Below are 130,476 nucleotides of genomic sequence, written 5' to 3'. Positions count from 1 at the left end.
TCTCTCAGCCTGAGAGCTCCTGATAACTGTCCTGGGGAGGTTCCCAACCACACTGTCTTGGCAGCTGGTGGAGGCAGGTGGTGATTCCTATCTACTACCATCCCCAAGTCTTCAAAATCCGTCCCATTGAAAAGTGATCTTGTGAGCTCCAGCATCATGTGGGTCAGGGTCTCCCGCTTGGGGTTCAACAGCTTGCAGTCTTGTTCATTGAAATAGGCTGTCATGGCTGCTCAGCTCTGTGACACAGCTCTCGGACCAGCAAAAATATTAGGTCTGACACCAAAAGCACAATCCATAGAGGAAAAAGGATGGATACATTGGACTTCATTAAAATTAAGAATGTTTTCTCCTTGAAAAACAGTGTTAAGAGAATAAAAAGACAAGCCACAAACTTGGAAAAAAAGTAACTGTAAATTACATACCTGATAAAGTGCTTGTACCCAAAATATGCACAGGAATCTCAAAACTCAATAATAAGAAAACAATCCAATTTAAGAAATCATTTTAACATGCATTTTACAAAAGAAGATATACAGATAGCAAGTAAGCCCACAAAAAGATATTGAATATTATTGACCATTGGGAAAATGCAAATTAAAACAAAATGAGATACACTACACACCTATTAGAATGTCTAATATTAAGAAGACTAACCCATACTAACTGATGAGGATTTGGAGCAACTGGAATTCTCACATCCTGCTGGTAGATAAATGCACAACCACTTTGGAACACAGTTTGGCAGTTTTTAAAAAAGTTAAACATACATCTGCCTTATGCCCCAGCCAGACAATTTTTAGACATTTCTCAAGGGAAATGAAAGCATATGTTCATTCAAAGATACACATGCATATTCATTGCAGCTTTATTTGTAATAGCCAAAAACTGGAAACAGCCCAAATGTCCAGCAACAAAAGAATGGATAAACAAATTGTGTTATGTTTACTACCTAGCAGTTGAAAGAAATAAACCACTGACACACACAAGCCGGATTAAAAAAGAAGAGGGAATGAATTATTGATACATGTAATAAAGATTACTCTCAAAATAATTATGCTAAGTCAAAGAAGTCAGACCCTGCTCCCTGAGAGTATGTACTTCATGATTCAATTTATATACAATTCTATAAAATGCAAATTAATATATGATAATAAAAAGTGATTGCCTAGAAATGGTGAGAGGCCAGAGGGGCCAGAATCAGCTAGGATTACAAAGATGCACAAGGAAACTTTTGAGGGTGGTGGATATCTTGAGGGTGGTGATAGTTTTACAGTTGTATGCCTATGTTAGAAGTTATCAAATTGTATACTTTAAGTATGTATGTACACTTTGTTGTATATTAATTATGCCTTAATAAAGTTATTATAAAAAGTAGTTCCAGGCAATAGTAGGCACTCAATAAACATTTGTAAACCGGTCGTTGACTTTCTTGGACTGTGACTTGTTAGCAGTTAGGGATTGATTATTCCGTACATGTTTATGTAATACCTGGCAAAATACCATGCTGGAGTAAGTGCTCAATAAATGCTATTTGAAGAATGTTATCAGCCAAGCATGGTGGCTCATGCCTGTAATCCCAGCACTTTGGGAGGCTGAGGTGGGTGGATCCCCTGAGGTCAGGAGTTTGAGACCAGCCTGGACAACATGGTGAAATCCTGTCTCTACTAAAAATATAAAAAATTAGCTAGGCATGGTGGTGCACGCTGTAATCCCAGCTACTTGGGAGGCTGAGGCAGGAGAATCACTTGAACCCAGGAGGCGGAGGTCGCAGTGAGCTGAGGTAGCACCACTGTACTCCAGCCTGGTAAACAAGAGCAAAACTCCATCTCAAAAAAAAAAAAAAAAAGAAAAAAAAAGAATGTTATCATCTGTTACATATCCATCAAATTCATGTCATTTAAGTGACACTAAAGATAACATATTTTTTTCTGACAAAATGTTTGGCTTCATTAGCAATTTAAAAATACAAATTAAAATAATGAAATACTGTTTTTAATCTTTCAGTTTGCAAATAATTTTAAATGATAGAATAAGCATGTTATTTTATATTTGGAAGAACAAAAGAAGTCATTTCCATTTCTAAAGCATGTTATGGCCAGGCACGGTGACTCACGCCTGTAATCCCAGCACTTTGGGAGGCGGAGGTGGGTGGATCACTTGAGGTCAGGAGTTCGAAACCAGCCTGGCCAACGTGGTGAAACCCCATCTCTACTAAAAATACGAAAAAATTAGCCAGACATGGTGGCATGCACCTGTAATCCCAGCTACTTGGGAGGGTGAGACATGAGAATCACTTGAACCTGAGGGGACAGAGGTTGTAGTGAGCCTTTGATGCCACCACTGTAGTCCAGCCTGGGCAACAGAGCAAGACTCCATCTCAATAAATAAATAGAGCATGTTATCATACCTACTTGACAAGAGATTGGGAAAATAGCTGCTCTCCCTTACTCTACTAATAAGATGTAAACTGGGAGAAATTTTCTGTTGGACAATTTTAATAAATATCAAAAGCTTCAACAACATAAAAACCCTTTGATCCAACTGTCCCACTTCTAGAAATGTATGCTAAGAAAACAAGACTGCACACAAAGATTTTAGTCACAAGATTGTTCATTACGTTGCTGTTGATAATATCAAAAATTAGAATTGACCTACAAAGCCAGCAGTAAGAGACTGGTTAATAAACACTGCTATATTCATTCCATGAAATATTATTCTGACATAAAAAATGGTTTAGTAAATGAACTAACTTAGTTCAAAATAACAGGTTTGTTTAAGCCAGTTGTAGTCTGTAGTCTCAGCTATTCAGGAGGCCAGCCTGGGCAACATAGGGAGACCATGTTTCTAAATAATAATAATAATAATAATAATAATAATAATAATAATAGACTTGTTAAAAGAATGAAAAGACAAGCCACAGGCTGGGAGAAAATATATGCAAAATACAAATCTGATAAAGGACTTGCATGTAAAATATACAACGAACTCTTAAAACTCAACAATAAGCATTACAAACAATTCAATTTCTTAATATAAGCAAAAGATCTATACAAAGATGATAAACAGATGAAAAATATGAACATGGAAAGATGTCCTTAGGGACTGGTATACTGAAACAACAATGAATTACCACTATACACCTATTAAAATGAGTAAAATGCAAAACATTTTACTCATTTTGCATATGACAACACCCAACACTGACAAAACCCAATGCTTTACATTTTAGTCATTTTGCACTGACAACACCCAATGCTGGTGAGGATGTGGAGCAACAGGAACTCTCATTCACGGCTGGTAGAAATGCAAAATGTACAGTCACAAAGCTAAACATGGTCTTGCCATGTGATCCAGCACAATAGTGCTTATGTCCACACAAAAACCTGTACATGAATTTTCAAAACAACTTTATTCATAGTTACCAAAACCAGAAAGGAAGGAAGATGCCCCTTAATAGAAGAGTGGATAAACAAACTGTGGTATACTCACACAATGGAATAGTATTTGATAAAAAGAAATGAGCTAACAAGCCGTGAGAAAACATGAGAGAAACTTACATACATATTCCTAAGTGAGAGAAGCCAGCCTGAAAGACTATGTTTCCTGCTAGATGACATTCTGGAAGAGGTAAAACTATAAGGACAGTAAAAAGACCAGTGGTTACCATGGGGGAGGAGGAGAGGAATTAATGGATGGAGCACAGGGGACTTTTAGGGCAGTAAACCTCTTTTGTATGATACTGTAATGGTGGATATGAAACATACATTTGTTAAATCCCATAGCATAGAACTATACAACCCAAAAAGTGAACCCTAATGTAAATGATAGACCTTAGTTAACACTAATTTATCAATATTGGTTCATCAATTGTAACAAAGGTACTATGCACTAAAGCAATATGTTAATAATAGGGGAAACTGTGTGGGGTGCCGGCTGGGGAGTGTCGGAGGGGGGACTCTCGGTACTGCTGCTCAATTTTTCTATAAACTCAAAACTGCTCCAAGAAATAAAGCTTATTAAAAGGTTTTTTTTTTTTAAATAGGCCTACATTTGTTAATTTGAAAAAGGGCTGAAATAAATACGCACCTGGTTTTAGTATTGGCTAGACTGAATGCTGGTTTTTGTGTTGTTGTTTATCTTTGTTTTCTTACATAGAAAGAAGTGACGGTCTTGTGATTTTTAAGAAAGGAAAATCAGTTGTTTAAAAAAGAAGTGTTGGAAGAAACCACGCAATAGTGTTTCCTCTCTCCCATGGCTGCAGCCCACCCTGGGCCGCGATAACACTCAAGGTAGTCTGTGTCACGTTTGTTGCCCAATGGGGACATAATGCCTACCTCATAGGAAAGAATGAGGCATAAATAAGGTAATTCGTGAAGGGTATTTTGCATGGAGCCCAGTACTACTAAACACAATAAAAGATCACTGATGCTATTTCCTCTTATCTGCATAGCAGGGCTCCCATCCCCAAACCCACTGCTATCCAACATGACAGCCTTGTCACCCTATCTGACTTGGAACCACCAGTACTAATCTCATCATGGCCTTTTACCTGCTGAAGAGACTCACCATGAGAAGCCCAGGAATCTGAGGACATTCTAAATGTTCGAGACTCTGCAAATTCTCTTTTCTGATTCTGTTACTCACTCATTCCAAAATCCTCTGGTATTCAGGATTGATGGTGGGGAAAAAAAAAAAAATCCCTATGTCCACAATCTCTTATCTGACCATTCTTTACACTTTCTGGCTCTTCCTCAGACTTGGCTGTCTCATTTCCTCCTCAGCTCTTGTAAGTGAGGGCTATTACTTCTCAGCTCACTGGTCCTTCTTCTCTTCATAGTATCCTTTTGGCAAAACCACAATCCTGTTTAAATCCAACTGTCTGCCTATGTCATGCCTGCACCATGTAACTGCTTATGGCTAGAAAAAAAGCACAAAACTATGCTGAGTGGTCTTCCTTTCAATTAAATGTGACCACAGATTTCAAGTGAGCTCTTAATGTGGCTCAGCAACCATTTCGTTTCTTGTATTAATTCATTCTCTCACTCTCCTATAGAACTATGTTATGTCTTTGGCCACCTCAAACTTCGAAAATCTTTCTCCAGTCTTCATTCTTAGCTCATCGTCTTTCTTTCTGTTTCACTGAAAAAGAAATGGAAAGGATTAGAATCGAAGCTCCCAATACATTTACTTACCTGCATGGTGTACCTCTAGCTGGTACTAGTTAGTAGTCTGTACTTTTAGCTAAGATCAATTCCTCTGCTTAAGCACTAAATGCTATCACCTCTACCTACAAGGACACTGTTCCAGAAATTTTCTCTTCTAACTCCTTCAGCAGCAATGTTTTCCCCTTGTATTGGATCATTCTTTTCAGTATATCATGCTTTCATTGTTTTTGTCTCATTAAAAAAATCTCAAAACCTACCCTCTTCCTCCAGTTACTGTCCAATTTCTCTCCCTTTGAAAAAAGATATAGCATGGCTGGGTGCGGTGGCTCACATCTGTAATCCCAGGACTTTGGGAGGCCGAGGCTAGAGGATCACTTGAGGTCAGGAGTTGGAGACCAGCCTGACCAACATGGCAAAACCTCATCTCTACTAAAAATACAAAAATGAGCCAGGTGTGGTGGTGTTCACCTGTAATCCTAGCTACCTGGGAGGCTGAGGCAGGAGAACTGCTTGAACCCGGGAAGCAGAGGTTGCAGTGAGCTGAGATCATGCTGCTGCACTCCAGCCTGGGCGATACAGCAAGACTCCATCTAAAGAAAAAAAAAAGATACAGTTACTTTATTGAGATATAGTTCACATACCATATAATTTGCCAATTTAAAGTGTACATTTTGATGATTTTTAATGCCTTCACAGAGTTATACAACCATCATCACAATCAACTTTAGAACATTTTCATCATCATGCAAAAAAAATGCCATACCACTCCCCATTTCCTCCAAACCACCCCGGACTTAAGCAACAACTAATACATTTGCTCTCCCTATAGATTTGCCAATCCTGAACATTTGATATGAATGGAATCATACAATATGTTGGTTATTGTGACTGGCTTCTTTTATTTAGCATAATGTTTTCAAGGATCATTCATATTGTAGCATAAATTAGCAATTCATCCTTTTGTATTGCCAATGAATACTCCATTGTATGGATAAACACATTTTATCTGTTCATCAGTTGATGGTCATTTGGGTTGTTTCTTCTTTTTGGCTATTATGAATAATATTGCTATGAATATTCATGTAGGAGAAAAATTTCTGAGACAGGGTCTCTCTCTGTTGCCCATGCTGGAGTTCAGTGGCATGATCATAGCTCACTGCAACCAATAAACTTCTAGGCTCAAGCTATCCTCCCACCTCATTCTCCTGAGTAGCCAAGACTACAGGAACATGTCACCACACCTGGCTAATTTTTAAATTTTTTTTGTAGAAACGCGTATCATTAAGTTGTCCAGGCTGGTCTCAAACTCCTGACCTCAAGAGATTCTCCCACCCCATCCTCCCTGAGTTGCTGGAATTACAAGTGTGAGCCACCATGCCTGGCTGTCTTTCATTTTCTTGATAATATCACTTGAAGCATAACAAGTTTAAAATTTTGATGAAGTTCAAGTCACCTAATTATTTAATTTGTCATTTGTGCTTTTGCTGTCAAATCTTGGAAGTCTATGACTAACCCAAAGTCACAAAGACTTACTCCTATATTTTCTTTGAAGACTTTTAGAATTTTAGCTCTTACATTTAGGTTTATAATTCATTTTGGGTTAATATTTGTGTATGGTATGAGGGAGATATCCAACTTTCTGTTTTGTGCATTTGGATATCCAGTTGATCCATCACTGTTCATGAAAAAGACCATTCTTACTCAATTGAATTGACACCCTTGTCAAATATCAATTGATTGTAACTGTGAGGATTTACTTCTAGACTCTCATCTGGTCCATCAATGTACATCTATCCCTATGCCAATACTACACTATCTTCATTACTATAGCTTTGTAGTAAGTTTTCAAATTATGAAGAATGAGTTATCCAACTTTGCTCTTTTTCAAGACTTTTGGCTATTCTGGGTGCCTTGCATTTCCATAGAAATTTTAGCGTCAGCTTATTAGTTTGTCCAAAAAAAAAAAAAAAAAAAAAAGCCAGCTAGGATTTTGATGGGATTGCATTAAATCTGTAGATCAGTTTGTAGATGGGGAGTACTGACATCTGCTATGGTTTGAATATGTGTGTTTTCCTAAAATTCATATGCTAGAACCTAAGATCCAGTGTGATTATATCAAGAGGTGGATGGCCGGGTATGGTGGCTCACGCCTGTAATCAAAGCACTTTGGAAGGCCAAAGCAGGTGAATCACCTGAGGTCAAGAGTACCAGACCAGGCTGGCCAACATAGTGAAACCTCGTCTCCACTAGTAATACAAAAAAAATTAGCTAGGCGTGGTGGTGGGCTCCTGTAACCCCAGCTACCTGGGAGGCTGAGGCAGGAGAATAGCTTGAACCCAGGAGGCGTAGGTTGCAGTGAGTTGAGATTGTGCTACTGTACTCCAGCCTGGGCAACAAGAGCGAAACTCTGAAAAAAAAGAAGAAAAAAGAGAAAAAAGGCTGGGTGCGGTGACTCACGCCTGTAATCCTAGCACTTTGGGAGGCCAAGGTGGGAGGATTGCCTGAGCTCAGGAGTTCGAGACCAGCCTGGGCAACATGGTGAAATCCCGTCTCTACTAAAACACAAAAAATTGGCTGGGCACGGTGGCTCACGCCTGTAATCCCAGCACTTTGGGAGGCCAGGGATTAGGCCAGGCCAGATCACAAGGTCAAGAGAACGAGACCATCATGGCCAACATGGTGAAACCCCATCTCTACTAAAAATACAAAAATTAGCTAGGCATTATGGCGTGCACCTGTAGTCCCATCTACTCAGGAGGCTAAGGCAGGAGAATCACTTCAACCCAGGAGGCAGAGGTTGCAGTGAGCCGAGATCACACCACTGCACTCCAGCCTGGTGACAGAGTGAGACTCTATCTCAAAAAATAAATAAATAAAATAAAATAAAATACAAAAAATTAGTCAAGTGTGGCAGCATACACCTGTAGTCCCAGCTGCTCTGGAGGCTAAGGCAGGAGAATTGCTCGAACCTGGGAGGTGGAGGGTGCAGTGAGCCGAGACAGCACCACTGCACTCCAGTCTGGGCAACAGAGCGAGACTCCATCTCTAACAAACAAACAAACAAATGAAAGAACAAACAAACAAACAAAAAGAGGTGGATGTGGAGTCCTGATAAGTAAGCAACAACGAGGAAGGGTCCCCAGGTTGGGGAGAATAATTGCTCTGAGAAATGGCTAACCACAAACAACCCACTGCATCCTGTTCCCAAATATCTTGCTCCACATATAGCCCTAGCAGCATGAGCTTATCTGCGCACCTTATCCACATGTAGTCCCCTCCAGCATGCCCCTTTAAAACTTCCCTCCAGACTCTGCCTCTTGGCAGAGAGCCCCTTCTCTGCTGTGCTGCCCGTTGCACTCTTGCAATGCATCTTCATGCTTTCTCTAATAAATCTGCCTTCTTTTACTCACAACTGTCTTGGTAAATTATTTTATCACCTTGGATTCCAGCCCCAGCCAGTCACAACCCACGATATTTTGGTGGCCCATATAGGGAACTCTCCCCTTTCCCCCTTCAACCCTAACCTCTTGGCAAAGAGGGTCTGGGCCTAGCTGGGGCCACTCCCTGGCAGAGCAGAAGGTCCTGGTGGAAAGACATCTGACCGCTGCTCGGTTGGATGAGAGTTTAGAGTTTTCTTTTCAGTCTTCTAGCTGACGATCTCTAGTATCCCTCCAGCAAGTGATGGCAACTGGCCAGGGCGACTCCCTGGTGTAGCCTGAAGCCCAGGGGGTGAACAGGTTTGGCACCTTGCCTGAAAGGGAGGAAGGCTCTCTCCTATCCTTTCTGGTCAAAAGTTCCCTATCCCTATGCGGGGCATGATTGGTGGTGGTGGCTTGACCAGGATGAATCCACACATGTTTTGGGGAACTCAAACCCCCTCTTTCTCACCCTAAATTCTTCCATGAAGACAGCCACCAGCCAGCTCCAGATGTGTTAGGCCAGCTGATCCCAAACAGCACTGGGATGGTGAGTTTTCTTTCAGTCTTTTCCCTTGGCACCTGGATCGAGCACTCAGTGTAGTTTGTACCTGCATTGACCTGGGGTTGCTCACCCAGTGTTCATCTAACATAAAGCCCTAATGCCAGGAGATCCTTTCCAGTAGGTGGGCCTCCCCTTTGGAAAGTGCATCTCAGAGTCCTTCAGCAAACGTGAGGGGAGCCCTTTTCCCTCAGTGGGATGCCCCCAAGAAAACTGTGGTTCGTGTCCCCAGCAGAGACTCTTTCCTGAACCCACTATGGGACAAAGCCCTTCCATTCCCTCAGACTGGGCTGCATTTTAAAGCATTGGGATAAATTTGACCCTCAGACTCTCAAAAAGAAACATCTAATTTTCTCTTGTAATACAAAATGGCCACTTTATAAATTTCCAGACCAGGAGGCCTGGCCTCTGGGTGGAACCCTTGTCTCCAATACTGTTTTACAGCTTGACCTCTTCTGACATGATTTCTCTAAATGGTCTGAAGTTCTTCATGTCCAAGCTTTTCTGACTGTTTCTCGGATCCCAATCTCTGCCAAACCTGTCAGATGTGCTTGGCCAAATTCTCTGGCCCCACTGACTCTTCTGACATTGTAAACCAGCCTTCCTCTACTCTCTTCCATTCTCTCCAACCCGGTGGACTGATTGAGGCCACACGTTCTTCCCCTGACAAAGCACTTTTATATTCTATTACACTTACTCCATCTGCTCCTTCTCTCTCACCTTCCCCGACATCTCAACCTCGGATGTCATTTTTCAGTGCCTCCTCATTATGAGGAGCCCTTCTCCTTTTCAGCATTTGCATCTCAACTTACTTGTCAAGTTTGTGTCTTCTAGAATTCAGCTGTTTCACCTTCAAATGCTGCAAACCGTATATCGGTCTGTTCCTAAATATGTCTGCTACCTTCTCTGCTGTGCTGCCTGCTGCACTCTTGTAATGTATCTTCATACTTTCTCTAAAATATCTGCCTTCTTTTTTATTTTTTTTGAGGCAGAGTCTTGCTCTGTCGCCCAGGCTGGAGTGCAGTGGCACAATCTCGGCTCACTGCAACCTCTGCCTTCTGGTTTCAAGAGATTCTCCTACCTCTCAGCCTCCCAAGCAGCTGGGATTACAGGCATGCACCACCATGCCCGGCTAATTTTTGTATTTTTAGTAGAGACAGGGTTTCACTATGTTGGCCAGGCTGGTCTTGAACTCCTGACCTCATGATCCGCGCACCTCGGCCTCCCAAAGTGCTGGGATTACAGGCGTAAGCCACCATGCCTGGCCCAAAATCTGCCTTCCTTTACCCACAACTGTCTTGGTAAATTCTTTTATCACCTGCGACACCAGCCCCAGCCAGTCTCAACCTGCAACACTGGAGCCTTTAGGAGGTCATTAAGTCATGAGAGCAGTGGGATTAGTACCCTTATAAAAAGGCTGGAGGGAACTAGCTAGATTCTTTTGCCCTTTCACCTTTGCCATGTGAGGACACGGCAGTCACTCTTTGCTTTCAAGAAGTTTTGGTTAAAAGAGAAGAAGAATCATTTCTGGAAAGGCAATGTTATTGTAGGACTTTCTCCTTAGTTCAGGTAAAAACGGGATCCTTGTCACACGACCATTCCATCATTCTGTCAATCCAGCTGCTTTGGGATGATGGGGAACATAGTAAGACCAGTGAATTCCATGAGCATGAGCCCACTGCCACACTTCTCTAGTTGTAAAGTGAGTACCTTGGTCAGAGGCAATGCTATGTGGAATACCATAACAGTGGATAGGCATTTCGTGAGTCCACAGATGGTAGTCTTGGCAGAAGCATTGTGTGCGGGATAGGCAAACCCACATCCGGAGTGTCTGTTTCAGTGAGGACAAACCTATGCACTTTCCACGACAGAAGAGGTCCAATATAATCAACCTGCCACTAAGTAGCGGGCTGATCACCCCAGGGAATGGTGCCACATAGAGGGCACAAGTCTCCCAGTTCTCAATACTCATCCACATGCTAATTGCTTCCAAATTTATATCTCCAGGCCAAGCCTCTCTTCCAAACTGCACACATATAACGTGCCACCTCCCGGACAGCTCCACATTGCCTAATAGGATTCTTAAACTATGTGCACAAAACAGCTCCTGGTCTTCCCCTCCAAATCTGCTCCTTCCTGTCCTCCTCATCATTCCAGCTGCTCAGACTAAAAACCATGGAGTTGTCATTGACTCTTTCTCACTCTATGTCCAATATATCAGCAAATTCTGGTGGCTCTACCTTCAAAATTTATTCTAAACTGGATTTCTCACAGCATCCACTGCTGTTTCAAGTCACCACTACCATTATTGCCCCCAATCCCTTTTTTTTTTTTTTTTTTTGTCACCCAGCCTGGAGTGCAGTGGCCCGATCTTGGCAACCTCTGCCTCCCAGGTTCAAGTGATTCTTGTGCCTTAGCCTCTGAGTAGCTGGGATTACAGGCACGCACCATCACACCCAGCTAATTTTTGTATTTTTAGTAGAGATGGGGTTTCACCATGTTGGCCAGGCTGGTTTCGAACTCCTGACCTCAAGTGATCCACCCACCTCCGCCTCCCAAAGTGCTGGGATTACAGGCATGAGCCACCGCCTCTGGCCACCATTTTCTCTTGATTAGATTATTCTGAGAGCCAACTAACTGATCTTTCTGTGCAAAACAGCTTCAGTCTACTTTCTTCTACATCTTCAGTCTACATCGTCTACATTTGCAGTCTACTTTCACCCAAACAATCAGAATAATCCAGCTGCCTCTCTGACCTCATCTATTGCCGCCTCCCTTGCTCTAGCCACCCTGGCCTGCTTGTTGATTCTAGAGTATATAAAGCACACCTTTGCCTCAGAACCCTGGCACTTGCTATTCTCTCTGCCTGGAACACCTTTCCCCAAATATCCACATAGTTCACTCCCTCATCAGGACCTCTGTCAAATATATCTTCCCCTCTGGCCTGAAATTCTGCAATTAGAGAATCATCCCCATGTGCTTTACAAAAATTTCTTTTTCAAAATCAAATATACCTGAAAGGGAGAACACACTAAATCTTTATCAGACTTCAATAGTCTAACATTAAGAGTTTACTATATTGGGCCGGGCATGGTGGCTCACATCTGTAATCCCAGCAGTTTGGGAGGCTGAGGTGGGCGGATCACCTGAGGTCAGGAGTTTGAGACCAGCCTGGCCAACATGGTGAAACCCCATCTCTCCTAAAAATACAAAAATTAGCCAGGCATGGTAGTGGGCCTGTAATCCCAGCTACTAGGGAGGCTAGGGCAGGAGAATCGCTTGAACCTGGGAGGTGGAGGTTGCAGTGAGTTGAGATTATGTCACTGCACTCCAGCCTGGGCAACACAGCAAGACTCCGTCTCAAAAAAAAAAAAAAAAAGAGTTTGCTATATTGTTTTTTCATGCAGATAACTAGTTGAGAGTAGGGCGAAAATGGTAACCTGGTAAAGTTTGAACGGTGCTCTCCCCAGCAAGGGCTAAGAGTGAAAAGCAGCAGCAGAAGACCTGGCGACAGTGAACAAAGTGCACAGGGCACGAGGAAGGCGCTTGGGTTATTGGAAATTGCAGAAAAGGAAGGTGGAGAGGATATGAAAGACACTCTGTTCCTTCCAAGACTTTGTACACCATCACATTAGCACAGGGAAAATGAAGGGGACCTTCCATGGGAGGTGTATATGCCCCAGTCCTTTAAGGAAAAAGATACAACTCAGAAATGGACCAAAACATATCAAAAGTACATGGGATTGGCCACACAAGTTGTGAAAGGCAAGTGTCGGCTGTTTTTTATGCTACTATGTAAGAAAACTACATTTTATTTTTATTTTTATTTTTATTTTTTTGAGACAGAGTGTCACTCTGTCACCCAGGCTGGAGTGCAGTGGCATGATCTTGGCTCACTGCAACCTCTGCCTCCCAGGTTCAAGCGATTCTTGTGCCTCAGTCTCTGAAGGATTATAGCTGGGATATGGGTACACCACCACACTGGGCTAATTTTTGTAGAAAAATACATTTTAAATTAAGATTTAAAAACCAAAACAAAGAAAAACTACTGGTATTTGTGTAGTGAAGAATTACCACTATGCAAAGAAAGGTCTGACCTTTGTCTCCGCTTCTGGAAATTTCCCTTGAATCCCTTGAAATTTCCTGAGTTACAGGAGTGAAATCAGCCTGACCTCCAGGGAGGGAAGGTGGTGGGAAATTGTGTTCAACCAATTCCAGCCACCCTCAATTATACCCATGTAATAACTGAGTTATTATCTGCTGAAGCCTCAATAGAGAGTCTGGACATCAAAACTAGAATGAGCTTTTTGGGTTGCCACACATTCCTGAGGACACTCTTAGCTCTGGATTCTGCCATATGTGTCTCTTTCTTCGGCTTGTTCTAATTTGTATCCTGTCATTATAATAAAACTAAAATTGTCAGCCCCAAGTTCTGTGAGTCATTCTAGAAAATTATTGAACCTGAGGGTGATCATGGGAACCTCCTATTTTGTAGTGAGCTGGTCTGAAGTAAGTAAACTTTGCATACAATGAGTGAAATTGTCCACATTTTATTTAATTAAGCTGCTATATTCTCCTCATACTGTTGGTCTTTCCCAGGGGAAGAGAGAATTTGTTGACCTCAGCGAGACTAAAATTGGTTATCTTAGGAAACTTTTAGTCCAGAGTCTTGAGAGCCTGTCCCAGAATTGGTATCCAGAGATATCCCTCTCCTAACATATGCTAGTTCTTGAGTGCATGGAAAGATAACAAGCCAATAAAATAAATAGAAAATGGCAAACTTATGAGTAGCCAGTTTTGAGAAAAAATATGTAATTGGCTCTTAATTAAACAAAAGATGCCCAATCTCACTCATAATATGAGAAAGACAAGTTAAAATTACAGGGAGATGCCGTTCCTCCCTGTCATATGGGCAGAGGGAAAGCTCTGTATTCTGGATAACACACCATGTTGTGAGATCTGGGGAAACGTCATCTGGCACGCCCATATATTGGTAGTAAAATTCAAAATTGGTAGAACCTCTGTGAAGGGTGACTTGGCAATACATCACAAAATTACAAATACATATTTGTATTTGAATCAGCAAGTTCACTTTTAGGAATTTATTCTATAGATCTATCCATATTTTAGTGAAAAGATGTCTAATGCAAATTGAAAAACATTGTTCCATTATTTTACAACTCTTTTCATAAAGAGTTGGGTCAATTTCCCCACTCCTGGAATCTGGAGAGGCCCTGTGTCTTGCTTTGACCAATAAAGTGTGGCAGAAGTTGATGTTGTTCCAGAGCCTAACCTCAAGAGGCTTGTAGCTTCCACTCTCCTTCTCTTGGAATTCTGCCCTTGGACCAGTTGGTGGTTAGAGGCTGGAAAAGCACCAAGTAAGCTGTGAGCAGAGGCTGGAGAAATGGCGAACCAACAGCTGCTGGAGCTGGAAAGGCAGTGAGAAAATAGTTACTGCAGGCTGAAGAAAGGGCAACTTGTGTTATGCCGTCATTAGAATAACTGGCAAAATGTTTTCTGGGGAAACTTGAAAGATAAAAAAAAGTACCTAATAACGTTTTAAAAACATGATTAAGGAGATCTCCAGGCAGAATGTTGAAAGTGCCACTTGGCTTCTCCTGTGTATGATAACACACAGGAAAAGAGAGATGAGCAAAGGAAGGAACCATTCAGCTTACAAGCAAAGTTTAAAGGATTTACAGAAGCCCAGAGATTTGCTAGTTTGGAAAACATAACTGTCTCTTAACCTCTGTTTTCCCAGCTGGTAAAAAATTAGTCTAAGTTGGCCAGCCATGGCGGCTTACGCCTGTAATGGCAGTGCTTTGGGAGGCTGAGGCAGGAAGGTTGCCTGAGGCCACGAGTTTGAGACAAGACTGGGCAACATAGGGAGACCCCATTTCCAAAAAAAAAAAAAAAATCAGTGGTGGTGTGTGCCTGTAGTCCCAACTACTCGGGAGACTGAGGCAGGAGGATTGCATGAGCCCAGGTGTTTGAGGCTACAGTGAGCCATGATGAGTCACTGCATTCCAACCTGGGCAAGAGAGCAAAACCTCGACTTCCTGAAAGTTAAAACCAAAAATCACATCAAGGGAATGGTTGTAAGAACCCCTGTGAAAATCTCTGAATGATTTAAGGCAATGTCTGAAGGAACCTTGCAGTCACGGCTTCTGAGAATCTTAAAGGCCTTTTCCAAGAGCAGCCTCAAAATAATGCCTGAAACACCTTGCTTCTCTTGATATTTACCCCAGAACTCCATGCAGTTTCCCATTTTGATGGCATTATGTCAATTGTATCACCAGAGGTGAGAAAATAAACCCTAAAATGACTCAGGGCCTACCATATCAGTGAAGTTTTTAGGGGTCCAGTTGTCTGGGGTATGCCAAGACATCCCCGGGTGAGGACAAGTTCTTGTACCTTGCTTTTCTACCACTGAGAGGTATGGTACTGCTGGAATTTTGGATTTTGGAGATAGCAACACACCTCTTTGAATACTGCTCCCACCCATGTATTGGGTAACTCTGAAGGCTACAGATTTTGAGGGAGGCCCAGAGCAAGACTACACTCCGCAGCAGGTTCTAGCTGCAGTTTAAGTGGCCTTTCTGCTGGGGCCATGTGCCTGGCAATTCCATGGTGCTAGAGGTACTTGTTGCAGGCATGTAGGCCACACAGAGTCTCTTGCAAGCTCTGTTAGGAAAGCTGCAGTACTGGCCTCTAGGGTTTTGTGGCAAGGCCATGCCTGCAACAGTTAATGCTCCTAGAAGCAGATCTTAACAAATGATGGATAGAGAGTTGGTAGATAAATATCCCAACTTCCTTGCCCCTCAGGTAGGAAAACTCTGAGGTGCATCCTAAACCATCTCTCCCAGAGTTCCCTGAAGGAATTAAGCCCCAGATATCCACAGTTTACCCTCTATTGGCTTCTTTCCCTTCTCACACCTTTATTTTCCTATGGGTGATCTTCCTCAGAGAAACTCCTTGCACTCAAATGCTTGTCTCAGTGTCCATCTGTGAAAGGATCCAACTCAATTGACCAACAATTAGAGAAAGGCAAAGGATCTTGGTCATCTTTTATCCTGCTCAAAACACAGCTTTTTCCCAGAAAAGTAAGTCCTATGATGCAGTATCCTGGTTTTGGTGGTTCAATGAGATTTCTCCCCTTGCTTCCTTCCTTCTTTCTTTCTTTCCTTCCTTCCTTCCTTCCTTCCTTCCTTCCTTCCTTCCTTCCTTCCTTCCTTCCTTCCTTCCTTCCTTCTTTCCTTCCTTCCTTCGTGGTTCAATGAGATTTCTCCCCTTCCTTCCTTCCTTCCTTTCTCTTTCTTCCTTTCATTTCCTTCCTTCTTTTCTGCCTCCCTTCCTTTCTTCCTTTCCTTCCTTCCTTTCTTCCCTTCCTTTCCACTCCCCCTTCTCTCTTTCTCACCCTCTTTCTTTCTTTTGATGGGGTCTTGCTCTGTCACCAGGCTGAAGTGCAATGGTGCGATCATGGCTCATTGCGGCCTGGAATTTCTGGGCTCAAGTGATCCTCCTGCCTCAGCCTCCTGAGTAGCTGGTACTACAGTCATGCGCTGCCATACCTGGCTGATTTAAAAAAAAAAAAAAAAATTAAAGAGACTGGGTCTTTCCTTCTGTGTTGCTCAGGTTGATCTCAAGCTCCTAGCCTCAAACAATCCTCCCGCTTCAGTCTCCCAAAGTGTTGAGATTATGGGTGCTAGCCACTGTGCTTAGCTATCAATGAGTTTTCTGTTGTATTTGCACATGCATACTAAAGAGGCAAGAAAAAACAAAAAACTGAAGATACCAGCTGTACGTCCTCCAGTTCAATTCTAACTCCAGCAGATACCAGCTGTGCGTCCTCCAATTCAATTCTAACACCTTCCACCTGGAGACAGGCTCAGTCAGATCCCACAGGTTGCGGGCTCAGTCTCACAAGACTGCCCCACTTCAAATGCCAGTCATAAGCACAGGTTGTAACCTGTGCTTCTGACCAAGCAGCTATAAATTGAGGTTTTCAGGGCCCTCACCTTGTGTTTGATTAATTTGCTAGAGTGACTCACAGACCTCAGGGAGACACTTTACTTACACTTACCCATTTATTAAAAGGATGTTACAAAGGACACAGATGAAGAGTTAGCTGGAAGAGATGCACAGGGAAGGGGCGCAGAGCTCCCATGCCCTCTCCAGGGCACCAGCCTTCAGTCACCTCCATGTGTTCAGCTATCTGGAAGCTCCCCAAACTCTGTCCTTTTGGGATTTCATGGAAGCTTCATTATGTAGGCATGAATAATTACATCATTGACCACTGGTGACCAACCCAAACTTCAGATCCTTTCCCTTCCCTAGAGGTTGGAGGGTGGGGCTGAAAGTCCCAGCCCTCTAATCACAGCTGGGCCACCAGTTATCTTATTAGCATATAAAAGACTCCTGTTGCTTTAGAGATTCCAAGCATTTGGGGAGCTATAAGTCAGGAAACAGGAGAAAACCAAATATATATTTCACAGTATCACACACACGTACTCTCTTCATCACAGGTGAAGTTTCGCCCAAAGCAACAGAAGTGAAGCAGGCTTCTCTTCTCACAGAGGTTTGGGTCTGGTAGATACTAATAACTTCTATTCTCTGATGCTTTGTAGCAGGGCAGACATTAAACATTTCATGTGCTTTTTTTTTTTTTTTTTTGAGACAGGGTCTCACTCTATCTCCCAGGCTAGAGTGCAGTGGCACTATCACGGCTCACTGCAGTCTCAATCTCCAGGGCTCAAGCAATCCTCCTACCTCAGCCTCCTGAATAGCTGGGATTACAGGCATGTACTACCATGACCAGCATATTTGTATTTTTTGTAGAGACGGGTTTTCACTATGTTGCTCAGGCTAGTCTTGAACTCCCGACCTCAGCCTCCCAAGTAGCTAGGAATACAGGCACATGCCATCACAGCCAGCATATTTTTGTATTTTTTTGTAGAGACAGCGTATTGCTATGTTGCTTAGGCTGGTCTTGAACTCCTGAGCTCAAGGGCTCCACAGGCCTTAGCCTCCCAAAGTGCAAGGACTAAGGTGCAGCTGCCGCACCCAGCCTTTCACATGTATTATTTAAGCTTCACTTTACAAGTGAGAAGGGCAGCCTTGACTCAGAGAAGTTAAGTGACTTGCAGCAAATCACATAATTGCTAAGTGATGAATCTGAGCTTTGGCCCCAGGACTATCTGACCTTGGGTCTAAACTTATACTACTGTATTTTTCTTAAGTCAGTCAGAGTTCTATCGTTTGACGGAAAGTATATCCTTCTTTTAAGGCAGAATAAGACCCTCTGCCAAACCCTGCTCTTTCTTTCTCCTCCTGCACTAAGAAGACAGGGAGTACAGTAGAGGGTTTGGGATTTGGACAGTGGTTGCAGAAAGATCTGGAACTAAAAATATGGACCGGGGTAGAAATGGTGGTAATTCCACTAAACTTGGAAACACTTAACAAGACCCCATAACATGCAAGATTTGCAAGAAATGGGGTACATTTTCTATACCAGTGCTTTAAGTAAGTAATAACAATTCTTTGTTAAACCAATGATTTAGCGAAGACAGAACCAATTATATATACATATATGTATTCTAATAAAGGTTGTTAAAGTATTAAAAGTTAGAGGTAGGAGAAAACAATAAAAAAATGAAATCTCCCTATGTTTATAAACTAATTTCAAACACCAAAGGTTGGTTTTCAGTTGGATGAGTCTGTTTTTGCCTTGATTAAAAAGAAGTGATTTTTTTTTCAGCCTAGTTTTCCTGGTATGAAAGGCAAGAAGTAATGACATTCCATAACTGTCATAGAGGTGAAAACAGTTTTATTTATTGGTGGTCATTGCCGGCCTATAACCAGGGCACAACCTTCTTGGTAAACATTTACCAAGCATTAGTAGAAGATGATTCACTAACTTTTAAAACTCTTCTTCCCTTATATGCATATTAATACCATGATGTCTTTGGTTTTTAAGTCCATCTATACAGGCACAGGTGCAAATAAATTCAAACATATCATTTGTAGTAGTTTACATAAGGGCTTGCTAGTTCAAATGGTGTTGTTAGTTTTGCATCTTAAATTAGTTCCTGTCAACCCAGCAACTAAAGAAAATTCCTTTGTGGAAAAAGTTTCCAAGCATGACCCAGTAATTGTTTTAATGGATTTTCAATGAAGGGTGAAGTACCATGCTATGTAGCCTGTGGGCATTCCATAAATATATTTTTTGACTGATTCTGTTAACAAACTACATAGAAAAAACCAAACACTTACTATTCAATCCTCTTGTATTGTTTCCCATAGGCTCTGTGTTAGTGTATTTATAAGCATTTAAAGTGTATAAAGCAGCTGTGGCAGTGAAAGTGAATTGCCCAATGCAGAGAAGCACTCTGGGCTGGAGGGTTTTACTTAGTTAAGATTTTCCATGTGCACCTGAGATTTGCCCTCTCCAAAATGAGGAAGAGGCCTAAAGCCAATCAGCTGAAAGAAGTACTAAGCCCTGCAGGCTAAAAAGGTAATGTCCCACCTATGCTAGAGGACCTGATGTTGGTATAGTCAATTTTCTGTCTTCTATGTAAGGTATAGATCTGCTCTGACCTTGACATTGTGGAGAAAGCTACTATACTGTCAGTACCTGCTGTAACATAGACCTGAGATGAGAAAGGCGTGTAGAACAGAAATCTTCACTGCCCTTCTCCCAAAACATTCATTGACCCCTCCTGTAAGAGAGATATATATATAATCTATATGTGTATATATATGCATATATATATAATCTATATATGTGTATATATGCATATATAATCTATATATGTGTGTATATATGCATATATATAATCTAGATATGTGTATATATTTTTGTATATATGTAAATTTTTTGTATATATTTGTATATATGTGTAAATATATATATGTATATATATATTTTTTTCTAGACAGAGTCTCACTCTGTTGCCCAGGCTGGAGTGCAGTGGTGCAGTCTTGGCTCACTGCAATCTCAGCCAAGTTCTAGGTTCCCAGGTTCCCAGGCAGATTCTCGTGTCTCAGCCTCTTGAGCAGCTGGGACTACAGGCACATGCCACCACACCTGGCTAATTTTTATATTTCTAGTAGAGATGGAGTTTCGCCATGTTGGCCATGCTGGTCTTGAACTCTTGATCTCAGGTGATCCGCCCACCTTGGCCTCCCAAAGTGCTGGGATTACAGGCATGAGCCACCTTGCCCGTCCTGCATTCTTGCTGTGTGTGTGTAACCCTTGCTATAGTTATTGTATGATTTAGGTTAAATTTAATTTATACATTGACTATGATCTGAAGGTCAAGATCATTTGGGATAAAGCGAGATCAACCACATGTCCATAGACTGCAAGTTAAATTTAGTAAGAAGGCCCTGAGTAGATTCCAGAATTAGAATAAAGCTTTCATTTTTAGTTTGAGGAAATTTCAATATGGGCGACAGAACAAAGAACTCGGGTGGTAGGAATTCAGTTGGTAGGAATTAAGAGGGTGCCTGCCAGAGGGTCTGGAAGGGAAGGAAGCCACGTGGCTGTAAAGCTGTTTAGGGCTGCCATGTGTTTATGCGGTGGTGGCAGAAACCTCTGGTTAGTTCGATTCCTTGCATTTTTCTTAGGTAACCAATTTTGTTACATCTACATCTTTTCCCTCTTCTCAGAAGGAAAAAAAGTTTCAGCGAGCCCTTCCTCACGGATCAGGAAGCTCAAGGGATTATTCAAGTACAGTGGCAGCAGTTACAAAGATATTTTCAAGCATTGTTCTCCCTACCCCAATTTCTGAGTCATTTAAGTAAAGGAACAGCTCTTTTGCTCTGGCTCATATGTGAAAAAAGTAGAATACAGGCCAAGCTTTAAATCTAGAGATGATTCTCATTAATGAGGTTAGGTCTGCCACCTGGTGGTGAAAAATAAAATGCCACCTGATTTTCTCATCTAATATGTCCATATACCACACTTAAAAATTCCACTTTGCAAACCCAACCTTAACCTCTGACTTGGGTTGTGCTTGCCACCAGCCAAAAGTTCCCGACTAATGACAATGGCACCGACACCTTGGGGAGAATTTTTAAGCAACCATCTGGAACTCAATCCCTTAAATCACATTTGAAGTGTTTTAGAACACTGGTAGAACCACCTACAACACTTCAAATGTGACTTAAGGGAGATTTTAGGAGAATAAGATTCTCCTAAAGAGGAAAGAAAGCACTGATTCATTCATTAGTACACAAACTATTGTGCAAAAAAATCTATGCTCATCAATTTCAAACAAATGTGTAAGACAATGCACCTGCTCCATCAGTGACAAAGAGATGGGAGTGGATAACCAAGTTAGGCTGGGAAAATAAGAGTAATTCTTGCTTCCCCTTGAAAGGCTGAGGAGAGTGCAGAATCATCTGAGGCCATTAGGGGGAGTGCTAAGTCTCCAGAAACACACCCCTCCCCCTCAAATTTTGGAATAGGAATTCTGGAATATGTCCACAATTATTTGTGGATTTGGACCATGGATCCCTCACAGAGGGTGAAGATACCCCAGTACCCTGGAGAGCTTCAGCTTCCAGTAACCTTCTCCAGCACTGAAGACTTCAGCTCCTTCCTTTTTTCGCCTACTCCTATTTTCCTTTCCTTGTAGGCCGGTACTCTCAATGTGTGGCCCCCAGTATCACCACTGTCACCACCTAGGAAACTTTCAGAAATGCAAAATCTGTCTCTATCCCAGACCAAAGGAATTAGAAACTGTAGAGCAGGGTTAATAAGGCCTCCAGGTGATGTTCATGCAAGCTGCGAACCTCTAGTCCAGGGGTGTTCAATCTTTAGGCTTCCCTGCCACATTGGAAGAAGAATTGTCTTGGGCCACACATAAAATACAATAGTTAAAAATGTGTTTTTGCAAAAAACCTCATCACGTTTTACGAACATTTGTGAATTTGTGTTGAGCTGCATTCAAAGGTGTTCTGGTCTGCCTGCCGCCTCTGGGCCGTGGGTTGCACAAGCTTGCTCTAGTCTTCGGGTGATCCTGGGGGCATAGACCAGGGAGACTTGTCGGAGTGGGAGCTAAGGGGAGAGGCAATGGATCCTAGAAGCCAATCTAGTTACCCAGCCCAGAGTGTTAGAGGGAGCAGAGAAGAGCCACAAAGGGAGGTTGCAGAGGTTTTTGCCAACTCGGCACCAGCTTTGTGGACACTGACCCCTCAATCACCCTTGGTCACAAGATCTTCAGATGGGAGACTCAGTCTTCGATTCAAGCGACACTAGAGAAGGATCTCTACAGTACCCAGAGCAAGTAAGATAAACAGGGCTGTGTCCACCCCACCTGGGCGCAGCTCCAACTCTCTTCACTCCCTTCCAGATCCGTGGAAAGCACCCCGACACACGCATATTTGTGGATGGGATACCTGGATTGAGGACGAACTCCATCAACCCCCAAGACACTGCACCCCGCTCCGTCTTCTGCTGGAGAAAACGCTTTCTAAAGGAAAATACTATTTAAATGTGCAGAATTACAGTACACACAATACTTACAGAACGGCAAGTATTAGTCCTTGGTATTTTTTCTGCCACCTTTTCCCATCTCCCCCATCCTGTCTGCTTGTGCTTCCTTACCTTTCTAGCACAAAACAGGCACTTAATAAATAGTGCAGAATGAACAGCTGAAGCTTGCTTCTACTATCTTCCATATTTTTCTTTGGCTGCTGTCAAAAAGCACCAACTCAGAGCCAGGGTGGCCGACTTTGTCCCAGTCTCTACTGAAAAACGACTCTTTTTAGGGAGAAAGTCATGAGCGAATGCGGGCATGTTTCTGCCCCCTATTTCTTCTCCCTGCATGTGGGCACACAATGGGCGGTCGGCAGAGGTGGGGGCGTGAGGAGCACAGGCTCCCTGTGTCCAAAGTCCCGAGTCACCTCGGCCTGGAATCCATCTAACTCAGCTGCAAACCAGAAGACGCGGCCTGGGAGCGGCGCAGAGCCCTCCCCCACCTCCCCGGGCTGGGTGACTGTCAGGCCGCATCTGCTCCAAATTTATGGCTCCTCCTCGGGCCGCCGGCGGCCTCTCCACGGCCTCTTTACCAAGTGCAGCCCCAGCTGAGACCCCTCCCGCGGGGAGGGAGGGAACCCGACGCGCGGCCGGGGCTGGGGGCGGGGAGCAGGTGTGAAGCGGGGTGGCAGCGGCGCGCGGTCACCCTCCACCGCGCCGTGGAGACCCGGCGTCACCCCCACGCGCACACAATACCGCGGGGGCCAAGCCGAGGGCGGCCCATTAGCGGCTGATGGAGGAGGCGGGAGCCGGGCGGGCCGCCTAATCGGCGCACGCGGACACCTGGGTCGGAGCGCTGGCGAGTGGAGGGATGCGCCTGCACGCAGGGGCCCGGGCCGGGCAGCGGCCGAGACCGACTCTAGCCAAATCCCCCACGCCAGCGCCAGTCAGACGAACAGGAGCTGGTCCAGCGAACAATAAGAGGCCCCGGGGCTGGCGAGGAACGGAAGCGTCCTTGGAGCGCGCAGGCTGCTGGAGCCCCTGGCAGCGCCCCCGGCAGCGCCCCCGGCGGCGCCCCCGGCAGCGCCCCAGCGCCCTCCCCGCCCGCCCAGCGGCCGCTGATTGCCTATTGTGCGTCCCCTCTGCGGCAGCCCGCGCGATGCACTCGAGCTGGCCCCTTGGTTTCTAAATGAGCAGCCAGCGCCGCAGACACGTGCCAGGGTTGTTCACTGCGTGGGGCTGGGGGCATGCAATAAGACAAGAGATCGCACGGAAACAGCTCCGTGCCCGTCTGCAGCACTGTCCTTCTCACGTGCCTTCGGATAAGGGGACTTTCACTCTTTCCCCTCCTCTGTCCCAATCGTTCTGTCTCCCCGACATTGACCACCCTCTTCTCTAACCCGAAATCCGCAGGGGAGGCTTCAGTCTTTTATTATTATTATTATTATTATTATTATTATTATTATTATCATTATTATTATTTTCCTGGGTAGTAGAAGCCTTTGCCTTGCCTGGGCTCTGGAATGCTCAGATAAAAAGTGGGTCTGGCCGGATGCAGTGTATATCTTTAACATGGAGGCAAGAGAACTGGACAGAGGACCGGCGCTAGTCTGTGACAGCTCCAGACGTCCTGCTCCAAGCATCCCAGTCCTAAGCACCCCAATCCTCTGATGTCTTCTGTCCCAGGGAACTCTGGCTGGCCGTCGTGGCTTTGTTTAATGCTCTGCAACACTATCGCGTTCCCTGGGGGATGGGAACCTCTGGGAAAGGACCTGAAAAGGGACCAGAAAAAGGTTTGGGAAATCAAAGTCTAGTAATATGGAGTCCCACCACTGATGGTTTGGACTCACGGGCAATTTACAGTTGGATGGAAGCTGAAGTGTCATCAGATTTAGAGGCCACAGTCTGGCAGCCTGTGGACCAAATCCAGGTCACCAACACATTTTGGTCCATAAAGTGTTTTTTACATTTTCTATCATGAATAATAGCATATCGTGGATCATAAACATATATAAATTAGTGAGAATGCTATAATGAACCCCCATAGTCCCACCACCCAATTTCAGCACTTAATCTATTCAAAGGCAATCTTCCTTCATCTATTCTCCCACTCGCCTCCAGAATTTGAGGCAAATCTCAGAAATCCTATCATTTCTTCTGTAAGTACTAAAAAGTAGTCCTAAAAGATAAGAATTCTTTTAAATAGCGTAATAATAATATCACTATCAAACCTAAAATAATAATTCCTTGTCCTCAAATATATCATCAATGTTCAAACTTCCCCAATTGTCTTATTTTTCTTTATTGTTGTTCAAATTGGGATCCAAATGAATCTCCACAGTGCATTCTCTCCTTTAATCTGATAATCCCCCAGTTAATCTCTTTTTTCCTTGAAATTTATTTGTTAAATAAACCAGATCATTTGTTCTGTAGAATTTTCCACAGTCTGAATTTTGTTAAATGTATCCCCATGGTGCTATTTAACATGTTCTTCTACCTCTATATTTCCTGTAAATTGGTTGTTAGATATAGAGGCTTGATCAATTAATGCTTGATTTTTTTCAAGAATACTTCATAGACCATAGTTTAATTCGATCAGAAGTAATGTCTGCTTGTCAGTAACGACCATTGTCTAGATCCATTATTTCATTAGGGATTGCCAAGTTGTGACAGTCTAGTTATATGATTCACTCTTCATTTATGAGCTTGAATACTTCTTTAAAGAGAATCTGTCATCAATGATTTCTTTATGCAGAGGTACATGTCAAATAGGAAAGGCAGAATAAATGCTTGATTCTTCCCCTTATTATTTATCAAAGTAATGAGGTTATTCCTCAGATTCCCCTAATGGTAACCAATGATTTTTTTTAAAGCACTTGTGAACTAATGGATTTAAATATATCTCATGTGTTTCAAACCAAGTATATTTTGATGGGGCATTTTAAAATTAGGAGATGTCATATTAAAACATTGACCTCTGGCTTCTATTGTAGAACATCTGGCAACCTCAAACCCTTTTCCAGCAAGACTAGAGCAGACTTTGGCCGAGGAGCACTGCCTCCTTCAGTAGGCATTCATTCTTGCCTTGGCATGCTTTGATCTTCTTAGACCCTGAACCCTCTGCCCTGCAGGAGTAAGTCTGTAAACCAGATCCCATCCAAGTCACCTTGTAGATGAGAGAGCTGATGAAGTAGCTTACCTACTTGAGACTGGAAGACAAGTCTCCTGGCTGCCTACCAAGATGAGGGTAAAGCAAACAGGGAAAACCAGCTGGTCTCTGCCTCACCTGCAAGTTGAACTGAGGACCTGGGACCACTTCAGGATAACCTTCCTCCCCATTTCCAAACACACCTTGCAGAGGAAACTTGGGAATATTCCAAACTCCACTCCCTCCTTTGCCTCCCACATTCAATCAGCCACCTAACCTGCTCATTAGTCTCCCTTCCTCCATTCCGGTCCCCCTGTAACTCATCCTCCTCACTTGCAATGAGGATTTCCAAAACATATGTCTAACCGTGTCACTCTCTGGCTTTAAAATCCGTCACTAACTGCTCATTGCCTTTAGGTTACATCTAAGTCAATATTAGCACGGCACACAAGGCTTCTCATGTCCTGGGCTCTACCATGGCTAGCTCCTTACCTCATGCTGTCTCCTTGTCACAACCCTGTCCTCCAGCTGGACAGAATACCCACAGGGCTCTGTGCACACAGTTTTGTCTATGTTATGTCCTGTCTGTATTTGCTATTTACTCCTTTAAACATCCACTGCTTCACTGGCTGGCTCCCACTTACAGCTTAAGTACCACTCCAGGCTTTGATCTTAGGAAAAGCCTTTTTGGCAAGCCTTGACTGCATTCCGTATCCTACTCTGCACTTCCATAGCATTGTGTGCTCCCTTTAAGATGAGGACCTTGCCACTGATGGGTTGTTTTGTTCTTTGTTTGGTTTGTTTTTTCATTTGTTTCCCTCCTGGCCGGTGTGGGAGCTTCCTGAGGCCTGACAGGGGCTATGTCTGTATCTCCAGCTCCTAGACCATGTTCCCGACCATGTTTCCAATGCACAAAGTAGGTGCAGGCCAGTAAGGATTTGGTTAGTCAGTGAAGTTAAACAAAAGAGATGAAGGTTTGTGGACTGTTGGAGAGAAAGAAGATCCCTGCAAGGGAAGGGACTTGATGCAAATGACCGCCTGGCAGTAGGCTCGCTGGGCAGATGCCCGGGAGACATTAGGGCTGCCTGGGGCTGAGGTAATATCCTGGGAGGCGAGCAGGATCTGCAGCCCTGGCTGGGTCACGACCCGGGCTCTGCCTGTCTCGGCCATCCGCGGACCTGTGCATGCATGTGTGCGTGTGTGTGTGCGCGTGTGTGTGTACGCGCGCGCGCACACACACACACACACACACACACACACACACACACACAGAGCCTCGCCAACCCCGCCTCCTCCCGCTGGGAGGATAATTAAAGCGCCAAACTGCGGAGCGGGCGGGCAGCGTTCCCGGGGGCGCATTTCATCGGGGCTGATTAATGAGGCCGGGGAGTTAATGAGGAGAAAGCTAAACGCAGGGAGCTGAGCCGCGGAAGGCCTCTCCGAGGCCCTGGAGGGGGCCCTCCGAAGGCATCTCCCGCCTTCTCTTTCTAGTAGCAGCTTAGCGCAAGCCACATGGTGCCCCCGGCTCCTCTTGCCGCCTCAAGCCAGGGGGCGGGGGAAGAGGAGTCGCCCCAAGTCACGCCGGCCGCAGTGAAGTCCGTCTCCTCCGCGTGTGGCTAAGCCGGCTAAACAGCAAAAGAGCCTGCCTTGCCATCTAAAACACAACAAAGGGCCTCAGGAGACCGCCCCTTTCTTTTTCTCCTCAGGGAACTTTGGGCACGGGTCCCAGACCACCTGCAGATTGCATTCCAGACCCGAATTAAGGATCAGCTCTGCCATGCCAACCGAGTAACCTTAGACAAGTTACTTAGTCCCTTGAGCCTCAGCTTCTGCGTAAGATGGGATCACACTCCTTACCCGCCCTAAAAATGACTTAGTGAGTGCCAGACACTACTCTAAGCGCTTGGTGAGTATAATCTTATTGATTCTTCCCAACAACTCTAGGAAGTAGGCTCTGTTATTATCGTCTTTACTTCGGAGATAAGGACATTGAGGCAGGGAGCTGGGACTTAACTTGCCTGAGGTCACACTGCTGCTTACCAGGAACGACCCAGCTAATAAGCAGTTGTGCCGGGAAGTGAACACACACAGGCTGATCCCAGAACCTGCGTCCTGTCCTTAGCATAATGCTGTGGTTCTAGTTCTCAAGGGGGGGTTTGAGCATCACATCATATCCCCAAATCCAGAGAGGGGCTTTGTTTTTGTTTTTGAGACAGTCTCACTCTGTCACCCAGGCTGAAGTGCAGTGTCACAATCTTGGCTCACTGCAACCTCTGTCTCCCGGGTTCAAGTGATTCTCTTGCCTCAGCTTCCCAAGTAGCTGGGACTACAGGTGGCTACCACCTATGCCCAGCTAATTTTTTGTATTTTTAGTAGAGACTGGGTTTTGCAATGTTGGTCAGGGTGGTCTTGAACTCCTGACCTCAAGTGTTCTGCCCGCCTTGGCCTCCCAAAGTGCTGGGGTTACAGGCATGAGCCACCGCGCCCAGCCCAGAGAGGGACTTTGTACACTGTAAAGTACTAAGCAAATGTGAGAAGAAGCAATTATTATTGCTATTAACATTAACCTACCGGGCTCTGTGGCTTATGCCTATAATCCCAGCTACTTGGAAGACTGAGTCAGGATGATCATTTGAGGTTGGGAGCTCAAGACTCTTGTGATTCACATTCATTCCCAGTTTTGAACCCAGAGTACAGACAACGCAGTGAAGGATGGAGCCACTGAACAAAGAGAACAGGCAGGGTGATGGCTTTTCCAGCAGCCCGTGTCCTCGTGTCCTAACTGCAGCAGTAGAGTAGAGCTGACAGTGACCTCTGCCTGACCTGACCCCCACGCCTTCAACGCACACCCCCAATGCACACTTTTCTGTGGTCAAAACACTGACACATCAAATGGTCTCCATCTCCCTACAAGTAGCAGAGGAGTAGTAGCCTGAATTTTAAGAGAGAGCATGGTGCAAAGGGAGGAGGGTGAGTTTGGACTCAGATGACCCATGTTACCATACGAATCTGTCATCTACCAGCTGTGTGAGCCTGGGTGAGTTGCGTATCCACTCTGAGCCTCATCCTGCCAGTTGGGAATGGTAGCTGCTTTCCTTATGTTTCAGGACTGCTGTGAAATGGCAAACAGGAAGTTCTGGATGTGAAAGGACATTGTCACTTTTTGTCCTTGGTTGGAGAGTGCAGGTCACTCCCCTGGGACATGCCAGGAGTTTCTAGCAATGGGCAACAGGGCAAAGAGCCTGAGCTCTCCAGTGGATACCCTTCCCCTCCCCTAGTAATCTGATTTTGGGATCTACAACTCCATATTGATCTCCAGTCAAGAATGATTTCAGACCAGAAGTCAATCAGCTCCAACCAAGTCTTGATGAGTTTGAAATGAGCCAATTTCCTCTGGATAAGTTTATTCTGCTGAATCAGGGAAATTGAGGCTGCCCAGGCCAACTGAAAACAAATCAGTCTACCCCCGTGGAAATCAGACACTTCCACCTTCCCACCAGTCTGACTCTAAATCCCCCAGCCCTCAGTAATACTTTGCACCATCCCCCCTTACACTGTGGGGGCCACCAGTATTGGCAAAAGGGGGAGCATTAATAATTTTCTCCAAAGGAGCTTGTGTCTAGAGAAACCAATATTTAACATCCCCATTTACATCGAAAGCGTGATTCTGATTATGAGATGGTAATGAGAGGATTAGGCAGAGGAGAGGGCCCCCCTGCCTGCCGCCCCCTCCTGTTCTTCCCTCCATCACCCTGCATCGCACAGGGTCTTACTCCTGGAGGAGGACGTGGGGGAGGGATTGGGGCACTCCCACTGGGAGAGCATCAGAGATGCCAGAGCAGGGCAGGGGTCCTTCAAGACCCCAAATGAGAGCCCCTTATTCATGTCTGGAATCAATTAGCCTCAGAGGGGGTGACGGGTGAGATGCGAGACACCTGACTCTGATCCTTCCCATGCCTCTCCCCTAGACTGAGCCCCTCTGCTCCCAGATTCTGCCTGGTATTCCCGACAGGTGTGTTTCTTATGTCATTCTTTGTTTCTGAGGTGGACGGCTGAAGTCAAAAAGTATGTTGGGAGAACTTCTGCTTGGCTCCGGGCTTCTCTGGCTGAAACTCAAATCCCACTCCTCTCCCCTAAATTCCTTGTCTCTCTGGAATGGCATCCTTGTCCTCCTTGCCCCAAACCCTGTTTTTTAACCAGGCAGTAGTTTATCTCTGGCTTTTCCTATGGGGCATCCCGTATGGAGATGGGGGATGAAGAGAACCCAAGGGGGTCACCATCCCGAGGCCCCGTTTGTTGGTGGACAATTGCGCTCAGACGGGATAATTCAGTGTGTGATTGTGGTCACGCCCCCCGCCTTTTGTGCCCCTTTCAGAGCCAATCTCCCAGGCCCAGATGGGTTAATCCATAATGCAGACGAGCAAGTAACTGGCTGTCAGCCCAGGCCCCAGAACCCCCTCCCTATTAGTGCCACTGCCCTAATGAAGCCCAGCTTGGAGAGCCCCCTTCTCAATGAGGTGCCGGCCCCAACCCAGCCCGGCACACATGTGTCTCCGCTGCTCTGCCTGAAGCCTAGCTCCCTTTAGGGACCCCGAGCCCAGCCTCCCCGGGGTGACCCAGCTGCCAGGGCTGTGGAGGCCCGGGGGGAGGCTGTGATGGATGGGAGGGAGATAGTTAATAGAGCCCCAAACACATGGGCCCTGTCTCCAGCCTCCACACACAGACACTTTCACAGTTTCCGCTGACAGCATCCCTGGTCTTTCTGAAACAACCCCATGGAATAGTCCCCGCTCCCATCTCCAATGTAAGTTGTGCTGAAATAGGATTTAAATGGGGATTATGCAGCTGCTTTTCTGGATACTGGCCCAAGTCATTGCTACACAGCCAACACCCAAATTCTGCCAGCCTCAGTCCTCTTGTAGATTTTGAGCAGAAATGGCTCAAGGCAAGTTAAACAATGAGCTTGACCTTCAGCCTTTGGTGTTTCAACCAATATGTGAATCTTATACCAAGAGATGTTCTTTTCCTTATATCTTGCCTTCCACTTCTGCTCTCTCTTCTCATCCTCTCTTTTTTTTGAGACAGAGTTTTGCTCTGTCACCTAGTCTGGAGTGCAGTAGTGTAATCTCTGCTAACTGCAACCTCTGTCTCCTGGGTTCAAGCGATTCTCCTGCCTCAGCCTCCCAAGTAGCTGGGACTACAGGTGCATGCCACTATGCCCAGCTAATTTTTTTTTTTTTTGGTAGAGACGGGGTTTCACCATGTTGCCCAGGCTGGTCTCAAACTCCTGACCTCAAGTGATCCATCTGTCTTAGCTTCCCAAAGTGCTGAGACCACAGGTAAGAGCCACTGTGCCTGGTCTCTCTTCCTATTCATTTCTGAACCAATTATTTAGAGGCAGGACTAGCCCAATAGATGAGGCAGTATCTGTAGAGAAGACCTGCTCTTTGTGGGAGCTGCCTTACCTTGTCCTCGGCACACCCATCAGGTTCTGAGCTCCCTGCCTCTGGAAGGATTCGAGCCAAACCTGGATGACATCTGTTTAAAACATCATAGAACAGAGGTTTGGGGAGGATGTTTGCAAAGAAACTACACTTGTCTGTTTCTCTGCATTTATTTCCTATTCCTACCTCTTTGTTCCCTCTTTCGTCCTAATACAAACAACTGGCCTTGCTGGCTCTGGTGCCAAACCAATGGGGGAAAAGAGGCTCTGGCCTCTGTGGCCTTGGGCTGCTCTACAACGCCCACAGAGGCAGGAGCTTGGGGTGCTAAGGGGAGCCAGCCATAATCTGCCTGCCCACTTTCCTCTACTTCACCCTCTCTAAATGATAACTGTATATTTTTCCATTACCAATTAGGATGACAACATATTCAAAAATGGAGGAAAGATGGAAAAGTTGTATACATTCTCTCACACCTGATTCCACCATTGCTTATACTTTGGTTTATCTTTCATTCCATCTTTTTCATAGGCACATTGGAAATCATTCAGCATAATTGAAATATTTACTGAATATCTTCTATGTGCCAGGCACAGTGCTTATAATTTTTCCACCTGGATTATAACTCTAGAGCCATTTCTATTTCCTTTCCTCTTCTAATGTGAGAGTGATTGCCTTGGAATAGGTAAACTTTCTCATCACAGAATATTTGGAAGTTTTCACATTTAGAGATACAGGACCCTGAGATGATGGAGGTTAGAATCTATACCGGGCTCCAAAGTCACAGTGAGGAATCTTTTTATGATTAAGACCGTAAAGAGGAAAATAAAGCCCTCATCCTGATAAGAGGAGGGCTCAGGGGTTGAAGGCAAGTGACTCTGAGAAAAGTCTAGCCCCATTTCTGATTACAGGAGGGAACAACGCTGGGTGGTGATATACCGTTCAGAGGTTGCTCCTAGGAGATGCTGAATATTTATGAGCTATGCAATCAGGACTTAGGAGGTAAGGCTTAAAAAATAAACAGGCAGCAGGATGGGGGTAGGGGAGAGAGACATGGAAGGGAAGCCATAAAAAACGGAGAGGGACACATAAAAGGAAGGAAGGAGAGGGAGTATTTCTCATGACTTGTCAGAATGGTGACTTTTCTCTATGCCCTTAAAACCTAGATGCATCTCACTGTGTAGATGGGGAGTGAGGTTAGAGTGAGGCTGGACTTTCCCAGGGCAGACACTGCTTCTCTGTGGGAACCCAGGGAGATCTTGGAGTCATCTTTACTGAAAGGAATTAAGATCCAGAAGTCAGTAAAAAGGAGCCCCTTATGGGGCAAGAAACTAAAGATCAATGTGAGGCAGTGGAAGGAGGGACTTTACGGGCAAGGGATCCCTGCAGATAGTGGAGAAAGGTCCAATACTCAATGAATACAAACAAATCTAGGAACGCACACACAGGCACACAGAAACAGAACAATAAAGACTCAGTGATGTCAGGTGGAAAACCTTTCATATACTCATTTAACACAAAAACATGTCTCTCTGAATGGAAATCATTATAGCATGGGAATATTCCTCTTTAATTGAAAAGTGGGACATCCTCTGTAGGATGTAGGGGATTTCAAGATCTTAATTGGTCCCTTCCTTTGTGAATTTGATCCTCACCTACAGAGAGAGAGAGAGAGAGAGAGAGAGAGAGAGAGAGAGAGAGAGAGAAATTGGTGTGGGGGAGGGATGTGGGAGAGAAAGGGAGAGAGAAGAGAGATTAAGACAGAGAGAAATAAAGAAGAGTGCATGTCTAACCTTCTTGAGACTGAAAAGTGTCAGGAATTAAAGAAATGGCAAAAACAGTAATCCCTATCAAAATACTAATGACATGCTTCATAGAAATAAAAAAAATTCTAAAACTTTTATGGAACCACAAAAGATTTTGAATAGCCAAAACAATCCTGAGCAAAAAGAACAGGGCCGGGTGCAGTGGCTCATGTCTGTAATCTCAGTGCTTTGGAAGGTCAAAGCTGGAGGATCACTTGAGGCCAGGAATTTGAATTTGAGCCCAGCCTGAGCAACATAGTGAGACCCGCTCTCTACAAAAAAGAAAAAAAAAAAACCCAGGCATGGTGGCACAAGCCTGTAGTCCCAGCCATTTGAGAGACTGAGGCAGGAGGCTCCCTTGAGCCCAGGAGCTTGAGGCTGCAGTGATCCGTAATTGTGCCACCGCTCTCCAGCCTGGATGACAGGGACACAGATTCTAAAAACAACAACAAAGCTGGAGGCATCACACTACCATATTGGACTTCAAAGTTTACTACAGAGCTATGGTAACTAAAACAGCATGGTACTGGCATAAAAAAAGACACATAGACCAATGAAACAGCATAGAAAACCCCGATATAAATCCATGCGTTTATAACTAACTTACTTTCTACAAAAGGTGCAAAGAACATACAATGGGGAAAGGACAGTTCTTTTAATAAATTGTGCTGGGGAGACTGGATATTTATATGCAGAAGAATGAAACTAGGCCCCTACCTCTCACCGTATGTAAAAATCATACCAAAATTGATTAAAGACCTAAAACTATAAAACTACCAGAAGAAAACTTTGGGGAAATGCTCTAGGATATTGGTCTCAGCAAAGACTTTTTGTGTAAGACATCAAAAGCAAGGTCAACCAAAGCAAAAACAGACAACTAGGATTACATCAAGCTAAAAAGTTTTGCACAGCGAAGGAAACAATCAACAAAGTGAAAAGACAGCCCACAGAATTGGAGAAAATATTTGCAAACTAGCCAGCTGACAAGAGATTACTAACCAGAATATATCAGGAGTTCGAAATCTCAATAGAAAAAGAAAACCAAATAATCTGATTTTCAAATGGGCAAAAGATCTGAACAGACACTTCTCAAAAGAAGACATACAAATGATCAATGGGTATATGAAAAAATGTTCAACATCACTAATCATCAGAGAAACACAAACTGAAACCACAATTCATTATCATCTTACCCCAGTTAAAATGGCCTGTATCAAAAAGACAAGCAATAACATACCGGTGAGGATATGGAGAAAGGGGAACACTCCTATACTGTTGGTGGGAATGCAAATTAGTACAGCTACTATGGAGAACAGCATGGAAGTTCCTCACAAAACGAAAAATAGCACTACCCTGTGTGTGTGTGTGCGTGTGTGTGTGTGTGGAATATATATATATATATATATTCCAAAAGAAAGGAAAACAATACACAAAGAGATGCCTGCACTCCCATGTTTATTGCAGCACTATGCACAATAGCCAAATACGGAATCAACCTAAGTGCCCTTCAGTGGATGAATGAATAAGGGAAATGTGGTACATATACACAATGGGATATTATTCAGCCATAAAAAAGAATAAAACCCTGTCATTTGCAACAACATCTAGGGAACTGGAGGCCATGATATTAAGTGAAATAAGCCAAGTACAGAAAGACAAATCTCACATGTTCTTACTCATTTGTGGGAGCTAAAAAAGTTGATCTCATGAATCTTCATGAGTGGATTGGTGGTTACCAGAGGCTGGGAAGCAGGCAGGAAGTGAATGAAAGGGGAAAAAAAATGATATAAATATATTTATGACCACTGAACTGTACACTTAAAATGGTAAAGATGGTAAATTATGTATATTTTACCTCAGTTAAAAAAAAAAAAAACTTCTGCCACACAAAAAGAGTTTGAAATTAAAGCTGATTTTTTTTTTTTTAAAAAAGAGAGCAAAAGAGCAAGCACATAGAGTACCAGGTTTAATATGGGTAGGTGCAAGGGACTAAGGGATTTGGAAACTAAAAACAGAATGACAGAAAAAGATTCAGAGGTCTTAGTGGATTACACTCAGTAATATATTGGTAGGGGGCATTCTGTTACAAGAGACATACATAAAAGAAGAATGTGTATGGAAGGGGAGTTGGAGAGTCTTCCTCCTGCTATACCTGCTATACAGATGCAGGTCTTTCACAGAGATGTGGTGTACGTTATTGAGTAAGCATGCAAGTGTACAGTCAGCCTGAGTTTAAATCCTGGATGTTCTATGTCACAGCCAAGTAACTTTGGGCAAGTTATTTAACCACTCTGTGCCTAAGTCTCCTTATCTATATAATGCGGATAATCTTTTGTTTTTGTTTTGTTTTGTTTTGTTTTGGAGACAGAGTCTCACTCTGTTTCCCAGGCTGGAGTGCAGTGGCCTGATCTTAGCTCACTGCAACCTCCACCTCCCAGGTTCACGCAATTCTCCTGCCTCAGCCTCCGAAGTAGCTGAGATTACAGCTACTTCTATTTTTAGTAGAGATGAGGTTTCACCATGTCGGCCAGGCTGGTTTCGAACTCCTGACCTCAAGTGATCTGCCTACCTCGGCCTCCCAAAGTGCTGCGATTACAGGGGTGAGTCACCACGACTGGCCAAAATGTGGATAATAATTAGTCCTAGTCTTAGAGTTATTTGGAAAATTAAGTGCGTGTTAAATGAAATGTACAGGAGGCCATTGGTTTGGACTGAGCTCCTGCACTAGACCCAACAGACCAAACCAAAACTCAATTACTCAGGCTGAAGTTCCCCACAACCAGCCAAAAACTAAGGTCTTCATCTGACTTTCCAGGAAATCAGTGGGGAGAGAGAGACAGGTAATAGCCAAATCCCCAACTGACCAATTTTAGCAGATGTAATAAGGAAGTCCCCTCTGCTTTCACCTTTACAAGAAAAGTTATGTTGAAAAGATCAATCTGCTTTTTTATTCTCTGTTTCTGCTTTCCTCAGCCCTTTTCTGTCTATAAAATCAACCTCCTCTGCTTGGCTCATCAGAAGACTCATTCTATTTTACAGAATACATGTACAGCACTTGGAACAGCCCTCACAATAGCAGTTTCACACTCACGTTATATATGAAAATTCATGTCTTTGTTAATGTTAAATGAACACCTACTATAAACCACACATTGTGTTAGGCACCATGGATAAAAGACAAATAAGATACAATCCCTGCACTCTATGGGGAACTTGAAGCTTATGGGGAAAATACACATGTAAGCAAACAATCAAAACATTGCTTATCAAGTTGTACAGAAGGGAAATAAACCAAGTGGTCTGGGAAGACATGCAGTCTGAGAGGGTCAGGAAAGAGTCACGAGTTAGTTAACTGACGCCGGATTGCTGGAATAAAAGGAATTCAGAAAGTGGAGAATGGAGAGGAGAGGGCATTTCAGGAAGAGCGAGGAGAAAGAGTTGAGGCATAGAAGTGCAAAGAGTATCACACAGTCAAGAAAAAAGGGTGGTTTGGTGCTGGAATACAGATACTCAACGGGGGGGGGGGTCAGTTGCGGTGGTTCACACTTGTAATCCCAGCACTTTGGAAGGCGGAGACTGGTCGATTACCTGAGGCCAGGAGTTTGAGACCAGCCTGGCCAACATGGTGGAACCCCGTCTCTACTAAAAATACAAAAATTTGCTGGTCATGGTGACGGCACGCCTGCAGTCCCAGCTACTTGGGAGTTTGGGGCAGGAGAATCGCTTGAACCAGGGACATGGAGGTCGCAGTGAGCTGAGACTGCGCCACTGTATTCCAGCCTGAGTGAAAGAGTGAGACCCTGTCTTAAAAAAAAAATGGCCAAAGGGGTAGAGTTGGGATGGGGAGTAGTGGAGAAGATCTTGGAAAGGCAGTCAGCACCCAGACTATGGTGATAACTTGTGTGCCAACTCTGTGGGTCTATCCTACAGGACGTAGAAAGAAGCCCTTATAATTCTTTTTTTTTTTTAGACGGAGTCTCGCTCAGTCGCCCAGACTGGAGTGCAGTGGCACGATCTCGGCTCACTGCAAGTTCTGCCTCCCAGGTTCACGCCATTCTCCTGCCTCAGCCTCCCGAGTAGCTGGGACTACAGGCACCCACCACCATGCCCGGCTAATTTTTTGTATTTTTAGTAGAGACGGGCTTTCACCATGTTAGCCAGGATGGTCTAGATCTCCTGACCTTGTGATCCGCTCACCTCGGCCTCCCAAAGTGCTGGGATTACAGGCGTGAGCCACCGCGCCCGGCCACCCTTATAATTTTTAAGTAGGTGAGTGACATGATGAGATCTGAACATTAGAGACAAGCATGTAGCTCAGTGTCTGGCACTTAGTAGGTGCTTAACTATGTGGGAGTTAAACAAATATATAGCAACTCCTTGCAGCATCAGTGTAGTGGGTGGACTGCAGGCAGTTAGGAGGCTTTGGTGAGAACCTGGACTAAGACAGTCACAATGGAGATGGGCAGAGGTACAGGGTTGATGAAATCCTTCTCAGCAATTCTGGAGTGGTATGTTCAGTTTGGGGTTCAGGACTTAAGAGGGGTATGGAGAAGCTAAAGACAGTACAAAAAAAGATCCTGTTTACAATTGTAACACAAAAATAATATTTATTATTATTGGAATAAACACAGCAAGAAATGATCTAGATCTAAATTATGAAAATTTAAAAAATATTAAAGACTGTAAGAACAAGGTAGCTGTTTCATCTTTCATAACTGTGCTATTGGACTTAGTGGGATTGGCATCCTCCTTGCTCCTCATTGTTAAATCTGAACCATTCTCCCTTCACTCTCCCTAAAAACTTCCCATCTTTGAGTCTAATGTCGTAAGACACACTATCTGCTGTCTCAGTGCCTCTGACTACCTCCTCCTGGGGTCATTGTACCTCCTTCCCTGCAGAGTTTACCTCTCAGCTCATTTCACTCTCACCAACTCTTCCCCTGCTCTAATTCTTGATTATCTCAAAGCATACTATGATGATTCACCTAATATCATTGCTTCTTAGTTTTGTGACCTCCTCTCCTCCCACAATCCTGTTGTCTACTCTACCTTAGCTATTCATTCCTGCGATAATACCCTAGTAAACTGTCATAACCAGTAACTGAACTTCTGCATGATGTCAGTTTCAAGCTAGTCACTATTTCATATTTTTTTCCAGTTCACTTCTTCTGGTGTTCCAATTCCAACAAATCTTAGGCCACACCAAAACAACCAATTGATCTCAATTTCTTTCTGCTGATTTAATTTTCTTTTCACTGCTGCTCCTTCAATTTATTGACTCATGGCTCCACTTATCTCCTTATTCGGTTTAGATTCCCATGGTCAATTATCAGAATCAGTTTCTTGCTTACATCTTCAACTTCCTTACCTGTCTCTCATGTCTTTGAGCTTGCCTGGCTAACCCACAACCTTGGGCAAATCGAACTCTCCACCTATTCTTCACTTGCACCCAAGCAACCTAATGCACCTGCAGAAAAGTGCAAAACCATGCACATTGGTCTCACTTTTAATTTATGATCACTAACCTGAAGCAGACCTCTAATGCTGCTTAGAAATATATGTTTTAGAGACAGGATCTTGCTCCATCACCCAGAGTGGAGTGCAGTGGTGTGATCACAGCTCACTGCATCCTCGAACTCCTGGACTCGATCCTTTTGGCTTCAGCCTCCCGAGTAGCTAGGACTACAGGCACATGCCACCATGCCTAATGTTTTAATTTTCTGTAGAGATAGGATTTCACTATGTTGCCCAGACTGGTCTCAAACTCCTGGCCTCGAGTGATCCTCCCACCTTGGCCTCCCAAAGTGCTGGCATTATAGGTGTGAGCCACCATGCCCAGCCAATTTTACTATATTTCTATAGCTGTAAACTGTCCTGCTTTCCTTCCTGACTGTCAGATATTTTCCTCTCTGCTCAAACAGTCATCACCTCTTCACCTATTCTTACTCTTAGCTGGTAATTTTGTTTCCTATTTCATGGAGAATAGAGATGCAATCAGGAGAGAACTCCCATTGGCTCCTAGCCCCACATCTTACCACCTCCTTGTGTCTGTGTCCACACACCCTATCCTTTGTCCCATTACTGTGGATGAAATATCTGTGTCCTGGCTCACTGACTCCATTCATTTATGCTCTAGACCCCATCATCTGTCCTACCCAGGCATATTGTTCCAGCAACTCTCCCGTTTCTTCTCTGTATCATAAGTTTTCCCTCTCAATGACCTAATTTTAGTTAGCATATAAACACGAGGTTGTTTTTCTCATTTTAATTCCCAATTACATTTCTTTTTCAACTATCTCTTTGTAAATATCCTTCCCATTTCACCAAAACTCTAACTTCTGTGCCTCCATTTACGGTTAAGTCCACTCCAGTCAGATTTTGCTTTCACCAGTCTACCAAACATGCTTTTAACAAGGTCAACAGGGGCATCATGTTACTAAATTCAATAGTCAATGAGTCTTCATCTTAGCTGTCTCAGTCTACTTGGGCTGCTGTCACAACGCCAAAGACTGGTTGGCCAAAACAACAAATATATATTTTACATGGTTGTGGAGCCTGGGAAGTCAGACTCAAGGTGCCAGCAGATTCAGTGGCGGAAGGCCTGCTTCCTGGTTCATAGACGCTGTATTCTCCATGTGCCCTCATGTGGTAGAAGATGTGAGAGAGCTCTCTGGGGCCTCTTTTACAAGGGAACTAATCCCATATATGAGGGCTCAACCCCCATGACCTAATCACCTCCCAAAGGCCCCATCTCCAAATACCATCACTTTGAGGGTTAGGATTTCAATATCTGAATTTTGAGGGGACACTGACATCCAGTCGGTAACACTAGTTGGTCTTACTCCACTTTATTATTGTTCACTCCCTCCTCCTTCACTTGCTTTCTCCTTCTTCACTGAGTTTCCAGGACACCACACTCTCCCAGATTTTATTTTATTTATCTGGTCCCTTCTTAGTCTTCTTTATTCTTCCTCCTCAACTCCCTAAATTCAAAATGTTTGGGTACCCAAAGGTCCAGTCCTTGGACCTGTCGATTTTTAAAATTTTCTTTGATGATCTTACCTAGTTTTGTGGTTTCATATGTCATTTATATGATGAGGATGCTCCAATTTATATACCTGTAGCCAAGACTACTCCCTGGAACTTCAGACATCTCTAACTTAACATGCCCCCAACTGAGTTCCTAATATTATCCATTGAATCTACAGTGCCTTTAGCTTTCTCCATCTCACTAAAATTTTGTCAGTTCTATTTTCAAAATATATCCAGAATCCAGGTACTTCCCATTTCTACTGGTGCCACCCTGATCTGAAACACCACCATCACTTATGTGTGTATTGCAAAAGTTTGCCAGAGTTTCCCAACTGCTTCCCCTGCTTCATCTTTTCAGATTTCTCTTCAGTCTGTTCTCAGCATAGCAGCCAGAGAAATTCTATTAAAATAAGTGAGGTTATGTCACTCTTCCTCTCAAATCTCTCCATGGAATCCCAGTTCACTCAAAATAAGCTAGAGTTCTTATTATGTCATACAAGGTCCTACGTAATTACCCCAGTCTTGATATCTCTTTCTCTTATTCACCCTACTCCACCTCTGTTTTTCCCTCCAACTAACTTTTTATGCTCCTGTCTCGGGGCCTTTGCATTGGCTGTTCCATCTATCTGGGAGAACTCTTCCTTAAGGTAGCCACATGGCTAATTGTCTCACTTCCTTAAAGGCTTTATTCAAATGTCATTTTTTCAATGAGGCTGCTTCTGGGAATCCCATTTAAATGTAAGTTTCTCATGCCACTACCAAATAATTTTCAAGACTATTTAACTTATTATATGTTTGAGTTGTTTATCTTTTTTATTGTCTGCTAAATTGCAGTACCATTAGAATGTAAGCTCCATGAAGGAGTTTTTGTTTATTTTGATAACTCATGTATTCCCAGTGCCTTAAAAGAGTGCTTGGTACAGAGTAGATGTTCAATAAATAACTTGTCCTTTTTTTTTTTTTTTTTTGAGACAGAGTCTCTCTCTGTTGCCCAACCTTCAGTTCAGTGGCGCGATCTGAACTCACTGCAACCTTTGCCTCCTAGGTTCAAGTGATTCTCCTGCCTCAGCCTCCCGAGCACCTGGGATTACAGGCATGTGCCACCATGCCCAGCTAATTTTTTGTATTTTTAGTAGAGACGGGGTTTCACTATGCTGGCCTGGCTGATCTCGAACTCCTGACCCCGTGATCTGCCCTCCTCAGCCTCCCAAAGTGTTGGGGTTATAGGCATGAACCTCCATGCCCAGCCTATAATTTGTTCTTGAAAAGAATCAATATTGTAAACACGTCAAATTTCTTAATCTATGAATTCAATGTAACTCAATAAAAATATCAAAAATAGGCCAGACATGGTGGTTCATGCCTGTAATTCCAGCACTTTGGGAGGCCAAGGTGGGCGAATCACCTGAGGTTGGGAGTTTGAGACCAGCCCAGCCAACAAGGTGAAACCCTGTCTCTACTAAAAATACAAAAATTAGCTGGCTGTGGTGGCAGGCACCTATAATCCAGCTACTTGGGAGGCTGAAGCAGGAGAATTGCTTGACCCTGCAGGTGGAGTTTGCAGTGAGCTGAGATTGGGCCACTGCACTCCAGCCTGGTGACAGAGTGAGATTCTGTCTCAAAAAAAAAAAAATATATATATATCTATATATATATATACACACACACACATACATACACACACACACATATATATATTTCCTATAGCTTTGTTTATTATTACTTTTTTAAAATTTTACCTTGCAGCTCCAGCTTAAGGATCTAAAGCTTAATAGAAAAATAATTAAGGACATCTGAAAAAAAATGAGAATAGCCAAAGAACATCTAAACATTAAGAGTAATGAAGGGAAATTATCAGGTAGTAAACTATGTTACAGAGCTATAATAATTGAACAGTTAAGTACTGTCATGGGTAATAACATGCAGATCAACTAACAGAACAGAGATTCCTATTCACATTTAGGAATATAAATAGGAATTCAGCATATAAGAGAAGTGGTTCTGCAGATCAGTGAAGGAATCAGGGACAACCGCTTATCTAAGAAACAACCATATTTTTACCTTACTCTTCATACCAAAATAAATTCTAAATGCATCTAAGATCTGTATGCAAAATGTCAAACCTGAGAAATTATTAGAAGAAAGTAAAGATTCTATTTTTGTAATCTTAGCATGAGGAAAGTCTAAGCATGAAACAGACTGAAAAGCTATATTGAAATATATTAATACACTTGACTTTGTTTTTTAAAATCTGGTAAAATATTTTCAAGTCAAAAATTATATGAGAAACTGCGGGGAATTTTCAACATATACACATGAGACAAATAACAAATTTTCCCCAGTGACACAAGAGGGCAAATCATGGAAAAAATGTGTAAGTGCCCATTAAACATATGAAAATGTGCTCAAGTTCACTCAGAATTAACTATATAGATGTTACAGTAATTAAATACATATTTATTTAATTGTAAAAAATAAAAAATAATATTTGGTCATGGCAAACAGATAGAGACTCTCATACACTGCTGTGGGACTGTCAATTGTGGCACCATTTGAAGGGCAATGTGATGATATATATGAAAAATTTAAATGGGGCTGGGATCGGTGGCTCACACCTGTAATCCCAGCACTTTGGGAGGCCAAGGGAAGCGGATCACTTGAGGTCAAGAGTTTGAGACCAGCCTGGCCAACATGGTGAAACCCCATCTCTACTAAAAATACAAAAATTAGCCAGGCACCGTGGCATGCACCTGTAATCCCAGCTGCTCAAAAGTCTGAGGCAAGAGAATCGCCTGAATCTGGGAGGCAGAGGTTGCAGCGAGTCAAGATTGAGCCACTGCAGCCTGGGCAACAGAGTGAGACTCCACCTCAAAAAAACATACACGTATATAAATGCACATACTTCTTGCTATATAACTTTAGGCAGTTACTTAAGTCAAGCTACTTTACTTGCTATCCTTTCTTAGGCATAATTTTCTTATCTGAAAACTGGAGATAATAGTACCTGCCTCACAGGGTTCCTATGAACATTACATGAGATTATGCCTGTAAAGTGCTCAGATTTTTCTCATTCCCGATAGCCTGCACATCCAGAACTGTCTGGCGCACAGTAGGTACCTGGTGAACATCTGCTGAATGAAGAAACTAACAGAACCACTCAATAAACATTAGCTGTTGTTAGCTATTATTTGCCTTTATAATTTCACTTTTTAAAATGTATTCTACAACTCTAGATGTGTATGAAGATACAGGTGTAGGATGTTTATTGGTAGCATTGTTTGTAAAACAAAAAGCCAGAAATAACCTAAGCCTCCATAAATGGGGACTGATTACAAATGTACAATAAGCCCATGGAATGGAATATTAGGCAGCCAGTAAAGTAAAAAAAGGTGGAGATACACGAACTGATGTAAAGAGATGCCCTAAAAATATCAATGGGTTAAAAAAGGCAAGTTGCAGAACAGTACAAATAAACTGAAACAAAGGTTTCACTGTGTTGCCCAGGCTGGTCTTGAACTCCTGGGCTTAAGTGATTCTCCTGCCTCAGCCTCTCAAGGTGCTGGAACTACAAGCCTGCGCTACTATGCCTGGCTAATTTTACTTTAAAAGAATAGAGAGGACAGGCACAGTGGCTCACACCTGTAATTCCAGCACTTTGGGAGGCCAAGGCAGGTGGATTGCCCAAGCTGAGTTCAAGATCAGCCTGGGCAACATGGCAAAACCCCGTGTCTACCAAAAAAATAAGAAAAATTAGCTGGGTGTGGTGGTGCATGCCTATGGTGCCAGCTACTCGGGAGGCTGAGGTGGGAGGATCGCTTGCACCTGGGAAGTGGAGGTTGCAGTGAGCGGAGATCATGCCACTGCACTCCAGCCTGGGTGGCGGAGTGAGACCCTGTCTCAAAAAATATATTAATAAATAAAAATAGAAGGAATAGAGGTACATATGCTTATATATGCTTTTTAAAAAAAATCTGAAAGGACACACAAGAAACCAGTGGTAGCTACCCAGGCAACTGGATCTGTAGGATAAAGAAGGACTTAATGATGGAGTGAGGACTTAGACTTTTCAACTTATAATTTCTTGTACAGCTTGAATATGTTTACCTGAGCATGCATTATGATTATCATTACAAGAATATTTTTAAAAACTCAAATAATAGACCCCTGGAAGAGTATCAGAAATACGGAGAGAGCAGAAGAGGAAGGAAGTACAGGAAAATAGGGTACACTAAGTTAAATGCGTTGCCCCCGCTAAAAAAATTCCTACTCACCCAAAACTTCAGAATGTGACTTCATTTGAAAGTGAGGGTTTTTGCTGATGTAATTAGTTAGGGTGAGGTCATGCTGGATTAAAGTGGACTCTAATCCAATGACTGGTGGCCTTGTAAGAAGGCGTAAGAGACACCGAGACACACACCCAGGGAAGGCCATGAGAAGACAGAGGCAAAGATGGAGTGATGAATCCTCAAGACGAGAAAGGCCAAGCACTACTGGTAATTAGCAGACGCTGGAGGAGGCAAGAATAGATCCCTCCCTGGAGCCTTCAGGGAGACCACGGCCCAGCTGACACCTTGATTTCAGGCTTCTAACCTGTGAGAGGATACATTTCTGTTGTTTTAGGCCACCTAGTGTTTGGTACTTTCTTACAGCAGCTGTAATGCAAAAGGAGGGACAGAGAAGTCTAGTGGGCTCTGCAGGGGCAGTTGTGAGGACTAACTATTTAATCAGGTATAGTCACCAAACGTGTACTTATGGAAGCTTGCTCTGTATCTAGTTTTATAAAAAGAACCAAGAAAGCTCCTGTTCTCCCTGGCCTTTGTCATATCTGTATCAGGATGTGAACATTTCTGCCCAGTTGCCTCCAGATTTCCAGACTTGGTAGCGTGTGTTGCAAAGTGTCTTCCCATAGTCTCCTCCACTGGAACCCTGTGGGGAAAGGGGTACTCTCATGCAGGGGGCCTTGGCTTATTATCTCAGCAGCTACAGGAGTTGAGCCAACACACTCTGGCTCCTGCCAGGGGCAGGCTCCTGCTGTCTGCTTTCCAGCTGGGTGCCTGCTCTTTGCTCTCTGATTCCCCCTCCTGTTTGGTTCTCTGGCCCCTGCTGGCTAGGTCACTGCCCCCTGGCATCATGACTCTGAAGCCAGCAGCCCTGCTGGGCCATTCACAGGCATACCCTAGTAGGGGTAAGGGGCAGATGTTATTTCCTTGTCCCCCTCCCAGCACACACACACACAGACACACACACACACTCACACTCAATATTTATTAATGCCCTGGGAAGGGGTCCAGGCAGAGAGTGATGAGAGGCTACAGGCTCTGGGGGGATGAAAATGGACTGGACAGTGTGTGTGTGCATTGGGGGGAGGCAGTGGTAGTAATGGGGGGTTGTCTTCAGACTGCCCTCCTGGGCAATTACATGCCAGCAGCTTCATCCACTACCAGCTGGCATGCAGGCTTTAGACCACCAAGTAAGCCTCCCCATATGGCCCCAGCTTGGCCACTGAAAATTCCCAGCCACATTCTCTGGCCGATACACTGGCACTAGGCCAAGGAAGTTAGCCTGGGGTAGCTATTCTTTGCCCTAGCACGTGAATGCACACACACAGACACACACACACCGTGGGGGGGTGGGATGGAGAGTCCTTTTAGAGGCTCATGATTCCCAAAACCCCACTCTTGTGTAGGGTTCCTGCCTTACTCATAATCACTTGCCCTTCCCATTTCCCATGTTCCTCTGCAAATCCACCCACCCAAAATACCACTGTAGGAAAGAAATATTCCTCTTCCATATTACCTCATCAACTCTTGGCCCAGGGCTCTTTTCTAGAGCTCTACCTGTGAACCCACACACACACATGCACACACACACCCACACACACACTTCTTCCCATCAGATGCTATAATCTTATCAGAACAAACTTAGCCCCTAACTCTACAAATTCAACTCACCCCATCTTCCTTGCTTCCTGCTACTCTCTTCTTTCTGCCAACCCTCCTTCAAAACCTCTGTTTCCTTTTCTTACCCTTTCTAATGTCTGGACTGTATGTATTGTTGGTAAAACTCTGGGAAAGAAGTAGTTTCCTGAGGCGGTAGAAGGGAGGGGCTCTAAACTCAGCTCTGACTCTTTCTCCAGCCTAAGTTGGATATTTATAAGTCAACAGAATGAATGGACCCTGGCTGAGGCTCCTTCAATTGCAGGGCACCTATTCAGTATTTTAGGTGCTGTACAGGCACTTACAGTTGACAAATTAGGAAATGGACATAGTTGCAATGAGTTGCATACCCACTCCAGCAAAAGGACAAAGAGTTGTCTTGGTAATTTTCAGAGGGTGGAGCAGGCAACAAGGAGACTAGTAGGAGGCAACCCCCTTTCAGAACTGCCTATGGGGGTAACCAGGAGAGAAGTTGGATGTGGACAGGGGCAGGGTCGGTTTCTAGGCTGTCTATCTGACTCTCAGTAAAGAAGGCAAGGTGGGGACAGGGCTGCAGAAGAGCTGGTAGGTGTGACTTCTGCTCGGCCTTCTCTGTCCACTCTTCACTGCCCTCTGCCCAGCCCAGGGCCCTAGGAACACTAGAGAATGGGGAGGAAAAGGGAGGGAACTATGAAATGTCCCCCCTAGTGGACACTAGAGAATGAGGAGGAAAAGGGAGGGGCTATGGTTGGGAGGTATTTATTCTGTGATATCCCCAGTTGGGAGAACTCAACCCTCTTGGCTTAGGTCTGAGTTTGGTTTAAAAGGAGAGTATCATCAAGATACAGAGAAGTACAAAGAAGGAAAGAACAGAGAGAAACAAGAAAAAGTGGAGAGTGAAAATGAGAGAGAACCCAGGCGAGGTGAGGTGTAGGAGACACAGCAGATTCCTGGAAAGGAGAGTGGCCCTGCTGTTTGTCCACCCTCCAAACCCACATGACAGGGACTGTGAAGCAGCCTTGCCCACGGGCTGAGCCGCGCCTCCGCTCAGGGAACCCTGAGCAAATACGCCCTGATCCCCACATAAAGGGCCAATTAACTGCGCCGTCTCCGGGAACAAATCCGCTAACAGGGTGACAAGCCCCTAGACGCTGGCAGGCCCTGTGTTTGCGGAGAGGCCAGCCGGGAGCAAATCAGGGGATTAGGACCGGGCAGGAGCCGCATGGTGGGAGGGTTTCTGGCCCCCTCCGCCCCAGAGCAGGGCCTGGTGCCAGGACGCGGGGTTTCTATTCCGGTTCAGCTGCTGGTGTGATGGAACCCAGGTGACCACGGTCAGCAGGGGGCGGAGCAAAGGGCCCCGGAGCCTCGAATCTCACAGGTCAGAGTAGATCAAGCACTCCAATTCCTCCTTAACAGATGGGAAAACTGAGGTCCAAAGCGGCGACGTCTTGTACTTGGCAAACATAGGATTAGAACCCACTTCCGTGTTGGTCATTCCTGAAGAATAGATTTCGGGTAGGAAATATATCCCTTACCTTCTCTCTTATCTGAATACCACCCAACCCTGGAGCGATGAAGGGAGGGGCGTCAAATCTCCTAGTATCTTCTTGCTTTTGAAAGGATGTGTCTCTAGCCCGTCTCCCACCTACCCCAGTCCTCAGCCTCAGGGTCTGCTCAGATTTATGTCTTCTGTGGGGGCTCCAGGGCCCTAGTCAGGCACCAGCAGATGAGGTGCTGAAGAGGACAGCTCCCAGGGCGCTGCGTTGCGGGGGGTGGGGGTCCATCCAGCCCCATCCTCATTCCCACCTCCCCCCTTCCCCCACACTTAGTGCTTCCAGCCTTTCTACGTCCCGCCCAGAACTGCTAGGGTTGGAATGCACCTAAACACCCATAGTTGGAGGCTCACAGCCAGGCGCCTGGACTGAGGAAGGAGGCTTGGAACAAGCCCCCCAACCCTTGACAACGTCTCGGGTTCCCTTCAAAAAGCTCTGCCTGAAATACTTCAATTCTTGATTCTGCTTACTCCCGCGTCTGCGACTGTATAGCACCCATCCCTCTGGGGTCAGAAGCAGTCACCCCATGAAGCTTGTCTCATCCCGGAGCCTGACGGCTGAGCCAGAACTCAGGCACTGACTCTTCAATCAGCAGGGCCTTACCTCAGGTTAGGAATGCCCCGTCCTCTCTTTCCTAGACACCCCAAAGCCATCTCCAGTCTACTGGGGGCTCTTCAGGTAGAATGGACCCCAGACAAGTCAGAAGCAGACCGCGACTGGAAGTGGGAGGTGGGAGTGGGGGCGCATGGTTTTCTTCTCGCCCCCCAGTAAGGACGACTGTTATCAGATTTGAACAGATTTGCACGAATGTTGCATCAATCCCACATGCCTTTACAAAAATAATATTATCTTTGTTTTTATCCTAGAATCCTTGGTTCCATTTCAGTCTCCTCAAAAACGTAAAACAATTTAATAAAAAATGTCAAAGCAGAGTAATGTAAAAGTATTCAAGCACATGCAAGTTGCCTGGGTTTCCCTGGCTTTCGGTCTCCTACAGGAACTCCTAGATTAGGGCGTTTGGAGCAGGACTCCCGGGTCGGGGCGGGCTGCACCATCCCCTGGCCTCCAGGCTGCAGAACAGAGGACCAGAGGGCGGAGAGGTGGACCTGTCTTGGAGTTCTCTTCCCACTCCCAGCTCTTGCTGCAAACCACCCCAGTGTCCTGCACTTCCGTCGCCAAATCCCTAGACTTGAGAGAGAATGGAAGTTGAAGCTTTGGCAGCAAGGAGCATTGCTTGCACTTTGCCTCAGTTTCCATAAGGTTAGGGAAAATAGAGGACAGATTCCTGTTCTAAAGGGCAGAGTTCGACAGAGCCTCATCCCTCATCTTGGGTGCTTTGAGAAAGAAGGGACAAACTCCCGCTGCGTCCAGAACAGAACGCTAGGCTTGGGGCGCGGGGCGGGGACTCCAACTCGCGAGCCACGCTACTCTAGTCTCCTGCCCAGATAGTGACTGTAGCGGTAGGGGTGGGAGGGTGGAGGGAGGTGGATTAATCCCTTAATTACGCTGTGATCGGCGTGGCACCTGCTTTCCGCCTGCCCAGCTCCCAGGGGACTCCGGCACTGGGGGGTGGAGAGAAGGACGAGGGAAGGAGGAGGGCACGAGGAGGCACCGACCGTACCCAGGCGAGCCGGCAGGAGAGCGGCACCGTGGCTGCCGCAGCGCGCAGAGGCTGTGGAGGGGCTTACGGCTCCCGGCCCACGGGTCTCAGACCCAGGGGCTGGGCCCCGAGCCCCCTGCCCCGATCCCAGCTGGGTCGAACCATGCTGCGCTACCTGCTGAAAACGCTGCTGCAGATGAACTTGTTTGCGGACTCTCTGGCCGGGGACATCTCCAACTCCAGCGAGCTGCTCTTGGGCTTCAACTCCTCGCTGGCGGCGCTCAACCACACCCTGCTGCCTCCCGGCGATCCCTCTCTCAACGGTGAGACCCTGCCTCTTGGGGATATGGGATCCTGGGATGGGGATGAAGTGAGAGGGCGGCGTGGAAGGGAAGGAGAAGCGCTCCTGTCCCGAGGTCCAGGATTGAGCGGCGCCTCCCAGCGCCTCCCTGGGTCTTGGGGGCTAAGGGATAATTTGGAGCTTGGAGCACCTGAGTGGGGGTACCCGCGGGAGGTCGAGGGCTTGGGAGAAGATATCTACTGAGTCTTTTTACACCTCCTTCCCTTCCCCTACAACGCCCACCCCAGGTGAGAAGAACCGTGGCTGGTGACGGGCAGGGAAGTCCGAGCTAAGAAAGGCCCGGGCCCAGCGCAGGGAGGGCAGAGGAGGGGGCACGGTCTCCCCCCGGCCTCGGCCAAGCCGGGTCACTCGGTGACCCACCCAGGCAGCTGGTCTTCGGAATCCCGAAGTTTCCCAAGAACTCACTTAGGACCTGAGGAAGCCAAAATGCTGGATGTGTTTGCTACGGAGGGGACAGGGGCGGCGATCATTTTAAGGAAACTTAGAAGTTTGTCTTTCAGCGGCGGGACTCTCAGCCGGCCCACCCCGGCAGAGCTGTGGCGGGCGGGCGGAGCTGGCTGCGAGGTCGTTACCGCTAATTACGGCGATTAATAAACGACTGGGACAGCGCGCTCTCATCTAGCGCCGCGGGGAAGCTGCGGGAGCCGGCCGCCGCCAGCCTTCGGAGAGGCCGGAGCGCGCCCCCTGCCTGCAGCATCGGCAACCCCCGCTTTCCCGGGCTCTTTCGCGTGTGGTTCCCTCCAGGTGCACGCGGTCCCCATCCCTCTGCCTCGACCCACTCGAGTCTAGTGACGAGCACTGTGCTGGGGACTCGAAGGTGGAGAGAAAGGAGACCTGGGCAATATGTGTGTGTTTATGTGTGGGGCACATCAGGTGCTGAGGGAGGAGCCCCTGAGCCTCATTAGCATGGCCATTAGCTATTCATTAGGCTGCAGTCGAAGCATCTCCTGAGACCGGGAAGGGTAGGGGGAAATTCCAGGGAAAGGGCGCCTGCAGCTGTGTCTACAGGAATTAGGGGGAAAGGACCGACCAGAAGGGTGTGTTCCGTATGGAAGGAGTGGGGAGAAAGACGATGGGGGATGAGCCCGATTCTCCAACCTCTTGACCCTCCTAGATTCCCAGGAGGTTAAGCACAGACCCCCTCTCGCTGGCACTCCGCAGAGTCCCGCTTCTGCTCACCTAGCGCGTTTACAGAGTGTTTTCACCATACTTAGTCTCATCTAAGCTCGAAAACTTAGTGAGGTATGTAAGGAAGGTGTTGACAGGCACATTTTGCCGCTGAGAAAATGCTTTATAGAGTGAATAGTATCCTAATCGTCACAAAAGCAGCATGAAGCAAAACCTGGCGATAACAGATCAGCCTATTTCCATTACACCTGAGGGCTATACCAAGGGGAAAAAAGAATATTGGGGTCTGGTAGAATTCGATTCAGGTAGAGCCTGTAGGAGCCAAGATAAGGTGCATGTGCTGGGAACACAAGCCCTTAAATAATGGCAGAGTAGTAACATTTATCCCCCAATGCTTTACATACGTTATGGTCTTAGAGCAACCCTATCACTACTCCCACATCACAAATAAAGAAACTAAGACTCAGAGAAGTTAAATAATTTGCCCAAGTTCTTACAGCTAGGAAGGGTCAAAGTCTGAGATTCCAGCCCTGGTTGGTTCAACACCAACACCTGAGCTCTCAGTCACTGCAGTGTTGCTCATCACGGGGTGTTCCAAAATTGGGAATGGGAGGAGATGGAGGAGAAGAGACGGGTGAAAAGCAGAGATTTCCAATTGGAAGGGAAATAGAGAAAATTATCCTCCCAAGCGGGACAGAAATCGATCTTCTTGACTACAGGCAATTAAACTTCTCAGGACAGCGCCAGCACTGGTCAGCCTGTCCAGCTTTGTCTACAACAGAACTTCTAAGAGGAGGGGCGGGAAATGAAACCCAAACTCACACGTGGGCGGGAACCGGGAGGTTCCTGCAGATTTTGGAACAGGGTAGGAGGGGAGGGGGCAGGGGGCAGAACAGATGCTTGAAGTGGTCCCTGGTTATTTTACACCAGATTATTCAAGGCTGCAGTGGCACCTACTGGCCGCCAAGGGTTACAAATCCACTTTTGTTGGCTGGACTAGAGGCTGAGAGTGCCGGAGTATAACAGGCTCCGGGATCCCAAACCGTACTGCAGAAGGCGAAACAGGCCAAAGTCTGCAGGCCAAGTGACAGGTGGGACAGAATATGTGGATGAACTGATTCAAGTGAACAGGGAAAGTAGAGGAACATCAACCAGTAGGATAATCTATTGGAAACTATGCACCTCTCAGGAAAAGGAGACTTAACTAATATTTCTACTGCTCTTTGAGTTCAATTCCTGTGATTTCACAGGACCCTTGAAATGAAGCATGATTATCAGGGGTGTCAGTAAGAAGGACTCTGTGCGACTCATAGAATCCAGGTTGACAAGCCCTTCTAGTCCCGGCCCTATCACTCCCGTGTTCCCTTTCATAAGGGATCCCAGGCCAGTCCACATTCCCAATTTCACTGGGCCGGGACCTTGCAGAGGTCACCAATTGTTGGCTCCAGTGCACGGTTTATGGTCGTTCACTGAGCAAGGACGATCCGTGAACCAGTGCAGGTAGGAGATGGAAACCAGTGGGCAGGAGGTGAGGGAGGGGTCTACTCTCCAAGTGGTGGTTCAGCCACTCCCGCTTAAACTTGGCAGGAGAGGAGATGGAGGTCTCTAGGTGGTCCAGAAAGCTGGTCTAGAAGTTTATGTCCGGATTCCTCTACTAACCGGCCTGTCCGTAGGCATCTTCTTTTGAGACGAGGACTGCGGAACGTCTGCCAATAGGGAGATATTAGATCTTGCAGAGGGAGAGGGTAGGCAGGGAGGGGGTGGAGGTGGGGGCGGGGACTGAGCTCCAGCAGAGAAGCACAGGAGATGGGACGACCAGAGGATTATCTTTCCCTCTGGAGCCTCAATCTGTCCCCACAATGTCCGGGTCTGAGCTCTCTGCGTCACCCCCTGTCCCCAGGGTCAAGGGTAGGACCGGAGGACGCTATGCCCCGCATCGTGGAGCAGCCGCCAGATCTGCTGGTCTCCCGAGGCGAGCCCGCCACGTTGCCCTGTCGCGCTGAGGGCCGACCCCGACCCAACATTGAGTGGTACAAGAACGGGGCGCGTGTGGCCACTGTGCGCGAGGACCCGCGTGCGCACCGCCTGCTGCTGCCCAGCGGCGCCCTCTTCTTCCCGCGCATCGTGCACGGGCGCCGCGCGCGGCCGGACGAAGGTGTCTACACTTGCGTGGCTCGCAACTATCTGGGAGCAGCAGCGAGCAGAAACGCCTCGCTGGAAGTGGCAGGTGAGAGTCAGTTGATCGTCAGCTGGTTGCTTCCACAGCCCGGGGTAGGCGGGAGGGCACCGGGCAATCAGACCCAGAACCAGCCCCAACGACCTCAGCCCATTCAGCATCCTCCTTTGGGACCGCGACCTTTGATCTCTAATGGCCACACCACGGCCAGAGAAGGAAGTGGATCTGACTCCAGGCTGGTATTTTCTCACCTGGGAACGAATTCCAGTCTGTGGTGATCAACTCCCTCTCAAGACAACACTTTCCTTGTGTACTCAGCCAGTTATGTCACTTTACACCCTGCTTATTCTTCCCCGCCCCCCTCCCCACCCAGTCCTCCGTGATGATTTCCGGCAGTCTCCTGGAAACGTGGTGGTGGCAGTGGGGGAGCCAACAGTACTGGAATGCGCGCCCCCCCGCGGCCACCCGGAGCCTTCGGTGTCCTGGAGGAAGGACGGTGCAAGACTCAAGGAAGAGGAAGGAAGGATCGCGGTGAGGGCGGGATTATGACCGGGGACCCCACCAGGAGAGGGGACATAGGGTAGGGGTCTGGGACAAGGCTCAAAGGCCCAGGAAGGCCTGGGTCTAAGGGTCTTGGAGGTTTCAAGGCTGGAGATTGAGATCAGGGCATTAGCTCACCAGAGACTAAGAGTCAACTATACAGGGAGGGATAAGGAAGATGGAATTGGTATAAAAAAGGGGGCGGGGCATGATGCCCCAGGAACTTCCCATGTGATACGTGGGTCAGCTTCCTTGGCCGTCTTTATCGGCTTGCTGTGAGGATCAAATAAACTTTATACATATGTATATAAACACATATACACCATATATATATATACACTGTGATAGCTGAAACGGACCAAAGTTACCATTATTACTCTGCAGATCCGTGGAGGGAAGCTGATGATGTCACATACACTCAAGAGCGATGCAGGCACGTATGTGTGCGTGGCCTCCAACATGGCGGGAGAACGGGAGAGTGCGGCAGCCGAAGTCGTGGTCCTGGGTAGGCACAGGGAATTTTGAAATTATGGGAACAGGTAGCCTGGAGAGTAAGTAGCCCTACAGACACCCTGACTGTTCATTCACTACCACTCCATAGAGCGTCCCTCATTCCTGCGCAGACCAGTGAATCAGGTGGTCCTGGCTGATGCCCCTGTGAATTTCCTATGTGAGGTGAAGGGAGATCCCCCACCTAGTCTACGCTGGCGCAAGGAGGATGGGGAACTGCCCACAGGCAGGTGAGAGGTCCCCTTCTGCCTGTAGGAAGACCCAACCTGATCAAGAGACTATTCTGCCCTAGAAAACTGGAAGGCAGGCACATTCTCACTTGAGAGCACAGAGAAGTCTGTTCCCTAGAGCCTGTGGCCCAGCCCTATCCAGTCCCTACCTCCATTGATTTGTCCACGGGTAACCAGCTTCTGTCCCTGCTGGGTCCTGCCTGTCTTTATGTACCTTGACCCTGGTGTCTGTCCTGGGGGAGAGAGAAGGGGTCTATAGCTGTGGCCAACCCAGCCTGGGGTGGGGAGTGGAGCAGGTATGAGATCCGGAGTGACCACAGCCTTTGGATTGGGCATGTGAGTGCCGAAGATGAGGGAACGTACACCTGTGTGGCGGAGAACAGTGTGGGCCGCGCTGAAGCATCTGGCTCCCTCAGTGTTCACGGTGAGGGCTGTGCTTGGGACTGCCTGCAGCAGGAATGGTAGAAGGGAAGAAGGAGGATGGTTGGCAGGAGACTGAGGGAGAAAGGGCAGAGCAGGGCATGTGGGTGGGACACCTGAGACTTCTGCAAGGAGTGGGAGGAGGAGAACGCTAAGCAGGCTGGGCAGGAAGAGATGGATATCTGCTCCTATACACTTGAGCTAAGCTGGAGCTCCTCTCTCCTGTTCCTGCAGTCTCCTTTCTTAGTGCCTCTGACTCCCTGTTCCTTTTTCTCACCTTCCCTTCCCAGTCCCACCCCAGTTGGTGACCCAGCCCCAGGACCAGATAGCAGCTCCTGGAGACAGTGTGACTTTCCAGTGTGAGACCAAAGGAAACCCCCCACCTGCCATCTTCTGGCAGAAGGAGGGGAGTCAGGTGGGTGGCCATCTCCAAGGAGCTTCCCATCAGCCTTCCTCTGTGGCTCAGCCTCCCTCCACGGCTCAGCCTCCCTCCCTCTACATTCTGCAAACTTCTCTCTGGGACTTCTGTTTTATCTTTGGGAGCCCCCAGAAACCCTTGCAGGTTATTTGAGAGGATTAAATAAGATAATGAATATAAAAGGCCTGGAACACACTGGGACACTTTTTAATAAATGATAATAATACACTTAGGTGGTAGAGAACAGTCCGGGACGGTAGTTTCTTAGAGAATCCTTCTGTTTCTGGCAAGGCTATCCTGAGGATGTAACAAACTCGATTTATCTCTCCTCCCTTAGACCCCTTGAGCTTTGGCTTTGGACATAACACACTGCTCTGGAAACACTACTGAACCAAAGCTGCTCAGGGTAGAAAATTACTTGCTCTTCTATTTATAGTGGCCACAAGAGACTTTCACAAGGGAGAGCTCACAGTCATTCCTTTTGAACCTTGCAAGCAAATCTCAAAATCCAAAAGCAGAATGAACATTAACTGAAGTTACAACATAAATAACTCTCTCTAAAGGAAGGGTGGGAATTTTGCTACTGGAAACAGGGTCAGCAAGATAAAATAAGTATGACAAGCTCCACTCTGCTGGAAAACAAGGCAACCTGCTACCTCATTCCAAATCGACAGCCACAATTTTCTAACATCTTTTCTAGCACCTGGGACTGCTGAATTCTAATTAGATTCTCGCACGAATAAAAACGGTGATGGTTAGTAGGGGGTGAAGCAGGTGTTAGTCAGGGTCTCAGCATGGCGCCCTTTATCCTGAGACCCAAACCTGCCTCCTATCTAATCTAATGGATTAGCTTCCATGGATCTATCTAATGAAAATCGTTAAAGCAGGAAGAAGAGGAGTGTGTTTACCACAATGTGTTAGAAGACTTTCATATGATTACTTCATGTGATCTTTCTAACTATCCTCTAAGCATCAAATTTGGGAAACAGGTTAAATAGCTTGTTCAGGGTTTCCCAACTAGTAAGTCACAGAGCTGGGAAGTGGACTCTGAAACTGTTGAATAAAATTCCCTGATTTTTTTTGTGAATAAATTTAACTACTTTGCCCAAGGTCACATCACTGCTGGAGACAGACAATGAACTAGAATCTTAGGAATTCTCTGAATTTTGAGATTGACAGGAATGGGGACCTCTCCCTGCCCAGTTGCCTGCTCATTCCCTACCCTCGTTCCTTGCTCTGTCTCCAGGTCCTACTTTTCCCCAGTCAGTCACTTCAGCCAACAGGGCGCTTCTCAGTCTCTCCAAGAGGCCAACTCAACATCACTGCGGTGCAGCGTGGGGATGCTGGGTACTATGTGTGCCAGGCTGTCAGTGTGGCTGGCAGCATCCTGGCCAAGGCCCTGCTGGAGATAAAAGGAGGTACGTGTCCATGAAGATAGGGCTGGACCCATGGCTTGGGAGGAAATAATGGCCTAAAGTGATGTGTTTCTCTAGGAGTCTATATACTATGTCTGCAAGAGGAGAGGTGTGTTCCTGAGGCATGTCCTTGAAGTTTGGAAACCAGCAGCAGAAGCCACTAATAATGGCTGGTCCTGGGCAGAGACTTAGATGATTATCAAAGCCCCCTCTGATCACCAGAAGTTTCAGAGGGTGGGGGAGGGAGAGTGAAGGAGTAGAGAATGAGGACAAGGGGCTGGCCACCAGGCCCTAAGCTCCTCCCCTGAGGTGCACACGGTCTTCCTCTCTCAGCCTCTTTGGATGGGCTGCCTCCTGTCATCCTCCAGGGACCAGCCAATCAGACGCTGGTGCTTGGTTCCTCCGTGTGGCTGCCATGCAGAGTGACTGGGAACCCTCAACCCAGTGTCCGATGGAAGAAGGATGGGCAGTGGCTGCAGGGGGATGACCTCCAGTTCAAGCCAATGGCCAACGGTACCCTGTACATCGCCAGCGTGCAGGTGAGTGTCATCCTTGGGGCCCTAGTAGCTGAGAATGGCTATCTGCTCCACTTTCCTTACACAAGTAAGTACTCACTGGGCCTTTATCCCTCTGTTCTCTCAGAGCACCTAGTGTCCAACATCTTCCCATCCTTCTGCTACCCGCCTCCACCCCCTCACTGGATCTTGCTGCACTCTGTTTGCCAGTGCTCTGCCCTCTCTTACAGGAGATGGACATGGGCTTCTACAGCTGTGTGGCCAAGAGTTCCATAGGGGAAGCCACATGGAGTGGCTGGCTTCAGATGCGGGGTGAGTTTTTTCTTTGTTCCCTTATTTTGATAATACCTTCCTCCAAACCCGCTTCAACAGGTAGTCAATACCCCCTCAAACTCCGGGATTAACTTTATGTCACAAATGCCATGGTTACGGTGGTGAGGATGAGGAGGACAGTAGTGGTGCCCATGGGAGGCAGATGTGAGTAGGGGACTATAGCCCACTCTGACCATCACCACTGCTCAGAGCTCCATAGCTCCCCTGGGAAGGAGACAGCTTACACTAGGGTTAGCCTTTGCCTATCCTTCTACTTAAAGATTATCTCCCACTGCAGAAGATTGGGGAGTATCACCAGACCCCCCTACAGAACCCAGTACCCCTCCGGGGCCTCCCTCTCAGCCAGTGGTCACTGAGATCACCAAGAACAGCATTACCCTGACCTGGGAGCCCAACCCACAGACTGGGGCTGCAGTCACATCTTATGTGATAGAGGCTTTCAGGTATGGAGAAAGTTTTGAATGCAGACCTGGAGAGTTAAAAGGAGGGGATCCTATACCCTTAGGGTCTTTGCTATTGTGAGGCGGGATTCTCCAATACCCTCTCCCAAGGGGAAGACATAATGGTGGTTCATAGAGAGTGGATGAGATGGAGTAGGCAGGTTGGGAGTTCCTGGTTTAGACAACCCTGTGATCTCCTTCCTGTTGTAGCCCAGCAGCTGGCAACACGTGGCATACTGTGGCAGATGGTGTGCAGCTGGAGACACACACAGTCAGTGGTCTGCAGCCTAATACCATCTACGTGTTTCTGGTTCGAGCAGTGGGAACCTGGGGCCTCAGTGATCCCAGCCCCGTCTCTGAGCCTGTCCGTACACAGGGTAAGGTCAGAGTCCCTGCGCTCATGGGCATGAAATGTTACATCATACAGCATTCCTCTCCCCCAAAACCATGACACCATGGCAGTTCATAAAGTTCTTTCCTGCTATGCCAGGTCTATACTGGTGGCCCGGCCTGGAATAGGAGATCACGTTTGCCTCTCATAGAAGAGACAAGGGAGGAGGAAGGCAGGGAGAGGGGAGGAGGGAAGAAGGAAAGAGAGAGGTATTCATTCATTTTGGCAGCTTCTGACTTCTGAGCCTTTTGCCCATAAATAATATAGATTATTAAGACTAGAATGGACCATGGAGGGGCCATCTTCATCTTAAAGATGAGGAACTGAGGCCTTTAAAGGATGCATGTGTAGTTATGCTAGCTGGACACCGAGGCCCACATCTGGAAGCTATTTCCCTGACCAGTCCCCTCCTGACCATGGGGTGTGCTCTACTAAGTGGAGCAGGGCAGAGGTAGGACACGAGCACACTCTCAGTCGTGTCTCCCTGTCCCTGGTGGCCTCTGCTGAGTAGGTTCTTTGGTCAACAGACAGCAGCCCCTCTAGGCCAGTGGAGGACCCATGGAGAGGCCAGCAGGGACTGGCTGAAGTGGCTGTGCGCCTGCAGGAGCCCATAGTGCTGGGACCCCGGACCCTGCAGGTGTCCTGGATTGTGAGTGTGGTATGGGGAGGAGATTCAGGGTGGGGATGATTATGAGGCACACGGGGGCCTCCAAGAGTGAGTATGGGAGAGTGGGAGGTGAGTGGTTGGGGAAGGCGGCATGAGTGGAGGAGGGGCTGGGCCTGGAGGGCCTGTATGGCCTCAGCCTCCCGCTCTGGTGTGCCTTGTCCTGTCTCCCACAGGTGGATGGCCCAGTCCAGCTGGTGCAAGGTTTCCGGGTGTCTTGGAGGGTAGCAGGCCCTGACAGAGGAAGCTGGACAATGTTGGACCTACAGTCCCCAAGCCAGCAAAGTACTGTGCTAAGAGGACTCCCTCCAGGGACCCAAATCCAGATCAAGGTGCAAGCCCAAGGCCAGGAGGGGCTGGGAGCTGAAAGCCTCTCTGTGACCAGGAGCATTCCTGAGGAGGGTAAGGAGGGCCACCGAACAGATGGATGGACAAGAGGGAAGAACGGGTGGGGGTGGAGGGGGGATGAAAATTTGCAGGATGAGAGCAGGGTGAGAGGATGGGGAGAAGGAAGGGCTCTCAGTTCCCTAAGATGTTAGAACAGGGAGGGGGAATGTTGGGGCAGGAGGGGCAGCTTGCAATGACTATTTGTGTCCTTCTCACCATGCTCCACCCTGGCCCAGCCCCCAGTGGCCCCCCCCAGGGAGTGGCGGTGGCCTTGGGGGGTGATGGCAACAGCAGTATCACTGTGTCCTGGGAACCTCCACTCCCCTCCCAGCAAAATGGGGTCATCACGGAGTACCAGGTAGGGGGACTGAGAAGGGACTAGATGGGAGGGCCAGGCTGGGAGGGAGAGGGAGGACCTAGTGGCTAGAATTAGGGTGGAGGAAATCTATTATAGATTTGGCTTTAGGGTTGGGGATGAGTTTAGGGGAGAAGAGAGAGGTTTCCAAGTGTTGTTTCCAGGTTGAATCACATTACATCTGTCTAAGGCTCCTCTACCATTTGAAGCCTTAAGTTTCCCGGTGAGGCTAAGAACCCCATTTCTGACTCTAAATCCGGGACTCGGCCTCCCTAGATCTGGTGCCTGGGCAATGAGAGCCGCTTTCACCTCAATCGGTCTGCAGCAGGCTGGGCACGCTCCGCAATGCTCCGAGGACTGGTTCCCGGTCTCCTCTATCGAACCCTGGTCGCGGCGGCCACGAGCGCAGGCGTGGGCGTGGCCAGTGCCCCGGTGCTGGTGCAGCTGCGTGAGTCCACCCGAGGGCACTGCTGGGGATTGTGGCGGGGGCGGGGCAAGCCCCCAACTGGGGTAACTGTGCCTGCCAGGTCGGGAATGACCCTTTCCCAGTTCCAGGGTTTCGCGCCCCTCCTCCCCTCACCTCTCTGACCCCCACAGCGTCCCCGCCGTACCTGGAGCCCGGGCTGGAGGTGGGCGCGGGGCTGGCGGAGCGGCTAGCGAGGGTGCTGCGGAAGCCCGCCTTCCTCGCGGGCAGTGGCGCCGCCTGCGGGGCGCTACTGCTCGGGCTCTGCGCCGCCCTCTACCGGCGCCGGAAACAGCGCAAAGAGCTCAGCCACTACACGGGTGAGCGCCCGGCCCCTGAGCGGACGGAGCCAGGCGGGCCATGGGGAGGGGCAGGGGCTTAGCCTCTGGCGAGTGAGGACCGGGTCGGGAGGAAGGGGTCTCACCGGGAGTTCAGCCTCTTGGGTAGGGGTGGGATACGCGGGGCGGCTCGAGTTGCTGCCAGGACTCGGGAGAGTTGCGGGCCAAGACGGGGCGGGATCTGGATCTGGGGAGAGGGGTGGCTTTTGCCCCTAAGACGCCGCGAGGAGGCCAGGCTTTGCAACCGTCTCCACAAAGAAGGGGCAAGTTCGAGGACAGAAAGCCCACTCCAAGGGCGGGGGGCGGGGCCTGGCTAGAGGGGGTGTGGCCAGGATCCCAGGCAGTAAATTGTGAGGCGGGATCTGAATGGAAAGGCGGGGCTCGCTGAAAAGAGGTGACCGAGTTCTGCTACTCCCTAGTAAGGGACGTCTCTGGAGAGAATCTGAGGTGTCTGAGGTCAGTGGTTTTCAATCTTGGTTGGCTATACATAGGAATCACTTGGGGAGCTTGAGAAAAATACCGATACCTGAGTCCCACCGCCCAGAAATTCTGATGAAATCGATCCAGGGTGCAGCCTGAGTGGTAGAACTGGGACCGGGGCCGAGGAGTGGACAAGTATAGGGGTATTTCTGACCCTTCTCCTCATTTCCCCTCTTCTTTCTCCCACGGGTTCCTTTCTGGAAGCCTCTTTTGCCTACACACCGGCAGGTAAGCCATCTCTGCCCCACTGGGGTTCAGACCCCCCAGGAGGGCCCTTCTCTCACACATTCTCCCCGTCATTTTCCCCAGTGTCCTTCCCGCACTCAGAGGGCCTCTCTGGAGCCAGTTCTAGGTAATTCTCTTAGCCCATCTCCCCAGGATGACCTCCACCGAGAGGCCACTCTTCTTCCTCCCCGCTGCCGCCCCAGGTGGAGGGAGCATGGCCACCTCCCACCCCAACGCCACCGCCACTGCCACTGTCCCGCAACTCCCAAATATCGCCACCTCCCTTTCCTTTGCTGGCCTCTTCAGGCTCTCTGTCCCCAACGCTCACCTGCTCTCACTCAGGCCACCCATGGGCCTTGGCCCCGCCCCCTACCCATGGCTGGCAGATTCGTGGCCCCACCCATCTCGAAGCCCCTCGGCCCAGGAACCCAGGGGAAGCTGCTGCCCCAGCAATCCTGACCCGGACGACAGATATTACAATGGTGAGGAGTTCTCATTCCCTCACTTGGCTTCAGCACACTTCTCCCGACTACTGGGGCAAACTGAAGGGCGCCCGGGAGCCCAGTCTCTCTGAGGTTGGTCAGTCCCTGGGGAGGATGTGAGCTGGGGGAGCCTCTCTGACCTACCTCCACCCTGGTTTAGGATGTAAGGCTTGTGTGGAGGAAGAAGTTGATCCCGTGGGATCTCCCTTTACCCTCCATTCTGTTGTCCTCTATTTTTCTGTCTCTGCCCCCCTGGCCTCCCTCTTTCTTCTCTGCAGAAGCAGGAATCTCCCTGTATCTGGCTCAGACGGCCCGGGGCACAGCCGCACCAGGCGAGGGTCCTGTCTACAGCACCATTGACCCAGCGGGGGAGGAGCTGCAGACCTTCCATGGGGGCTTCCCCCAACATCCCTCAGGGGATGCAGGCCCCTGGAGCCAGTATGCTCCTCCAGAGTGGAGCCAGGGGGACAGTGGTATGACTCCAACTCCTGAAACCCCGTTTAGCCCTGACCAGGGTATTCCCAAAGAGGATCCTCCTCCCTGACCCTCTGGCACCTAGCCTGGCACTTCCTTCTGACCGGTCTCATCTCTGGCTCTTTCCTGCCTGTTGTCCGGGTGTCTCCATCCTATTCTCCTCAGGAGCCAAGGGAGGCAGAGTGAAGCTTCTGGGGAAACCTGTGCAGATGCCCTCTCTGAACTGGCCAGAAGCCCTACCCCCACCTCCTCCTTCTTGTGAACTGAGCTGCCTGGAGGGACCCGAGGAGGAACTGGAGGGCAGGTAGGGATGCTCCCTGCTTCCAGGCCCACACACCTGCGGCCAGACCATGGGCTGCTGGGGGATGCAGAGAGGCTGGTAGAGGAAGGGGAAGGGGCAGCAGGGAAGCCAAAGGGAAGGTATGGAAGCAACTCAGCCCTTTCCTTCTCTCCTGCCTCTGACACCAGCTCAGAGCCAGAGGAGTGGTGCCCACCAATGCCTGAGAGAAGCCACCTGACGGAGCCCAGCTCCAGTGGAGGGTGCCTGGTCACTCCATCCCGAAGGGAAACCCCCTCTCCCACGCCCTCCTATGGACAGCAGTCCACAGCCACTCTTACCCCCTCACCTCCTGACCCTCCCCAGCCCCCAACTGACATGCCCCGTCTCCATCAGATGCCCAGGTAGGGAGGTATATAGTACCTCACTCATTACAAACCCTCTACACATATCTACTCGGTAGATGACTGAGTGGAGGGATGGATGGATGGATGGATGGATGGATGGATCTGGAGTACAGAAGTCTCAGGGCTGTGTCGGGGTGGAAGTGTAATTTGGATAGGAATATGGAGGCTGACAAGATCTCTCATGCCCATTAGACTGGCTCTCGCTGGAGTGGTCAGCAAGCTTCCTGAGACATTTCAGATATGGCTCTCCTCATGCTTCTCTAGCTTGGGAGGACTTATGGGCGGACGGGTTGTGTCTCATTTATCTGTTAGGCTGGGTGTCTAGCACAGTGCCAGGCACATAGTAGGCACTCAGGTTTTGTGGAGGGAACAGATGCTGAGGCCTCCTGTCATTGCAGGAGGATGCCCCTTGGGCCGAGTTCCCCTCTTAGTGTATCCCAGCCCATGCTGGGCATCCGTGAAGGGAGGCCTGCTGGCCTGGGTGCTGGCCCTGCAGCCTCGCCCCACCTCAGCCCCAGTCCTGCCCCTAGCATAGCCAGCAGTGCCCCAGGTAAGTCTGTACAACCTCCTTTTGTCCCCTGAACCCCTCCAGTGCTTGCTTCCCCTTCACCCTTAGGCCCCTTTCCTGATCTTTGCCCTTACCCATTCCTCTTCCCATCTCCTAATGCTATAGGCAGAACCTGGCAGGGGAATGGGGAGATGACTCCCCCACTTCAAGGACCCCATGCTCGATTCCGGAAGAAACCCAAGGCTCTTCCCTACAGGAGGGAGAACAGTCCTGGGGGTGAGGGGGGATGTACCTGGGATATGGTGACAGAAATGGTGGGGGGACAGGCAGGAAACCAAGGGCACATTCTGGGGGCTGGAGGAGGGAACAGGTGAACCCCAATCTTGGGCTGTTCGTTGGCAGCCTCCTGGTGCCAGGGAATGCAGGTAAGAGAAAGATAGTGACAGGAGTGGCAGAAGGCTCCGCTGAAAACAGCTCCCTCCCCAGACTTGCCCCCACCTCCCTTGCCACCGCCGGAGGAAGAGGTGAGCTGGGCCCTAGAGCTGAGGGCAGCAGGCAGCATGTCTTCCCTGGAGCGGGAGCGCAGTGGGGAGATGAAAGTGGTACAAGCCGTGCCCCTGGCAGCCCAGCGGGGGCCCCACCCGGATGGTAAGCAGGGCCAGGGCAGGCAGGAGGGCTGCTGCCACAAGAGACTGTGGGTTTTGGGACTGGGGTCCAATAGTAGACCAGCTCAGCCCTCTCTTTAGTTAGGTCCATGCATTTGATCCACATCAAACTCCCCTGTCTCTCTAGCTCTCTCTGAGCACAATCCCATGAAGTCCCAAGTTGTGTTCATTCCCAGGATAGAAGCCCAGATGAGAGGACTGGGGTCTAGGTGCTCTGTCCCTGCTCCCCACAAGGCTCCCTCTGATTGGGAGCTTCCCTGCAGCGTTCTGAGTACCCGTGATGTCAAGGCCATGTGCCAGGCACTCTGCTGCTCCTCAGCCCCAGGCTGGCTGAGCTCTGTGCCTGCCCTTCCATCTTCTTCCAGAGCTGCGCTTGTGGTCAGGGTGGCAGGGTGGGTGACAGGGAAGTTCTGCTCCTGGCTGCCTTTTGCTCTTGTGCTGCAGAAGAGGCCTGGCTCCCGTACAGCAGACCAAGCTTCCTATCCCGGGGCCAGGGCACCAGCACCTGTTCCACGGCTGGCAGCAACTCTTCCAGGGGCTCCAGCAGCTCTAGGGGATCCCGGGGCCCTGGCCGGAGCCGGAGTCGGAGCCGGAGCCAGAGCCAAAGGCTGGGACAGAAACGCCGAGAGGTAGGGGCTATAGATTGCAGAAAAATGAGGGGAGAGGACTAGGGAAGGGTGGACCAAGGGGTAATGGAAAACAGGAAGGTAGGCAAGGGCTTGTAGAGGAGTGTCAAAAGGAGGGGATCGAGAGAGTGAGGGGGAGGGAGGAATCCTGTAGAAGTGACAAGGGGACTGAGTGTGGTGGGTCATGCCTGTAATCCTAGCACTTTGGGAGACTGAGGCGGGCGGATCCCTTGAGCTCAGGAGTTCAAGATTAGCCTGGGCAATATGGTGAAATCCCATCTCTACAAAAAAAAAATACAAAATTAGCTGGGCGCAGTGTTGTGCTCCTATAGTCCCAGCTACTCCGGAGGCTTGAGGTGGGAGGATAGCTTAAGCCTGGGTGGTCAAGGCTGCAGTGAGCCATGATCACACCACTGCTCTCCAGCTGGGTGACAGAGTGAGACTCTGTCTCAAACAAAACAACACAAAACAAAAGAAATGACAAGGGGTAAGGACAAGATGATACATAATCGAGGAGTCTGGGCCCACCATAGGAGAACTGGGTTAGGAGGGAGAAAGCCCGAACCCCTCTTGGACTTGTTTGCCCTGGGCCAGGGTTTTACAAAACAGCATCTCTCTCTCTCCCTAGGAACCAAGATGACCCTTGCTGGGGCATTGAGAATATCAGGAGTGCCACAGGGAAGGGTAGTATGGATGTCTTTTCCCTCCCAGCAGTGATGAGTAGGGCTAACTGAAGTCCATTGGTTTCCACGATTTCAATTGACTGAGAAGGCAGAGAGCTAGCTCCTCCCTTTCTTTCTCTTTCTACCTGAGACTTGTTTATAAAAAACAAAACAATAAAAAGAGTCTGATCAGAGCCCGGGGCCCTGTCTGGTTCTGTGCAGAAGGCTGGAAAGAAGGCGACTGCAGGGTCCTATATATCAGCACACACTGGTAGCTTCTGCTTCCCTTTCCACTCTGTCCAAAGTACTAAGGCACAATGGCTCACACCTGTAATCCCAGCACTTTAGGAGGCTGAGGCAGGAGGATCACTTGAGCCCAGGAGTTTGAGACCAGCCTGGGCAACCTAGCAAGACCTTGTGTCTACACACACACTAACTAACTAAATACATAAATAAATCAGCCAGGTACGGTTGTGTGCACCTGTCATTCTATCTGCTTGGGAAGCTGAGGCAGTAGTATTGCCTGAACCCAGGTGTTAGAGGTTATAGTGAGCTGTGATTGTGCCACTGGACTTCATCCTGGGTGACAGAGTGAGACCCTATCTCAAAAACAAACAAACAAACACAAAAAACTGAAAAAACACTAGATGGGGACTGTACTGTCCCACTTTTTAAAGGAGTAAGAAGCTCACTGTCCCCGAGTTACAACCATAGACTTTCCAAATGCCCAGTAATAAGACACATGTTCCACCTTTGGAAGGTCAAGCCAGGCCCTTCTTTAGTGCCCTCCTCTGGGGTCTGTCTACTTTCCCACAAGAAAATACACCCCTCACAAAAAATTATCTTGAAAAACTCAAAGAAAGGAGGAGCTTATGGGAGAAACCCCAGGCAAAAAGGAAGAGCATGCTTTTTCAAACCCTCTGACTCCGTCGCAGAGGGTATGTACAAACGGGCACCTCTTGCTGGGCCCAGGTGTGATTGGGTTGACAGGCACAGAACTGTTAAGACTTTTTTGTGGTGAATGTCACGGTCCTCGTCACCTCCTGCCCCGCATCCCGTGTACTCACTGGTGACCTGAGGTTTTGTTCTTTCTCGCTTGCTCTACCCTTGACTCAGTGACTTCCCTGGACTCTCTGGGCATGGCGGCTGCCCTCCAGGCCCAGGCCCTGACCTCGTCTGCCCCTTTGACAAATCTCTCTGTCCCTTTCAGTCTGGCAAACAGGGCTGGAATGTTTTCAAAAGGAATTTTCCCAGGAAGCTAAAAAAAAAAAAAAACCCAAAACAACCCCCACCCCCCCACCTCACAAAATCCGGAAAAGGAAAAGCAAATACAGAGGAACGGATGTGTATGTGCAACACTGATTCTTCCTCCTGAGATCACAAAAATCCGGCCCAGACTGTCCTGATGAATGTGATTCAGGAAGCCCCCAGTCCCCACGGTCCTGCCTCACTCAGCCTCTCAACTCCCAGTGGCCTCCAAGTAGAGCTGCTGGGTTTGAGGGATGAGTACCCCCTTTTAAGCTCTGCTTCCTGCGACCCTGTCATGCTCTGTAGCATCCCCTCCACCAACTTGTGGATTCTGCCCCTGACCTTTCCCGCCAAGGGAGGAAGATGCAGGCCTGCCTGCCCTCCAGCGCGAAGGTTCGTCTCTCTGTTCTGCTTTTTTCTTTGAAGGGTGTTCCCAAGCCAACTGTGACAGGTACGTCTACCTTTTGTGGAGTTTAGCAACTTTGTCTATTTTAAGAAACCATCTGGGACTGCTGAAAGCAGTTGTCTCCTCAGGATGGGTGAAATCAAGGGGTTAATTTGATCAAGTCGGCCTGCCCTGCTTGCTTTTTGTTTTTTCCCTTTTTCCATGAAACACAAGGCTTTGGTAGCTGAAGGCCTCGCTGCTGCACGGGGAAACAACCTTCACTGGCTACTTTGTGGATAACATTCACAGGTCGCCATGAGAATGGCGCCACAGTCATTTTTCAGGAACTTGGGACAGCTCTTGTCCAGCTCAAACCGATCGAGACCACCGACCTTTCAACTAGGCCTCTGCAAGTGCTCCAGGGGTGGCCTTTTGACATCAGAGGGCCAAAAACTCCACCCTCAGATCATAACACAACCATTTTCTTTTCTTTCTTTCTTCCTTCCTTCCTTCCTTCCTTCCTTCCTTTCTTTCTTTTTCTTTCTTTCTTTTTTTCTTGAGACCGAGTCTCTCTCTGTCACCCAGGCTGGAGTGCAGTGGCGTGATCTCCACTCACTGCAAGCTCCACCTGCCAGGTTCATGCCATTCTCCTGCCTCAGCTTCCTGAGTAGCTGGGACTACAGGTGCCTGCCACCACGCCCGGATAATTTTTTTTTTTTTTTTATTTTTAGTAGAGATGGGGTTTCTACTAACACGGGGACCACCCATGTTAGCCAGGATGGTCTCAATCTCCTGACCTCATGATCTGCCTACCTGCGCCTCCCAAAGTGCTGGGATTACAGGCGTGAGCCACCGTGCCCAGTCAGCACAACAATTTTCTACGCATATGTCCTTATGAAATGCCATGAACCCCAACTACACTTGGGCAGAACGAACCTATTACTTAATTTTCCCCACTCCCAATCACCCTTCCCCATGCCTTAGACCCTCCCACTTCCCTCAGCCATAAATATCCCTAAGGCTTATCTTGGGGAGGTGGATTTGAGAGCTGTTCTCCCATGTCATCACTCAGCAGTCTTGCACATAAATCTTTCCTCTTTTGCAAAACTTCTGTCACAGTGATTGATTTACTGTGCACAGGCAGACGGGCCCTGGACCTGGCGGTAATGTAAGTTGCCAGGACCAGCAGACCCTGAAACTCCCACCCCTGCCCTTCCTATATTCTGCTTAAAATTTGGTGGATGAACCTCATTCTTCCTTTTTTTTTTTTTTTTTTTTGAGAGGGAGTCTTGCTCTGTTGTCCAGGCTGGAGTGCAGTGGCTGGATCTCAGCTCACTGCAAGCTCCGCCTCCTGGGTTTACGCCATTCTCCTGCCTCAGCCTCCCGAGTAGCTGGGACTACAGGCGCCCGCCACCTCACCCGGGTATTTTTTGTATTTTTTAGTAGAGACGGGGTTTCACCGTGCTAGCCAGGATGGTCTCGATCTCCTGACCTCGTGATCCACCCGTCTCGGCCTCCCAAAGTGCTGAGATTACAGGCTTGAGCCACCGCGCCCGGCCCTCATTCTTCCTTTAATTGCAGAACAGAAATGTGTGATACTCCCTAAGTGTCAATGAATGCCTGATCCCTACCTAACGCAGGAAACTCTTGCCATCTCTCCAGGTGCTCCCCTAAAAATGGTGCTCCGAGGAATGATCTCACAGAACTCAAGTCTTGACCATTTTACGGTATCAAATTTCTTAAGCTCATAGTGACAACAGTATAAGGATGGTGCTTTTGACCTATGGTCTAACACCTCCCTTCCTTCAGCATCCTCCCTAGACCCAGCCTTGAACCCGTTGCTTGGCATGAGGTAGGGCCTCAGTGCCTCAGTGGCATTCATAATTATTTTCTTTACATGGTGAAGTTGGGAGAGAGTTGAGCTCTTTTCTAGAGGAGGGGCCCAGGTAAGGCTGAGAGGGGGCTCCGAGAAGCTCCTTCCTCCACAGTCCTCTCCCAGCAGCCACTGTTGTTCTCCACGAAGGCACCTCTGGCTCCTCTACTTCCTGTGATCCAACTGGGTGGGGAGAGCAGGAGACTGGGCTGTTCTTCAGGCCAAAGCGACCTGGTAGTGGGAGTGGATGGCACAGAAGAGAAAGCAGTGGCTAGGATTCAGGTGGAGATGATGTTTTGCCCCCTGAGGGCTCCAGGTCAGCTTTGCTCTAATTTTGTTTTCATTTGTTTTCACAATCCTGGAGGGAGAAGTGTCCAGAGGCTTGGGAAGGTGGACCCCAACTGCGGAGAAACACAGGCCAAGACCCACACACCACAGCCCAGGTCTTGTGGGTGGACAGGAGAAGTGGTTCTGATTCCCGTCTGGGCAGTCTCAGGGACACCGCTCAGGAGTAATCTACAGAAGAAGCTGAAGGACAGTGGAGTTATCTCCCCTGCTCCTTATCTCCCTTCCCCAGTGACAGGCTTCCTCCTGGCTTCTTCCCAGAGGCCCTCTGGTCAAGATGGACACATTAGCCAGGAAGATAGACACTCACCACCAGCCTTGGGCACAGGACAGTGGAGCTGACTTCTCTGGGAAGAGATCTGAGAGTCAGGGGACCAGGGAGGCATCCCCCTTCCCAGCCGCTGGGTGTGGTTGACCTCCATATCTTCCAACCAGTCTGGCCTCCACTCCCACAGGGGCAGGGAGAGGCTGGGGGTCAGGAAGATGTCATCCCTTGGGGAGGGAGGTGATGAGGCATCTGTCGGGGAGGGTAGAGGTGTCTGTGGGGGGTTGACCTTCAGCCCCTAGGGGCCAGTTTAGTACAGGAAGCTTAGGACCAGCTCAGGGCATGTACCCAGCCCTAAACATAACCTAGCCCCAACTCAGCCCATCAGTCCCAGAGGCCACATCCCCAGGGGCCTGATCCATTTGTTTCTTTAGGGAGAAGTGATTGAACTGTTTCCTCCCAGCCCAGCTCTGGCCTTCTATCTGCACTCTCCTTGCACATCCCCATTCCCTGGGCATTCTGCTATCATGGGCACCTCTGTCCTGGATAATCCTTGCCCTCCCATTTACCACAATCCTGGTTGTTTTTCTTGGGGGCAAAGGGTAGAGTTAGGGTTAGTAAAATGGGGCTGGGGGATCTGATGGTGCGTGTGGGGAAGGGACACCAAAGCAGCCAGGACCCTGCACTACCTTCTGCTGACACGGAAATAAAGGTCCCACCCTGCTGGGAATGTCAGGGGTGAGCCCAGTGGCCCCGCAGCCCCAGCCACTGACCGGGCAGGAGGATGGAACTGGAAGAGGATGGAGCAACCTTTCCTGGAGACTCAAGTCAGGGTAAGAGGGGAGTCCTAGAGGCAGGAAAATGGACCTACATTTGGCTGCCTTTAGAATTGGACAACTTAGGCCAGTCTCAGCGGCTCATGCCTATAATCCCAACACTTCGGGAAGCTGAGGCGGGCAGATCACTTGAGGTCAGGAGTTCAAAACCAGCCTGGCCAACATGAAACCCCGTCTCTACTGAAAGTACAAAAAGAATTAGCTGGGCATGGCAGGTGCCTGTAATCCCAGCTACTCGGGAGGCTGAGGCAGGAGAATCTCTTGAACCTGGGAGGCAGAGGTTGCAGTGAGCTCAGATCATGCCATTGCCTGGGCAAAACAAGCAAACAAAACAAAAACAAACAAACGAATTGGACAATTTGTCCTTGTTCTGTGGGTGACCTTGGGCAAGCTAATAAAACTATCTGACTTAACGTTTCCTCATTGGGATAAGAGGGATAAAGAATATTCCACATAGACTTTCAATATTAAATGTATGCAAAGCACTTATCATAGTACCTGAGATACAGTAATCGTTCAATAAAACTAGTTGTTTTAACAATGATGACATTATGATGGTTGTTAGAAAGGCGAGGGGTATGAGTGAGGAGTAAGATGGGGAGACCTCACCTACCTGTGAAGACGCAGTCTGCCTCCCTGGGCTCTAGACCAAAACCAAAGCTATCCACTGCCACTGCCAGGGCCTGGGCAAAGTGGGCATCAGCGAGGAAGGAGCCATCAGAGGAGCTGACAAGGCTGGCTCTGGCGCTGGCAGCATTGTCCTCAGAGGCTGAGCCCCAACCATTGGCTAAGGAGCCCTCGCTGGGAGTGGGGGTGAGGCAGGGCCGAGGTGGGCACAGCAAGACTCCCCCCTCAGGCCCCACCCCTCCTCCGGTCCTGCCCATGCCCGTGAACTCTGAGGCTGTTGGGGTGCTGATATACCCATAGGTGGTGGGGGGTGAAGGAGCTCTTGGCATGGGAGAGACGCTGTTCCTAAGGAGAGGCAAAAGGGGAGACAGCAATGGTTTGGGTGGAATGGGGGTTGTAGTAGCAGAAAAGCCCCAGTTGAGGGAGGGCGGAATGGGTGGAGAGGCACTTGCTCCCATAGCTTTTCTGTAGTTCTTTGGTTATCTCTCAAGCCACTCACCTGGGAGTCTCCTCACCCTCACTGAGTTCCAAACACAGGGCTACCTCCTCAGGGGTCAGCACGCTGTCTTGATCCTCCCCCAGGGATGACAGTGAAGAGCTGGACAGGTGACTGGAAGCTGGGCTGGGGCCAGAGAGGGAAGAGGCCTGAGGGCTAGGGGGACTGCAAGGGCTAAGGATGGGAATGGGGGCTGTTGCCAGCAGGATGGAGGAGGGAGCCTGTGGTGCCACCGGAGGCCTGATCAGGGTGAGAGAATGACGGCACGGTGGTTAATACAGCTCTTCAAGTCCTTTCTCCCCTTCCCCAGCATGTCCAATCCCAATACACACTCCCCTCACCCCCTCTCTCCCAACCCTGCTTCCGGACCCCATACCCTCTTACTGGATCTGTTGACTCTGAGTAGGGGGAGTTTCATGAGGAAAGAGGGGTCCTGGAGGGAGAGGACGAGTAACCAGCTCATTTGAGGAGCTGAGGAGTTTCGGTCCCAGGGCCCGCCAAGCAACCAGAGCTTGGGGCACAGCTCCTGCGGAATAGAAGCCTGGTGTGAGAACTGGCATCTCCATCTGCTCTGGAGCTCAGCCTGCCGACTCCCCCACCAGCTGCCTTAGCTACCTGTCCCCTACTCCATCCAACCCTCATCAGCCTCCTCAGGGAAAGGAGGATGAGCCTGTGGGAGGGGCCTGGGCTGGTGAGCCCCTGTACCCCTACACCCTATCTCACCCCTTCACTTCCCTTTCAGGGACCTTCTCTCACCTGGGCTTTGGGAAAGGTTCTTGGAACCTCTATTTCCCAACTCACAGGCCCGGAGCTCCAAGGGTTGGCTCCCCCGGAGCAGTGGGGAACTGTTGACATGCTGCAGCTCTGCAAAGAAAGGGTTGGTGGTTGCGGGGCCCAGGATGGACCTTTCAGACCCCAGCTGCTGTCTCCATCTTCAGTCTTATTCAATTCAGCCTGCAGGACCCGGAACCCAGAGAAAAGAGGGGGAAAACCCCCTGAATCCCTTCCACACCCCCATCTTCATCCAGCAGCTGTGATATGGTAGAAGGAGCACTAGGCTTGGAGTCAAAAGACCTGCCCAGCTCAGCTGTGTGACCTCAGGGCAGTCCATGTACCTTTCTGAGTCCCAGTTTCATGTGTAAACAACCACTTTGAATGATGGTCTTGAACTAAGTAAAAACAGATTGCGCAAGTTCTTGGCCTTGATAGATAGTTTAAAAAACAACTGTCTTTTCCTTGACTGTATTCATTCCAATCTTCCTGATCTCTATACCCTCACATTGCTACTCTCATGAATTTTGGCTCAGTAAGAAAAATACTCCTTCTTTTCTTGGAGAGAATCTATGAATTTCCATTTCTCACATTGCAAATATCTCACACGGCTCTGGATAGCCCTGCTCTGGGAAACTCGACTGTCTCTCACTTGAAAGGTGGGGTAGACTGTCAGGTTGAGCTGAGTGAGTAAGACAAAAACAGGGATTGACACACAATGTTGGCTGTGACAGGAGACAGTCAGATAGTAGGAAGAGGAACTTCAGAGTGGGAAAAGGTATTGGTCTATCCCAGGGAGGCAATGCTTTGCCCATAGCTATTCAATACTTTTTGTCGAATGGAAGAACGAATGCATGGGTGATACCAGAAATGTGGATGTAAACACACAGTGAGAAGAGTCACCAAGATGGAAGCGGTCATCTGGCCCACATGGGCAGTGGAGAGACAGGGCTCTGAGTGAACTTTCACAACGGAGAAGCTGGAAACTAAAGAGACAGCCCCAATTGTGTGCAGTGACCTGTGATCATGCTTCTTGGTCAGGCCAGAATGCAAAAGGGATCTAAGTTTAAGCCAGAGAGGAATAGGGTAATAGAGGAAAGAGATTTTTCCAGGACCAGGAACCTGAAGACCATCAAAGGAGAAAAGAAACAGCCTTTAGATTAGTGTCCCATGACCAGAAGCCCAACTAGGAAAGGGTTTCTCTTCTTGGTGGACCAGGGACTAGGCAGGACCCTCAGGGTAGAGCTATCTAGTCAGTCTCGTATCAGAGATCTGGAGGCCACTATGGGCAGCTTCAGAGCAAGGAAGTGAGCCAGGCTTTGGCACTGACCAAGACCCCATTTATGTACTAGTGGCCAGACCTTCTGATCCTTTGGGATGGAAACTCATCAATGACTAGACTCCCTCCATCAAAGTTGCCTTTGGTACTTTGGCTGTTTGGTTTTTGTTGATTTTCTATAGCTTTCATATGACCCAGGTAGTCCTGGGAGCCAACTTCTGGGTTGGTGTGCCAACTCTGCTATCATCAGCTTTGTCTTGTCTAGTGCCTGGCTTCTTGACTAAGCTCAGAAACGTGAGCACAAGTTGGTTGGCTGGTTTGGGTGGAAAGGGAAAGAAAACAGCCAGGTCTGGAAAAGGCCACTTTTATCCTAGCCTGTTTCACTTCCTCTAAGGGACCCTGGTAACAAAACCATCCTCCTACATTGCTTGGACTTACTTGGACTTTAGTTTCAATTCTAATTGAATAAACTACACAAGAAAAATGTTATCAAGGTGAAAGGTTGAAACTCATTGGCCAAATTGCAATAAATATTTGTTTGAATAAAATAATGAATGAATGAGGTTATTCAGTGCATGTATCTGGCAAAGAGAGCAGAACTAAGAACCTGTTATGATGGATGAGAGACAGGAGGCTGCAATTGTGAGGATATCAGCACTAGAGAAGAAACCCCAACTAAGGCCAAATAATAAGAAAAAGGAACAAGCAGGTAAAGGGGAGTTAGGGGCAATGGGAGAGGCTGCCAGTTTTAGAAGAGGAAGAAACAGCAATAGAATCAGCTCCATGGCTCTGCAGAAGACCATAGCATGATCTTGCTGCTGCTGAGGTCCTGGGAAGTAGAGGTAGAATATCTAGTGTCCACCAGCCAAGGAGTCGCTGCAGTTGACCTACCCTGGGGACAGTGGTGAGATGGGGCTGGAGTGAGGAGAAACAGGAAGTGAAGTAAACCACAGGTTAGGAAGCTTCATCTCTGAATTGGAACCCTTCTTAAGAACTGGCTGTAGAAAACCACTCACCTCTTTCCAGTAGCATTACTGTTCTATGAGGGGCTATCCATTCCATTAAAGTAGGTGTAGTTCTCCATGGGAGGGCTGTTTTTCAAATGAGACTATTCAACCTCTTCTTATTTGGTGTTTCATTACCACCAAGGATTTGTAATCCAATAGCTCTGAGGCAAATCTGGTAAGAATGCCAGCTTCACTGATATTTAAAGTCATAAAATTCTGGATATTGAACAAGTTCTTAATTATCTTAATCTATCTTTGTCTTATTAAAAGTTGGATTAAATCCATTTTTAAAAAAAGACTTGGCTGTAGAACATTTGTTAGGTCTTACTTATCAGTACAGAAGACTCAAGAAGACAGCAGGTAGAGTGCAGGCCAATGTTCTGCAGGCCAGAAGTAGGAAAAAACACTCAAAGAGAGAATCAGATTTCCTGAGGGAGCTCCAGAGAGACTCAGAATCGCCTTCAGAGGCAGACTATCCTGCCTTCAGGTTTGAGTCCTGTAGCTAATTACTTGCAGAAGTTTGAACTAGTAACTCAATCATTCTGACCCTCTTCCTGTCTATAAAATTAGAGAAATAGTAGCTAGCCAATCTATTGTGAGGATTAAATGAAGTAACAAATATAAGTAAAGCACCCAGTATATAGTAATTGATCAAGAAATGGAGGCTATAACTATTTTTGTCTGGAAAGTCAAAGAAGGCAGCTGGGAGTCAGGAGAGAAACCTCTCCAGAAAGGAAATGCCTATTCCTCTCCGAGAAGTGAGTTGGGAGTCGGTGCCCAAGCACACCTGTACGGAGTACACCAGGAGATGAACTCATGGGAACCTGAGGCTTCGTGGCAGCCCTTGTCACATTCCTCTAGGCTCTAGCATTACTCGTATGCTAGTCAGCACTTTCGTTAGGCCCTGAACTCTTAGAAGTCAAGGGCTGTATCTGGTGTCTCTTGTGTTCCCCATGTCTGGCATGCAGTGGTGCTTATTAAATGTTTGCTGAGTTGAATTGACTGCAGAATTAGGGCTCACTGCTGGCGTAGCCAAACTGAAACAAGAGGACACTGCAAAAAGCTGAGGCTATTGCACCCCTAGCTGAGTGCTCTGGTGGTAGGAGAAAGAGGTCTTGCAGTCCACCTGGAGAGGAGAATGGAAGGAGGGTGTGGAGGTTCACCTCACTCCAGGCTTTGAGGTCTCATTCCCATCACATTCCCACTCCTGGGACCCTCTACCACCAGCTCAGGCTATGTCTATTCTCCCTCTCCTTACCCTGCTTCTTTTTGGCCTTCCAAGCCTCTGTAGGGGCCAGAGACAAGCGTGGAGAAGAGAGTCCCCTGCGGCTGCAGAGGCTGTCTGAGCTGGAACAGGGGCTGGAGAGCCGGGCCAGCTGGGGTGGTAGGCGCCTGACCGCTGGGACCTGGGGACTTGGCCTGGCTGGGGGACTGGAGGGCAGCTCAGCGATGAGGGAGCCATAAAAAGTGCTGGTATCTGGAAGCAGGGGCACGCCAGGGCTTCGGGAGTCCCAGGAGAGCACTGTGATATAAATGACAGGAGGAATTATGGTGAGCATGTCCCACTCTCCATCCCTGGGATCACTGCCCCCAGCTAGGCCTTTGCCCCCACTGAGCATGCTCACAGGAGCGATGACAGTCTAGCGGGTCCCGGGAGTCCGCCCCCAGCCTACTGCTGAGGCTGCTGCTGCTGCTCAAGTCCCGAGAGCCAGAGGTGGAACGCCAAGTGTCTGCCAACCACTGGGAGTCACTGTGATCCATCCTGGGGCAGTGGAGGGAGGGGGTGAGGCCGGGAGAGACAGGGAGAAGTGAGAACCTTATTGGCCAAGACCTCCTGTTCAGAGGGCAGCAGAAGAGGGCAAGGAGTTGGTGGTATCTGCTTTATCCTTACTACTGCTTCTCAGCGTTTCACAGACTCCTTAAGATCTCTGACCCATCCCCCAAACTCAGCACCCCTTTCTATTCCTGGATGAGGGGAAATCCAAGTCACCCAGAGCTGGGAGGTAGTAATGACAGACAGCTATGTTTGCTGAGGTGAAAAGAAGACCTGAAGACAAATCTGGTTTGACAATCCAGCTTGGCTTGAGTATGTACATCTGTTGTACTTGGGTAAATACATCCTCTCTAAGCCCCAGTTTTCTCATCTGTAAAATGGTAACAATAAGACTTTCTACACTCATGGCTGATGGTCTGAGTTTAAATGAGGAAATCTGAGATCACTCAGCTGGCAGAGCAGGAGCTTGCTCCATGGATGTTGGCCTCTGGCTGCCTGAGTGATCCTTCAAGAACAGGGATCTGAGCAAGGAGTTTCTCTGCCTAAGACCTTCAGTGGCCCCTCATTTACCACGGTAGAGCCCAGGTACCTAGCATGGCTAACAGGACTCTCCTTGGTCTGGTTTCCAACTCCCTAACTATATCCTTTGCTCTGACCCATCTCTCACCCTATACCTGAGCTAGAACAAATGGTTTGTCTTTCCCTGTGGACATAGCAGGCTATTACTCGCTGCTTCATTGCTTTTCCCTCCACCCTCTTCTTACTTTCAGGGTAATGTGGAATCTTCTTTCTCCTGTGTTTTTCCACATTGACCCCCTCCATGTGTCTTGTACCCACTTCTGCGTGGCCAGTACAGAATTGCACTCATATCCCCTCATGCCTGTCTCTGCCTACACTGAGAGATCCTGGCAGGTGGAGGCTATTCCAAAGGAAAGAATGAACCAAAGATCAGAATGGAATCTCCTTCCAGGACAGAGCAGGAGTTCCCAGGGAAGCCAGAGAAAGCTTAGGGCAGAGCAGACAAAGCCAGGAGGTAGCTGAAAGAAAGAAGACAGTGAACTCAGAAAAGGTCAGAACACAACACCAACCGGCTTGGATCCCTGCTCTGGGCTGAGGACCTGACAGTGAAATGGCAGCTCTAGGCCTGGATGTGCTGGCACATAGTAGGTGCTCAATAACTTCTGTGGATAGATGCAGACCTGGAGTGGGAAGCCTCCCAGAGGAGATCTAATGAAATAAAGAGCCAAGAAAGCAGACAGAGAGATGAAGCAGTTACTTAGTACAAAACTCAGAGAATGGGAGCAAGAAAGATGTGTTCTCTATCAGCATGATGTCCCAAAACTGCAGACTTGTTCTGGCAGCCAAATATACCGGAAGCAGAAGGGCCTATGAGCAGATCTTGTTTTTGAGAACAGTGAGGAAGAATCTATGATGTAGGCACTGAACACCCTCTGCTGTAGCTGCGGATGGATTATGATGCAGGCACAATGGCTCAGTGAGAGAATTACTGAGTGCAAAGGCACTACTTGGTAGACTATGAGTGTACACATAAGATGAGACATTCGAGCTGGTCGTCTCATGCTGATTATTCTCCACCTAGCAGGGTTAGGCAGCAGGAGAGGTGGGGTGACAAGAGCCCTGGATTGGGGATTCAGACGGCCAGTCTTGAGCAAAGTCACTCAAGTTCTATGAGTTTCAGTTTACTAGTCTGTCAAGTGGTGTGATAGGAATATTAATGACAGATAAATGAATTCTCAGTTGGAGTTACAGGAGAGATTCATGTACGAGAGTCCCAAACTGCCTGGCAGGTCGACTAGTACTCCACTCTTCTCTGTTGCAGCTCCACTGTCCCTTGCCACCCTCCCTTACTACAGACCTCCCCCTTCACCTCTCACCTGTGTTTTAGGATGGCGTCCTTACTGGTATATCTGTACAGACCTGGGAGAAGGCAGGAGGAAGGCTAAATCCAGAGGCTGGATCACCTGGCCAGAGATCCAAAGCCCCTGCACCATTCTGACTGGATGCTAAGGAGGCCTGTATATGTGTGGGTCCCCCTCAGAATCTCACCTGGGCCCAGGTGCACCCCAGCTTGGCGCCGGCGGTGGATACACACAGCGGTACCCAGAAGCAGCAGCCAGAGCACAACACCACAGGTGGCAATGACCTCAGGCCGCTTCAAGGTGGCCCTCAGCTGCTCCAGGGTCCAGGGACCATGCTCAGTGGGTTCTCGGGTGGCTCGCTCCATGGCCTGCTCTGTATGGGATGCAGAGCTCAGGGGGAGGGGCAGTCGAGGCAGTGAGGGCCTGGCAGGCAAGGGGGAAGAGCTGGAAGTGTGAGGCAGGAGCAGGGAGAGAGGAAGGCGGGAGGCAGGCTGAAGGGTAGCGTGGGCCTGTGGGCACTGCCCTCACCTAAAAGGAGGCAGACAGGGCTACTGGGTTCCCCAGCTCCAGCACCAGTGACTGCAGCCACTTGCACACAGTAGGAACCTGGCATGCGGGTGGCGATTTCCAGCTGGGTCTGCTCACCAACTACAGTCCAGTTGGCTGGGGGCAGTGACGTGTTGCCCAGGCTCCAGACCTGAGGCACAAGAAGAGGTGAACAGCTGCCCCAGGCACCATCCCAGAAGCTAAGCCCTTTGTCTGCAGATCGGACTCTAGGGATGTGGTTATTCTGCCCTGCCACCCACTTGGGGAATGCACCCAATTTCCTATTCCCCTCCTATTCTCCCAACCAAGTGAGAGATACCTCTCTCTAGATCAACAGAAGAAGGGCAAAAGCAATCTGCTAAAATACATGTAACATAGTAGTTCTCAAACAACAGCATCCTTCCAAGTCAACTGGAGGGCCTGCTAAAGTATAGTTTGCCAGGCCCATCTCTGAGTTTCTGATTTATTAGTCCTCAGAAAGGATCTGAGGGTTTGTGTTCCTAACAAGTTCCTGGGTGAGGCTGATGTTGCTGCTCTAGAAGTCACTCTTTGAGCACCACTCCCTTATTCACAGCCTGGTTTGATCTACTCTGTTTCTTATTCCTGTGGCCTTACGTTGGGGATAATACCCCAGGGTGGACTGTGAGGTGAAACAGGATCAGGGAGGTCAAGTGCTTGGCAGGGTCTGGCAGACAGTGGGTCCTTGCTCAGCCAAAGAAGGTTTTCTTTGCTTCGCTGCCCAGGTACCTTTCTCAGTGCGCAGAGCAAGGGTATGCAGAACTCTAGAGAAAAGAGATGTCCTGGCAGCACTAGGAAGGGCTAGGTCAGTTTGTGGGGGTACCTGGTAGCCACGGATGATGCCATTGTGGTTTTCAGCAGGTGGTGGGACCCAGCTCACAAGGACACTGCCATTGCCAGGTTTTAGGGTCACCTCCTGGGGTGGGGCACTGGGCACTGGAGGGGTGGAAGAGAGGCTATGAGGGGCTCTGAGGGAGAAGATGCTAGGGAAAGGAGCTGGGATGGGGGACACAGAGTCAGAACCCCACCAAGGAGACAAGAAGCCTCTCGAAGCTCTGCTGGCCTGGCCAGGGCAGAAGGGAGTTCCAGAGTAGGGCCCATAATCTCCCCCAAGACTGAAGTAGAACAGTCCAGGGGCTCCCAAATAAGAAGGAGCCAGAGGGCATATTGTTGGGTTCCGAAGGGATCAGGCCCTGACCTTTTTCCGGCAGCCTCAGGAGCAGCACGTTGCTGTCAGGGCCTCGAGCCCGGCCGGAGGATGGTCTCACTTTGAACTCATAGTCTTGGCCCCAGTGGAGGCCTCCAAGCTCTGCGCTCTGCCAGCCGCCCAGCAGCTCCTCTGCCCACGGAGCTCCCTGGCCTCCCGGGGCAGTCTGGGTCCTGAACAAGGCCGTGTAAGATTGGGCAGGTGCAGCAGGACCGCTCACCTGGGAAGGAGTTGCGAGGAAGGGCGAGGGGTCAGAGAACTCAGGAACAGCCCTTTGTTGAGCTCTGGACTGGCTTTCACCCTTAGCACCTGGCCCTTACCTTCCAGCTGAGCCACACAGCCGGTCCAGGCTTGGGGCCCTTTGCGGGGCCCGGGTTCAGCAGTGTCACATTTTCCAGCTGAATTCGCACAGCCAAAAGCTCCACAGGCTCTGTGTAGTCCTCGGGCTCTGAGGGGAGGATAGGGCTAGGCTGGGGCCTACAGGCCGGAGTGACACAACTGAGGCGTGGAACATCCCTCAGCCAGGGAGGAACCCCAGGGAACCCAAACTCCCAGAGTCTCCAGGTCTTGAGCATTCCGATTTCTACTCTAGCAGGGGGGAACCTCCCACTACATGAGACCCCCAGCACTTTGACCCTGACCCCACATACCTTAACCCCAGCCCAAACCAGAACATACCACCCTAACTGGAGCCCGCAGCCTGGCCCTGATTTTAGCCGACCCCTGTCCTTACCCTGGATGGACACCCGGGCTGCGCGGCTCTCCCTGTGTCCTGCGCTGTTGGTGGCCACACACATGTAGGCCCCTGCGTCACTCTTCTCTGCTCTTGCCATCAGCAGGGACCCCCCGGACACCTGTCAGGGCCAGGTTCACTGTGAAGTCTCCTACGTGGGGAGGGGCTCTGAGCTGGGGGGAAGTTAGAGATCCCCGTGCTCTCCCCTCCTCAAATTCTACCTGAGGATGCGGGGCTGGAGGGCAGGTCAGTCCCTCAGGGTGTGCCCAGGTCTGCCCAGGCCAGGATGAAGTGTGGGAGAGGGGGCCACACTTACTGTGTGCCTTCCGGGCTGGAGGACCAGGGGGTTCCCATCTTTCCACCATGAGACTGTGGGCTCCGGGTGGCCCCAGGGCGGCCCACATTCCAGAGTTAACTGCTCACCCACCATAGCTACCATGTCCCGAGGCTGGATCTGGAAATCCTCCCGGAGGACTGTGGAGAGGATGGAAGGTGACAGGGAGCAGGGCCCAGGCCTCCTCTCCCTCCCTTATCACTCTTGCCCCCTTCTGCTTTGCCCACCTTCCTGGCCTCCCATTTTGGGCCAGCCCCACCCCAGCTTGCCCTCCCAAGCCTTGCAGCCCAGGCCTCTGCTCTCAGATGTTCCCTTGAACATTCAACTCGTATGTCTCCACCCAGGTTTGCCCCACCCTGAAGCTCCCCTCCCAGACCTCACCAGCCACAGAGAGCCGAGCGCCTCTGCTGACTGCCGTGCCCAGCCGGTTGCTGGCTTCACATGTGTAGACACCAAGGTCTGTGGACAGGGCCTGGCCATCGTGGGCATGTCCCCGGGCAGGGGGCTGCAGCAGCAGAAGGGTCCCATCAGGCAGGAGGTGGTGTGGGTCTGGGGGCACCATGCTCAGGGGCTGCCCATTCAGCAGCCAGCGGATGGTGGGAGGTGGCTGGCCCGAGGCTCGGCAGCTCATCCTGGCAGGGCCAGGGCCCTGGAACAGCTGGTCCTGGGGGTGGACTAGGATCTGGGGCGGGAAGTCCTGAGCCATGCCTCCTGGGAGGGAAAGGGAGCAGAGCCTAGTCTGATCACCAGCAACACCCCAAATTCCTGGCATCCCCCTCATCTGTCTTCTCTTGTGTGCGAGTTTGCCAGATGACCTGTACTCTGAACTACTGAAGGCTGCCCCTCAAAGAACGAGCTAGCTGGTAGGAGAGAGGGCCAGCATGCACAGCATCCAGGCCAGGGCTTGTATAGTGTGTTCTCTCTCTCTCTCTCTGGCGTGTGCGCACATGCACAAACACACGTACCCTTACACACACTAATCATCATCATCATCATCATCATCATCATCATCATCATCATTCTCATCTCTGGTCCCCCCACTGCAAAAGGGAAGCAAGCAGTCAGCAGGCCTCTTCTGCCCTGAGCAGGCCTTGGATGGAGGGAGCATAGGCCAGGAGAGGGAGAGCAACTCACCCATGATGAGCAGGAGCAGCAGAGGCTGGGAAGCCCGGCCCCCCCGGAGGCTCTCTCCTCCAGAGCCCATGGCTACTCTCAGCCTTCTGTCCTTGTCCCGAGCACTTTGTCCTGCTGCTCTGAGCTCACAGTGAAGAGGGAAGGAGGGGCGGGGTGGGCTGGTGGTGGTTGTTTGTGACCGAGACTCTGCCCCAGGAGGGAAGCGGCTTTGAGGAAACCGATGCTTCCTGCCTGGCCCTCAGTGCCTTGGAGAACTGGGAGGAGACCAGAGGCGAGAAACTCTCTGACCTCGACCCTTTAGCTGTAACCCCCGACCCTAACTTCAGTGCTAAGCTTTATCTCATGATCTAGTCGGGGATTTCTTACAGGGTATCCTTACACTAACCATAACTCCAATCAGAGCCTTAATCCTCTATTTAAATCTTATCCCTGGATCTCAATCCTTATCCTTTGGCCACCTGCTAGAGAGGAATGAAAACCCCAGGAGTCTCAGGACACAGCAAGAAGCTGAGGACAGAGGGCTGTGGGACTGCAGGCTGGGGAGGCTGAGCGAAGTGGAGCAGGGGTGGTTTGTAACACCCTGGTCCATTTCCCCAGGGGCAGATGAGCCAGGGGGTGGGGTAGAGTGGGAGACAGGAAGGACTCAGAGCATATGGGACAAGCTGGGAGATTCCCACAGGATGTGTCCATATTCAGCTCAGAGATGGATGAAATAAGCTTCTGTGGAGACCTTGGGCAAGCCAGTTTCCTTCTCTGTAAAATGGAAATTATAATAGTAGTTCCTACTTTGTGGGATAAAGTAATGATGAAACACATAAAAGATAAAACCACCGGGATCTGGTGCCTGACGCATTAAGAGGGATCCATAAAGCTAAGCCAACATTGTGTATTTGTTTTTAGGTCCATCTTATCACTGAAACTATTGGAGGATCCTCGGCAGGAGTATTTTTCAGGCCCCGGAAAGGCGGTTGGAGTAAAAGACCTTTCAAGAGTCTTTCCAGGCCCAAGAGCCTGTGTCCATGTCTGTAGCAGGCAGGCCTTGCAGCTTTTGAGCCTACAATGTCGGCTCTTGCCCGCTGCCCCCTTTCACCCACAACCTAGACAGAGGCCACACTCCCCTCTCAGATCCCAGCTTGTGTTTACCGGTCTCTTCCTTCCAAATCTGGAATCTCAGCCATTTCCTGGAGCTGTTCCCGGAAGGCCAAGGCCAGGCTCTGGGGCTCAGCGGAAGAGTATCCAGCCTTTGTTCCCAATTGTTCCTGGCTGGCTTCTCTGCAGGGCCCCTAACCCAGCTGACGCCCTCCCTTCCTCCCCGTTCCCATCCTGGCTTCAGTGCCAGCCACAGCCTAACAGCCTGTCAAGTAGAAGGCTCCTTCACTCCTCCTCTTTCCTCTCAAACTCAGACCAAGACTGACAAAGACAGAATCGGAGCAAGGAAACACCATGGTCTCTACAAACTGGGGAGTTTGCAGAGGCTAAAGAATAGGCAGAGTGAAAGTCATAGAGTGGCAGAGCTGGAAGGATAGGAATTGGGGCCAGGGAACGGAATGTCACTACCCTTAGCACCTCTAATTCTGAAATCCCAGTTTTTGTTCTCTGGACCCAATTCCTACCCCAAATTCTGTGGGTGTGTCCTTACACTAACCATAACTCCAATCAGAGCCTTAATCCTCTATTTAAATCTTATCCCTGGATCCCAATCCTTATCCATTTGCCACCTCCTAGAGAGGAATGAAAACCTCAGGAGTCTCAGGACACAGCAAGAAGCTGAGGACAGAGGGCAGTGGGGCTGCAGGCTGGGGAGGCTGAGTGAAGTGGAGCAGGGGTGGATTGTCCATTTCCCCGGGAGCAGATGGACCAGAAGTTGGGGTAGAGTGGGAGACAGGAAGGACTCAGAGCATATGGGACAAGCTGGGAGATTCCCACAGGATAGTGTCCATATTCAGCTCAGAGATGGATGAAATAAGCTTCTGTGGAGACCTTGGGCAAGTCAGTTTCCTTCTCTGTAAAATAGAAATAATAATAGTAGTTCCTACCTTGAGGAATAAAGTAATGAAACACATAAAGCACAGAACCACTAGCATCCAGTGGCTGGTGCATTAAGAGTGATCCACAAAGCTGAGTCAACATTGTGTATTTACTTTGGGGCAGGCAGAATGGAGTCGAGTTTATGGGGTCCAGGATCTGTGAGGCCAGAGTGATGAAGGGGAGATTCATATGGACACTGAAGTCAGCTGATGATGAGACAGGAAAGGATGTGGTGGGACTGGAGGATTTACTGCACAGAAGGCCAATTTGGGATTTCCCAGGTACAGAGTCTCCAAGACTGTCTGACTCCCTGACTGCCAGCTCCCCAAGAATATCACTGTCAGCGGTCTGCCTTTAGACTCCTCTGCTTCTACGTTGGACCTGGGGAGACTAATTAAGTGCTCGCTAACATTTTAATGCCAACTAGATTTTACTCCAATCTCCACAATGCAGAAAGATGGTAGGTTTCCCTCAGGGGAAAACAAGGCAAGTCTCAAAGGAATTCCAATCCATCACTAGCCCTGTCCTCAGCAGGGTGAGAAAGGAGAGGTGAGACAGCCTGTGTGCACTGCAGGGACAGAGCCCCAGAGGCTCCCGCAGCCTGAGGAATGGCCCCTGCCCCACGGACACACGCCCGGTGCCTGGAGATCACCTTCAGCGCAGCCTCACCCTACTCCCAGGTTCTGGAGAGCTAGGTGCTAACACCTGAAGGCGATTGGGGGGGCAGATTCCTCAGTTGTTCCTGCAGGACACTAGAACTTTTTCTCCAGGGCACTCAGAGTGACATGCAGTGGTGGCCAAGGGGACTCCCCAACAGTAGGGTATGTCTGGATGGCTCCCAGAGACTGCAGGGCTCATTTCCAGCAACCCAGCGCATCAGCATCCTCATTGTCTCATTTCCACAAACTAAGGAAGAGCCGACTGCATGAGTCATGCGGATGATGTGGCTTGGTGGGAGCCGCCTCCAACTGCTATTTCAGGGAAGCTCTGTTCTGTGGCTCTGGTGATGTGCAGTCCCGGTGACCAGTTTAAGCAGTGCCTTCCTTCACCCCTAGTTCTAGTGTTTTGTGTTTTCTAACTCCCCCTGCATTGCTTGTAAGAGGGAGAAGAGAGGAGAAGTACCAGGTGCCCTTCTGAGCAAACCTCCAGAGGAAATTTCTCTTCAATCTCCGGCTTCTGGCTTCTTTGGCTTTCTGCTCTGTGATCTCCAAAGATGCAGAAGTTGCAATCTGAGACTCCTGCTGGCCAAGCTGGTGGAGAAAAACGGATAAACTCAGGTGGGATTTGGAGTCAGTTACACTGAGGTTGAGATCCTGCTTCCACCTCTTATTGGCAGAGAGATCTTGAGTACGTCACATAACCTCTCTGAGTCCCACTTCCCTCATCTGTAAAATGTCTGCATGAGGTTTACAGACAGTGGACATGGAAGTTCTTTGAAAACACTAGATAGGTGTTAGTTGTCCTTCGAGTGTTCTGGGATCTGCATGCCTGACCAACACAGCCATAGCCAATACCAGCTACCCCTTGATACTCTGGATTTGAGACTCACACTTTTTGCCTTCTTGTTTTTTCACCTTCTTTGCTTGAGTCTGCTTCGTCTCAATCTATAAATTCTCATGTTTGTTCCAAGATGCCAACAGCTGGAGGGAAACTGAGTCAAAAGAGAAGACAGTAATGACTTCCTCTTAGCTGGCTGGAAAACTCGCCCTAAGGCCACTTTACTCTACAACTTCTATTCCCTAGTTTCTGGTCCCATCAACATCATGGGTAATTTTAGATGCCTGGAATCTAAAATCACATTGAATACTCTCAACCCTACATTTTCACAACTTTCTCAACACCAGTGACTATGGCTCATACTACATTTTCTCAACTTTCTCGACACCAATGACTATGGGTCACACCTAGCTTAAACATTGCCCAGTTGGAGATTTCAAGGAGTGCTGACATCAATATTTAATCATTTTCTCACATGTCCAGGAAGAAGGGGAGATCAGTTACTGTTCTTTGTGTTCACCCTGTCAATGCCCTCCAGTCAAAGACCATCAGGAACATACCTATTGTTGAACAAGTTGATTTACTCCTTGTAGCTTGAGAGAGTGCATGCCATGGAGAACTATGGAATGTCTCAGTAAGAATGCTGTTAGAAAGAACCTATTCTAGGATTTGGGCTTTGATTGGGTGACTTCAAGGAAAGTCCAGGGAAGTGAGGCTTCACTCAAAATTGGGTGCTGTTGGGAAGAAAGGACATGCAATGATTCTTTGCAGAGGAGTCTTTGTAGTATACCAAGTGGTTCTTTTTCTTGTATATGTGGTATATCAAGTGGTTCTTTTTCTTCTTTTTCTATTATAAACAGTGCTGCTCTGAATCTTTATTTTATATGTCCCCTAGTATAACTATTTAAGAGTTTCTCTAGAAAATAAACCTAGGAGTAGAAATATCTGGGTCTTGAGGAGTACAAATATTCCACTTCAGATGAAATTAGCAGATTGTTTTCCAAGTCAATTGTAACAACGTCCTTGAGCCACGTCCTCAGAGCAGTTGGTGGACTTCTTAATTTTTGCGAGTCTACTAGAAGAAATGGTATTTTATAGTTGTCTAATTTGCATTGCCTGGTTAAAAAATAATGAAGTTGAGCATCTTTTCAAGGGTTTACTCACAGTTTAGGTTTTATGTTCTGGGAAATATCTACTTCTACCTTGTGCCCACTTTTCTATTGCTTATTTGTCTTTTTCTCAATAACTCTTAGGAGTTTTTATGTATTCTGGGTAATAATTCTCTGTGGAGTAAAGATGTTTTAAAAGCAAGTTTGATCTCATATTTTATTTCTTTATGATATAACAGAAATTGTTAATTTTACTGTAGATAAATTTATTAATATTTATTTTTATGTTTAGTGTATTCTTTCTATTTTTAAAGGAAACTTCATCTACACTAAAGTAAATACATTATTCCATATTTTCTCCTAAAAGTTTAAACATTTTACATTACGATTTTTGAACTATCGCTAATTGATTATTTTATATGGCTTAAGTTAGGGATCTGTTTTTTCAGATGGTAACCTATTATCCCAGCTCTATTCATTGCTTAATCCCAGTGACCTGCTATGATTCATTCATACATCAAATGTTCATGTATACATAGCTTGTTTCATTAGCCTATTGTCTATTCCTGCATGAATACCACACTTTGTCTATTACTAGAGATGTAATAAGTTTTGCTATCTGGTAGGGTGTTTCTCCTCCCTCTTTCTTTTTCAGGAGTATCTTGGCTCTTCTTGGGTCTTCTGCTTGTTAAGTTCTTTGAAAATATTGTGAAATTTTTATTGGAATTGTTTGGAATCTATAGAAAGAACTAACATTTAAGTCTTCATATTCAGGAACATGTGTACCTCTTTTTAAATTTAGGTCTTCTACAATGTATTATAATAAAGTTTTATAAATCACAATATGTAGATTTTACACATTTTTTGCTATATGTATTCTTAGCTTACTTGTTAAACATTGTGTTGCAGATTATCCATAAAGATAGCTGCAATAATCCCTACCATCCTGATGCATATCCATTTATAATGCTTTTTTCCTATCTCATGAAGAATAAAATTCATTTCCAGCCCCCTGAAGCTGGGCTAGCCTTGTGAATTGCTTTGGCCCACAGAATATAGTAGAAGTGATACCACAGAACTTTCAAGACTAAGTTTTCAAACTAATTTTGTTCTCTCATGATATAGTTTGGATGCTCATCCACTCCAAATCTCATGTTGAAGTATGTATTAGTCAGTTCTCACACTGCTATAAAGAATTGCCCAAGACTAGATAATTTATAAAGAAAAGAGGTTTAATTGACTCACAGTTCTGCATGACTGGGGAAGCCTCAGGAAATCATGGCGGAAAGGGAGGAGGCACATCTCACATGGCAGCAGGTGAGAGAGAGCAAGTGTGTGAAAAAGGAACAGTCAGATACTTATGAAACCATCAGATCTCATGAGAACTCAGTCACTATCACGAGAACAGCATGGGGGACACGTCCCCATGATCCAATTACCTCCCACCAGTTCTCTCCCTTGATGCACGGGGATTGTGGGGATTACAATTCAATATGAGATTTGGGTGGGGAACAAAACCTAAACATATCAAAATGTAATCTCCAGTGCGGGAGATGGGGCCTGGTGGGAGGTGTTTGGGTCATGGGGGTGGATCCCTTACAAATGGGTGGGTGCTGTCCTCACGAATTCTCTCAAGATCTGGTTTTTGCAAAGTGTGTAGCACCTCTTTCCCTCTCTCTCTTGCTCCTGCTCTTGCCATGTGATGTGCTGGCTCCTCCTTCACCTTCCGTCATGGTTGTAGGCTTCCTGAGGCCCTCACCAGAAGCAGATTTCTATGTCATGTTTCTTGTACAGCCTGCAGAGCTGTGAGCCAATTAAACCTCTTTTCTTTACAAATTACCCAGCCTCAGGTATTTCTTTATAGCAATGTAAGAATGGCCTAACACACTCCATTTTGCCATTGGCCAAATTCTAGTCTTCCATTATAATGCTAATACAAATATTTGCCCCTGGGTTATCTTACATTTTCTTTCATTTTACTTTAGTTTAGTTTAGTTTAGTTTTTTTTTTTTTTTTTTTTTTGAGACAGCGTCTCGTTCTGTCGTCCAGGCTGGAGTGCAGTGGCGTGTTCTTGGCTCACTGCAAGCTCCTCCTCCCGGGTTCATGCCATTCTCCTGCCTTAGCCTCCTGAGTAGCTGGGACTACAGGTGCCCACCACCATGCCTGGCTAATTTTTTGTGTTTTTTAGTAGAGACGGAGTTTCACCAGTGTTAGCAAGGATGGTCTTGATCTCCTGACCTCGTGATCTGCTCATCTCGGCCTCCCAAAGTGCTGGGATTACAGGCATGAGCCACTGCGCCCGGCCACATTTTAATTTTTGTAGGTACATAGTATGTGTACATATTTATGGGGTACATGAGATATTTTGATACAGGCAAACAATGTGTAATAATCACATCAGGTTAATGGGTATTTACCTTTTACTCATAAAAGTTTTTATCCTTTATCCAAATAATCCAGTTATACCCTTTTAGTCATTTTAAAATGTACAATAAATTATTGTTGACTGTAGTCATCCTGTTGTGTTATCAAATATTGGATGTTATTCATTCTGCTTGATTATATTTTTGTACCACTTAACCATCTCCACTTCCCCACCTTTACCCTACACTACCCTTCTTAGCCTCTGGTAACCATCATTCTACTGTCTATCTCCATGAGTTCAATTGTTTTCATTTTTAGCTCCCACAAATAAGTGAGAATGCACGAAGTTTATTTTTCTGTGCCTGACTTATTTTACTTAACATAATCACCTCTATACTTCTATCCATGTTGTTGCAAATGACTGAATCTCATTCTTTTTTATGACTGAGTAGTATTCCCTTATGTATATGTAGTATATGTACTACATTTTCTTTATCCATGTATCTATTGATGGACACTTAGGTTGCCTCCAAATCTTGGCTATGGTTAATAGTGATGCAGTAAACATGAGAGTGCAGATATTCCTTTGATATACTGATTTCCTTTCTTTTGGAAAGGAAAGATGTATCTAGCAGTGGGATTGCTGGATCCTATAGTACTTCTATTTATTTTCAGTTTTTTGAGGAACCTCTAAACTGTTCTTTACAGTGGTTGTACTAATTTACACTCCCACCAACAGTGTACAAGGGCTCCCTTTTCTTTACATCCTTGCCCGCATTTGTTGTTACCTGTCTTTTGGATAAAAAGCCATTTTAACTGTGGTGAGATGATATCACATTGTAGTTTTGATTTGCACTTCTCTGATGATCAGTGATGGTAATTACTTTTTCATATGCCTGTTTGCCACTTGTATGTCTTCCTTTGAGAAATGTCTAGTCAGATCTTTTGCCCAAGTTATTGAATTATTAGACATTTTTCCTGTTAAGTTGTTTGAGCTCCTTATGTATTCTAGTTATTAATCCTTTGCCAGATGGATAGTTTGCAAATATTTTCTCCCATTCTGTGGATTTTCTCTTCACTTTGATAATTGTTTCCTTTGCTGTGCAGAAGTTTTTTTTTTAACATGATGTGATCCTATTTGTTCATTTTTGTTTCGGTTGCCTGTGCTTATGAACTATGACTCAATAAATCTTTGCCCAGCGCAATGTCCTGGAGAGTTTCCCCAATATTTTCTTGTAATAGTTTCAGTTTAAGGTCTTAGATTTAAGTCTTTAATCCATTTTAATTTTATTTTCATATATGGCGAGAAATAGCATTCTAGTTTCATTCTTCTGCACATGGATATTAGTTTTCCCAGGACCACTTATTGAAGAGACTGTCCTTTCCCCAATGTATTTTCTTGGCACCTTTGTAGAAATCAAGTTCACTGTAGACGAATGGATTTGTTTCTGGATTCTGTATTCTGTTCCATTGGTCTATGTGTCTGTTTTTATGCCAGTACCATGCTGTTTTAGTTACTATAGCTCTGTACTATAATTTTAAGTCAGGTAATGTGATTCCTCCAGTTTTGTTCTTTTTGCTCAGGATACCTTTGGCTGAAGAATGTCATTGATATTTTGATACAGATTGCATTGAATATGTAGATTGCTTTGGGTGGTATGAGCATTTAAACAATATTGATATTTCCAATCCACAAATATGGAATATGTTTCCTTTTTCGTGTGTCCTTTTCAATTTGTTTTATCGGTGTTTTACAGTTTTCATTATAGATATCTTTCACTTTGGTTAACTTAACTCTTAGATATCTTATTTTATTTGTAGCTATCACAAATGGGATTACTTTCTTCATTTCTTTTTCAGATTGTTTGTTGTTGGCATATAGAAATGCCATTGATTTTTGTATGTTGATTTTGTATTCTGTCACTTTGCTCATTTTTTTTTGGTGCAGTCTTTGGGTTTGTCCAGATATCATCTGCAAACAAGAATACTTTGACTTCTTTCTTCTCAATTTGGATGCCCTTTATTTCATTCCTTGTCTGATTGTTGTAGTTGGGACTTCCAGTAGTATGTTGAATAACAGTGGTGAAAGTAGGCATCCTTTTCTTGTTCCAGATTTTAGGGCAAGGGCTATCAGTTTTTCCACATCAGTATACTAGTTGTTGGTCTGTCATATGACTTTTATTGTGTTGAGGTATGTTTGTTCTACACCCAGTTTTTTTAAGGAGTTTTATTATGAAGGGATGTTGAATTTTGTCAAATGCTTTTTCAGCATCGGTTGAAATTACGATAGGGTTTTTGTTCTTCATTCTGTTAATATGATGTATCACACTGATTAACTTGCATATGTTGAAACGTCCTTGGATAAATCCCAGTTAGTTATGATTAATCATGTTTTTAATGTGTTGTTGAATTTGATTTGCTATTATTTTGTTGAGGAATTTTTCATCAATGTTCATCATGGATATCGGCCTGTAGGGTTGTGATCTTTTTTTTTTTTTTTTTTTTTTGCATTTTTGTTGGATTTTGGTATCAGGGTGATACTGGCCTGGTAGGATGAGTTTGGAAGTATTCCCTCCTCTGTTTTTGAGAACAGTTTGAGTAGGATTAGTATTTGTTCTTCTTTAAATATTTAGTAAAATTCAGCAGTGAAGCCATTGGATCCTGGGCTTTTCTTCATGGGAAATGTTTCATTACAGCTTCAATCTTGTTACTTTTTTTTTTTTTTTTTTTTTTTTTTTTTTTTTTTTTTTTAGACAGGTTCTCACTCTGTTGCCCAGGCTAGAATGCAGTGGTGCCATCACAGCTCACGGCAACTTTTACCTCCTGGGCTCAAGTGATCCTCCCACCTCCCCACCTCAGCCTCCTGAGTTGCTGGGATCACAGGTGCACCACCATGCCTGGCTAATTTTTGTATATTTTTTACAGACAGGGTTTTGGCATGTTGTCTAGGCTGGTGTCAAACATCTGGGCTCAAGCAATCCTCCTGCTGCAGCCTCCCAAAGTGCTGGGACTACAGGTGTGAGCCACTATGTCTGGCTTTGTTACTTGTTCTGTTCAGGCCTTGGATTTCTTCATGGTTCAATCTTGGTAAGTTTTATGTTCCTAAAAATTTATCCATTTCTTTTAGGTTTCCCAATTTATAGGCATATAGTTGTTCATAGTAGCCAGTAATGATACTCTGAATTTCTACAGTAATGATCCTTTGAATTGTCATGTCTCTTTTTTTCATCTCTAATTTTATTTGAGTCTTCTTTTTTTGTTAGTCTGGCCAGAGATTTGTCAATTTCATTTATCTTTTCAAAAAACAAACATTCTGTTTCATTGATCTTTTGTATAGTTTTTTGTTTCAATTTCAGTTATTTCTGCTTTGATCTTTATTACTTCTTTTCTTCTACTAATTTTGGGTTTTGCTTTTGCTTTTCTAATTCTTTACGATGAATCATTAGGTTGTTTATTTGAACTTATTCTACTTTTTGATGTAGGTGCTTATAGCTATAAACTTTCCACTTAAGGCTGCTTCTGCTGTATCCCATAGGTTTTGGTATGATGTGTTTCCATTATTGATTGTTGAGAGAAATTTTAAAATTTCCTTCTTAATTTCTTCATTGACCCACTGGTCATTCAAGAGCGTATTGTTTAATTTCAATGTGTTTGTATAGTTTCCAAAATTCCTCTTGCTATTAATTTCTAGTTTTATTCCATTGTGGTCAAAGAAGGCATTTGATGTTATTTCAATGCTTTTGAATTTTTAAGACTTGTTTTGTGGCTTGACATAGGGTATATCCTTGAGAATGATCTTTGTGCTGAGGAGAAGGGTGTGTATTCTGTAGCCATTGGATAAAATGTTCTGTAAATGTTCTGTTAGGTCCATTTGGTCTATAGTGCAGATTAAGTCCAATGTTTTCTTTTGGATTTTCTGTCTGAGAGATCTGTCCAATTCTGAAAGTGAGGTGTTAAAGTCTATAGCTTTTATATTCTATATCTGTCTTTAGCTCTAATAATATTTGCTTTATATATTTGGGTGCTCTAGTGTTGGTTGCAAATATACTTAGAGTTGTTATGTCCTCTTGCTAAATTGAAACGTTATCATTATATAGTGACCGTATTGGTCAGGGTTCTCTAGAGAGACACAACTAATAGGATATATATATAGTATGTATAGATGTATATATATGTGTGTGTATATGAATATATATACACATATATGTGTGTGTATATATGTGTATGTGTGTGTGTGTGTGTATATATATTTATTTATATATATGGGAGCTTGTTAAGGAGTATTAATTCACACAATCTCAAGGTCCCAAAATAGGCCATCTGCAAGCTGAGGAGCAAGGAAGCCAGTCTGAGTCCCAAAGCTGAAGAACCTGGAGTCTGATGTTCTAGGGCAGGAAGCATCCAACACGGGAGAAAGATGTAGGCTGGGAGGCTAAGCCAGTCTAGTTTATCCACGTTCTCCTGCTTGTTTTTATTCTGGTCATGCTAGCAGTTGATTAGATTGTGCTCACCCAGATTAAGAGTGGGTCTGCCTTTCCCAGTCCTCTGACTCAAATATTAATCTCCTTTGGCAACACTCTCACATAAACACCCAGGAACAATACTTTGCATCCTTCAAGCCAATCAAATTGACACTCAGTAATAACCATCACAAGTCCACCCTTTGTCAACTTGAATCCATATGCATCTCCTGATATCACATATAATCTTCAAATAAAGACAATAATAAGGTCATAATTACGCCTAACGTAATACAACTGTCAGTTGTCCAACCAGAAATGCACCAATCCCCAACCCAAATGCTATTATATAAAGTTAACAACACTTAAATGCTGATATGAAGCCAATACATTTTCTGTCACATGATTTTAAAAAAGGAAATAAAATGAAGATGTTTTCTTAGTACAAGTGTGTACATGCACAAACATGTTTTTAACAAAAGAAGTACATGACAGTTACAGTCCTTGTTTCTGCAGCTGGTCATATGGTCCTAGCTGATATTGATGACTGCCTTCTACTACCATTTTGTATTCCCTTTGCCTTCAACAAGCACCTCAGCAGGCTGTGGTTTTCTTTCCTGATGGAGTGACTCAAACCTTCATTCCTGAAGGGTCTGGGCCATTTGTAGTCCTGCCTGGATAGGGCTGTTGTAGTTTCCCATTGACCTTAATCACAGGGCATGGTAATACTAAGAGATGCCCTAATGGATCTCCTGTATTCTACGCATACTCTTCCTTACCTCCATTGTGGAGTAGTAGACATATTTCATCTTGAAAGTCGGGGTCAATCTCCCCAATCAAAACTGTAACTCCCTTCTCCTTCTCACCCTGTTGGCTTAAAGGTAGGAGGAGCCCAAAGTGTCCAGGTGGCAATCTTAACTTCCAGTTTAATGAAATCATTGTTGTGTCTCCTGGTGGTGGCGTTCCTCCTTCTGGAACTAAGACCTCTAGGCCAGCAGAACATAATGTCATGGGAACAGGAAGTAAAATTTTGCTAGTGGGTCATTAGGGGTAACGGTGAGTGGTGCCACTTCTGCTTCCATGCCTGATTCCTGGACCCATTAATCCTGGCTATGGGAGAAACAGTACCATATATTGGACACTGATTCAGAGCATACACAGCTTTCTGGAGAACTTTGCCCCAGTTCTGCAGAGTATTGTCACCTAGTTGGCGTTGTAATTGTGACTTCAAAAGGCCATTCCATTGTTCTAGCAATCCAGCTGCTTCAGGATGATGGGGGACATGGTAAGATTAGTGATTTCCATGAGGATGAGCCCACTGCTGCACTTCTTTAGATGTAAAGTGAGTGCCTTGGTCAGAGGCAATGCTATGTGGAATACCATGATGGTGGATAAGGCATTCCATGAGTCCATGGATGGTAGTCTTGGCAGAGGCATTGCATGCAGGATAGGTGAACCCATATACAGAATAAGTGTCTATTCCAGTGAGGACAAACTGCTGCCTGTTCCATGATGGGAAAGGTCCAACATCATCAACCTTCCACCAGGTAGCTGCCTGATCACCCCGAGGAATGGTGCCATATCAAGATCTCAGTGTTGGTCTCTGCTGCTGGAAAATTGGGCACTCAGCAGTGGTTGTAGCCAGGTCAGCCTTGGTGAGTGGAAGTCCATGTTACTGAGCCCATGCGTAATCTCCATCCCTGCCACCATGGCTACTTTGTTCATGGGCCCATTGGGTGATGATGGGTGGCTGGGGAAAGAGGGTGAGTGGTGTCCACAGAATGGGTCATCCTATCCACTTGATTATTAAAATCTAACTCTGCTGAGTTCACCCGTTGGTGAGCATTCAAATGGGATACAAATATCTTCACAGTTTTTGACCTCTCTGAGAGGTCCATCCACATACCTCTTCCCCAAAATTCTTCGTCACCGATTTCCCAATCATGCTTCTTCCAAGTCCCTAACCATACAACCAAACCATTGGCCACAGCCCATGAATCAACATATATTTGCACATCTGGCCATTTCTCCTTTCATGCAAAGTGCACAACCAGGTGCACTCCTCGAAGTTCTGCCCACTAGGAAGATTTCCCTTAACTGCTATCCTTCAGGGATGTCCTGGAAAGGGGCTTTAGTGCTGCAGGTGTCCACTTTCGGGTGGTGCCTGCGTATTATGCAGAACCATCTGTGAACCAGGCCCTAGTCTTCTCTTCCTCTGTCAACTGATGATAGGGAACTCCACATGAGGCCTTCAGAGCAGGCTGGGGAAGAGGAGGCAGGGTAGCAGGAGAGGAGACCATGGGCATTTGAGCCACTTCATGTAACTTACTTGTGCCTTCAGGACCTGCTCGAGCTTGATCAAGTATGTACCACTTCCATTTGATTTTGGAATACTGCTGTGCATGACCCACTTTATGGCTAGATGGGTTAGAAAGCACCCAGTTCATGACAGGCAGTTCAGGTCACATGGCAACTTAATGACCCATAGTCAAATGTTCAGTTTCCACCAAAACCCAGTAACAGGCCAAGACTCAAAAGAAGAGTCATCTGCAGAAGATGGCAGGGTCTTGCTTCAAAATCCTAGAGGCCCCTGCTGTGATTCACCAATGGGGGCCTGTCAAAGGTTCCAGACAACATTTTTATTTGCCACTGACATCTCAAGCACCACTGGATCTGCTGGGTCATATGGCCCAAGTGGCAGAGCAGCTTGCATAGCCTGGATGTGTTGTTCTGGACCCCACTCCAAACTGGTAGCCTTTGGGTTACTTGTTAAATGGGCCAAGGTAACACACCCAAATGAGGAATGTGCTGCCTCCAAAATCCAAATAGGCCCACTAGGCATTGTGCCTCTTCTTGGTTGTAGGAGGGGCCAAATTCAGCAATTTATCCTTCACCTTAGAGGGAATATCTCGACAGGTGCCACACCATGGGGCCTCTAGAAATTTTACTGAGGTAGATGGTCCCTGTATTTTAGTCAGATTTATTTCCCATCCTCTGGCCTGCAAACGTTTCACCAATAAGTCCAGTGTGTTTGCTACTTTTCACTCACTGGATCCAGTCAGTATAATGTCATGAATGTAATGGACCAGTGTGATATCTTGTGGAAGGGAAGATCAATAAAGGTCTCTTTGAACAAGATTATGACACAAAGCCAGAGAGTTGATATACCCCTGAGGTAGGACAGTAAAGGTGTATTGCTGGCCTTGCCAACTTAAGACAAAATGCTTCTGGTGGGCCTTATGGACAGGAATGGAGAAAAAGGCATTTGCCAAGTCAATGGCTGCATACCAGGTACCAGGAGATGTGTTAATTTGCTCAAGCAATGAAACCACATCTGGTAAAGCAGCTACAGTTGGAGTCACCACTTGGTCAAGCTTATGATAATCCACTGTCATTCTCCAAGATCCATCTGTCTTCTGCACAGCCAAATAGGAGAGTTGAATGGGAATGCAATGGGAGTCACCACCCTGCATCTTTCAAGTCCTTGATGGTGGCACTAATCTCCACAATTCATTCAGCAATGCAATATTGTTTTTGATTTACTATTTTTCTAGGTAGAGGCAGCTCTAATGGCTTCCAACTGGCCTTTCCCACCATAATAACCCTCACCCTAACAGTCAGGAAGCCAATGTGGGGGTTCTGCCAATGTGTCTGTGCCAATTATTGATTCTGGCACTGGGGAAATGACCACAGGATGAGTTTGGGAACCCACTGGACCCACTGTAAGTCAAACCTGAGCTAAAACTCCATTAATTACCTGAACTCCACAAACCTCTACTTTAACTGGAGGATGACGATGGCGTTTTGGGTCCCCTGGATTCAGTGTCAGCTCAGAGCCAGTATCCAGTAGTCCCCAAAATGTCTGATCATCTTTCTTTCCCCATTGCACAGTTACCCTGGTAAAAGGCCGGAGTTCTCCTTGGGGAAGGATGGGAGAAAGATCCACTGCATAAATTGTTGGTAGTATAGTGGGGTCCTCTGCTCCCCTTCATTTAAGGGGTTCTGGGTCTATAAACTGGCTCCAGTCTGGATATTGACTGAGGGGCCACGATTCTGTTTTCATATTTAAAATTAGTCTTTTGTCCACTTGACCTGGAATTTTTCTGCTTATATAAATTAAGTAGGAATGCAGTAGGATTCCTATCAATTTCACTTCTAAAAACACGGTGATTAAATTAGCCAATGCCAGAGCTCTGCATAAGTCAAATGATTCTGATTGCTGCTTTGCCTTTGCTGTCCATTATGGTAGCTATGCCCACCATTATTTCAATCTCTTTGTTAAATTTATCTGATAGGATTCTGAATTCCTCTCTGTGTTCTCTTGAAATTTCTTGAGTTTCCTCAAAAAAGCCATTTTGAATTATCTGTCTGAAAGGTCACACGTCTGTCTCTCTCTGGGATTAGTCCTTGGTGACTTATTTAGTTCATTTGATGAGGTCATATTTCCTGAATGGTCTTGATGCTTGCGGATGTTCATTGGTGTCTGGGTTTGTTTGCACCCTTCCTTCCTGGGAAGGCTTTCCAGGTATTCAAAGGAACTTGGGTGTTGTGATTTAGTTTTTGGTGACTGCAGCTGTATCTGCATTAGGGGGCACCCCAAGTCCAGTAACACTGTGGCTCCTGTAGACTTGAAGAGATACCACCCTATGGTCTTAGATAAGATCTAGAAGAATTCTCTGGATTATCAGACATAGACTCTTATTCTCTTCCTTTTCTTTCTCCAAAACAGAGTCACTCTCTTTCTCCTCTCTCTCTCTCTCTCTCTCTCTCTCTCTCTCTCTGCCCCCCTTCTCTCTCTCTCTTTGTGTGTGCTGAGCTGTCTGGAGCTAGAAGAAGGGTGACACATGTACCCCTGTGGCCACCACAACTGAGACTGTGCTGGGTCAGACCCGAAGCCAGCACAGCACCAGGTGTCACCAAAGACCTGTGGTAACCACTGTCTGGCTACCAGCTATGTTCGCTCAAGGCCCTAAGGCTCTAGAGTCAGCAGGTGGCAACGCCAGCCAGGTTTGTATCCATTACTTCAGAGTGCCAAGTTTCCAACAGTCGTGGGCAGGTCCAGGGATGCCATCTGGGAGCCAGGGCCTGGGGTGAGAAACTTTAGGAATCTATCTGGTGCTCTATTCTACTGCAGCTGAGCTGGTACCCAAGCCCAAGGAAATGTCTTTCTCATTCTTCCCTCTCCTTTCCTCAAGCAGTGTTGTCTCTCCCCTTGGCCACCACTGCCCCAGGCCCACGGTGAATACTGCCTGGCTACTGCTGATGTTCATTCAAGGATCAAGGGCTCTTGAGTCAGCTTATGAATGCTGCCAAGCACAGGACTCTCCTTTCAAGGCAGTGGACTCCACTATGGCCACTAGCACAGGTCCAGAAATGCCATCTAAGAGCCAAACCCTGGAATTGGGGACCCCAATAGCCCACTTGGTTCTCTACTCCACTGAGGCCACACTGGTACCTAAGCTGCAAGACAAAGTCCCCTTTATCCTTCCTTCTACTTTTCTCAAGCAGAAAGAACCCCTTCCCATAGTCACTGCAGCTGGAAAGGTGTTTGGTGACATCTGAAGTCAACATGTCTCTTAGTCTCACCCAAGGCCAATGGCAAGTATTTCCTGCAAATTATTGAGGGTCCCTGGCCTCTAGAGTGAGCAGGTGATGAATGCTGCCAGGACTGGGTCATTCCCTTCAAAGCAATGGGTTTCCTTCCAGCTCAGAGTGTCTAGAAATGTTGTCTGGGAGCTAGGGCCTGAAATGGGGGACTCAGGACTCTGTCTTATGTCCTATCCTACTGTGGCTGAGCTGATATCCAAGTTGCAATACACAGTCCTGTTTACTCTTCCTGCTCCTCTCCTCAAGCCACAGAAAGGAGTCTTTCAAAGCTGCAAGCTGTGATGCCTAGTGTTGGCAGAGGGATGATGCAAGCACTCCCTTGGCTGCACCAGCTGGTGTCTCACTAGATCATATGCCCCCCCAAGTCCACTGGCTTCAAGCCCAGCACAACATCAGGAGTTCCCCCTAGAATTGCAGTCCTTGTGACCTAGACAGACTTTTAAAAGTTTCTTTAGGACCCCAGAGCACTTCAACCTATGGTCGTGAATCTTTTTGGAACTCAGGTTCCAACCATTGGGATGTATAATTCCTCTCTGGCAAGGGCTGGTCTAAATGCTCCCTCCGTGGGTGCTGGCTGAGTTCTGCCTGGTGTTGTATCTTGCTGTGACAGAGCAGCACTGGGTTCCAAAGCAAAGCCCCACAATGACTGCACTATTCCTCCCGCAAGTGCAGAGACTCTCTCTCTGTTCCATGCGGCAGCTGCTGGGTGATGAGGGAGGGGTGGTGTCAGCAATTCAAGACTGCCTTTCTTACCTTTATCACCTCTTTCAGTGATACGAAGTTAAAACCAGGTACTGTGATCACTCGTTGGCTTTTTGGTTGTTATGAGGGTGCTTTTTTTGTGCGGATAGTTGTTCAGTCTGGTGTTTTGCAGGGAAGACAATCAGTGGAGGCTTCTATTCAGCCATCTTGCTTCACCTCCCTTGGTAATCTCACATTTAATGAGTGCTAAGTACTTTGAGCTCACTGTGCTTTTAAGTTTTGTTTTACTTCTGGCTGCTTAAAAATTTCCCCCATCTCTGGCTGGGTGTTGTGACTCATGCCTGTAATCCCAGCACTTTGGAAGGCTGAGGTGGGCGGATCATGAGGTCAGGAGTTTGAGATCAGCCGGGCCGACATAGTGAAATCCTGTTTCTACCAAAAATACAAAAATTAGCCGGACATGGTGGCACGTGCCTGTAGTCCCAGCTACTTGGCAGGCTGAGGCAGGAGAATCACTTGAACCGGAAGGCAGAGGTTGTAGTGAGCCTAGGCTGCGCCATTGCACTCCAGCCTAGGTGACAAGAGTGAGACTCCATCTGAAAAAAAAAAAAAAAAAAAATTCCCCCATCTCTTGAAGCCAGCAATGCAAAACAAACATCATTTAAGCAGGACCCAGTTGTTTTGAAATAGGAAGACCTCTCAAACATCTAGTCTCAAGTATTTAGCAGAGAAGTTCCACATATCACTTTTTACCTATTGCAATCTGGCTTTAACCCCCACTACATGTCTGAAACTACTTATGCCAAGTCACTCAATGTTTTAATTGTTGCCAAATTTAACATGCACTTTTAATTTATTTTCATATGTAAGCCCCCTGCCCATGCAGTCCCGAATGCTCCCTTTTTCTTGAAACTCTTTTGTTCTTTTGATTGTGTGATATAGCTATCTCCTATATATTATCCTATCTTACTGGCTGTGCCTTTTTAGCCTTCTTGGGGAGGTCCTTTTAATCTTTCTACACATACTGATGTCCTCAGAAATCTATCTGCAGCTTTCTTCACCTTCTACTTTGTATACTTCCCTGAAATAATTTCATCAACTGCTAGAATCAGTACGCTGAATTCCCCCCATCATGTCTTGCACTTCCAAGCTTTTATACATGCTTCTCCCTCTGCTTGGAGTGTGTCCTCTCATACTTTTGAAAACCAGATTAGCAAGTCTTTCTAAGAAAGACTCAACTCAGGTCTGTTCTTCTCCAAGATGCCTTTGCTGACATCTAATCTACATGCTCCCAGAGCACCTTGTATCTACCTCTGCCATTGCATTTTACACACTATATTGTAATCATCTGTTTACTGATTTGTCTTCCTGACATAGTTATGCTGTATCAGCAGTGTCTAGCACAGGGCCTAGTCCATAGTAGATAAACAAATGTCTGTTGAATAAATAAAAGAACACCTGAATAAGCAAATGAATGAATGGGTAAGTGATTCTGGAATGGACAATTTGGGGTTTGGAAAGAGGGTAAAGGATGTGAAAGAAAAGCAGAAGAAAAAACGGGAAATGACTGGTATATTGAAGCAGCTTGTTTTGTTACCCTTGTTTACGTGGAATAAAGTTGTCATTTCATTTCATCAAAAGTTTATTGAGCATCCAGTATGTGCTAGGCACTCTGCTGGATGCTAGTAATACAAAGATGAAGATGAAAACAACACAAAAACAAATAAACAAACCCCAATTCCTTACTAACCCCTCCCCACCCCCAATTTAAGGCAGATTTGGCTTAAGCCTGGGAAGCTGGCCCCTCAGGGATTCAGCACCAGGTATGGCATGCTCTCATCTCACCCTAACCTTCACCTGTGCATCTCAAGGCTGACCAGCAGGTACTCCTTCTCCAAGTCCTGCTGCCTCTTCCACCTTCCTGAGAAACTTTCCCCTACATTCGTTATCTCATTATGGATGAGGCACCTGGGAAGTTTAGGGGCGCTGTGAAGGCACACCTGCTCAAATGAGCCTGGGGAAGTGCCGAGGGACAGGGAGCTGAGACAGGCATGCTGTTGGGGTAAGGGCAGAGGGGGCAAACTAGAAATGTCAGTGCCTTTGGGGCTGAGACAAAACTTGACCTGGTGTGTAAGTGATGGGTAATGGGCCTTGGAATAGCTCCATGGGATGATGGAGAATCAGAGCTGGAGTTTAGGAGGTTGGGAATGGGCCAGGGATGCAAGGACCCTTGGAGGCATTAAGGAGGAGGGGATGGAATACACAGAGGGCCTCCTTTTCTTTCAGATTTGTAATTGCCCTCTCTCCTGACACAGTAGATTACTGCCACTCCTATGAACTGTTCAATAGGTGGTGGCATGGGCATGTCCTGGCTACACAGCAGCCCAGTCTCTTTATTTTGATGTTAGTGTGATTAGGGAGTCTGCCCTTGTTCTGTGCCCTGGGACCCAAGCATGTGGGAGCAGGGCAGATGGCTGGCAGGAGGCCAGGGGTTGGATCATGTTCCTCTGAAATGCTGGGAAGCAATAAGCCTCCTCCCCCGCCCCCCCCCCACCATTTTTCTGGAGATTAGGACTTATTCTCACAGCTGGAGGAAGCTCAGCAACTTTCCTGAGGACAATGATTGTTTGAAAGGCTTGTTTTGTAAGGAAGCCAGGACGAATGTATGAGTTAGATGAGCTAAAACAGTTCCTCACTTGGTCTAGTTTTCTGGGCCAGGGGAGTAAGTGGAATTCACTTCTCTATACGAATAAGCCCATCCATCTCTTCTGTTCATGAACAGAGACAGAAAGAATGCTTGGCATGACATGCCTCTGAGGGAGGCTCTGGGAGGAGGCCAAGCTGGCAGGTTCGGGTTCTTTGCCTTTGCTAGGGCCTAGGTCAGAGGGAAAAGAAATGTACTTGCACCCTTCCCTCACCACCTCCTAGGTCCCCAGGTACCAGGTGCCCAGGGAAGAAGGCCTTCACAATGATCCCCCAGCTCAGAACAGCCCCTGCACACCCAGTAACCGGCATCTGGCTTCTCCTTAGCTTCGTGCAGCTGTGGATTTTGGGAAAGTGGCCTCTAACCTGCGCTTGCCAAAAAACAAAGTGCCCCAGCGCTCAGGCATTTGTTCAGTGGGAAGGGTGGCAGGTGGGAAACAACACAGCTCCCTGGGAAGAGCACAGGATAGTCATGGGCGGGTTAGGTTACTGATGTTAGTTTCCATAAAACCCTTTTGGGTGTTGGGCCAGAAATTTAATAATCTATGTGGTCCTAAGAGGGCACAACCTATACCAAGTGAGAACACAGCCTGTAAACCGGAAGGAAGTGTTCACCGGTTTCACCACCTCAACACTGCCGCCTCCGCGCACCCGCCTCCGTCTGCGCATGCTCATACACGTCCACACCCGAGACACCAGCGCCCCCTCCGGGACCTCCCCTAGCCCCTAGCGCTCCGCGCCCCGGCTTCCCAGCCCCAGCCCTCCCCCGGGCCTCTGGCCGCAGACCACAGGCGCCTCTCAGGGGGTCCCGAGGCGGCTCAGGCGCTGATCTCCACCGGGCCGGCCTCGTCTTGCTCGCGGATTATGTGCACGCCCGCAGTCCGCAGTGTGCGCGAGGCGCTGCGCGAGCGGCCGGGCGAGCTCGGGGCCCGGGGCGGCGACGTGTGCGTCCGGCCGGTGGCTGGGGAGCGCGCTGGGGAGCGCGGGTAGCGGCGGGCGGAGCGGATGGGCAGCCCTGGCGAGCGGCCGGGCACTGCGGGCGACACGGAGTAGCCGGGCGGGCCGGGCTCCGTCGCGCTTCGAGGCTCCGGGGACGGGTTCTCCTCGGGCTCCGGGGAGTCCTGCAAGGACACGCGCCGCAGGGGTCAGGGGACAGTCAGCCCAGCCTGGGAGCGCGCCTGGTGTTAGAGCTTGCTCGAATTCTGAGGGGAGGGACCCAGTTTCCCTCTGCACGCCCACCTCCTGGAAGGCTGCAGGCAGGTCTGGTTTTCCTGGCGATATGCCACACTGAGCATGGGGCCTCCTAGCACGTAATAGGTGTTCAGTAAATGTTGAAATGCGATGATTTGAATGCTTTTCCCCTTTACTCTCCTCTTTCTACCCATCGTGGAGAGCCGGGGACAGAGTTAGTTGTGGAGTACTGGGGAAAACACCAGAACTGGTGTCCAAAGACCTAGGTTTGACACCTAGATCTGCCACTCATTGACTTGTTTAATCCTGAGCAAGTCATTTAATCTCACAGCCTTGTTTTTTCTAATCTCTAAAATGTGCATGACACAAATATTTCACAGGGTTATTCTGAGTACTGTAAAGCAGGGGTCCCCACCCCCAGGCCGAAGACTGGTACTCGTCTCTGGCCTGTTAGGAACAGAACGACAGAGCAGGAGGTGAGCGGTAGGCCAGAAAGCAAAGCTTCATATGTATTCACAGCCACTCCCCATGGCTTGTATTATCAGCCTGAGCTCCTCCTCCTCTCTGATTAGTGGCTGCATTCAATTCTCATAGGAGCACAAACGCTATTGTGAAATGCGCATGCGAGGGATCTAGGTTGCACGCTCCTTATGAGAATCCAATGCCTGATGATCTGAGGTGGAACAGTTTCATCCTGAAACCACCCCCACCACCATCCATGGAAAAATTTTCTTCCATGAAGCCAGTCCCTGGTGCCAAAAAGGTTGGGGACTGCTGCTATAAAGGGATAGGAATATAGTATGGCTCCCTAGAACCAGGCATATGGGAGGGGCTCACTGCATGTTTCTGGGTACCCAGCCCAGAGCTGCTCACCTTGTCCTTCAGGATATAGAGTGCCATGGGGTTTTTCCGTTCCTGATCACCACTTCGAGGGAGGGTGTCTGCTGCACAGGGGAGAGAAGTGGGTGGCTGGACCAGGTACAAACTCTCCCCACCAGCCGGCACCTACTCTCTGTGCTTCCCAAATGGCCCGCCACAACCTCCACAAACATATCTGAATATCCTGGCTCCTACCTTGGCCAAACCTCTCCCTCCTCTGCAGTCTTCGTGCAGTTGGTGGGGAAAGGGTCCCTGCAGAGCTGTTTTCCTTGTCGCCCAGTTCTGCCTTTTCCCAGCAGCCCACTGATCTGAGTGTTGATGGGATGGGTGGCTGGGTGGCTGGGAGCTCACCTTCCGGTTTCATGCGGTCATCATTCTGATCCATGTACTCCAGGGAGTTTTGCTTCTCCAGCTTCTTCTGTTTCCTGTGAATCAATCCAGCCCCACCATGAGCCGGACTGTTGAACGTGAGCAGAAGATCTAGCGGGGACACAGGGAGGGATCTGATGGCCATAAAAGAGGCCTTGTGACAGGAAGATGGGCTGGGTACAGTTCATGAGCTTTGGAATGAATCACATCTAGCTTTGCACCTTGAGTCTGTCACTAGCGTTGTGACTGTGGGCAAGTCATTTAACCAATCCTAGTCTCAGGGTCATTATCTGTTAAACTGCAGATAATCATACTTAAAAGGTAGCAGGCTAATCACAGCCACAGTGCCTGGCCCCAGAAAAGGTGGTTGGCAAGCAAAAAAACTATTGTTAGTGGTGCTGTGGTTGTGGGGGCTTGGGAGCACAAGATGCTGTTGCATACACAATGGAAGAATGGACCTCTTGGGAAGAGATGCAGAGCCCTGGGATGAAAGGCATAGGTTTGGGATGGATTGAAGGACTCAGGTGCTCAGGAGAGTTACCCAGACCTTTTGGAAGGTTTCCAGCAGGCACAGACTGTCACCAAGGTCACAAGGAGGAAGATGCCTCCTGTAGACAAGATGATGTAAAGGGAACTTCTTCCTAGGGGGAGAGAGAAGCAGAGAGTCAGGAGGGACTTCAAAGGGGCAAGGTGTGGTAAGCAGAACTTCTGCCATGGAAGCAAGAGAGGGGGAGCCCCAGGCTGCATGCCTTGCTGATGCTGGTGGTGGAGCTTGCACAGAACCCACTGCCTACCTGTTGGTGTCCTCCATGGATAGTTGGCCTATCGCTGTCCCCCTCCCCCCAGTGACATTCTCTGGGATGTCCTCAGTCCCTCATGGTCACCTGCCTCTTGGGGCTTTGAGTCCTAAAGGAAAGCCTGCAGGGAAACTCACTGTATACGGTGATCTTGACAGGCAGGCTGCGGCCCTGGCTGATGGGGTTCTCTACCACGCAGCTGTACAGATCGTCGTCCTCCATAAGCACGCGGGTGATGGTGAGTACCTTTTGGTCCGGGGACAGCAGTATTCTCGAGTCATTGAGGAGGGGCTTGCCATCCTTCAGCCAGGTGTAGCTGGGCTTGGTGCCATTCTCGTGTGAGCAGTTCAAGGTGAAGGCCTCGCTGAGTTCCAGCACAGTGGTTGAAGCCACCAATACCTGTGGCCTCGAAATGGGCACTGAGCCACAGGAATGGGGGAGCCTGTGAGTCATTGGCTAAGAAGTGTCTCCCTTCCCCTTTTTAGCTCCTTGCCTTCCAACACACCTTTAACACTACCTTCCAACTCAATCTGTGGGCTGAGAAGACTTCAGACATCCTAAGTCCAGTCCTTTCCCATCACTTATTCATTTGTTTCACTGATTATTTATGGAGCACCAACTAGGCATAGTGGGTACAATGCTGAACAATGCAGACATGGTGTTGCCCTCATTCCCTCTTTCCAAATGCCTTCCCATGAACCCTGGGCTTTAATGTCTTAAACTGACCCAGCCAGGAAGATATTTTAGTTGGGCTAAGCCTGGGTCCTACTGTTTAGGTTCAAATCTTGGCTCTATCACTTCTAGCTGTGTGACTTTGGGCAAGTTATTCCACCTTTCAGTGGCTCACTTTCCTCATCTGCAAAATGGGGATGATGATATTAACTATCCCCAGATTATTATAAGCATTAAGTGAGTCAACATATGCAAAGCACTTAGAATAGTTTCTGGCACATGACAATCACTCTACATGTTAGCTGTGCTGTGCCTGTCTGCCAACTTCTAACGTCCACTTGCCTCATTCTCAGCTCCCAAGTGCCTTTTGGGTTGGTTTTCCCTTGGTCTAGCTGGTGCGCTGGGCAGACCCTTCCCCAGTCCCACCTGCCAGTCTTGCCTCTTTCCCTGCCAGAGCACTTTACCATCTACAGTAAGGTTGATGGTCTTTTCCCCAGTGAAGGTGTCGTCAGTGATGGAGATCTCAACCTCATAGGTGCCCTCATCAGTCAGCTGCAGGTCGCTGAGAAGCAGGGAGCCATTTTCAAAGAGCCGGATACGATCTCGATAGTCAGGCCGCAGGGTGCCGATGACCTCCGTGCCAATGGACTGCACCACGGTCACTGGCTTGTCCCGCTTCAGCTGCCACTTCACTACAGGCCTGTCGCTGCTGGTACTGCTATACTGCACAGAAAGCAGAGCCGACTTCCCCACGGTGCCGTGGATCAGGCGCACAGGGCTGGTGATGTTCACCCCCTCCAGGGGGTCTGTGAACAGAGGCCCATGAGGAAGAGGGAAGCATCAGACCCTGGGCTCCTTAGCCCACTCCCAACTTTAAGTCCTCTGATCTCCCAAAGCCTCACCTCTCTGGCTCTTTACTCCCTGCCACTCCTGGCTTCTTAAGCCTGGGTGCTATCTCCTCCCCCATAGTAGCTCTGTGCACTTCTGCCCCTTTGTTCTCTCTCACAGCCATCTCATGGCCTTCAGTCCTTCTTCTACCTGGCCCTTTGCCTCTCTGGCACTTAGTCCATTGCCTTTCTCTTGTGGAAGAGTCTAGCACACCCACACCCTATGCGCTCCATTCATAAAAATATTGGACATCTCCTATCTGCCAGACACTTTTCTTTGTCTTTAGGATATATCAATGAGCAAAGCCGACAAAAATCCCTACCCCCATGAAGCTTATAAGTCATTAGACCTCTGGGTGAATTTGTCAGATCTTCTCGATTGGGGATTGGGAGGATGAGGAGATGGAGAAAGCACGGAACACAGATTCATAAAGAAAGGAGTGGGTCATGAGACAGTGGAGTAAAGGGAAAGCTTAGGGGCCTGAAGACAACTTGACCACTTTCTAGTTATACCAAGAGCCTCCCCCGTCTTTTTTGCAGATGTATGTAGCGTCTTACTAGGCCCACTCAGTGCAGAACAGTCCTACAACTAGGAAGGTGGTTTTGGGAATTCACCCAAACTCCAGCCCAATCTGTACCCCTAGAAGAGGGATTTGGGATGGGCAGAACAAAGAGCTTAGAATCAGAAAAGCTTTTTCAGGCTGGGCTCTACCTACCTCTTACTGGCTATGTGGATTTGGGTACATAATCATTTTAAGCCTCATTCTTCTCATTTGTAAAATAAGGATAATAATAACAAGGCTGGGCACGGTGGCTCACGCCTGTAATCATAGCACTTTGGGAGGCCAAGACAGGAAGCTCACCTGAGGTCAGGAGTTTGAGACCAGCCTGGCCAACATGGAAAAACCCCGTCTCTACTAAAAATACCAAAAAATTAACTGGGCGTTGTGGCACGCGTCTGTAATCCCAGCTACTCGGGAGGCTGAGACACGAAAATCGCTTGAACCCGGGAGGCAGAGGTTGCGGTGAGCTGAGATAGTGCTGCTGCATTCAAGCCTGGGTGACAGAGGAGGACTCCATCTCAAAAAAACAAAAAACACAAAACAAAAAACAAAAAACAAACAAAAAAACCCAACAGCAACTGCCTTATCAAGTTCACAAGATTGGAAAGTACAATATGCATATTTGTCATTGTCATATAGCAGATAGCACACAAAATTGAGCAGAGTTTTGGGCCCTATTATTGATACATGACTTAGGAGGGTCCCATCTCCTTGGAGCTCAGATTTCCTATAGATAAAAGGAGTAGTAGGCTGGATGGTCTCATTGGTTTGTTCCAGCCCTGTAATTCTGGGATTTTACCACTTATCCAATGGATGCCCTATCCAGAGGGCATTTCAGAGACCTCTTAGGAGCTTTGGGACCTGAAAAGATACTGCTATTTGATGTCACCTGGCCTTGTAGAGCAATCCTACCACCCGAAGGAGGGTCTTCTGGAGAGGACGCCAGTTGGGAGCTGAGCTGAGTTTAGCTGAATAGGCACATACATGCCAGATTCTCAGTCCCTCTGCACCCGCTGCCGCTTCCTTTGGCGGTCATTCCCTCTGAAGCTCCCTCTTGCTTTCTCACCCTTATTTCTCACTCTGCTGCTGCTGCCATTCAGTGCTGAGGAAACTGAGCTGTACCTTTTCATTCCTTATTTCTCTCCTTGTGCTTAGAGGGCCAGACCAAACCAAGAGGCAGTTAAGCTAAAAGGTTGGTGGTGAAGATCAAAGCAAATTTTATTTACTAAACATATTAGATCAATTTTTGGAAAAAGTGTTTTGCTAAGTAGTAAGCTCCTCATCTTTGGAAATGGCCAAGGAAAGCCCAACTGGCTATTTTTACACTTTGCTGGGCCTCAGCTTCCTCCTCTGTACACTGAAGTAGCAAGACCAGAATATCTCTAGGGACCTTCTTAGCTCTGACTTTTTTTTTTTGTTTTTTGAGACAAGGTCTCACTCTGTCACCCAGACTGGAGTGCAGTGGCACGACCTTGGCTCACTGCAACCTCTGCCTCCTAGGATCCAGTGAACCTCCCACCTCAGCCTTCCAAGTAGCTGGGACCACAGGCATGTGCCACTATGCCTGGCTAGTTTTGTGTGTGTGTGTGTGTGTTGTAGAAATGGGATTTCACCATGTTGCCCAGGTGGCTGGTCTTGAACTCCTGAGCTCAAGCAATCCACCTATGTTGGCCTCCCAAAGTGCTGGGATTACAGGCGTGGGCCACCACACCTGGCCCTAGCTCTGATATTCTACGATCCGCTACCTGCCAGGAATGTTAGAATGATAAAACCTTAAAAGTGGAAGAAACAGGCTGGACATGGTGGCACACGCCTGTAATCCTAGCTACTCGGGAGGCTGAGGCAGGAAAATCACTTGAACCTAGGAAGTGGAGGTTGCAGTGAGCTAAGATTGCACCACTGCACTCCAGGCTGGGCGACAGAGCCAGACTCCATCTCAAAAAATAAATAAATAAATAAATAAATAAATAAAGCAGAAGAGACAGTTCTACTGATTAAAGCTGAATGTGTGAATATCATATGCTTGCTGTTGAATGAAAATCTTAATTTGGGGCAAGCAAAATGAACACCATAAACTATTTTCAGACTTCTAAAAATTAATGATACTTTCTTCCCACAAAATCTTAAATAAAAACAGACAAATGAAATATGGTTCCATCTCACCTGCTTTGGTAGAAGAGGGGGTGGGGATGCGTCCTGTCCCCCTCAATAACCCAAGAAGCAACTAGGAATCCCTACTGGCTCTATGCATCAGATTAAAGTCCATTTGACCACATGATCCGTAAGGTTTCTTCCAATTCTTAATTTTTGTGATTAAGAAATTAGGTTCAAGGCATGGCTTGATTTAGAAAAGCAAACTTTCAAATTTCTCTGAGTAGGCAAATAGGCTTTGGTATGTATAACAAGAGGTGGTCCTGAAAAAAGTCATGAGCTTTATTAAAGGCCACTGGGGTGATGATCAAATAGCTAGGGAACATCTACCTCCTTTCTCAGGACCCAATGTGCAGTAGTACGCTATGTACGTGAGGGTTACATATGCAAAGGCATCCTGGAGTTTAGTAAATTGGTGTGTGAAAGGAAAATAAATCTTGGGGCTCCAAAATCACTAAGTTAAAGAGAAAAGTCAAGCTGGGAACTGTTATAGCAAACCTGCCTCCCATTCTATTCAAAGTCACCCCTCTGCTCACTGAGATAAATGCATATCTGATTGCCTCCTTTGGAAAGACTAATCAAAAAAAGAAACTCAAAATAATGCAACCATTTGTCTCTTACCTGCCTATGACCTGGAAGCCCTCTCCCCACTTAAGAGTTGTCCCACCTTTCTGGACCGAACCAACGTTCGTCTTACATATGTTGATTGATGTCTAATGTCTTCCTAAAATGCATGAAACCAAACTGTGCTCTGACCACCTTGGGCACATGTCATCAGGACTCCCTGAGGCTGTGTCACAGGTGTACGTCCTCAACTTTGGCAAATAAACTTTGTAAATTAACTGAGACCTGTCTCAGATATTCGGGGTTCACAGGTATAATGACCCCAAGCACCAAACTTTGAGGATTCTCATTTCCTTTTTCTAGAGTCTGGACAGCGACAACCTCAAAAACAAGTGTAAGGGATTTCCCCTTTCGCTTCTATCTTCTGTCTTCTCCTGGAGCTTTCCTGGCTTCCATGCTCTCCTGTCCCATCCAAAATCCTAGGAACCTTTTCGCTATGTATTTCTCCCTGAAGCCTTTCTGCCAATTTAAAGTTGATTTATTCTGGATAAAAATATTGGAGGAGTTATGGCCTATAGATTGCCTGAGGCCTTACCCTCCTTTAGATAAGTCCCCTCATCATGCCTGTGAACATGGGCATGTCCGTGGGTCAAAAGGATGTATCACATGTGTTCATAAGTGAATGAAGGAGTCTTTCTTGAAAGCTGACAGAGCAGTTTGCTGAGCAAACACTGTTTCCCAAAATCTGTAGCCAGAATCATGCTCTGTATTAAGTTCAGGGTTCCACAACTTTCAAGGGACACAGAGAACTGGGACAGGAGCCAAAGCATGACACAGAAATGAGGAAATAGCTCACAACTAAGGTCCAGAGTGGAAATAAAAGGACTAGGACTGCTCAACCTTGAGAATCGATTAACTTAATCATTGTCTCCAAGGCATCATAATGTAGAAAGTTTCTGTTCCCACCAGAGGCTGAAGAAAAGGAAATGAGAGCTCAGCAAGTTGTACCTTATCAACCTCAACAATGCAGTACTGGAGTAGGTCAGTGGGCACTCCTCAAGTAGGATTTTGAGCTGCTGTGATACCGGGGAATGTCACACTTTAGGGTATAAGAATGCACCTGCAGATGGCCTTGGCTTTTCTTAATAGGGTAGTCCCTTAGAGAAATCACCATCCACTCATTTTTATGTGTTCCCTTTCCTGAGCCAAAGTTTCCTTTCGCCAGTATTTGTCTTAAATTTACCTTTTAAAAGTGCCAATGTGGGTAGTGCCAAATATGTGTTCTAGGACTTGGTCTATACACACCTTATCCATATTCCTAACACCAAAGGCTGCTGCCATGTCCCTTTTCATCTGAAAAGTTTTTGGTTTAGTTTGGGTCTGTCTCCACAAAGAAGTCTCTTCATCCTTTTGGCCGTCATAGATACCCTTCCTTGGGCTTTCTCCAACTGTATTATTTCCTTTTATGGTGTGGTAGCCAGAACTGCATCTAATAATCCAAGGGCAGAACACCTCGGTTTCCTAAAAGGAAAACATATTGTTTCTGCTTTTGGTTTTTAATATTATTACTAACTAATGAGGATCTGAGAAAACTACCCCCTTCCTCTGCTGTTACTGTATAGGTGCCTCACTTATTGTGTGGATGTTGGGGCTGCTGTGTTGTATTCTTATGTTGTTATCCTGTTGAGGCCTACAAGTCATTTGAAGTGCCAATTATTCAGGGGTGTGAGAGAAAACCAGGAAACAGAAGCTGTGAAGAAGGCTTTTGGGATCCAGGAAGAAAGGAGCTGGTAGCTTTTTATCTACAATCTAAGGAGTGTAGATGTTCAGGAATGTGTACCTAGTTAATAGGTATCAAGATGGCACACAGAGATTTACCATGTTTGTGGACTGGAACAGTCATTCTTGTTAAGCTGTCAATTCTCCTAAACTGATTTATAGTTTAATACAATGCCAATCAAAATCCTAGGAGGTGCCGGCCGGGCGCGGTGGCTCAAGCCTGTAATCCCAGCACTTTGGGAGGCCGAGGCGGGCGGATCACGAGGTCAGGAGATCGAGACTATCCTGGCTAACACGGTGAAACCCCGTCTCTACTAAAAAAAAAAAATACAAAAAACTAGCCGGGCGAGGTGGCGGGCGCCTGTAGTCCCAGCTACTCGGGAGGCTGAGGCAGGAGAATGGCGTAAACCCGGGAGGCGGAGTTTGCAGTGAGCTGAGATCTGGCCACTGCACTCCAGCCTGGGTGACAGAGTGAGACTCCTTCTCAAAATCCTAGGAGGTTTACTTTGTGATCTTGACACAAAGATAGACAAACAGATCAATAGAAAGTCTGAAAACAGACTTAAATATTATTGCTCAAATGATGACAAAGGTGATACTGCAGTGCAGGGAGAAAAGTTCTTTTCACAAAATAGTGCTGGGCCATGTAGGATAAAAATGAATTGACCCTTACCTCACACCTTACACAAACATTACCTTTGGATGGATTGCAGATCTAAATATGAAAGGTAAAACAACAACGTTTGAAAAAGAAAACAGACTATGCCGTTGACTTGAGGGCAGACACAGATCTCTTATAAAGGACACAAAAGTGGTAACCATCAGAGAAGGAAATGATACATTAGACTCAATAAAATTAAGAGCTTCTATTCATCAAAAGATACTATTGTGAAAATGAAAGGCAAACCATAAAGTGGGAGGAGATATTTGCAACACATATATCCTATGAAAGGCTCATAAGCAAAATATATAATTTAAACTCCCACAAGTTCACAATTTTAAAGAAATTCAAACAACACAATAGGAAAATTGGCACATTAATTTTAATAGAAATACAATTTAAATTTTTTTTTTTTTTCTTCCAGCAACAAGGTGTCACCCTGTTTCCCAGGCTGGACTGCAGTGGCGTGACCATACCTCACTGCAGCCTCAAACTCCTGGGCTCAAGAGATTCTCTTGTCTCAACCTCCCAAGTAACTGGGACTACAGGAACACACCACCACATTCAGCTATAGGGAAGAGGTCTTACTACATTGCCCAGGCTGGTCTTGAACTCCTGGCCTCAAGCAATCTTTATGCCTTGGCCTCTTAAAGTGCTGAGATTACAGATGTGAGCTATCATACCAACCTTAAACCAGAATTTGATACTAGTTCATACCCACTAGGATGGCCAAAAGGAGAAAAAGAAAATACAATTATTGGGAAGATATGGATCATCTGAAACTCTCATACATGTTGATAGGAGCGTAAACTGATACATTCATTTTTGAAAACCGTTTGGCCATATCTATGAAAGCTAAACACACAAATACCCTATAATTAAGCAATTCTACTCCAAGGTGTATCCCGGAAAGAAATGCCCATATCTGCTCTCCAAAAGACATGTACCATTATAGGATGTATAATAGTAACAACTCTATTCATAAAGCCCCAATGGGGCTACGTTGGTTGGGTTGGTTTGGAAACAACCAAAGTGTCTATCAAAGTTGAATAGAGAAATAAATTGTGGCATATTCATACAATGGAATACTATACAGCAGTAAGACGAAACAAACTAATCATGCAAAATTAATTTCCATTAGAAGTTAGGATACCACTATAATCCCAGAGGGAAGACAGTAGTAACTGAGATAGTATGAGGGTGATTCTGAGGTGCCAAAATGTTGTTTCTTGATCTGGGGGTTGATTACATGGGTTTGTTAACTTTTTAAAGGCTCACCAAACTGTATCTTTATGCTAAATGTACTCTCTTGTATATAATTTTTAATAAACAATTTTAAAAATGACAGCACCTGCAATGTGGGGGTGAACTTGGGGCTAAAGAGCATGGAACCCAGATAAGAGACTTGTTTCTATTGGGTGCCTAGAGGATGGAATCTCTTGTATTCCAGACAATAAAACCATGGAAATCAGATTACCTAGATTTATGGCATGCTGTGCCTATGTCTGTCAGTTAATGTCCTGGTCTCTAGAAAATTCTTATTTGAACGTTTCATAAATTGGAATTTAAGAATTGGGAAATAAAAATGATGAATTTAGAAAAGCTTCATTTGTCCATGTCAGGGCCAGAGTGTTAAAGACTGTGTGCTCTGTGACGCCTCAGGGCTAGCTTGGTAGTGTCTGCCATAGTACAAGATTAAGGTAAATCTTGGGGAGCCAGGGCCACATGGTCCAGTCTCCCCTTTAGTGCCAATCTTAAAAACTACATTTCCCAGCCAGCTTCCCTTGCTGTGAAGTATGGCCATTTGACTGAGTCGTAGCAAAGAGAACTAGTGCAAGTGATACATATCACTTACAGACTTTGTTTAGCAAAGTCTTCCTTGTATGTCTCTCCATTAAAAAAATAAAATAAAATTCTCTACCTGGAAGAAAAGAAGATAAACCTCATGGTGATCTTTGGAAGCACATGTCAAAGTTGATTGGCTTGGTCCCTGAAAAACTTCATGGAGTAGAGTCCTTCCTCTTCCCAGGCCTAGTCTGAAACTACAATGGACTATCACATAGTTAATGCCGGGAACTTAAATTTTGGAATTTATTGTTCCCAGAAGCAGACATTTTCCTAAATAATATATTAGGGATGGGAAGGATTCCTTCTAGAATCTCAGCTCTTATTACTCTTTAGTCCACAGCAGTACAATGGCCTCTCCCAGCACTTACCTCTTATCTATCATAGGTCATTAACTAATATCCTATTAGCATAACTTACATTATAATTTTTTTTTTTTTTTTTTTTTTTTTTTTTTTATGAGAAAGGTTCTCGCTCTGTCGCCCAGGCTGAAGTGCAGTGACATGATCATGGCTCACTGTGGCCTTGACCTCCCTGGTTCAAGCAATCCTCCCACCTCAGCCTCCTGAGTAGCTGGAATTACAAGCGTGCACCACTAGGTCTGGCTAATTTTTACATTTTTATAGAGATGGGGTTTCGCTATGGTGCCCAGGCTGGTCTCGAACTCCTGGGCTCAAGCCATCCACCTGCCTAGGTCTCCCAAAGTTCTGAGATTACAAGCATGAGCTACCACTCCTGGCCACATTTAGAATGTTTTGGTGTATTTACTAAGTTACATTTTTCCACATACAATATCCTTGATCACCTTTTGTTTTGTCCCAGTCTTACTGACTGACGTGATCTTTCTGTAATTTTTTTCCTTACCATTTGATGACCAGAAAGAGTTTAGGGTCATCTCTGCTTTGTATATTTGTATCATTCCTATTCTCAACCCACTATCTCCATACCTTCAGCTCTCGTTATTTCTTCAGCTCATTGTCATTTCACCAAAGCCAACAGTAACTTAATTGCCTTATCCAATGGGCTCTTTCAGGTCTTTGTCACATTGGATCTCTTTGACACATTCGATGGTGTTGATTTACTCCTGAAAACTCTCAACTTGCTTGATTTTCTGGACAGTACCACAGGCTTCTAGTCCTTCTGTCTCTCTGACTGTTCCCTCTTTGTCTCCTTAATAGGCATTTCTTCCTCTGCCTTCCTCTCCAAATCTTGAGGTTACATGATGTTTCATTTTCATCCCATTTTTCCCCTCCTAAGTAATATTATCTATTTTTATTGTTTTAACTCTCACCTATGGGCTGACAGCTGCCAAATACCTCTCTCCAACCCTGACCTCTCTGCCACTCAACTCCAGGCTATATAACATCTTCACACAGAAGCCTCGTAGGTATTTCAATCTAGACATGTATGATACTCATTTTTTTGTTTAGGTTTCACACAGCAATCCTCCCTCCCTAAATCCTCATACTTCTTACAGGTCACTAGCTCCTGACTTTACCTCTAAAACATTTTCTCAGCGTGCCTCATTCCCTCTATCTTTATTATAATTTCAGTCCATGTTATTTCTCTTATTTCTCTCCTGATCTATTGCAATAGCTTTTTGACCTGTGTTCCCCTCAAATTCATATGTTGAAGTCCTAACCCCCAAGTACTTCAGAATGTGATCTTATTTGTCAATGGGGTTACTGCAGATCTAATAAGAAGGGATCATAATGGAGTAGGGTGGACCTAATCTAGTATGTGTCCTTATAAAAAGGGGAAATGTGGACACAGACATGCAAACACGGAGAATGCCATACCAAGACTGGAGTGATGCTGCCACAAGTCAAGGAATTACCAGAAGCTAGGAGAGAACCCTAAGGCAGACCCCTCCCTAGAAGCTTCAGAGAGAGCATGGCCCTGCTGGCACCTCGATCTCCCACTTCTGGCTTCCAGGACTTTGAGATAATGCATTTCTGTTGTTTAAGCCACTCGGTTTGTGGTATTTTGTTACAGGAACCCTAGAAAATGAATGCAAACTTCCTTTCTTATTTTATTTGCCTCCAGTTTCCCCTGCAATGGCCCCCTGCAGACTGAGTAAGCTATCTGAAAGGTATGTGTAACCCTGACAGTCCCCAAATTAAAAACCACTCACTCCCCCACCTCTCAACCCCCAGATGATGAGTCTGGTTTACAAAGTTCTTGCCTAACTCAATTCATGCTTTTCTCTCCAGCAGTGATGAACTGCCGGGCTCCGACTAAACACTTGATGTTATTTCAAGCTGTTGACCTTTGCTCATTTCCCAACCCTAACACCCACTTATACTCCTACCTTTTTTCTCCATCTTTTAAAATTCAGTGCACACATTCCTTCTACCAGAAAACCTCCCCCTGATATTCCCACACCCTGTGTCCTACCCTACCAACCCCCCCTCCACCAGCACCACCTTCCCGGATGGGGTAGGTGACCTTTCTCTGATTGCTATGCATTCTCTGCATAATTGACTTATGATAGTTCCTGCAGTTTAGTAAAAAGATCTCGGCATCTGTTTGCCCCACTAAGTTGTGAATTCCTCGGCACTCTGTAACTGTGTGTGTGTGTGTGTGTGTGTGTGCATGCATATGTGTATGTACTCATAAATAGGTATACTTAAATAAGACCACTTCTCGAAGGATTGGTAGGGGGCGGTAGAGGAGGTAAGCAGCTATGGAGTGGAGTGAATTATGGATAGGTGGGTATGGCTATCCCACACTAGGAGGCTCATTATCTCCAAAGATTCTTTCATCTGCCTTACTCTTTCACACTCAGGGAGGCCAGAGTCGGGGACTGGGGAGGTACAAAGAGAAGATTTCCCCTACCCCCGCCCCTCAAGCCCCACCACAATCCCTTGGAAAGAATGCCGGACTGGCCCACGCCAACAAGTCATCCCATACGAAATGGCCCAGTGCCCGCCATCTAATGTACTGAATGCCGTGGGAGCTCCAAAGTCATGCAGCCTTTTGGGGGAAGGGGGCAGGGGCCGCGCGGGAGGCACACGGAATAAAGAAATATGTTCAACACTAATGCCTGAATTCCCTGAGATGCTTCCCACGGCAGCTGAGCTCTCCCCCACTCCCGCCCCAAAGGCATTCAGGCCCTCCACTCTCTCCTCCCTCTGCTGCAAAAGCCCCGGGTCCTTTCTTCAGACCCTTTCTTACCCTCTGGCCTCCTACCTGTCTGGATCAGAAGAAGGTAGACAAAAGGAGCGAGGTGCAGGGCCCTGGAGGCTCTGGACAGGGCTCCCCTTTCTCTCTTCATTTTGGATGGCGTTCTCCAGCTCTAGTGGAGACAATTAGCATGATTTCTCCACTCTGGGCACGTCCCCTTTGTACCACTCGGAGTTTCTCTGCCCGAACACAACCCTGCCAACTTCCCTCTGAATACACAGAGCTCTGTGTATTGCTGGACTTGTTCTTTCCTCTCCCTCAGACCTGGCATTTTCTAGTTTCCTAGCCCTACATCCCCAGTTTGGAAGCGGGTATCTGCTTAGGAGATAATCTCCAACTCCGGTTCCACCATGGGGGGCACCGGCAGCCCAGCAGTTGGTTGCTTGTTGGTGCTGAGTCCCACTACCTGGGGAGATGAGGATCTGGGCTCAGAGCACTGAGCTGGGACACACACTTAACTGGACTTTGTGTCCCAACCTACCCTGTCTCCACCTCACAGTCCTTCTCCCTGAGGAGGAGGGTACATGCCAGGACAGACCTCCAATAAGCTCTGAAAGGGAGGGAGAAGAGCTTTTAAAAAGCTGGGAAGTGAAAGACTCCAGAGAATTGCTGAAGAAATGGAAAACCCCTGTTCCATCCCAAAGGAAGAAGACTGGAAAACAGCTTGAATTCTATTATTTTTACACTTGTCTTTCTCTGGCTTGGAATTTTCTCTTCTATCATAGAACCACATAGATGCTGGAGACCTCTTTCTAGAAGCCACTCTGTTCATTCCCCTGCTTTCAGCCAATTTTCTAGAACATGTCAGAGCAAAATGAAGGTAATGTCCTAATAGCCAGCATCCTAGGGTTCTGTTATCAGCTTAACAGCCTAGCTGTGAGCTCCTGTCTGGAGGTTGTGAAGAGGAGAAACACCCTAGCTCTACTCTGACCCCCATTCACGTGTTCACACCTTTTCATGATGGCGGCCAAAGGAATGGATGCCTAGTAACTGTGATCTTGGGATGGGCTTGCAACCTCTTTGAGCCTCCAATTTCTCATCTATAAAATGGGGAAATAATAGCTTTCTTGAGGGGAATTGTTGGGAGGATTGATGAAGATTTGGTACAGAAGAGTACCTAGCAAATCTTTTGTTACAGAGATGACATTTTAAACTTTTTACAAATCGCCTTTTCTTGTTTCTTTTTTCATTCATGCTGGGATCTTTATATTTTTGGGAGACCAAACTTCACAACTTCCTTCTTGATCATCCCTAAACCCTGGTCTTGGTTTTGTAAATGCAGCAATTATCTCTCTAAATATTCTTTTTACATACTGGAGAAAGCCTGAGTAGGTCAACTTTCCAGAACTGAAGCATTATTACATAGCCCTTCTGAGTCTCGGCAGAGGGAGAAGAGTTGGGAGGCACTGAACTTCACAGAACTCTCCGAAAACATTCTGAAATATATAAAGGGGATTCTTTTTTCCTTTTGCATTTCGGTGTTTATGACTTTTCCCTAGACAACTCAAGGCACCTTTCTTCCACTGGAAGAGCTAATGTTATTATAGCAGTACACAAAAAGAAAGAGTCAATATTCGGCTTCTGACATTTAAAATAGCATTTCAAAGTCCATAGTAAGATGAAAGGCTTAGCCAGTCTTTGTAAGTGACAAAGGAGTATTCTAATTTCTTTTATCTACCCCTTGACATATCATAGATCAGCCTGTGGACTGGATCTCAGAGTCCTTCTGGAGTATAGAAAATGGCCCCTTTGCCTGTGATAGCTGGGCCTTGAGGCTTATGGATGGGAGTAAAAGGAGGATGCGGTGTTTGGAAAATAGAAAGCCTGCAGTCTGCCCTTGTTATCCTGAAGCACTGCGGAAAGAAAAATGTGCTAGAGGGAGACTAAGAGGATCTAAGTTCTCAATATCCCCACTTCCCTGCCCCAGAGGTGGCTCTTTATACCTGCAGAGAATTTGCAAGGGTTTCTAGGTTTCCAGAAGCCCTTGAGGAGACTCAGAAGTGCCGAGAGGATAAAGAACTGGCAGGAAGCAGAAGACTGAGCAAAGGCACTGCCATGTATGGGGATTCTGAGGCCAGAGGCAACAGCTGGGGCCACCTACTGCTGTGGTGGGAGCCTCAGGTAGCTCACCAGGCCAGGAAAAAATGTTGACTCCGAGTAGAGACTGGTGGGAAACCTGAGAATACCACGCAGGTCCATAGACACCATCTCCCTCTGTTGCCACAAGGTTACTTCAGCCACACCACCTATCTTTACCCCAACTCTTATTAGAGAGGAGCTGGTATTGGGAGAGGACATTGGAAAGACTGCTTGAACAATTGCCTGAGCTGTCCAAGCAGAGACTGAGCTACCTAAAGACAGTGTGAAAATGGTTGGATCAGACTGGGCTTACTGAGGTGGAGTGATATTTTCCTCTGCTACCCTGGGGGGTGAGAGGCTCATGTGGAAGATCACAACAACTACAAAGACATAAAGGCATTCCCTTTCCTTTATACGTCTGAATGTACAAGGAGCAATTTTGCAATCTTGCTTCCAGTGAATGAGTAGGCCTTTAGAAACTTATAATCTATCTACTTATGTGCCTTTCTCTCCTAACAAAGAGTTCTTTGATTTAAGAGCTGTCTTATTTGTCTCTCTGTCCATAGTACCGAATACAGGGCAGGCACATAGTAGGTGCTCAACAGGCAGTTGCCAAATATTGAATAGATAAGCCCTTGCCTTAGTTCCTTTAGAGGGGCTTCTCAAGCAGCTGGACAACTGGGGGTTGGGGGGGATGAGCAAGGGAGTGAGGCTACAGTTTGTGGACACATATGAAGCACCCCTTGGGAATTCCCAGAAATAACCGGGGCTCACTTTGAGTGGGGACACTGATCCAATAGGCAATTGACTTACAGAAACACAAATAACAGCCTCACACATGATGCAGAGTGTTTATCTCAGCTGTCTTGGCTCGCCTTATGTTATCCTTCCTTGTGTTCTTTGAGTTTTTTCCTCTGGGTGTGTCTGTCTCATGTAATTGTTGATGATGCTGGCTGTTTTATTTTTTTTAAGGGATATTCTGACTATTAATGTCACATTTCTTTAATGTCAAAAATATATTTATATTTGTTAGTCCACATGTCCAATTTTTGGATCAGAAAGTGTGGTTATTGTGGCCATTTCCTCATGAGCCTACAAGTCTTTCTGGAGCAGGGAACGTAATTCTTCATTCCTCTGGGTCTCCCCATGGGGCCCAATTCTGAGCTCTGCATAACGAGGCTGCTCCAACAATGGTGTCGACAAACTGCTTGACTGATGGCAGTCATCCCTTGCTCAGCCAAGGCCCATGGACCTGCCTTTCCTGAGCACTCTGACAGATTCATTTCTGAAGGCACTGTCCTCTTCTGAGCAGCGTAGCCCAGTTCTCTTGGCCCCTTCGCTGCACACAGTTGCTTCAGAATACTCCTTATTTGGAAACCCCTCTGGGGCTCTGGAATCTGGACTTCTCTCCCCTGCAACAGCGGCAGCCCTGGCTGCTGGTCCTCACACCTCTGCACTGAGCACCCAGACAGAGCCCCTGCAGCTCAAGATGGAGCACCTCAACACAAATGCATCTACCAGCAGAAACTCAGAAGTATCTGTCTCTAGAATGGGAGGAAGGAGGAAGCTAGTGATTTTAACCAAATCACCATCCGATGCAAATCTCTGTGAGAGCAGGCCAAAACAACAAATAAACAAACAAAAAAGGAGGCTAAGAAACTGTAAAACTGAACTCTATCTTCTGAGAACTGAAGGTCTTGTAACAGTCACAGAGCAGCGGACTCACTGTGCAGCAAGAGACACTTATGATAACCTTGTCTCACGTCTCCATTTTTTCAGATGAGGAAACCAAGGAGTAGCGGGGTTAAGTAATTTGCCCAAAGGTAAATGGCTATCTACTGATGGACCCTGGACTCCCAATATCACTTAAAAACAAATGAACAAGCAAAAATCATTTAAAAATTACTTAATAGTAAAGGCAAGAAAAAATAACACACACATGAATGACATGTGAATAAGTACCATTTTAAGTAATTCTACTATTAGAAGTAAGAGTGTCCCCACCCACCTGGCCTGTTCCTCTGTCTCCAGGGAATAATGGTAATACTACAAGAGAGGTTTAGAAATCATGCCTACTAATAATATCCCATCAGTGGTGACTTTTATGTTTAGCATGCCTCCTCCTCCCCTTCATTCACTTCCTGCTATTAATTGAGTCATATCTGTCTCCTCCACTAAATCCTGAATCATTATTGGTAGCAGAATGAGAAAAAGCCTTCCAACTAATGGCACCAAAATTCCTGTGAGTGAGGAAATTTTCTTTAGCGAGAAAGTTACCTTGATATGCCACATGAAGTAGAAGGTAAGACCTTGAGCATTAAGAATCAAGGAACACAAAGATAAATTGCTCCTTGTCAGAAATAAAGAGGAATTTGGGGGCAAGGAAAGTACAAAGAGAAGAGAGATGAAGACAGGAAGAGGGGATGGTGGGGAATTGAAGAAAATTTAAGAGCAGCTTGCATTGTTACACTGTATACCTCCCCTCCTTTGTCTTCTTCAAAACTTCAACTTGAAGAAAACTTCTTCTTCAAAACTTTACTACACTCAAATGCAGTATGTATGTGTGCTTCTAGCCAATAAAATATGGCAAAGGTGATGGGATAGGCACTCTCTTGATTAGGTTACAACATGGAAGACATAAACCAGAGAGAGATTGTCTAGTGTACTACCATGGCATGAGAGGCCCCTGTGGCAAGGAACTGCTGGCCTCCTCTAGGAGTTGAGAGCAACTGTCAGTCAACAGCCAGCAAAGGAAAAAAACAAAAAACAAAACAAAAAAAGGAACCTTAGTGCTACAACCACAAGGAACTGAATTCTTCCACAGCCATATGAGCTTGGAAGAGGCCCCCCCCCGCCAGGCTTCAGAAAGGAACTTGGACAGCTGACACCTTAATTGAAGTCTGGTGAGAGACCCTGAGCAACAGACCTATCTAAGCTGTGCGTGAACTCCTGACCCAAAGAAACTGTAAGAAAATAAATGTATTCTGCCAGGCATGGTGGTTCATGCCTGTAATCCCAGCACTTTGAGAGGCTGAGGCAGGTAGATGGCTGGAGCCCAGGAGTTGGAGACCAGCCTGGGTAACATGCAAAATCCTGTCTCCACAAAAAATACAAAAAATTAGCCGGGCATGATGGTGTGTGCCCAGTGACTTTGGAGGCTGAGGTGAGAGGATCCTTTGAGCCCAGGAGGTTGAGGCTCCAGTGAGCTGAGATTGTACCACTGCACTCCAGCCTGGGTGACAGAGCCAGAACCTGTCTCAAATAATTCATGTATGCTGTTTTAAGCTGCAAAATGTGCAGTATTTGTTATGTAGCATAGAAAATGAATACAATTAGCATGTGTGCATTTATACTGACAAAGAGGACTGAGTTCTAGGTTTGGTACAACATGGTATGGAAAAAGGACGACATATGTAGAACTGTAAAATGAGTTCTAAAGTGACTAATTCAGGTGAAGCAGGAGAATGGAGTCAGGGATGATCTTGAAAACCTAGGCCTTCAAAAATTTGAAGAAATATTGGTATCTTAATTTGGGTTTCCTCAGAGGCAAATCCTAAGTCAAGAAGTCAAATAGTTTATCCAAAAGGTAATTGCAGCAGAACCAGGTAGTATATTGGGGGAATGAAACTGGAAGGAAAGGAAGCCAGTAAAGGCTGCATATAAAGCAAATCACTATTGTGGGCAGCTAGAGCTTATTCTTCCTGGGAGCCCTGGGTGGTAGTAAAGAATATGCCTCCTAGGGGATAGGGAGCTGGGGTATTTATCCACCAACTGCCATCAGATATGAGCTAAGGGGCTGCTTCTGAGGGGTAAGGAGAGGTTAATTTCTGAGGCTTCTTACCTCCCTGTTCTGTTTTTCTCTCTCTCTTTCTTTCTCTCTCTCTCTCTCTCTCTCTCTCTGTGTGTGTGTGTGTGTGAGAGAGAGAGAGAGATAGAGTGCTACTCTGCATTTGACACTGTTAACCACTATATATATATATATATATATATACACACATACACACACATATATATATTTGCCTTATTTATTTCTTCCAACCCTATCTTACAAACAAGAAAACAAACTTCTGAGAGGTCAGCAGCTTGTTGAGGTCACATAGCTGTTAAATGGCAGAATTTGGATTAGATCCCAGACTGATCACCAAAAAAGCTTAGGCTTTTGACCAACCCCTAACGCACCAGTAGAAAGTCCTCCTCCTGGTATAAGCTTTTACCGTCCAGGACCTACTCCCTGACTAAGCTCTCTCCCCACTCCTTGGACCTGCTGGTATTGGTGAAGGTATTTTCTTTTTCTTTTTTTTTTTTGAGATGGAGTCTTGCTCTGTCACCCAGGCTGGAGTGCAGTGGCATGATCTCTGCTCACTGCAGCCTCCACCTCCTGGGTTCGAGCACTTATCTGCCTCAGCCTCCTGAGTAGCCGGGACTACAGGTGCCCGCCACCACGCCTGGCCAATTTTTTCGTATTTTTAGTAGAGATGGGGTTTCACCATCTTGACCAGGCTCGTCTTGAACTCCTGACCTCGTGATCTACCCACCTGGGCCTCCCAAAGTGCTGGAATTACAGGTATGAGCCACTGCACCTGGCCTAGTGATGAAGGTATTTTCATTTTTATTTTTTGTTGTATAAATCTATATGCAAATGGTACCGGTGTTGTCTCTACCATAAGTTTGATTTCTCCTAAAGGACAGAGGACTCAGGAGGCAAACACCAGTCAGAGAATTTGTAGAGCTGCAGCACATTGCCTGGGAAACAACGAGTTTGTATGAGGCTTTGTGTTGAGAGGAGGCAGGCCCCAGCTCCTACAGCAACCTCTGAATAAGAGACAGATTAGCCAGCTCCCTTCAGAACAAAACAAGCTTTCTGTATGCCTGGACAGTGAGGAATGGCCCCCCTCCAAGAACCTTTTTTTTCTATTCGTTTTCTTTCTAAAGTTCTCCTAGGTGGTCCTACTCTGGGGGCCTCTGAAAAACATCAAATAGAAAGTAGAAAAGGAGTCAAAAGGCACCTTCATCCTGAACATTGGTTTTGCTGGCTGCAGATTTCTGTAAACACGAAGAGTTACTCAGATGAAAAGCGTTCTGCAGAGATATGGTGTCTCCACAAGATGTGGAGTTTGTTGGGAGAAATACATGATCCCGGGGGTGGCATGGGGTCCTGGGTAAATTTTGGAAGGGCAGCAAGGAGATGCTCCCATTTCTCTACTGAAAACAGGAGAATATCAAAGTCTTTTATACTGAGAGTAAATATTTGATTTTTGAATAGAATTCCGGCCCCCTCAGAAGCTGAGAGGGACTCAGGCTTGTGTCCATGGTTGCTAAACGTGCTCTATTCAGCCACTCTCCAGAGGAACAAAGAGGAGAAATTAATTGGCATTAAAGGGCTGGAAAGATCCAGCTTTTGCTGACCTACTTAAGATGCAGCAAGGACATTCTGGAGAATGTCTCTGGAGTTTTGTTCTTGTAAAACTTCAGTGCTCAAATACAAACAGGTTGAAAAATCATGGGGAAGCCACAAATTACACCCCAACTCATGAAAGGCTTCATTGTTTCCCTTCTCCGAGATCCTCAGATGGTGTTGACCCACCAGCCGAGTCAGGGGAAGGATTCGCCACCCTCTGCGGTTGTTCACCCTCCTACCAAAGAGGGGGGCTCAGAAACGGGAATCAGCTGGCTAGCATCTGATAATTGCCTACTGTGTGAAGAACACTCTGTGTTCCAAACATTAATAAGAGTGGTGGGATATGGAGGAGGAGGAAGGCGCCACATTCAAAAGTAATAGACGACATGATCCCTGGATCCCTGTCTAGGAGCTGAAATATATTATAGCCGGGAAGGCTGCGCCTACATCTATAAGCAAGTATAATTGATAAAATATTTGCATTGCTCTTTACAAATTATCTTTTAGAATATTATTTTATTTAACCTTCTAACAACGCTGTGCAGTGGGATTTTTTTTTCCTTCATTTTTTCCAGGAGGATCATAAAGCTTAGAGAGGTTAAATAACCTGCTCCAAGTCACACATTTTACAAGTTGGCACAGCCTAGACTTAACTGTGCTTCCTGTCTAGTGTTCATAATGCTGTACCCCTGAAAGAGGTTGCCTTCAGCCAGGCCCAGAAGTAAAAACTAAGTAGGGAAAGGAGAGTTCTGAAACAAGATGTGAGAAAAGGGATCAGGCAGGTGACAGGACCGTAAAAAACAAAGCTTAGCAAGGGAAACAGAGCCCGCACTGGTTAGGCCAGGGACACTAAGAAGATAGATTTGTGATACATAGGATTCAACATGTGGAGGAACCATATTTCTTCAAAGAAGGCCCTAGCTAAGTTGTTAGCAGAGGTGGCTTGAAGACAGCCCCCAATTTTTCCCCTTGTTGCAGTACTTACAGGATTTGGCTTTGTCTAGTTTAAAGATTCTTGCCAAAGTCAGGCCTCCAAGATTCTGTATCTGGTTTGTTGCCCGGCAAACTAAGGAATGTGATTTGTCAAGATCATCTGGTTATAAGTGCCTGAAGTTCAACTGGAGCTATCTGAAACAAACAGGGAAGAATTTCTTGCATTATGTAAGAAAATTTTTCAGGGAGCAGGAATAATTGGAAACAAGGCAGTATGCTGTATCTGTACTGCCAAATATAGTAGCCATTAATTAGCCCATGTGGCTAGTGGGACTGAGGAAATACACTATAAATTTCATTTAATTGTAATTAAACTTAACACACGTATCTAGTGGTTAACATATTGGACAGTGCAGCTTGTCATGCAGGCAGGAGAAGAAGACTCTTGATGGAGCTAGTTAAAAAATAATCTTGGCAAAGGGCTGTGGCTTAGGTCACACGCACAGCTCTGGATCAATCACTGTAGCAAGGAGACTAGAACACCATCCCAGGCTGGGCCATGTACTTAACCCCACAGTCACAGGTGGGGCCATTGCTAGAAAAAGTGGGAGAAGAGATGCTGGGAAGACAAATCAAAATCTTCTAAGGTTTTATGACCTCTATCTTGCTTCCTAAAAGTATATTAGCAAGCATTTACTGAAAGTCTATTATGTATGATATATTTTACATACGTAATGTTACTTCTCACAAAACACAAACAAACCCTGAAGGGTCAATTATTATTACATATGTTACATATCTAGAAATAAAGACTCAGATAATGTGACTTGACCACAGACAGTAAATTGCAGAACTGGAACATAAGCCCAAGTTTGTCTTTAAAACGCCTTTCTCCACTGTAATATGCTATCCCCAAAGATTTGGGATATAGAAAATGTGACTCTTAATAGTAGATAATTTAAACAATTACAGCAGAACACACACAAATGAATAACTTGGCTTTCTCCAAATAGTTATCTAGAGAGCCTTACTGCTTTTTTAAAAAAATAAAATTCTATTTTCATTGTGGAAAAATATACGAAATATACAGTTTATCATTTTAACTTTTTAAGGTATACATTTCAGTGGGATTTAGTACTTTCACATTGCTGTGCAGCCATCACACTATCTTCTCCAGAACGTTTTCCTCTTATTTTCTCTTTTAAGGCCTCATGTCTTACACGTTTTAGGGGTTACATTTTTAAAATTCCTTTTCAAAAATTGCTTTTAGAGCTGGCAAGCTATTTTTTTTTTGACACGCAATCTCACTCTGGAGTGCAGTGGTGTGGTCTCGGCTCACTGCAAGCTCCGCCTCTGGGTTCACGCCATTCTCCTGCCTCAGCCTCCCGAGTAGTTGGGTCTACAGGCGCCCGCCACCACGCCCGGCTAATTTTTTGTATTTTTAGTAGAGACGGGGTTTCACCGTGTTAGCCAGGATGATCTCAATCTCCCGACCTTGTGACTCGCCCGCCTTGGCCTCCCAAAGTGCTGGGATTACAGGCGTGAGCCACTGTGCCTGGCCCTGCAACCTATTTTTAAAGTATCTTTTTTTTTTTTTTTACATGTGCATAACGTGCAGGTTTGTTACATATGTATACTTATGCCATGTTGGTGTGCTGCACCCATCAACTCGTCAGCACCCATCAATTCATCATTTATATCATGTATAACTCCCCACTGCAATCCCTCCCTCCTCCCCCCTCCCCACGATAGGCCCCAGTGTGTGATGTTCCCCTTCCCGAGTCCAAGTGATCTCATTGTTCAGTTCCCACCTATGAGTGAGAACATGCGGTGTTTGGTTTTCTGTTCTTGTGATAGTTTGCTAAGAATGATGGTTTCCAGCTGCATCCATGTCCCTACAAAGGACGCAAACTCATCCTTTTTTATGGCTGCATAGTATTCCATGGTGTATATGTTAAAGTATCTTTAATGATTAGAATTTTTATACTTCAAGAGATTTTTTTTTAAAAAAGTCAAGCATAGAGTGAATAATGTAAGTAACAAGGATAGATAAAATAATGTTGGCTAAAACTAGCTTCAAAGAAAAAGTCTCGCCTGACCAACATAGCGAAACCCTGATCTACTTAACACAAAAAATTATCTGGGCGTGGTGGCACATGCCTGTAATCTCAGCTACTTGGGAGGCTGAGGTGGGAGAATCTCTTGAACTTGGAGGCAGAGGTTGCAGTGAGCCAAGGTTGCATCACTGCACGCCAGCCTGGGCGACAGAGAATTTGTCTCAAAAAACAAAAAAAGGAAAAGTCTCCTACCTTAGTCAAGCTTCTTTGGCTTCAAAGAATAGATATCCCAGTGAAGTACCATCAGACGAGAGGCATATTGCATGAATACTTAAGACCTGGATCTGGAATTGGAGGGCTCAGTTTTGAGGCCATTCCAGGAACCAGTTTTTGTAGGTAGCTCTGATTCATTCTGCTTGTCTCTTTTAGTCTCCAATATTTACCAATGGACTCATCTCAGAGCTTGTCTATGGTCTACGTTACAAATCATATAAAATCTAATGCAAATTGGCATTAATAATAAATAACTTTATTGGCTCATGTATTTAGAAAGACTAGAGATGGGGTAGCATTGAGGTAATTCAGAGGCTCAACAGTGTCAACAGAGAATAGAAAGAAGGACTTTATTTATTTAATTATTTATTTATTTATTTAATTATTTATTTATTTCTGAGATAGAGTCTTGCTCTGTCGCAGAGGGAGCAGACAGCCAACAAGCCCTTCCTTGGAAAATCTGGATAATGCATCTCTCAACTATCCTAGATGAATATTTGGCAATATAGAGAGATGCTGAAATCCCTGTTAATTTTCTTTTAATCACACACCCAAAAGTAAGAAGAAAAAGACTTCTGCATCCGTAGTAAAATTAGAGAATCTTTTGCAAAAAGTATACAGCAGATGCTGTTGAGAAAACTGGGCTTAACTGGAGCAATCTGCTATTGGTGCCATTTACAGTGAAATGCTACTGCAGAGACCTGGTCTGCAGAGGCAAGCAGAAGGACTCCTCTAGTTATCCTAGTTAAAAAGGTTATTTTGAGAGGTGAATAAGGAGGAGGAAGAAAAAGGACAGTGCTATGGTTCATTTTCAGGAAATAGCCCAGAATATCAGTTAGCCCTTGAACACCCTGCTGAAACTTGGGAGAGGGGCTGAAAGTGGGCATGACTCAGCTGCCTGAGGCTTCATTCCCCAAAATCCAGTTCCCCTGAGAGTAGAGATAGGCAGGTTTCTCACTTCTATAGATGTTCTCCTTAGGCTATGCCCTGAGAATTGACATGTGACCAAGTTTTCTAATTTGTTACAGGTGTGGGTCAGCCAGCAACAAATAGGAAAGTAGTGACCCAAAATGCAAATTGCTCCCTCATGCTCATGAAACAATCAGTTCTGTATGGGGTGGACCACTGCCAAGGACCCAATGACTCAGGGCTTTGTGCAGACATGTCCAGGGATCCCCCAGACACAGAATAGGGATTATATCCAACTCTGATGAGGAGTGCTCTGGAGCAGGGCCTCAACACTTTGGTGCCAGCAGCATCCATTCTTTTAAGTTCCTGAGGAAGATAGATATTTCGAAACAGTTTCCTTGATGAGAAACCAACACTGGTTATATAGAACATAAGTGTTCCTGAAGAGGTCAGAAAAGGGGAACAGGGCCTTAGATGTGAATTCTCTGGACATATCAAGAATGTAGATTACTGACTGGGTGTGATGGCTCACAGTTGTAATCCCAGCACTTTGGGAGGTCGAGGTAGGCAGATCACCTGAGGTCAGGAGTTCAAGACCAGCCCGGCCAACGTGGTGAAATCCCGTCTCTACTAAAAATACAAAAATTAGCTGGGCATGGTGGCGGGTGCCTGTAATCCCAGCTACTGGAGAGGCTGAGGCAGGAGAATCGCTTGAACTCAGAAGGTGGAGGTTGCAGTGAGCCAAGATCGTGCCACTGCACTCCAGCCTGGGTGACAGAGCAAGACTCTGTCTCAAAAAAGAAGAATGTAGATTATTATGAAACCGCTGGCCCAGTTGCTAGTGGGAGGCACAGACCTTGAGGTGGAGAGTTGAAGAAAGCAAGGAGATACCTAACAGCACTTCTTCCCAAGTGTTGGTGTGCATGTATGTGTCTGTGTATGGAGGTGTGCAATTCAACCTCTCTGTTGCCTTCTCAAGTATTAGGTTGGTGCAAAAGTAATTGGGGTTTTGGTACCAGCCACTTGCAAAAACATACCAAATTGT

At 46.8% G+C, this 130,476-nt stretch overlaps 4 protein-coding genes and 1 long non-coding RNA gene across 11 annotated transcripts; 2 read left to right on the top strand and 3 right to left on the bottom strand.

Moving 5' to 3' along the window:
- Positions 1 to 49,097: 49,097 nt before the first annotated feature.
- ROBO3 (roundabout guidance receptor 3) lies at positions 49,098 to 65,208 on the top strand. Of its 3 annotated transcripts, XM_010384622.2 has the most exons (28): positions 49,098 to 49,443; positions 52,510 to 52,836; positions 53,159 to 53,316; positions 53,710 to 53,830; positions 53,927 to 54,065; positions 54,362 to 54,489; positions 54,776 to 54,900; positions 56,150 to 56,321; positions 56,652 to 56,857; positions 57,064 to 57,145; positions 57,444 to 57,609; positions 57,817 to 57,983; positions 58,525 to 58,646; positions 58,838 to 59,063; positions 59,285 to 59,406; positions 59,680 to 59,851; positions 60,001 to 60,186; positions 60,889 to 60,912; positions 60,994 to 61,036; positions 61,252 to 61,391; positions 61,670 to 61,864; positions 62,031 to 62,169; positions 62,334 to 62,546; positions 62,948 to 63,099; positions 63,223 to 63,333; positions 63,544 to 63,705; positions 64,167 to 64,351; positions 64,977 to 65,208. In XM_010384622.2, exons 1-28 carry the CDS (start codon positions 49,284 to 49,286, stop codon positions 64,986 to 64,988), a joined length of 4,155 nt encoding a protein of 1,384 aa, XP_010382924.1. In that variant the 5' UTR covers positions 49,098 to 49,283; the 3' UTR covers positions 64,989 to 65,208. The 3 variants fall into 3 exon arrangements, with proteins under 3 accessions (XP_010382924.1, XP_030774687.1, XP_030774686.1); XM_030918827.1 differs by lacking the exons at positions 49,098 to 49,443; positions 52,510 to 52,836; positions 53,159 to 53,316; ... (11 more) ...; positions 59,285 to 59,406; positions 59,680 to 59,851 and having other exon boundaries at positions 60,129 to 60,186; positions 61,216 to 61,391; XM_030918826.1 differs by lacking the exons at positions 49,098 to 49,443; positions 52,510 to 52,836; positions 53,159 to 53,316; ... (13 more) ...; positions 60,001 to 60,186; positions 60,889 to 60,912 and adding an exon at positions 60,548 to 60,660.
- Positions 53,246 to 60,145, bottom strand: LOC115893660. Its single transcript, XR_004053722.1, has 3 exons — positions 60,015 to 60,145; positions 59,713 to 59,870; positions 53,246 to 53,826 (listed from the first exon to the last, which is right to left on the bottom strand). It is a non-coding gene; the product is annotated as an uncharacterized LOC115893660 (long non-coding RNA).
- A 3,141-nt stretch (positions 65,209 to 68,349) lies between the features above and the next one.
- ROBO4 (roundabout guidance receptor 4) lies at positions 68,350 to 81,994 on the bottom strand. Of its 5 annotated transcripts, none has more exons than XM_030918507.1 (18): positions 81,769 to 81,985; positions 81,016 to 81,345; positions 80,617 to 80,774; positions 80,301 to 80,421; positions 79,888 to 80,015; positions 79,559 to 79,787; positions 78,958 to 79,124; positions 78,325 to 78,493; positions 77,984 to 78,169; positions 77,812 to 77,854; positions 75,768 to 75,904; positions 75,401 to 75,664; positions 71,842 to 71,949; positions 71,470 to 71,611; positions 71,089 to 71,325; positions 70,576 to 70,934; positions 69,172 to 69,378; positions 68,350 to 69,044 (listed from the first exon to the last, which is right to left on the bottom strand). In XM_030918507.1, the coding sequence occupies exons 1-18, from the start codon at positions 81,836 to 81,838 to the stop codon at positions 69,022 to 69,024; spliced, it is 3,078 nt and encodes a 1,025-aa protein (XP_030774367.1). In that variant the 5' UTR covers positions 81,839 to 81,985; the 3' UTR covers positions 68,350 to 69,021. The 5 variants fall into 5 exon arrangements, with proteins under 5 accessions (XP_030774367.1, XP_030774369.1, XP_010382922.1 ...); XM_030918509.1 differs by having other exon boundaries at positions 81,016 to 81,139; positions 81,769 to 81,979; XM_010384620.2 differs by lacking the exon at positions 78,958 to 79,124 and adding an exon at positions 79,184 to 79,296 and having other exon boundaries at positions 81,769 to 81,974.
- A 19,170-nt stretch (positions 81,995 to 101,164) lies between these two features.
- On the bottom strand, positions 101,165 to 117,917 carry HEPACAM (hepatic and glial cell adhesion molecule). The gene is made up of 7 exons (XM_010384619.2): positions 117,789 to 117,917; positions 106,611 to 106,952; positions 105,612 to 105,893; positions 105,225 to 105,318; positions 104,660 to 104,733; positions 104,303 to 104,373; positions 101,165 to 103,359 (listed from the first exon to the last, which is right to left on the bottom strand). The coding sequence occupies exons 1-7, from the start codon at positions 117,871 to 117,873 to the stop codon at positions 103,057 to 103,059; spliced, it is 1,251 nt and encodes a 416-aa protein (XP_010382921.1). The 5' UTR covers positions 117,874 to 117,917; the 3' UTR covers positions 101,165 to 103,056.
- On the top strand, positions 101,680 to 102,614 carry HEPN1 (hepatocellular carcinoma, down-regulated 1). Its single transcript, XM_030918636.1, is given in 2 exon segments — positions 101,680 to 101,748; positions 101,751 to 102,614. Coding segments are annotated over 2 exon segments (267 nt in total). The 3' UTR covers positions 101,949 to 102,614.
- Positions 117,918 to 130,476: the final 12,559 nt, after the last annotated feature.

The sequence above is a fragment of the Rhinopithecus roxellana genome, chromosome 15, assembly GCF_007565055.1.
Source record: "Rhinopithecus roxellana isolate Shanxi Qingling chromosome 15, ASM756505v1, whole genome shotgun sequence".
In the NCBI taxonomy this organism is placed as follows: domain Eukaryota; kingdom Metazoa; phylum Chordata; class Mammalia; order Primates; family Cercopithecidae; genus Rhinopithecus; species Rhinopithecus roxellana.
The sequence above is the reverse complement of the archived record's forward strand: the minus strand, read 5'-3'. Positions and strand labels throughout refer to the sequence as shown.

Bases quoted from the DNA above. Each gene is read 5' to 3' on its own strand.
- ROBO3 (XM_010384622.2), top strand. From the start codon at position 49,284: ATGCTGCGCTACCTGCTGAAAACGCTGCTGCAGATGAACTTGTTTGCG. The intron at 54,490-54,775 runs GTGAGGGCTGTG...TTCCCTTCCCAG, and splicing joins TGGCTCCCTCAGTGTTCACG to TCCCACCCCAGTTGGTGACC. The intron at 59,407-59,679 runs GTAGGGGGACTG...CGGCCTCCCTAG, and splicing joins GGGTCATCACGGAGTACCAG to ATCTGGTGCCTGGGCAATGA.
- ROBO4 (XM_030918507.1), bottom strand. From the start codon at position 81,838: ATGGGCTCTGGAGGAGAGAGCCTCCGGGGGGGCCGGGCTTCCCAGCCT. The intron at 80,422-80,616 runs GTAAGTGTGGCC...TGGCCCTGACAG, and splicing joins TCCAGCCCGGAAGGCACACA to GTGTCCGGGGGGTCCCTGCT. The intron at 69,045-69,171 runs GTGAGTGTCTAT...ACTGTCCTTCAG, and splicing joins TCCTGTGCCCAAGGCTGGTG to CTTCTTCTGTAGATTACTCC.
- HEPACAM (XM_010384619.2), bottom strand. From the start codon at position 117,873: ATGAAGAGAGAAAGGGGAGCCCTGTCCAGAGCCTCCAGGGCCCTGCAC. The intron at 105,894-106,610 runs GTAAAGTGCTCT...CCTGTGGCTCAG, and splicing joins CATCAACCTTACTGTAGATG to TGCCCATTTCGAGGCCACAG. The intron at 103,360-104,302 runs GTGAGCAGCTCT...GTGTCCTTGCAG, and splicing joins TCTATATCCTGAAGGACAAG to GACTCCCCGGAGCCCGAGGA.